The sequence below is a fragment of the Rhinopithecus roxellana genome, chromosome 14 (assembly GCF_007565055.1).
Source record: "Rhinopithecus roxellana isolate Shanxi Qingling chromosome 14, ASM756505v1, whole genome shotgun sequence".
Taxonomy (NCBI): domain Eukaryota; kingdom Metazoa; phylum Chordata; class Mammalia; order Primates; family Cercopithecidae; genus Rhinopithecus; species Rhinopithecus roxellana.
The window spans coordinates 94,076,071-94,220,249 of record NC_044562.1 but is presented as its reverse complement, the minus strand read 5'-3'; the positions used below and the strand labels follow the sequence as shown (position 1 = coordinate 94,220,249).

The 144,179-nt window shown below is 40.2% G+C and overlaps 2 protein-coding genes across 11 annotated transcripts; one reads left to right on the top strand and one right to left on the bottom strand.

Moving 5' to 3' along the window:
- Window positions 1–58,102: 58,102 nt before the first annotated feature.
- On the bottom strand, window positions 58,103–89,214 carry FASTKD2 (FAST kinase domains 2). 2 transcript variants are annotated; one of them, XM_010386078.2, is made up of 12 exons: window positions 89,058–89,214; window positions 87,232–88,051; window positions 84,533–84,636; window positions 83,734–83,842; window positions 83,031–83,154; window positions 82,732–82,871; window positions 80,672–80,844; window positions 64,306–64,472; window positions 63,053–63,274; window positions 62,326–62,410; window positions 60,244–60,358; window positions 58,663–58,930 (listed from the first exon to the last, which is right to left on the bottom strand). In XM_010386078.2, exons 2-12 carry the CDS (start codon window positions 87,958–87,960, stop codon window positions 58,814–58,816), a joined length of 2,085 nt encoding a protein of 694 aa, XP_010384380.1. In that variant the 5' UTR covers window positions 87,961–88,051; window positions 89,058–89,214; the 3' UTR covers window positions 58,663–58,813. The 2 variants fall into 2 exon arrangements, with proteins under 2 accessions (XP_030772474.1, XP_010384380.1); XM_030916614.1 differs by lacking the exon at window positions 87,232–88,051 and having other exon boundaries at window positions 58,103–58,930; window positions 89,058–89,104.
- Window positions 89,215–89,217: 3 nt separating this feature from the next.
- On the top strand, window positions 89,218–129,231 carry MDH1B (malate dehydrogenase 1B). Of its 9 annotated transcripts, none has more exons than XR_004053208.1 (13): window positions 89,218–89,446; window positions 93,641–93,753; window positions 97,265–97,399; window positions 97,601–97,743; window positions 99,433–99,929; window positions 103,900–104,041; window positions 105,750–105,913; window positions 108,525–108,664; window positions 109,299–109,350; window positions 109,604–109,696; window positions 125,619–125,945; window positions 127,345–127,413; window positions 128,489–129,231. XR_004053208.1 is itself a non-coding variant. In XM_030916615.1 (13 exons), the coding sequence occupies exons 1-13, from the start codon at window positions 89,425–89,427 to the stop codon at window positions 128,515–128,517; spliced, it is 1,635 nt and encodes a 544-aa protein (XP_030772475.1). In that variant the 5' UTR covers window positions 89,219–89,424; the 3' UTR covers window positions 128,518–128,618. The 9 variants fall into 9 exon arrangements, 8 of the variants coding, with proteins under 8 accessions (XP_010384383.1, XP_030772480.1, XP_030772475.1 ...); XM_030916615.1 differs by lacking the exon at window positions 109,604–109,696 and adding an exon at window positions 115,801–115,878 and having other exon boundaries at window positions 89,219–89,446; window positions 125,895–125,945; window positions 128,489–128,618; XM_010386081.2 differs by lacking the exon at window positions 109,604–109,696 and having other exon boundaries at window positions 125,895–125,945; window positions 127,348–127,413.
- Window positions 129,232–144,179: the final 14,948 nt, after the last annotated feature.

Genomic DNA, 144,179 nt, shown 5'->3' with positions numbered 1-144,179 from the left:
TATTTCAACCCAAACACAACCCAGCAGATGCTCATCAGGTACCTTTGAAGCATCACACTGTGTTGTGTGCTTCACACAACAGATAGAACAGGCACCGTCCCCACCCTTGCAGAGCTCAACTCTGAGAGAGACAGTAAAGAAATAAATATATCAGTAAAATTGTACTGAGTGCTACAAAGCAGGGGTCCCTAACCCCCCGGCTGTGGCCTGGTACCAGTCTGTGGCCTGTTGGAAACTGGGCCACACAGCAGGAGGTGAGCAGCAGGGGCAAGCATTACCACCTGAGCTCCACCTCCTGCCAGGTCAGCAGCAGCATTAGATTCTCACAGAAGCACGAACCCTACTGTGAACTGCACACGTGAGGGATCTAGGTTGCACGCTCCATATGAGAATCTAATGCTGGATGATCTAAGGTGGAACAGTTTCATCCCAAAACCAATCCCCCTGCTCCCTCATCCCTGGAAAAATTGTCTTCCACGAAACGGTCCGTGGTGCCAGAAAAATTGGGGACCGCTGCTACAAAGGAATGAACAGGTTGTCCAGAGAGACAAAACACCTCTGAGGAGGTGGCATGTAAGGTTTAGTTCCCGCAGGCTGAAACCAATGATTAAAAAATAATCAAAGCCAGACTCCAATGAGACCCAGAAAACATTCTGCTCCTGGGACAGGTGAGGTGTTTGATCTCCTCATCTAAGCCACATACAGAGGAGGGGTTTGTACAACACACTTGACCTTTCCAGGTGGGACCTGGGGGAAGGGAGATGTACTTAAAACCCTGAAACTTCATGAAGCATGCCACTCGTGCCCAACATTATTTAGGAATCATGTGTGAAGAAGGATTTTATACATATTCTGTAATAAAGATAATGAGAGTACTGAATCTGTCTTCCTGAGGCAACCCCAGGCCATACCTCTGAGACCGTGGCATGAGACTTTGTAGCTTCATTCCTTCATTCCATAAACCTTTATTTTGGGCCCCACACTATATATGCCCTGGCACAAAGCTAGTTCCTGGAGAAAGATAAAGGCACAGTCCCTGTCTTCTGGAGGCTGAGATCGTAGCTCTGAATGCACAAGTAAACAGAAGCATCCGGTGGAACGCATCACAGTGTAATGAAAGAAGTCAGCTCCAAGTGTGATCAAGGAGGGGAATCACTCAAACGAGTCAGGACTGAAGTTGGACAGAGACTTCCAGACCAGACACGCTAGAACAGTACAAGGCATGAGAGAGCACACCTGGTTAGTATATTATAGGTGGTTCCATACAGATGGAGCAGGACCTCTGCATTTTGGAAAACAAAGAAGAAAAATGGGCTGGTGGAGGAGGCTGAAGAGATGGGCCTCCAATTTCCTTCTAAGGATCTGAGGTCATTCCCTAAATGTTATGAATTACTAATAAATGAGTTTTTTAAAAAAATTTTTATATGTTTTTGTAGAGATAGGGTCTCTTTTTGTTGCTTAGGCTGGTCTCAAACTCCTAGTTTCACGTGATCCTCCCGCGTTGGTCTCCTAAAGTGTTGGGATTACAGGCATGAGCCACTGTACCCAGCCTAATAAGTGGTTTTAAACAGGCAAGTGATGCATCTCTTTTGCACCTCTGAGAAAATGTTACCATATTTTATATTTAATTTTTAGAATTTTACATACTAAAAAATGTACAAATCATAAGCTCAATGAATTAAAAATTATATTTTAGGGGAGATTTTTCCATTCTATAGTAATTTACAGTCAGATGGTTGTTTTCTCATATTTTGGTACAACAGGTGTTCATTTCTTTCTGTGAAGGCAAATTTATACTAAAGTTTCAAATAAAAATGAAGACATTATTCTGGCCTAAACAATGACAGAACAGTGTTCAATTATAACAAGTTGTACATCCGAGGGCTGTAAAGGAATTCCAGTAAGCAAGGAGCAATTTCCATTCCTAAGTGGGGTGTGGGTGTCAGTGTTCATTTTAGCAAGGGGCTCGGGGCACTCTGTGTAATGAGTGTGGGTAGGACGGTATTACAGGACATGTATAGAAGGGAGATCATCAAGGCAGAGAAGCCCAGAAAAGGCAGGCCTGACACAGATTACCTTGAGGACTCCACCCCTCTGGAAACCTGGCCCTCTTTGCTTCCATTCATTCTACTTCCCAGCAGCAGAAGTGAATGGACTCTACCAGGTTGGGGACCCCAGTGTTGCTTTGCCTTGGCCTCTGCCTCTTCTGCCATCACCAAGCAACCCATTTTGCTCTGGGTACTTTTCCACTGGCTTTTAGGTTTGCCAGTAAGTTCTGCTCACTTCTGACTCTAATTCATAACCTCGCTCTTGTGGCTCCTGCAGCCTCATGATATTTCCCTGCACATAAGCTTCGAGTCCTGCTACCATCTGCTACTGCTGCTGCTGCTGCAAAAGACAGTGTCTGACGAGAGTGGTTTGTTCACTATCATTAACCTTGCTAGGCAGAGCCCTGTGCTGGGCCACCTTGCTAACTGCAGGCCAGCCTGCATTCTGGCCACCCTCGTGTCTCTCCTGGTTCAACAGCTGGGCCAGAGCAACAGGATAGGTGAGGCAGAATACAGAGTTCCCCTACACAGAAAAAGACATGGGCTGCTCCCTGGACAGGGACTGTGAGCTTGAAGCTTTTCCTCCAAGTTGGGAATTGAGGCAGACACTATATTCATTTGTTTGCTACAAGGGCAACCACCTACTTTAAAGGAGTTCTGTAGAAGCTCTAGAGCCTAAAAAATACAGTAGGCTCTGTGGGAAGTCAGTGTAGACAAGAGGTTTGCTTCAGAGGAAGGAGTAGATTGAATCTCATTACTGAACTTTTGTCCCTTTACAAGGCTCTGTCCACACAGCATCCTGAGTGATCCTTTAAAACAATGTGAACTGGATTATGTTTCTCCCCTGCGCAAAGTTTTCTCCGAACACAAACTACCCTCCACACAGGGCCAATAAGCACTGCCTGATCAGACCCCTGCCTCTTGTTCAAGGTCAGCCTGGAATTCTTTCTCACTCTCCCTCCAAGCTTAGCCATACTCACTTTCCTTCTGTTATTCAAACACTCCTATAGCTCTTTCCTCAGCTCAGCTTATTGGCACTTGCTGCTCCTACTGCCTAGAACTCTCATCCTCCAGCTCCCATGTAATTGGACTTCTTCTCATCCTTTAGGTCTCATCCTTGAATGTCACTTTCCCAAAGAGATCTGCCCTGGCCTACCAAATCAGAAACTCTGGAGATAGGCCCAGCACACACTGAACTTGGAGAACCACCAGCCAAGAGAGCATATGGAAAGAATGACAGTATCAGCCAAGGAGATACTGAGTTCTAAGGGACTTATGTACCACTGCAGATTTATTCAGATAAATAAATACCCTGTGTGTGTATATTTATGCATTAAGGGATAAGAGCTATAAAGAAAATAGAATAAAGCAAGGACTAGTGATGAGAGTGTGCCATGAGCCTGAAGGCTCACAAAATTTCATTCACTTATTCATTCAACAGGGCAGTGGCAACAGCCAGGTGCAACTGGGATGGGGTAGTCAGGGAAGGCAGCCTTTGTTCAAGAATCTGCCTTGAGTTGGCATGTGAATCAGAGGTGCCAGAGGATCTGGGGGAAGGGAGGTCCAGGCAATATCCTTCAAGCAGAAAAGAGTTTGGTGTGTTTGAAAAACAAAAAGGAGAGCGGTGTGTTAGAGCACAGGAGCCAGGCACGGGTGAGGAGAGAAAGATGAATGTGCAGAGCTACGCACAGTCTAGAGAACAGGCCTGGCCATGGCAAACGGTTTGGATTTCAATACCTTGCCATGGGCAGTTCCCAGAGTATTTTAAGCAGCCAGGTGACATGAAGGGATTCTCTGTTTTGAAAGTTCACTTTGAGTGCTGCGTGGAGAATGGATCATGAGGGAAGGAGTGTAACTGAGAATCATGTAACATACTTCGGAGACTCGCAGCATGCCCCGCACTGCATCAAACTCTTTACAAGCATTAACTCACCAAATTCTATAACACCCCATGATGTAGATACTACCACTCACCTTGCTTTATGAATGAGACAACTGAGGCACAGAAAGGTCGGTAACATTTCTTAGGTCACACAGCTGGTAAGTAGGAGCCAGGACTTAAATCCAGGCAGCATGAATTCGGAGAATGAGTTCATAACCACCATGCTAAAATAGGCATATTGTTCCTGCCTCCCCATGACAAAGGACAGCTTTGAGCTTAAAATAGTGTGCTCTAGTAAAGTGCTTTGAATATTAAGCAGGGTACTGTGTGAATTTAACAATGCCATTATATAGTATAAATATAACTCATTAAATAACATATAATGAATTGGCTCTTAATCTTCTGTATATTGTGGTTAAAAGCAACACTAACATTTGCAGCAAGGAAAACAATTAGCACAGTCATTCAGTAGAGTCCTGCTTACACTTCACCCATTAACTTTAATCATCTATGAAATGTGTGAACTAAGCTAACCTGTCACCACCAGAGTCATTAGTGCCTGTCAGCAAATGATAATGCTTTAATTTTTTTTTTTCTGAGATGGAGTCTCGCCCTATCACCCAGGCTGGAGTGCAGTGACACAATCTTGGCTCACTGCAACCTCCGCCTCCCGGGTTCAAGTGATTCTCCTGCCTCAGCCTCCCGAGTAGCTGGGATTGCAGGCATGCACTACCATACCCAGCTAATTTTTGTATTTTTAGTAGAGACGGGGTTTCACCATATTGGCCAGGCTGGTGTAGAACTCCTGACCTCGTGATTCACCTGCCTCGGTCTCCCAAAGTGCTGGGATTACAGGCTTGAGCCACTGCACCCAGCCAATGCTTTAATTTTTAGGGTATGTTTTAATTTTATAGACTGACAACAACTTAGTCACTGTTTTCCCCTAATGGTACATATGATCAAGATATTGAATATTATTTAACTAAAGATGTACTACTCTTCACAATAGCATCATAAACTAGATCCTAATTAATAGTTACATTTATTTTCCTTCACTTTCCCAAATTTTATAACTCCCTTTTGCCCTTTAATCAGCAATACACATTCTGAAATGGAACATATGGCTATTTCTCATTTGGTATAGTTCCTCTGTATGTCAACACAGAGAACTCCACGTTTCACACTGGATAACAAGGAATATTTAGAAGAGTGGTTCTTAATCTTTTGGGGTATCACAGACACCTCTGAGAACCAGAGCCCACTGTGATTTTTGGGCTCTAGAGCTGCTATAGAACTCCTTTAAAGTAGGTGGTTATCATTGCAGCAAACAAATGAAATGTTTGTTTGCCCACCAAAAAAATGTATGTATGTATATACAATTTAAAGAGGTTCACAAAACTCCGAAATGTGTCCTCTGGTCACTACAAATCCCAGGTTAAGAAATTGCATTTTAATTTAATTTGGCTATTTAGAAGCAACTAATGTTTACTTCTCTAGTTAGTGATAAAACCTCTGCTTTAAAGAGGAATGTTGGGTAATACAGAAGGAAGAGCAGAAGTAGAAAACTCACCAATGGGAAAAGTTTAATATGGACTTGATATTGGATGGTTTTTGGAATATCATTAACACTTTCTTAGGTATATAATAGCATTGTGTTACGTAGAAGAATGTCATTTTTAGGAGATGCATGTTAAAGGATTTAAGGATGAAGGGCCATAATATTGCAACTTACATTGAAAAGGTTCAACAAAATAGATGATTGATAAATAATAGAAGAGGAGACAGATGAAGTACATAGGGGAAAATACTAATTACCTTAAGTAGTTTCTACAAGTAGTAGGTATATGGTTTCTATTTTACTGTTCTTGCAAATTTTCTTAATGTTTGAAAATTGTTATAATAAATATTTGGAGGAGAAACATCCTTGTTTTTGATCATTTGAGGTATTGGGCAAGAAAGCATTAATGTAATTTTGAAGTCTAGTGGGGAAAAGTAGGGTTCACATGGATATTCTAAAATAGAAGATGATGTTAGAAAATTTCAATGGAAAATAAACTTCAGTGTTGTTCTAGAAATAAGATTAGGGAAGAGGTCAATAAAAAGGGAATGCTTCAAGTGAGAATCATGAATTATCCCAACACACCTTAATTCAAGTAAACTGAAAATTCTTTACAGATTTAGTTGATTTAATCTTTTCTATGTGTAGCTATAGCTATTAACCATTATCATTAGATTATACATTTGTTGAAGAATCTTGTTAAAAATACAGATCTGGTTAATAGTATTTGAGGATACTACCAGTCAAGGCAGATGGATTGATGTAGAACGAGGCCCTCTCACTGCAAACACAGAATCACTGCATGAAAATAATTTTAATGCATTGCCAGGATATAAAAGAAAAATTGAATAAATTTAAATATATAAGAAAAATTGGATAAATTTTGGTGGGGTGGGGTTACTAAATATTGTAAAGATATCAATTCTCTCTAAATCTATAGATTCGATGCAATTCCAGTTAAGATCTTAACCAGATTTTTTATAAATCTTGATAAGCTAATTCTAACATTTGTACTGAAGACCAAGATTGCCAAAAATAGAAACAAAAACTTCTACATAATGAGAAGAAAAAGATTGGGTGACTCATCCTAGCAGACACTAAGCCCCATTTACAAAAGTAGCACAATAGCATGATATTGGTGTGGGATAAATAAATAAACCAATAAAACAAAATAGAGTCCAGAAACTGGCCCCCACACATATATGTAAAATTAATATGTGATAGAAGAGATTTTGCATTTTGGAAGAGAAAAATGGACTTTTGAAGAAATACTGCTTGGACAATTGGGTAGGTTTATCAAAAATATAGAACTAGATACCTTAAAATATAACCAAAAATATATTTCCATTCAGGTTAAAGTTTCAAATAGAACTTTTCTTTATAGTCTTAGGTTAGAAAGTAATTTTCTTCAATATGACTTTTAAAGAACCAAAAAAGAAAACACTGACATTATTTAACTGGTGAAAACAATCCACCAATTGGTAGGTGATATTTGCAATTCATATAATAAACAGAGGATTAGTATGCAAAATATTTAGAAGCTCCTAAAAGAAAACAAGACCAATAACTTAATGGGCAAAAGGTGTAAATACAGCTATGCAGGAAACTGAGGTGGGAGAATCACCTGAGTCCAGGTGTTCAAGACCAGCCTGAACAACATAGCAAGATCCCATTTCTAAAACAAAAAATTTCAAAAATTATTTGGAGGTGGTGGCATGGGCCTGTAATCCTAGCTACTCAGGAGTCTGAGGGAGGAGAATTGCTTGAGGTGAGGAGTTGGAGGCTGCAGTGAGCTATGATCACACCACTGCACTCCAGCCTATGTGACAGAGGGAGACCCCATCTCTAAAAAAGTTAAAATAATAAATAAATAAGGCATAAGCAAGCATTTTACCAAAAAATAAACACAAATAGCTGATAAAAATATGAAATGTTGCCCCCTTACTATAAATTTAGGAAATGAATGTTAAAATCACAAAAAGATACCATTTAGACTCACCAGATTAACAGAAATTGTAAAGACACAGAGTCCCATGGATGTGGAGCATCAGGAACAGTTACACACAACTGACAAAAATGTATATTAGCTCATCTGCATTTTCCAATAAAGTAAAAAATGCATATACTCTGTAGCCCAGCAGTTTAATTCCAAGCATATACCATGAAGAAAAGCTTTTCCATGTGCACCAAAAGGTGCATGCAACAATATACATAATAATGTTTTTTTTTTTTTTTTTTTTTTTTTGAGACGGAGTCTCGCTCTGCTGCCCAGGCTGGAGTGCAGTGGCTGGATCTCAGCTCACTGCAAGCTCCGCCTCCTGGGTTTATGCCATTCTCCTGCCTCAGCCTCCCGAGTAGCTGGGACTACAGGCACCGGCCACCTTGCCCAGCTACTTTTTTTGTATTTTTTAGTAGAGACGGAGTTTCACCGTGTTAGCCAGGATGGTCTCGATCTCCTGACCTCGTGATCTGCCCGTCTCGGCCTCCCAAAGTGCTGGGATTACAGGCTTGAGCCACCGTGCCCAGACAATAATGTTGTTCTTAATAGAAAACTGGAAACAACCTAAATAATCAACATGACACTAAGTAGTTAAATTCACCCAATGGAATGCTATACAACAGTGAAAAATGAATGAATCAATTGAACTACAGCTTCACACTTCAGCATACATGGATCCTGTAAACATGGTATGAAGAAGCAAAATGCAGTAGGATTCCATTTTATAAAGTATACAGACATGCAAAACTCAACCATATGTTGTTTAGGGATGCATGCATATGGAGTCAAATTATAAAGAAATGCAAAGGAATGATAAACTCAAAATTCAGTATAGTGGCGACTTCTATGGTTAAATGAATTTTTAATTTAATTTTTTAAGCCAGATTGTGAGATATGGTATTTGTTTTATTGTATTCTAAATTACTTCATATCAGAGTTCTCAAACTCAAATAAATATTTGCTGTGGGTGGTAACTGAGGCCAGGAGTCCGAGGCTGCAGTGAGCTTAGATCACACCACTGCACTCCAGCCTGTACAACAGAAGGAGGCCCCATCTCTAAAAAAAACCATTAAAATAAAAAACAAATAAATAAGGCAAAAGCAAGCATTATGCAGTTGTATGATGGTCAGCGGTACCCTGGCCTCTACTGACTGAATGACAGTAGCACCGTCCTCCCAGTTGTGACATCCAAAACTGTCCACAGGCATTGCCAAATGTCCCCAGGAGACAAAAATCACCCCCAATTGAGAACCACTGCCCTACACACATATCTTTCATATATATTCTTTTGCTATGTATGAAATTACATTTTTAATTATTTAAAAAAATTTAAAGCTTTCATGATCTAACTCATATAACTAGCTTATTGACTAAATTAGACTTGATAGGACAGGCAGAAATATTCTATTCTTTCTCCATTGTTTCTTCAACTCACTATGTGAACTTGATCATCTTTTCCTGTCTCTAAATGATACCTCAGACAGGTCCTATGACTTGTTCAATCTACAAAAAAGTGGTACTTTAATATGGTTAAACCTAATAAATGGAGGAGATTTATCATGCTTTTGGATAAAAGACTCAATATAATGAAGATGTCATTTTTTCTCAACTTAAAGCACAGATTTAATAAAACTCTAATCATAGTCTCAGCAGCAATTTTGTTAACCTTGATAATTATTCAAAAATCCATTTGGAAAGATAAAAAGACATAAAAAGACAAGAAAGAGAAGGAGGATAGAGACTTGCCCTATTAGAAAGCAAGACTTTATACAAAGTCAAAATAATTAAGATAATGCAGTAATGGTATTTGGATAGACAAATGAACCAGTGGAAGAAAATAGAGAGCCCACAGTCAGAACCATGGAGTATTCATCCAGTAAGCTACAGTAACACATTAGTCCTGACATCTGAGGTTTAGCATTTTGAAGTTAACTTCTTACTCACACAGGACCTACTGTTAATACAGATGACCACAAGGTGATGTAACAATCCAGGTAGTTCTATCTTGTGTGGGCTCTCTCATCCCAACATACATTCTTCATGCCTTCCAACACAGGGGAAGAAGGAAACTGAAAGATAGAACAAGGATGTTTCACAATCTCATCCCAGAATTACACACATCATTTCTGCTCACAGGTCATTGGCCATTTCTAGGTACATGGTCCTGGTGAAGAGCTGAGAAGTAGTCTTTGGGATATCCAGGAAGACAGAATAGCCAGATATTGGTGAGCACTAGTAATGTACCTCTTATACGAGAGCTTGATATAGGAAAGAGATGACATTACAGATCATCAAGAAAATACTGGATATTCAAAAACTGGTAATGGTTAATTATTTTTCATATAGAAAAAAAAGCATTAAATTAAATTAGAAACTCCCAGTATGGTCGAACACTCCAAATGGATTAAATATTTAAATAAGAAATACAAAGTTGTAATATTTTTAGTAGAAATTAGAGGTTATAATCCCTACTAAATCTTAGAAGAAAAGATTTCTTTAACAAGACAAAAACACCAATTACAAAGGAAAGGTTTGATTAATTTGACTATAAACAGAAGAGCACAATGTTTAAAAATAAAACATACACTTGAAGAAGATATTTGCATTATATAACAACAATAACAGCAGATTGTATTTGAAAACTTAAATAGCTCCCTCAAGTGAATAAGAAAATGAAAATTTAAAAATACAAAAAAATTGACACATGAGTAGGTAATTTCTCTTCCAGGTACAAAGATGTTTTTTTGAAACTTTGTTATAGTAGAGAAAAATTAGAAACAATTAAAATGTTCTAGAACAGAGAAATGGATAGGTGGATATATTGTGGTATATCTCAAACAATGGAATTCCAAACCAGAGTTAAATAAGACTTATTTAACCAGACAAAAAGCACATGATCAAGATGCACTTGTACTGATGTGGATAGGAGTTGGAAAACATAACATTTAATTAAAAAACAGGTTGTAGAATATGTATAGGAATGATGCTATTTATGTATATTTTTATTCCATATGCTGTTTATGCATACACATGCTTGAAGTCAAATAGAAAGTCATGGGAAGGAAGGATATACATCAACTTTGAGATAAGAGTTGCTCTTGAGGAGAGAGAAAAATGAGCTCAGGAAAGTCCTTCCTGGATTCCCTATTCAATAAATGGTGCTGGGATAACTGGCTAGCTATATGCAGAAGATTGAAACTGGACCCCTTCCTTACACCATATACAAAAACTAGCTCAAGATGGATTAAGACTTAAATGTAAAATGCAAAGCTATAAAAACCCCGGAAGACAACCTAGGCAATGCCATTCAAGACACAGGCATGGGCAAAGATTTCATGATGAAGATGTCAAAAGTTATCCCAACAAAAGCAAAAACTGACAAATGGGATCTTAAACTTAAGAGCTTCTGCACAGCAAAAGAAACTATCAATGGAGTAAACAGACAACCTACAAAATGGGAGAAAATATTCACAAATTATGCATCAGACAATGGTCTAATATCCGGCATCTATAAGGAACTGAAACAAAATTTACAAGAAAAAAAAAAAGCCCTATTAAAAAGTGGTTGGCCGGGTGCGGTGGCTCAAACCTGTAATCCCAGCACTTTGGGAGGCCGAGACGGGCGGATCACGAGGTCAGGAGATAGAGACCATCCTGGCTAAGACGGGGAAACCCCGTCTCTACTAAAAAATACAAAAAACTAGCCGGGCGAGGTGGCGGGCGCCTGTAGTCCCAGCTACTCGGGAGGCTGAGGCAGGCGAATGGCGTGAACCCGGGGGGCGGAGCTTGCAGTGAGCCGAGATAGCGCCACTGCGCTCCAGCCTGGGCGACAGAGCGAGACTCCGTCTCAAAAAAAAAAAAAAAAAAAAAAAAAAAAAAAGTGGTCAAAGGACATGAACAGACATTTTTCAAAAGAAGACATACATGTAGGCAACAAGCATATGAAGAAAAGGCTCAACATCACTGACCATTAGAGAGATGCAAATCAAAACCAAGATGAGATACCATCTTACACCATTCATAATGGCTATTATTACAAAGTCAAAAAATAACAGAATAACAGATGCTGGCGAGGTTGCAGAGAAAAGGGAATGTTTATGCACTGTTGGTGGAAGGGTAAATCACTTTCCATAGCCATTGTGAAAAGCAGTGTGGTAATTTCTCAAAGAGCTAAAAATGGAACTACCATTATATACCCAAAGGAATAGAAATCATTCTATTGTAGATACATGCACGCATATGTTCATTGCAGCACTACTCACAATAGCAAACACATGGAATCAACCTAAATGCCCACCAATAGTACACTGAATAAACAAAATGTGGTACATATACACCATGGAACACTATGCAGCCATAAAAATGAATTAGAGCACATCCTTCGCGGGAACATGGATTGAACAGGAGGGCATCATCCTAAGTGAACTAGCACAGAAATAGAAAATCAAATACCACATCTTCTCACTTATGACTGGGAGCTAAATGATGAGAACACAGGGACACAAAGAAGGAAAGAACAGACACTGAAGATTACTTGAGGGTGGAGGGTAGATGGAGGGAGAGAATCAGAAAAAATAACTCTTGGGTACTAGGCTTGGTACCTGAGTAATGAAATAATCTGTACAACAAACCCCCATGATATGTGTTTACCTAAATAACACACGTGCATATGTACCCCTGAACCTAAAATAAAAATTCAAAAAAAAAAAAAAGAAAGTCCTTCCTAACTTTACCTAGAGTGTCTTGTTCTTCCCATTGTCCCCAATCCCCACCCCAAGATCTGAAGCAAATATGGCAAAATATTAGCATTTATTAAATCTTGGTGGTGAGTAGCTATGTTTGCTTTATATCATTCTTTATACTTTTCTAATGTGAAATAAAAGGAAGCAGAAAGTACTAGAAGATCTGATTTATTAAAATATATAAGCTTCTGCTTGATCAAATCAGAGATCCTAAATTAGGACTGATGTGCAGCCACTATATTTATCAGTAACATGATCTATGGGAGACAGATCTCCCAAACCAAACTGGGAGTTAAGAAGCTGACTTTACTCCTCTTAGAGCAGGTCTTAGTTTTCTCATTGGCTTCCTTTTAAGGATACGACAAACACTGCATTGTTCGTAAGAACAGATTCTGCCTGGGCACTGGAAACCTTCAGAGGTGCATTTATGTTTGCAGGTCACTGGAATACAATTCCGTCCAGAGGAGCAATAATTTAAATAAAGTACCCCGATGACCTATGCAGAGTAAGCAATCCCACAAATAGCCCTATTTTATGGTTACTCATATGCATGGGTCATGTTACTGGTAATATGATGTTTTAAATTCTGAGAGAAAAAATAATTATAAAGTACTATTTGACATACTTTTTTTCTATTTTTGGAGATCAATGGCATTTTAATAGCTGCCATCATTCTAGCCACACTATAAAGTCATCCATATATCATTTCGGTTTATGAGGCTCCCTGGACATCTGTTTCTTGCATTAGGTAATTAGTTTAGACCAAGTTATGGTGAATGACATATACTCAGTTGACCATCTGCCTCCATCATGCAGCTCACTTTCAAGAGCCATGCTCTTGTTCTGTCATGCCATCAGTATTCACTGCATAGATATATGGTCCAAAGTTCCACTTCCACTCACTGATCATTTGTATCTTAACTCTTTCCAATAAGATTTACAGGGCAGACCCACAACTGCCACAAGAGAGATTTCGTTTCAGAGAGGTTTAGTAGAAGTGATCAAATACCTTTAAAGACAGACTAGCCAAATGGTTACAAATGGATGTTTTTATACGTAATGTGGTTTTCCTAAATCAACAAATCTTATTTTCCATTATACATCACCATAACTATGACATCTAAGAGCGCTGCTCTGAAACAATTCTGAAGTGTCATGGCCAATATTTGGCATCTCTTCTTGGGAAAAACAGTTGTTTTCAGGATAATGTAGTGACACCAGCTTTGAAATCATCTTGAATGTCTTGTTATTCTCAAAACTGCCTCACAAGTGCTAGGATAGCACATGGCTCCTTGTTCTATAAACCATGTAAAAGTGGATTTCATATTATTCACAAGGGGTTAGTTTATTGAGAAAGATCAAAAAGGAGGGGAGGAAGGAAAGACTGAGGGGGCAAGGCAGTCTTATTACTGTTTTCTAGAAGATTTGAGCTATAGAATGAAGTTGTGTGTGTGTGTGTGTGTGTGTGTGAATCATAACATTCAAAAGTCACTTCATGGTGGCATTGTTCCAATTTTTAATTGCCAAATTGCTCTTCCTACCTTACTGAGAAGTGTACATGAATAATTCATCCCAATCTTCATTTGTCTATATTTTCTAAATTTCTTACAATGAGCTTGTATTAATTCTATAAGCAGAAGAAAGAAGCATTTTAAATGAAAAAAATGCTTTAAGGTTTGCCAAAATATTGTGATTTCATCATCTAATGTTCTTTCTTCCTTATCTAGTTCTACTACTCACAAATATGAAATGTGGTGGTAACTGGGAATTACTTTGTCTCTATCACTTTACTGTGAATTTGAGGTAAGTATGTAATACTGGCTACAAAATTACTATTTTGTCCCTGTTGTTACTAGGAGACTACAACACTCAACTGGCAAATGTTAACAAGTAGCAAAGCAAATGTAAACACCATTTGCTGTACTGATATTTTAATAGGTTTACCTTGCTGTAAGGTCTCTTGACACCATAACATGATATATATGCAAATATCATTTAAATAGTTGAATAAAAATACAATGTAAGTGGATCAATAATTAGATCCCTACAAATTTAATATACTAGGAGACTCAGCTAAAACAAAGAATGGAACAGAAAAATGTGATTTTATCTGCCAGATTAGACCAGCCTAAATAGATAAATATACATGTTTCAAAGGTCAACGACCACAGAATTACACACATAAGTAAGTGTGTCATATATTTTTTTCTTCAAGGCCCTATTCAAATTGTACCTCTCCCCTGAGGTTTTTCCTGTTTTTTTCTGGAATGGTCTCTCCATGGCTTTTCCCATATTTTCTCCGTTTTTATCATAACATTTACTCCCGTCTCTTACTGTATTGTTCCTTTCCTGAGGCACAAAATTACACACATTTTAACATTTCTGAAATTGAGATGCATCCTATAATTTATAAATGTATTTAATGTGGTGTTGTTCTCCTTCCTTCTTTCCCTTCTGCACCCTTAATCAGCTCTCAATCAGTGGCAGGATTAACAATTGATCAAGCTGAGAATAGCCTTGCAATCCACCTACCTGGAGGACAGGTAACACGTCTGCTGATGCGTGTATTCGCTAAGAAGATGGACCAGAGTGCTTTCAGAATAGAGACCTGGGGGAACTGCAATTAATAACCACAGGTTCTCTTAGATGGAGAAAAGAGAAGACTTAATGAAATGATCACCATCAGGAGACATTTTTGGATTTGTATAACTAAAATGATATCTAATGATTTCTCCTTCATCTTTCCACATTTATATTAGCATTCTAAGTCTTCATCTCAGACAGCTCTATAATATTTGTCCTTATAAAAGTAAACAGAACAGACTTTGTATGTTTTCTGTAAGTGACTCAAAGTTCAAAGCCCTGACTTGCTTTTCTTTCTGTAGTGGACATTGTGTTGGGCTATCCAAATATCTCCTCCCTTTCAGGACTAAGACACTCATTTTCCCTGCTCCTGGGAGTATTGGTAGCTGACAGCTCATAATAGAGTCCTGCTGCAGAGATTGTTCTCTGCTAAACCTAAGCTCATCACCTACCTGGGAGCAGCCCCCAGTGAATGACTGGTCAGGTATATAAAGGCTGGGCCCCCTGCCCCAATTGGGGATGATGATACAGAGTGGCCGCAGCTGCACAGCAAACAATGGAATGGGCTGAGGTCTTGGTTGTGAATGCCTCACAGGCCAGTTTCTTCCTCTATCCACTTTTGCTTTCTTCTCTTTCCCACAAAGGTTGATCCAAAGATTACCACCTCCCAGGGAACCTGATCTGCAGCAGGTAGGGTGTTAGAAGTGGTCAAAACAATGACTCACAAATAAGATGTTGGAGCTGGATCACCCATGAGCCAGGCAGCAATAATGATGGCTGTCACCGATGGCAGTTAGATGCCAGCATGAGGGAAGACTTTCACTGATGGTGAGCCAGCACCATATACTAGTGAAATGAAATGTTTAGCAGGTCCAGTGTATGAGGCATTTGAGAAACACGGAGGAAATAGGCATCATATGGGTAATTCATCAATAATTAAGATTGAGTACAAAAGCCAAAGGCGGCTTTGCAGCATAATCAAGTGACTCGCATTTCCTGCCACTGCAAGACAGACAAAACTGAGGATCAAGCCCAAGATTTATAAGAATAAGAGTTGCAGCCAGGCGTGGTGGCTCACGCCTGTAATCCCAGCACTTTGGGAGGCCGAAGCGGGTAGATCACGAGGTCAGGAGATCGAGACCATCCTGGCTAACACGGTGAAATCCCATCTCTACTAAAAATACAAAAAATTAGCTGGGCGTGGTGGCGGGCACCTGTAGTCCCAGCTACTCAGGAGGCTGAGGCAGGAGAATGGCGTGAACCTGGGAGGTGGAGCTTGCAGTGAGCCGAGATTGCACCACTGCACTCCAGCCTGGGTGACAGAGCGAGACTCCATCTCAAAAAAAAAAAAAAAAGAAGAAGAGTTGCATCATTCCCAATACCTCAAGATTCCTCACAGGTCTATATACCCAGGTCAAGGCCCTGATTATGAAGGAATGGGACCTTGAGATATGATATGGAAATGCTTGCATTGATGTATTTAATCTGAGTCCCCAGATTTTTCTGAATCTTCTGCAGAAGCGGCCCCCTCCTTCTTTTCAATGTCCCGCTTGATGGACTACAAGGCGGAAGGACTCTTCTCTTGCTAGACAAGATAGATTGCACCCGGGATCTGCCCTGATCACCCACCTTCTGACCACTAAAACAGTAATTAGGTTTAACTCATAACAAAATTTGGCCTAAGAAGTGCTGGACATGCTAAGCAAGGAAGGATTGACAGGCCGAAGGAGCTGTAGAACCTATACAACATACATCAACAGAGGCCAGGAGAACATGTATGGGGCTGAATTCTAAGGATTAAGGGAGTGAGTGGAACACAAAAGTGGATAAAGGAGAATTTATAGATATGAGAGTAGACTAAGACTCAATTAACCCTTGGCAAGAACCCAGTTAGACGGTGATAATATGCTACCAGGAGCATCCTTAATAGCTTAGAAAAAGCAATGGACAACACTAAGTAGTACAGAAATACTGTGGCATAGGTGAAAGGAAAGATTTAAAGCATCAGAAGAGTGGCAATCATGGGTATAGCAGATAAAGCTGAAAAGGCCACCAGATGACTTTGATCCACAAGAGGGCCCAGAAAGCGTTCTATTAACAAATCCATAAGGAATGTCCCAGTGTAAGGGGCAGCAGTATCACTGGGAAGCTCAGTGTTGAGCAACTTCTGTAGTTCATGGTTGACAATAGGAGATGCTATCGTAGAATTGAGCTCCCTGGCAGCAATGTAGATCACTGGATCCCAACATAATACAGATGTGGGAGGGGAGAACTTAGACATCAGGGACAAGGTAGATGCAATTATTGACCAAAGAACAGCAAGGACAGAGTGGCTGCCAAGAAGGACCAACCCTTAGAAAGATGTGGAGATGCTTAAAAGAATAAGACATCCCTATGGATGACAGTCATAGGGGTTATAGCTCATCCCACTAAACTTCTACTTATAAGTTCACCCCAGGAAAAGAGGGCCACCAGAATCTCAAACAGGCTGCTCCCCAAACATATATGAAGCAAGTCAATCTGAATGGGTCAAGGGGTGAACTGTACTGTATGCTGCCTTGTGCCATCCAGATCCTACTTTCCAGCACTGAAGGTCTCATTTCCCCAGCTGCTAAGAGTATCAGCAATGGACAACTCATGCTGAGTCCCTCTCTAGAGACTGCCCTCCACTGAAGAAGGCCATACCCTCCAAGATTGTATTCCCCTCCAGTGACTGGTCAAGGAGGAAATACAAAGGCCCATCTCCCTTACCCTAATTCAGAAAAATATGCAGAGCTATTTCAAAGTTCTTCTTAGAATTGACCAAAGTCCTTTTCAATGATTGCTTCACAGTCTGACTTTTTCCTCTGCCATATTTTTTCTCCTTCACTCCCTACAGGTGTTGATTGCAAGAGTACCCCCAATCAACTTTCTGCATGCAAATCTCTGTTTCATGGAGAACCTGACCAGCAACATGACACCTCTCACCACATCTTACATCAGCAATTTCTAAATGTGTGCTGTGGACTTGCTATAGCAGATATGTTTTTCAGATTTCTCATGTTCACCCCATACCTACAAAACCATAATCTCCATGAATGGGTCCCAAGGATGTGTATTTTTTCAAAGCTCCCCCTCCACTGATGAATCTGGTGTGTAGCTTGGTGTAGAAACTACTGCTATACCAAAGGCTTAGCCTCAAATCAGCCTACAGCTTCTATCTTGCTCCATCTTCCTGTTTCAGCTAACGATAGAGTGGAGAAGCAATAAAAAGGTCAAAAGTAAATAAACAAAATGTGAACCAGTATATAAAAGTTCTTCTGAGCAACTGGTATGTTTTTGGCTACTGGCAACTAATCCCACTTCCTCCTTTACCCAAGAAGCTCAAAACAAACTCTGTGGCCAACCTTTGGCTTTCAAATAGAACTTTATCATTTCTTCTGCCAAATGTTAACCTCACCCCTGGCTGCTTCTCATTTTTGCAATCCAATTTTCCTTTCACCCCAATTTCTTCATCTATTTCTTGCTTTTTTTTAATATTTCCCATATTTCTGTAGGCAGCCTCAAACTCATGTTTTGTTACTGTGGGGAATCAATTAAATGAAGGAGAAAGAGGAAGGAAAAAGAAAGGGAAAGAGGAAAAAATGATCCTGTCAGTCCTAGGAGAAATGGAAGCAGGAGTGTGAATGTATAAGACTCAAATTATTCCAGGATACAGATTATCATGAGCTGCTTGTATAACACCATTATTTTGAAATGAGAACTCACCACTCAGGATTTTTTAAAAAATCAGATAGTTAAATTTGTAAGATGCATACTAAGGTGAAAGGGAGAGAAGGAGTAGGAGGATGAATTTGGCGATGGTTTGTTTGTGCCATTGCCCTAAGTGAAGTTTCTGGTTTCAGTGTTTGTCTTCAGGCATTACAGTGTTTGTCCTCCTGCCTGGCATTGGTCCTTTAGATTCAGAGTACTCACAACATCTGTACACAAGGCAGTCAATAGGGAACGGAAGGTGTCAGGGGCAGGGATAGAGGATATGTTTAGAAATCATTCTCGCCTTGTCTGTAGAGTGATCTTTATTATAATTTCAGATCTTTAAATTCCCTTCTGATTCTGTCCTTTCTCTGCCCAGTAGCCCCTGTGTGTTTTATATTAAAATTCTGTGTCATGGGAGGGAAAGTGAAAAGCTTTCTCTGGAACCAATCTGGAATGGAAACCTAATAATGTTTTTTTCGGGGTGGATAAATGTCTTAAACGAAAGTGCTAAAAAGGCTGACGTTGCGTCCCTGATTACAAGCTTTTTCTCTTCTTCTGTAGTTGGTAATTGTTAGGAAGAATGAAGCTATGGTTTCCAAATGTATCCGAAATTCAGAAATACAGCTTGCACACGTTGGATTTCATTTTTTCCTTTTTGGAAGGTAAATGATCATGATTAATAGCAATTCCACCTGTGGGAATCCTGGGCCACTTGGCACTCTAAGGAAAAATGAGAAAATAAAATCAAGCTAAAATGCATTTGTCTTCATTTGAAGAGTATGTGTTATTTGTCTCTATTTATTTAATGGTGTGTTCTTCCTATCAGTCTTTCCAACATTCTTATGCCTCCTAGAGGACATGCAATGACCCTGCTACATTCCAGGGTTTGCCCCTGGACTAAGCTTGCCATGCAGCTTAGCTTCCCACCCTTAGGTGCCTTTTGGTACTTTAGGAACATCTGCTTTACAGGGAGAAGCAGATTTGAGCCAGTTGGCCCATACCAAAATATGGGGTGAATCTCAAGGGTTCTTAAGCCCACAAAGGTCCTTGACTGCATGTAAGGGCTACCCTAGTTTGGGGCTGGGGGTCCATATGTGCTTATAAGAGCTGAGAAATCTAAAGCCAGAGGGCTCCTAGGACAGGGGATAAGCTCCTCTCTTGAGTGCAAATGACTTTTGAGAAAATTGCTCAGTATTTACCTGTCTTATCTGGAGCACAGAGATGACCTCACATGTGTATGGCACATTATTATTTATCATGAACTTTACAATATTATTCATGCCATCTAATGATAGAACCATAAAGGTGGCAGAATGGTGTTATCATTTTCTTTACACAACCACCTCCCTTGCCCCAACCCCAGATATTTACATCTCTTGGTCTACGACATTTATGAATTTATGTTTAGAATACACAAAATAATTTATTTCATTCATCAGAAAGAATTCATTCCATTAGTAGAGCTGCTAAAATGTCATAATCACATCCCTTTGCATAAGATGATCATTTCTAGGCTCAGCCTCCTTAGCCTTAAAAATAAGGGATTAGTTGTTTCCATATCTTGGCTATTGTGAATAATGCTGTAATAAACACAGTAGGGCAGATATCTGTTGAAGATGCTGATGTGGCAAGGTTATAGATATGTTAGCTTGATTGTGGTCATTATTTCACAATGTATATATACATCAAAACATAAAGTTGTACACCTTAAATACATACAATTTTAATGTGTCAATTATACCTCAATAAAGCTAGGGGGGGAAAGTAAGGGGCTGGAATTGTAGGATTGCTTAGCATTCACCTAGCCCTAATACTCTATTTGCTTAGAAAAAGGCCTAACCATAGTGCAGATCTCGGACCATCAACAGCAGAAAGCACATGACCATAGCAGGAATTAGGTGGGGGAAATTCCCCCGAAAACACAGAAGAGCAGGATTAATTGGACAGGTGATAGCCTATACAGGAAAATAAGCACCATAGAGAAGAGGGACAGCATGTGGTTAGACTGCTAATGATGCCACACATACCTTCTGGTTTGGGTGACATATCCATGAAACTTGGAACAGTGATGGATTAAATCAGAGACATTCGAATACATAGGGAGGGCAAGAGTGAATCCAACTTCTATTTATTTATTTATTTATTATTATACTTTAAGTTCTAGGGTACATGTGCACAATGTGCAGGTTTGTTACATATGTATACATGTGCCATGTTGGTGTGCTGCACCCATTAACTCGTCATTTACATTAGTTATATCTCCTAATGCTATCCCTCCCTCCCCTCTCTCCCCACTTCTTTTGAGAAGTGTCTGTTCATATCCTTCACCCACTTTTTGATGGGGTTGTTTTTCTCTTGTAAATTTCTTTGAGTTCTTTGTAGGTTCTGGATATTAGTCCTTTGTCAAATGAGTAGATTGCAAAAATTTTCTCTCATTCTGTAGGTTGCGTGTTCACTCTGATGATAGTTTCTTTTGCTGTGCAGAAGTTCTTTAGTTTAATTAGATGCCATTTGTCAATTTTGGCTTTGGTGGCCATTGCTTTTGGTGTTTTAGACATGAAGTCCTTGCCCATGCCTGTGTCCTGAATGGTATTGCCTAGGTTTTCTTCTAGGGTTTTTTATGGTTTTAGGTCTAACATTTAAGTCTGTAATCCTTCTTGAATTAATTTTCATATAAGGTGTAAGTAAGGGATCCAGTTTCAGCTTTCTACTTATGGCTAGCCAGTTTTCCCAGCACCATTTATTAAATAGGGAATCCTTTCCCCATTTCTTGTTTTTGTCAGGTTTGTCAAAGATCAGATGGCTGTAGATGTGTGGTATTATTTCTGATGGCTCTGTTCTGTTCCATTGGTCTATATCTCTGTTTTGGTACCAGTACTATGCTGTTTTGGTCACTGTAGCCTTGTAGTATAGTTTGAAGTCAGGTAGCATGATGCCTCTAGCTTTGTTCTTTTGGCTTATGATTGTCTTGGCAATGCGGGCTCTTTTTTGGTTCCATATGATCTTTAAAGTAGTTTTTTTCCAATTCTGTGAAGAAAGTCATTGGTAGCTTAATGGGAATGGCATTGAATTTATAAATTACCTTGGACAGTATGGTCATTTTCACGATATTGATTCTTCCTATCCATGAGCATGGAATGTTCTTCCATTTGTTTGTGTCCTCTTTTATTTCAGTGGTTTGTAGTTCTCCTCTAAGAGGTCCTTCACATCCCTTGTAAGTTGGATTCCTAGATATTTTATTCTATTTGAAGCAATTGTGAATGGGAGTTCATTCCTGATTTGGCTCTCTGTTTCTTTGTTATTGGTGTATAAGAATGCTTGCGATTTTTGCACATTGATTTTGTATCCTGAGACTTTGCTGAAGTTGCTTATCAGCTTAAGGAGATTTTGGGCTGAGACGATGGGGTTTTCTAAATATACAATCATGTCATCTGCAAACAGGGACAATTTGACTTCCTCTTTTCCTAATTGAATACCCTTTATTTCTTTCTCCTGCCTGATTGCCCTGGCCAGAACTTCCAACACTATGTTGAATAGGAGTGGTGAGAGAGGGCAGCCCTGCCTTGTGCCAGTTTTCAAAGGGAATGCTTCCAGTTTTTGCCCATTCAGTATGATATTGGCTGTGGCTTTGTCATAAATAGCTCTTATTATTTTGAGATATGTCCCATCAATACCAAATTTATTGAGAGTTTTTAGCATGAAGGGCTGTGGAATTTTGTCAAAGGCCTTTTCTACATCTATTGAGATAATCATGTGGTTTTTGTCTTTGGTTCTGTTTATATGCTGGATTACATTTATTGATTTGCGTATGTTGAACCAGCCTTGCATCCCAGGGATGAAGCCCACTTGATCATGGTGGATAAGCTTTTTGATGTGCTGCTGGATTTGGTTTGCCAGTATTTTATTGAGGATTTTTGCATCGATGTTCATCAGGGATATTGGTCTAAAATTCTCTTTTTTTGTTGTGTCTCTGCCAGGCTTTGGTATTAGGATGATGCTGGCCTTATAAAATAAGTTAGGGAGGATTCCCTCTTTTTTTATTGATTAGAATAGTTTCAGAAGGAATGGTACCAGCTCCTCTTTGTACCTCTGGTAGAACTTGGCTGTGAATCTGTCTGGTCCTGGACTTCTTTTGGTTGGTAGGCTATTAATTATTGCCTCAATTTCAGAGCCTGTTATTGGTCTATTCAGGGATTCAACTTCTTCCTGGTTTAGTCTTGGGAGAGTGTATGTGTCCAGGAATTTATCCATTTCTTCCAGGTTTTCTAGTTGATTTGCATAGAGGTGTTTATAGTATTCTCTGATGGTAGTTTGTATTTCTGTGGGGTCAGTGGTGATATCCCCTTTATTATTTTTTATTGCATCTATTTGATTCTTCTCTTTTCTTCTTTATTAGTCTTGCTAGCGGTCTGTCAATTTTGTCGATCTTTTCAAAAAACCAGCTCCTGGATTCATAGATTTTTTGAAGGATGTTTTTGTGTCTCTATCTCCTTCAGTTCTGCTCTGATTAGTTATTTCTTGCCTTCTGCTAGCTTTTGAATGTGTTTGCTCTTGCTTCTCTAGTTCTTTTAATTGTGATGTTAGGGTGTAAATTTTAGATCTTTCCTGCTTTCTCTTGTGGGCATTTAGTGCTATAAATTTCCCTCTATACACTGCTTTAAATGTGATACAGAGATTCAGGCGTGTTATATTTTTGTTCTCATTGGTTTCAAAGAACATCTTTATTTCTGCCTTCATTTCTTTTTGTATCCAGTGGTCATTCAGGAGCAGGTTGTTCAGTTTCCATGTAGTTGAGCGGTTTTGGGGGAGTTTCTTAATCCTGAGTTCTAGTTTGATTGCACTGTGGTCTGAGAGACAGTTTGTTATAATTTCTGTTCTTTTACATTTGCTGAGGAGTGCCTTACTTCCAACTATGTGGTCAATTTTGGAATAAGTGTGATGTGGTGCTGAGAGGAATGTATATTCTGTTGATTTGGGGTGGAGAGTTCTGTAGATGTCTACTAGGTCCACTTGGTGCAGAACTGAGTTCAATTCCTGGATATACTTGTTAACTTTCTGTCTCATTGATCTGTCTAATGTTGACAGTGGGGTGTTAAAGTCTCCCATTATTATTGTGTGGGAGTCTAAGTCTCTTTGTAAGTCTCTAAGGACTTGCTTTATGAATCTGGGTGCTCCTGTATTGGGTGCATATATATATATAGGATAGTTAGCTCTTCTTGTTGAATTAATCCCTTTCCTGTTATGTAATGGCCTTCTTTGTCTCTTTTGATCTTTGTTGGTTTAAAGGCTGTTTTATCAGAGACTAGGATCGCAACCCCTGCCTTTTTTTGTTTTCCATTTGCTTGGTAGATATTCCTCCATCCCTTTGTTTTGAGCCTATGTGTGTCTCCGCACATGAGATGGGTCTCCTGAAGACAGCACACTGACGGGTCTTGGCTCTTTATCCAATTTGCCAGTCTGTGTCTTTTAATTGGGGCATTTAGTCCATTTACATTTAAGGGTAACATTGTTATGTGTGAACTTGAACCTGTCATTATGATGTTAACTGGTTATTTTGCTCGTTAGTTGATGCAGTTTCTTCCTAGCATTGATGGTTTTTACATTTTGGCATTTTTTGCAGTGGCTGGTACTGGTTGTTCCCTTCCATGTTTAGTGCTACCTTCAGGAGCTCTTGTAGGGCAGGCCTGGTGGTGACAAAAATCTCTCAACATTTGCTTGTCTGTAAAGGATTTTATATCTCCTTCACTTATAAAGCTTAGTTTGGCTGGATATGAAATGCTGGGTTGAAAATTCTTTTCTTTAAGAATGTTGAATATTGGCCCTCACTCTTCTGGCTTGTAGAGTTTCTGCCAAGAGATTCTCTGTTAGTCTGATGGGCTTCCCTTTGTGGGTAACCCGACCTTTCTCTCTAGCTGCCCTTAACATTTTTTCCTCCATTTCAACTTTGGTGAATATGACAATTATGTGTCTTGGAGTTGCTCTTCTCTAGGAGTATCTTTGTGGCATTCTCTGTATTTCCTGAATTTGAACGTTGGCCTGCCTTGCTAGGTTGGGGAAGTTCTCCTGGATAATATCCTGCAGAGTGTTTTCCAACTTGGTTCCATTCTCCCCATCACTTTCAGGTACACCAATCAGATGTAGATTTGGTCTTTTCACATAATCCCATATTTCTTGGAGGCTTTGTTCATTTCTTTTTACTCTTTTTTCTCTAAACTTCTCTTCTCACTTCATTTCATTCATTTGCTCTTCAATCTCTGATAGCCTTTCTTCCAGTTGATTGAGTCAGTTACTGAAGCTTGTGCATTTGTCACATCATTCTCGTGTCATGGTTTTCATCTCCATCAAGTTGTTTATGGACTTCTCTGCGCTGGTTATTCTAGTTATCCATTCGTCAAATCTCTTTTCAAGGTTTTTAGTTTCTTTGTGCTGGGTTCGTAGTTCCTCCTTTAGCTCTGAGAAGTTTGACCGACTGAAGCCTTCTTCTCTCAACTCGTCAAAGTCATTCTCCGTCCAGCTTTGCTCCATTGCTGGTGAGAAGCTGTGTTTCTTTGGAGGGGGAGAGGCACTCTGATTTTTTGAATTTTGAGCTTTTCTGCACTGGTTTTTCCCCATCTTTGTGGTTTTATCTAACTTTGGTCTTTGATGATGGTGATGTACAGATGGGGTTTCAGTGTGGATGTCCTTTCTGTTTGTTAGTTTTCCTTCCAACAGTCAGGACCCTCAGCTGCAGGTCTGTTGGAGTTTGCTGGAGGTCCACTCCAGACCCTGTTTGCCTGGGTATCAGCAGCAGAGGCTGCAGAAGAGTGAATATTGCTGAACAGGAAATGTTGCTGCCTGATCGTTCCTCTGGAAGCTTCGTCCCAGAGGGGTACCTGGCCGTGTGAGGTGTCAGTGTGCCCCTACTGGGGGGTGCCTGCCAGTTAGGTTACCTGGGGGTCAGGGACCCACTTGAGGAGGCAGTCTGTCCATTGTCAGATCTCAAACTCCGTGCTGGGAGAACCACTACTCTCTTCAAAGCTGTCAGACAGGGACATTTAAATCTGCAGAGGTTTCTGCTGCCTTTTGTTTGGCAATGCCCTGTCCCCAGAGGTGGAGTCCACAGAGGCAGGCAGGCCTCCTTGAGCTGCAGTGGGCTCCACCCAGTTCGAGCTTCCCTGCCACTTTTTTACCTACTCAAGCCTCAGCAATGGTGGGCGCCCCTCCCCCAGCCTTGCTGCTGCCTTGCAATTATAGCTCAGACTGCTGTGCTAGCAATGAGAGAGGCCCTGTGCACGTGGGACCCTCTGAGCCAGGCATGGGATATAATCTCCTATTGTGCTGTTTGCTAAGACCCTTGGAAAAGTGCAGTATTAGGGTGGGAGTGACCCGATTTTCCAGGTGCCCTGTGTCACGGTTTCCCTTGGCTAGGAAAGGGAATTCCCTTACTTCTTGTGCTTCCCAGGTGAGGCAGTGCCTCGCCCTGCTTCAGTCTCACTCGGTGGGCTGCACCCACTATCCTGCACCCACTGTCCAACACCCCCCAGTGAGATGAACCTGGTACCTCAGTTGGAAATGCAGAAATCACCTGTCTTCTGTGTCGCTCACGGTGGGAGCTGTAGCCTGGAGCTGTTCCTATTCAGCCATCTTGGAATCACCCCCGAATCTAACTTCAAGACAACTAAAGCAGATTATGCATTTCAAGATTGAACAGGCACAGGAGAAGATCTGTTACTGATAATAAGATTTGGCTTCTCCTTCTCCTTCTCCTCCTCCTCCTCCTCCTCCTCCTCCTCCTTCTCCTCCTCCTCCTTCTCCTCCTCCTCCTCCTTCTCCTCCTCCTCCCCCTCCTCCTCCCCCTCCTCCTCCCCCTCCTCCTCCCCCTCCTCCTCCCCCTCCTCCTCCCCCTCCTCCTCCTCCCCCTCTTTCTCTTTTTCTTTTTCTTCCTCTTTGTCTTTTAAGAGAGAGCATCTCACTCTGTCATCTAGGCTGGAGGGTAGTAGTGTAATCATGGCTCAGCCTCAAACTCATGGGCTCCAGCCATCCTCCCACCTCAGCTTCCCAAATAGCGGGGATTATAGGCATGTGCCATGATGCCCAGCTAATTAAAAAAAAAATTATTTTGTAAAGAAGGGTCTCACTTTGTTGTCCAGGCTGACAATCTGGCTTCTCTGACAATGCTGGGAAATTCCTTTTTTTTTTTTTTCATTTACCTTGCTGGCCTCCCTTCTCAGCCTCTTTGCAGACTCCTCCTCCTTCATTATAATCTCTAAGTATAGCTGTGTCCCAGGGCTCAGTCCCAGGGCTTTCTCTCTTCTCTACCTTCCATCTGTCCATATGTCATATCATCTAGGCTCATGACTTTAGCATCTCTATGCTGAAGATTCCTGTATTTATATCTTTAGACCTCACTGCTGCACTGAGCTTCAGATTCATATCCAATGGCTGATTGTGCATCTCAAATTTACTATGATCAAAATAGACTCATGCTCTCCTGTCTTTCCCCCAAACCCCGCTAACATAAATCTCCCTCCTTACACATTCTTCCAATCTCAGTAAATGGCTCCACCTTCCACCAGTTATTTAAGCCCCAAATCTAGGCATCATTTATGATTCTCTTTCTTTTTCCTTCCACCTTCACAATCACTTTATTCTATAAATCCTGATAGCTTCTGCCCATTAACATATTCATCCACTTTTCTCTGTCGCCACTGCAACTATAACCCAAATTACCATCATCTCCTATCTAGACCACTGCAATGGTAGTTACAGTAGCTCTAATTTCCAGGCCCATTATCCAACCTGTAGGTGTAGGTATTTGAACCTACTTAAGTCAATCTGATTCTGTCTCCCAAGAGTCTGAAATTTTTTGTGTAGGTAAAAACACTTTAAAGATCCACCCGCTTAGTTACTTTTTAAGTATGTAATACAGCATTATTAGCTATAGGCACTACAATGAACCATAGACCTCTAGAACTTAATCATCTTGCATAACTGAAACTTTGTACCCTTAAAGAAATTTGAATCATCATCAAGGAAACACATAGAAATCCCCCTCCAACATATCTTAATTTTAGGAAGCTAGCAGGAACTGAGACACTTCAAGGTTAGCACCAGGTGGAGCCCATCCAAGGGTTCCTGACCTTAAGATCCTAGAGCTTTCTTGGGTATTGTTTCTCCAAGGTTTTGTCATTCAGCTCTCCGTTTAAATTGGTGAGCCACCCAGTATCTCCCCCTAGGGAAGGGTGTAGTGAAAAGTTTCCCTTGGGGACCTGTGAAGAATCCACAAAATGAGCCCTAGTTGGATGTTTGCATGACAGATGACACAAAAGACTGATTGGAACATCCACAGTTCTGATATTGGTAGACAGGGAGTTTTCTATTTTATTCACTATTATCTCCTTAGCGCTTAGGATAATACTTCCCTAATACGACAATACATTAACCAAGAAAAGATTGTTAAATGAATTAACGAATGTTAGCCAGGCAAAGAAGGAGGGAGGAAAGGGATTTCCAGACAGAAGTGTCATGTTGAGATGAGAGAGAATGGTATGTTCAAGAAACTGAAAGGAGATCAATTTGGATGTGGCCTAGATTGCTGGGGTGGTGGTGGGGAAAGGGGTTAAAGATAAGGCAGGAGAGATAATCAATGGTCAGATTATGAACAACTCTATGCCAGGTAAAAGTTTAAACTTCCTGGAGAAGGAAAAGGGGACATCTTTTTAAAAATTTAAGCAGGAAAGAAAATGATAAAATTTGCATTTAGAAAGGTCATTCTAGCTGCAATGCAGAGATTGGGTTGGGAAAGGAGATGAACTGAAAATAGGGAAACCAGTCAGAATCTGTTGACGTAATGTAGACAAGAGACTTTGGTGGCTAGCCTAGGGCAGCATTAATGTGCTGCAGGATTTTGAGAAGTTTTAAAAGGGAAAATCATGGTGATGGGGAACTTCCACGTAGGGACGATGTCCTCATTTCTGGCTTGTTTGCCAGATGCCATTCACTAAACTAGGGAACTTAGGAGAATAAGCAGGTGTCAAGTGAATGGTGATGAGTTGAGTCCTGGACAGGAAGAGTTGAGGACATGCAGGTGTGGAGGTCCAGGAAGTATCTAGAAATATGAGTCTGGAGCTAAGGAGAGATAAATGAGCTGGAGATGTGAATTTGATAGTCATCAGTATAATGATATAACTAAAAACATGAAAGAAAGAAGGCCCAGGACAGAACCTTGAGGGATACCAACACTTAAGATCAGACGAAAGATAAGAGATAAGAGACACGGGAATAATTTGGAAGCCAAGAAAATAGAATGTTTCACAAACGAAGGAGAAGTCAAAAGCTGCTCTGAAATCAAGTGAGTAAAGGACCTCAAGTTTGCTTGGGTTTAGCAAGAGGGATATTTCATGAGGACTTGTTGAAAATAATTTCAATGAAGGGAATAGAAGGAGGTCAGTGCGTGGAGTCCAAAGGGACAGAAAAAGTCAAGAAGTGAAAACAGCAACTCTTCTTAGGAGTTTGTCTTTACAGGGGCAAGGGAGAAGGCAATTTCTGGAGAGGGATTTGGGCTTGAGGGAAATTTTTGTACATTTAATCTGCAAGCATGTGAGCATCTTTTAAACAGAGAAAGGAAGAAACCAAAAGGGGAAAGAGGGTAATAAATAGAAGATGGGACAGAAAGTGAAAAAGATTCTAAGTATTGCAAGCCAGCTCCCTATATTTCCCCATCAACTGTCTCTCCTATTTCCCACAGTAACTATTTTGAAGTTTTCTACTCCCCAAAAGTATTGGACTCCCCACCCCCTCTCACTACCCACTGAAGATAGCTCCTTCTCCCTCTCAGAATACACAGAAGCCATCAGTCAGGGGCATCCTGGATTTTGTATATCCATGCCCATCTTTTCCTTCTTTTGCTCTCATACACTGAAGGAAGTTTCCCAACTCCTATCTAGAGATACTGTCCCACTTCTCTTTTCCATCCATTCCCATCCAGCTCACACAGCCTCTACTTTGTGCCAGTGTGTGATAGGCCCTGGAAACACAAAGGGGAAAAGACAGAGTTCTTCCCCTCAAGGAGTTCAAGGTTTATTGGAGAGAAAAATAGGTAACCATACTACTAAAAAAAAAAAAAAAAAAAAAAAAAGCAACCATACTACAAAATGGATAAGTGAAGTAAAATATTGTTAGTGCTGCCAGGCGTGGTGGCTCCTGCCTATAATCCCAGCACTTTTGGAGGCTGAGGCTGGAGGATCACTTGAGCTCAGGAGTTGGAGACGAGCCTGGGCAACATACTAAGACCTGGTCTCTACAAATTAAAACAAACAACAACAACAAAAAATTAGCTGGGCATGGTGATGCATGCCTGTAGTCCCAGATACTCAGGAGGCTGAGGTGGGAGGATTGCTTGAGCCCAGAAGGTCAAGGCTGAAGTGAGCCATGATCCAGCCAGCCACTGCACTCCAGCCTAGGTGACAGGGTGAGACCCTGTCTCCAAAATATATTTATATTTATACCATTTATATTTATGCTGTTACTGCTTGCTCAAAGTGTGAAGAGAGTCCTGAATGACCCCACATGTCTCCTTTGGGCTCTCAGATAGTAAATCCTGGATGTCTCCTAAACATCCAAAGACTAGGCCCTTTCCCATCCAAAAGCATCATGGTAGTCCTAGGAAACATAATTTTAATATTGCAGAAGAAAACAAAACTCAGAATCTTTTGAGATGCATTTGACTTCATAGAAACAAAACTTTCTATAATATTTTGAAATACAAATGTACTCATATTTTCCTTCAGTGTTAAACATAAAAAGGCTCACATTTCAGTTCAAGTGTTGTCATTTATTTCTTGGTAGCAAATCTTAATTGCCAGGTTCCCAGGACAGAGCTGTGGAACAACACAAGAAAATCCCCAGCATACATTCAAGCTTCCCTTGAATATGGCTTAGGGTAGGAAGGTAAGTATGATAGACAATGTAATTACCACCATGATGAGTCTGCCACATTAAAAGTGAGTGTATTCATGTATGAATAACTTAAATGTATGAAATATTCAAACTATGTCAGTTTAAACATGACATTTGAAATATATAATTTCCAATGGTTTCTTTCTTAGTAATAAATAGTCACCATCTGGGCATCATCAATAAGATACAGGGACACCTTCCCAAACACCCATGAAATCAAATTTGAGAAAGAGAGCAGTCACTAAAGCAAACTGAAAGGACTGTGCAGCAGAGACTGCTATATGCCTCCCACTATCATTTTCCTTAACTTCCTTTTAGTACTAGAAAACTTTGAGTTTTAGCTGGAGACACGGCCATCCAGCTAGAGACTTTATCGTCCAGGATCCCTTGCAGGTAGGCCAATGGGACAAGCAGCTTCTGGGTTATATCATTAAAAGAAAGCTGGTTACCCTTAATTTTCTCTTTCCTTCTTCCCTTGGGTTTGAAAGCAAATGTGATGCTTATGACTTGACTTTGACCCTGCAACTCAGGACAATAGTCTGGGAAGGGAAAGCAACAAGTTCGAAGAAACTCAAAACCCAAGATGGCCAGTGGAGCACAATTCTTTTCCCACTCTGGACCTCTGCTCATCTCCATCTCTGGACTGTTATGTGAAAGAAAAGTCAATTTCTAGCTTACATGTGCCATGGTATGTTTGGGTCTCTTTGTTAAAGCAGCGTAGTCTGATCTTGACTAATAGAAACTGGTTCTAGATAACTGTCTCCAAAAGAGGAAGCCTTGCTGGTTTCTAGCACAACCAGCCGAAGATAACCATGTACGTAGTGGAACCCAGTGATCTTCATAACCTAGAGAAGATCACCAACCCTCTGGAAATGGTCACATCTTCCTTGCTTTTCTATTTACCCTCCCCACCCAACCAGAGTCTATGGAAAGCAACTGCGACAAGGACAGCAGTAGCATGACATACACAGATCACAATGGATTTGTGTGTTTCTAATTATATCCAATGTCATTGAAGCAGTTCAGTATTTTTCATCAAGGTATTTAAGGGAGAAAAAGAAGCGGAAATTGAAGGTAAAGGTACACTTCACCTCTTGCAGCTACATTCCATCAGTCCATCAAAACAGACAACAATCTAGCAGTGAGGGATTTTATAGGCAAAGCTTATACAGAACAAAGACTTTTAAAAGCCCACCCCTTGTGTACACTAACTTGACAGCAATATGCTACTATGTGTTCTAAGAACTATTAGCATTGTGCTCCCACACAAGGGAATTGTTCGCTGTTTTTCCTAGTGACGTCCTCCACATTTTTTCTCTTATCCACTGAATGTTATACTAAATTCATATTAAAATATAGTTTTTTTCTGAAAAAGAAGCTCTTATATTGCTAAACTGGTACACCAAAACATTTTCATTTCTCATAAGAGTTAGGATTTGTTGTTGATTATAAAACCAATAAACAAGCATCCCTTTATTGCCTCATTGACAGTTGCACAATATCTCTACCCTTTTACCGATTGAGTTTTATGGAAACTATTTCAACAGAGTAGACATTTATCATCACAGAAGAAACTCCCATTTAGACATTAACTACCTTAGCTGTACTAGAGACTCATTCTCCACAGATGTCCAGCTATGATTTGCTCCTTTTTAATCAGGAAATAAATAAGATCCGGTAATAGCTTCCTGTGGCAGGGGGTCCGTCTTCATTATACCCCAGGAAATAGATACCAACCAGTCAGAGAACAGCCAGAGGGCTTGCCCTTCTTACCAGTAAAATTGGATTTTCACTAAACTGATTGCTATCAAGCTAATTTTTAAACGGGAAACAGACATTTAGGATACTCATAAGAAGCACCAAATATACAATCTATGAGATTTTCAAATGTGCATTGATGAATGTTCAAGTATTAACGCCACTCCTTCTCTTGTCTTCTGGCCTAAGCCAAGAATCTTGGCATCTTCCTCACCACTAAGCCAATCAATTGTCAAGTCATATCGGTTCCAACTTGTATTACCTTCTGAATTTGTCTACCTTTTATATTTCCAATACCACATGCTACAGTCATCACCATTATCTTGTACCTGGTTCACTGAAGCAACCCACTCCCACCCACCCTGTTTTTTCTCTGCCTTGCCATCCCAATGATCTTTTGAAAATGGAAGCTGATACCTTTTAGGAAAGACTGGAATGTGCAAGTGTGGTTTTAAAAGTCTGCATGATCTACTCCTCTGCCTAGTTTTCTGGCCTCACGTAGTACCTCCATCTACTCCCTATCCTGACCTCTGATACGATGTTCTGTTTATTTATAAAGCACTTACAGCTCCCTCAAATAGAACAAGTTCACTTTGCCTCTGTGCCTTTGCAAACACTATTTATTTTGCCTATACACCCTTCCCCCATCCTCTCCACTCCCTTCCACCTTCCCTTTAGCTGCTTTGCTTCAGTTTTCAGCAGTCATATCACTTTCCTAATGAAGACATCCGTGGTTTTTCAAGACTAGACTAGGTCTCCTTCCTACATTGTTCCCAGGCATCTAAGTGAATGCTCAATAAACTTTATCGATAACAGCATTCCCAATATTATCTAGTTAATCTTGTGGGATCTTGTTCAAAAGATTCCCAGGGGGTTGTGCTCAGCCATGGTTATTACTCTGATTTTCAATTCTGATACACACAATGCCAGCCCATTGAACTTGATGATCTCACTAATATTGCTAGGGGCATCAGTTAGAAACTGCAATAAGCTGCTGGTATCAGAGAACAGAACTAATAGAGGCTTAGACAAAAGAGAAGCTTATTGCTCTCTCACAGAAGGGAAAGTCCAAAGATGGGCAGTTCAGGGCTGGTGCTGCAGCACACACAGTCATTGGGGGCTGCAGCTCCATCATCTTTAGTGTGTGACTTCCATTCTCAAAGCTGCAAATGTCTCACCTTCATTCTAGATGGGAAAAAGGGATAGAGTAAGGGGATTCTTCTTGATGCCTTACTTACTGCCTTGGGTTTACATCACATTGGCCACCCATACATGCAAGAAATATTGTGGAATGTAGTCTTTTAGTTGAGCACTCTGGCGGCTCAAATAACATCTTTCTAAGAAAGAAGGGGAAAGTGAATACTGCATAGAAAACTACCAGTTTATTCCACGGTCAGTCTAGTTTCATAATTCATTCTTTAAGAAAATAATTACCCTGTTTTATAAATTCAAACTTTACATAATCTAATAAACAATAAGTTGTTAAGAAAGAAGAGTCACAGCAAAGACTTTTAAAATAACACATTTCAAATATGAAAGAGGCATTAGACAATTCAAATCACAGTGATCTTTCAGGAACACATCTCTTGTGTATAGAGAGGGCCATTCTCATACAAATACCTTGCTTATTCACTCATGTGTTATCCACAGTGAACTATTATTAACGGGTAACGCTGCATGTCCCACCTTATTCATTCCTCACCTTATGTAGCAGGATTATCATCCCAACTTTGTAGATGAGAACACTGAGGCGAGAAAAGGTTAAGTAACTTAGGCCGAAGAACATTGCTGGTGACAGCATCAGCATTCAAAGCCAGGTCTGTGCGACATTCTCTTTACTCTGCCATAGAACCTCCCTACATAGCCCACTCTCCAGACTCCTAACAATAACTAATGATTCTGTTGCTCCAAGAATAACATTTCCAGAGTGACACCCATGAACTGAGGCCATGCTGGCCTGTCCTTAGTGGAAATTATCGGCCACTTTATTGTGCTTAAGCATATGATGGGCAATTGAATGAGGTGACTCAGGGTATTAAAGCTGCAAGGGTCTGTATAGATCATGTAGCATCACTCTACTAAGTTTTGAGGTGAGAACATTAAAACTGGCCAGTCACACCAATGAGTTGTACCGCTAAGGGCTGAACCTGGGGCTCAAGTCTCTCATTATTTCTAGGTGCTCTTCCTCTGCGGCACATCACCTTTCAGTTTTCTCTTTCCAAATCTTTTCCAATTCCAGCTTAAATTCCATTGTGTTCTTACAGCATTGCATGATTTTCCAAATGGTCATTCTTTGCTCTCAGCTTACATTATACTTTAAATCTTTTTTTTTTTTTGAGACGGAGTCTCGCTCTGTCGCCCAGGCTGGAGTGCAGTGGCCAGATCTCAGCTCACTGCAAGCTCCGCCTCCCGGGTTTACGCCATTCTCCTGCCTCAGCCTCCGGAGTAGCTGGGACTACAGGCGCCCGCCACCTCGCCCAGCTAGTTTTTTGTATTTTTTAGTAGAGACGGGGTTTCACAGTGTTAGCCAGGATGGTCTCGATCTCCTGACCTCGTGATCCGCCCGTCTTGGCCTCCCCAAAGTGCTGGGATTACAGGCTTGAGCCACCGCGCCCGGCCTAAATCTTTGTTTTAGCACTTCATTCCTTCTGCTTTACATTAATTTTGTATGTTGGTCTCCCCTTCTAGACTATAAACCTGTTAAGAACTTATTTTTGTATAACTTTCAAGTGTCTAGTTCATTGTTTTGTCCATACTAGGTGTTCAACATGTACTTATTGAATAAATAATAATTTAATAATAGTTTAGCATTTCTTTAATTTAAGTGTTTCCATCAAAAGTTCTCTCTAGGCTGGAAAATAAGCACAACTGTGCTGATTTCTCTGTATTCGTTCTTTTCATATTGTGCTTTTTTGGTTTGTTTCCCCATTTGAAGCATCCTCCAGTAGAATGCAAGATCTGTACAAACAAACTTATTTACGTTTGCCCCCACCATCCCTAAGGCTCAGTGTTGTTTCTGATACAGAGCCGGCACTCAAACACCCAATAAATGATAAACAAGTGAATGAATCGTCTCTTCCATTTCACAGACACTCCAGGTTTTGGCAGTTTTGATCCAAGTCTTTCAGAAGCATGAACTCGCCAGAGATAAATACCTCAAAACAGCCATTGCATTCTTCCAAAGAAATCACTGTGGGATGTGTGAGAACATCAAGTTGGCAGATACACAACATGTCTTAGGAAAAATGGGAGTGTGACTGTCAAGGAGAAAAGATGAGAACAAAAGTCTGAAGCTGTATCATTAACTGTTCCCACAATAATGCTGACTATCAACCAACCACAACACTTCAAAGGCATACAACAATAAGCAGTCCTTACTCATGCCTCTGGGATGGTTGACTAGGTAGCTCTGCTGATCTTGGCTGGGTTGAGTGGGTGGTTCTTCTGGTCTCGGTTGGACAATAACACATGTTTAGGAAGATGTATTAATGTATACAGGTCAGCTGGTTATCAGCCAATATAGGATACTCTTGGCTGGAAGACTGCACTAATTCATCTCTTTTCCAAGTGTCTCTAATCACCCAACAGACTAGCACAGATATTCTTATGGTGATGAAAAGGTAAGAGTGATAACAAGCCTGATTTTTGCAAGTACTTTCAAGCCTTTGCTTGACCAGTGACTTGCTTTTCAACAAATCATTGGCCAAAGCAAGTCTTATGGCTAAGACCAGAGTCAGAGATGGAAGAGCACTATAAAGTTATGAAGCAAAGATGGAGAGGCAAATAATTGGAGACATTTTTGCAAATCTACCACAAAGGCAAAGAATGAATATTACTTGCTTAAAATCTTTTGCTCCTAGTCCATACTAGTAGGCTTAATAAATATTTGTTGAACAGATACACAGATTAATGGATGTGTAGATGGCTGGATGAATTAATGAAGCTAGTTTACAGAGCTCTTCACAGAGACAAGTCATCAATAACTCCACTAGTATCTTGATGATGCTAGCAGGAAAACATTCTTCCAAAGCTATCCACAAGATCTTACAAAAACAGAAACAAGCACGAAATTACTGGCCCATCAAGCAGCTCTGGGGATGGGTTTTCAAGGATACTTCTGAGAGGAATATGAGGTTTTTCCAAGGTGTCCACCTTCTTTACCTCTCACAAACCTTCCTGCACAACTAAGCTGAGTTTTTCATCACAGTGGTATCGAGGACTTTCTAATATCTCCAATTCTTGTTTTCTTTACTAAACAAAAACAGGGCATCAGAGAAGTATTTTTGTTTTCAAAGACAAGCTCTTATTGCAAGAGTAGCAACACTAAAAGCCTCCAGAATCATAGGTAGCCTCTGAAAAGGCCATGGAACATTTTCTGAAGCTTTCAGGCAGATCTCTGCACTAAAACTGGAGAATAAAATTCTCTATTGGTGATTAGACTGCAATAGAAAATTATAAACTTAAATTCAGAACTGTGATAGCCTCCTCTATACTCCCTTTCTCTAAACCCAGGGGCAGTAAGTAGCATTCTGGTATAATAGATTTAATAAAAAGTTAATTCATTCAGGTGGAAGGTCTGGGATGGCAAGACTTGACTATTGTACTTAGGGAAAAATGACACACATCTTTCAAGAAATAAAACGAAGAGCTTTGGTGAGTTATATATGATAAGCAAATGGTAGTCATCAATTATCAATACTATTTCACATTTTAGATTGCTCTGAAGGACATGAAAAGTTAGATATGTATTCACAATAATAACTAACATTTATTGACTTAGTATATGCCAGGTTGTATACTAAGGACTCTTTATTTATTATCTCATTTAACCCACAAACCACAGTATAAGATGGTATTTTTCCAATGTTTACATTTTTTCCTACGCATTTTACAGAGGAAACAGCTTATTCTACTAAGAGTTGGTTGACCATGCATTCTGGTTTGGCCAAGACAGTCCTGATTTGTACATTTATCCGGGCATAATTATTGATGACATCACCATTCACTCTCAAAAGTATCCTAGTTTGGGTGATTATTATGCTCATCCTGGTTAAGAGATTTGTCCACATAACTTGTAAATGGCAGAGCCAGGGAGAGAAGCTGGGTCAGCCTGACACCAGAGCTAGCAACTTCACCACACTGAAAACCTTGCTGTCTTAGCAGTTCAGCCATAATGATGACTGACTAAAGTTTATTCCTCTGGTATCTGCCAGCTTACATCTGGAAACTGACTTAAGATTTGGAGATACTCAAGTGCATTAAGACTAGTAAATAAAATTTCAGTAAATTCAGGTTGTATTTCAAAAAGACTGGAAAAAAAAAACCCTGAATTGCGCAAAAACCTGGAGAAAAAAAGGAGAGAGAGAGAGATGCTATTCAAAGCAAAGTCTCTGAAATTATTGGATAGAATTTAAAACAATCATTTTACATACTTAAATATCAACTTATTTATTTAACTGTTATTGTATTTATTGAATTGGCACACTCAAGAGTCCAAGATTCTATCCCTGTTCTCAAGTAAAAGGAACAGCTTTACAGTTGAAATATCCTTGCTCTTTTCCATTTATTTTCCTAACAGCAAATAGCAACATTTATCTCCTTTTATGCAACAGAAAGGATAGCTTGTATTTCCAAAGAGGGTCAATTTGGGTAAAATGGAAGTCAACAAAAACATAAATTCCTTCTTTCACATTCCTCCCTTCTCCCAGCAGTAGGAAATATATACATTAGCAGCATACAAATGTAAAGGAACTAAGGATGAAAACTGTAGGGATAATGCAAATAGAATTTCTTATATTTATTCATTATGAGTAGATTTCTTGAGAAAAGAGACAATCAACTGGGTTCTTTAGCTTACAATAGCTGTTCTTACCTATTGCTTAAGAGTAGGAATTCAAGCATATTCTCCTAAAGCAAACCAAGTTGCAAAAAAATAAATGAACTTAGAGAGGTGGTTGTTTGCTCTTATAAAAGAATCACCATTAAATTATTTTGATAAAATATATTGACTAAATCAAAGGAGGGAGAAATAACTAGCCAAGAAAAACGGTAATAGTTGAAGTCATAGCAAATTATGAGAACAGAGATTTTAAAATATTCATTGGGGGAAAAGCAATTTGAATAAACACTAGATGTGAAAGAAGAGGACAAGTAGAAATAAAGCCTTCTTATGGACTAATTAGAGAGTGGGTGGTGACATTAAGACACTGCTCCCCCAAACTAGAATACACTGAGTGAAGTCAGAGAACCTATAACTCATAGGGGATATATCCATTTTAGACAGTGAAAAACAGATGTTTTGCGTTGCTCGATTGCCCTGGAGAGAACTGTGGAAATGATAATGTACACCCCACCTAGGAGACAGTTCTACTGAGTCCAAGGATAATTTAAAGATAGAGATAGGAAATTCACTGACTCATAAGGGAAGGAAGGAATTGGGTGGCCTCTCAGCCATCTGCCTAACATGACCCAGAACCACACCTAAACCATCCCAAGCCGATGAGACCTCCAGAGATGTAGCTCCATGATCTCCCCTGGTCACCGTGTTCCGGGATGGAACATTGGCCAGAATGTTTTCCTTCTTACTAATAGACAGTCATGTGCAGATTACTCTCTCTCATTCTGTGTGCTGTGGAAAGAAGAGCAGGCACGTCTCTGGTCGTTTTGTTTTCGTACGGGGTCTGACAGGCACTGGCATTACTCTCCAGTATCGAGATATCATTCCTGGATGCACATTATCAAGAGCTCCCATTGCCATCTCTAGGTTTATTCATTCCAGCCCTTTAAGGCTTTCCCCCTGAAGGGGAATTCCTAGGCTTTAGGAATTAGTGCATTTTGAGAAAATAATTTTTTTTTTTTTTTTTTGAGTCTCGCTCTGTCGCCCAGGCTGAAGCGCAGGGGCGCGATCTAGGCTCACTTCAAGCTCCGCCTTCCGGGTTCACGCCATTCTCCTGTCTCAGCCTCCCGAGTAGCCAGGACTACAGGCACCCGCCACCACGCCCAGCTGATTTTGTTTTTGTATTTTTAGTAGAGGCGGGGTTTCACCGTGTTAGCCAGGATGGTCTCGATCTCCTGACCTCGTGATCCGCCCGTCTCCGCCTCTCAAAGTGCTGGGATTACAGGCGTGAACCACCGCGCCTGGCCAATAAAATAATTTTTAAAAGTTAACAAGAATGAAATAAAGCCTCTCATAATTAAAAACACATTAAGACAAGACACTTGGGAAATGAAACTTCATCCCAGTGGTGGCTCTCCAGGTATGGGGTCCAGCTATGGAGCCACCCAAATCTGTTAGAGTTTGATTGTCAGACAACAGAGACACAGCAAAGAACTCCAGGCAGGCCAACCTTTGATTAAGGTGGCTGTGGATTTTGACAGCTTTTTCTGTTGGCTCAAATCCTGTTTTGAGCACCCTTTTTGGTAGAGCAAGGACTAGTTTTACTAATCCTATACATACTAATAATGATGATAATGATAGAAAATTCCATAGTTACCATTTATTTGTGCTTACTATGTATGGTAGGCAGAATAATGACATCCTCCTTCACGCGAAAGATATCCTAATTCTCAGGAACTATAAATATGTTACATTACATGGCAAGAGGAACTGAGGTTGCAGATGGAATTTGGTTGCTAATCAACCAGAAGCTTTCCTGCTAAGATAAGGAACAAGAAGCTTTCCTGCTAAGATAAGGAACAAGGCAAAGATGCGCCCTCTCACCACTGCTTTTCAACTTTGTACATTTGTCCTATATAATGCACTGAGACAAGAAAAGAAAATATGCCAATTGGGAAGGAAGAAATAAAACCATTTTCATTGGCAGATGACATGATTGTCTATGTAGAAAATCTGGAAGAATCAACATAAAAAATCCTGGTACTAATAAACTATTGTAGCAAGGTTGCAGGACAAGGTTAATAAAAGCCAATCACTCTCTTATATACCAGCAATGAACAAATGGAATTTGACATTAAAAACATGTTATCATTTACATTAGAATCCCCAAAATCAAATACTTAGGCATAAATCCAAAAAAATTTGTATAAGATCTATATGAGGAAAACTATAAACCTTTGATAAAGATATCAAAGAAGAACTAAATAAATGGACAGCTATTCTCTATTCATGGATAGGAAGACTCAATATTAACAAGATGTCAATCCTTTCCAAATTGATCTATAGATTCAGCATAATCCCAATAAAAATCCCATCAAGTCATTTTGTAGCTAGTAACAAACTAATTTTAAAGTTTATATGGAAAGACAAAAGACCCATAAGTTTACAGGTGGAATTAAGGCTGCTAAACTGACTTTAAAATAGGGAGATTATCCTCAATGATCAGGGTAGGCACAATGTAACCACAAGAATCCTTAAAAGTGGAAGAGGGAGGCAGAAAAGTCAGTAGCAGAGTGAAGGGATATGAAATACACTCTACTGGCTACTGCCAGCCTTGAAGACAGTGGAAGGGGCCATAAGCCGAGGAATGCAGACAGCCTCTAGCAGCTAAAAAAGGTAAAAAACCTGATTCTCTTAGAGATACCAGAAAGGAAGACAGCCCTGCCCACACCTTGATTTTAGCCCAGTTAGACCCATTTTTGATTTCTGACCTCCAGCACTATGAGACAATTACTATGTGTTGTTGTAAGCCACTAAATTCGTTACAAAAATAGGAAATGTATACACTGTGCCAAACTTTGAGCTACACGGTTCATGTCCAATTAGTTCTAATTCTTACAAACACTGCAAGAAAGGCATAAGCATCTGGTTTATCCAAATGAAAACACTGAGGCCCCAGATGGTAAATGACTTGCCCAAGACCTCAGTTAGTAAAATGCAAAGCTAGAGTGTAAGTCCAGGCTTGTTGGACTCCAAAGCCCATTTCTCTTCTTCTCCACTTAAAACTAACCCATGAGACGTCAAACCCTGAACAACCCTTGCTCCATGTCCAGATATGTACTGCTCCACCTCAGCTGTTAGACTCACTCCCTAGAAGCTGAAGGAAAAAAAGAAAAATCCAATTACCATTTAAAAATAGCTCCCTATCGAAATGGCCAAATGAAAGTTTTATTTTAGTCTAATTGGTCCAACTGGCTCTGCTTGATACTTCACTTATTCAATATATAGGATTCTTCTGAGGAAAACCATAGAGGGGCCAAGGGGTGACTCGTGAATGCAGGCTAAAAGCTTGGCTGAAAGCACTTTGAATCAATAAGCAAGCCAATGCTTTGGTCTGGGAAATTTACTAGAGTCAGGTTTGAAATGCATTTTTGTTTTTGCTTTTATCATTAATTATTGTTGCTAATGCTTTTTGTTATTATTTTTAAAATTAATTGCCAGGCATTGATAGTAGCCAGCAATTTTTCACACATTGCTTAAACATACTGAGATAAAAAATCAGAATCATAGCTGGAGTGCATGTTTATGGATTACTAAAATGCTCACATAAGAATTACACACTAATTCAACTACAATAAAAAAAAATTACACTTGAAGAGCTTATTATATACTATTCCTTCCCCTTCTGAGAAACATTTGAGCAGAAGCCTAGCATGGTTACCATAGCAACTATAATGCAAAATTGGCAGTAACTTTATGAATTGCAAATTCCTCTAAGGGTGTTGGGGAATTTTTTTCTACTTCCATTTTTAACCATCTCATATGCATTATTCCAGCAATATGTTAAACAAGGTTTTTGGGAACTCATGCATCACTTCAAAACAAGCTGTGTTTTAAACCTTCAAATTTCATTATTCTAACAAGAGCAGACTTACCAGGAAACACCCAATTTACTGTCTTTTAAATTGTCCATTGTTTTTATTAATAACTGAGTTATTAACACATTGGATCACTTTTTCTGAAGAGAATCCAGGTAGTCAAATAAATGAAATTACTATATTATTTACCATCATCTGCCCTTGAATCTCTCTGAGAACGGAGAAAGGGGATAGTCCTAGTTAAAAAAAAAAAAAAAAAAAAAAAAAAACCCTTGTAATTTCACAATCTGTTTCTCCCTCTAAGTAATATCAGTTGACATTTTGCATCAAAACTTTAATCAAACAAATGGTCAATCTTCGTTGTTTTCCTTTCTCATCCCATTTTCTCTCCTAGATGCTCATGAGCATGAAAATGACCCGGAGAAACAGCTTGAGTAACTAGGGAGTTAGTCCAAGGATGAATTGTTTGCTTGGGTAGTTCAGAGACTGGCTAAGGTAGCCAAAACTATTGTGCTATACTACATATGCATGTCTAAATATGTGTAATTGAGAGATGAGGTTATTCATATAATCATAAATGGTTCATGTCTTATCATTGCCAATTTCCTAGCTCTCCAACTTTGAGCAAGTCATTTGTGAGTTTTAGCTTCCTCATCTATAAAACAGGAACTTAAATTTTTGCCCAGTCCATTTCATAAGCCTGTTATAAGAATCACGTGAGATGGTATGTTTGAATAAAATATGTCCTTTTAAAATACTGCTATCAATTCTTCTCAATTTTTATTTTAGATATTGAATACTAAGAATCTCCAAAATACGAAGATTCTTTATTTTCAGAATCTAGTATCAAGAGGAAAGGTGCTAATTCACGGATTGGGTATCTCAGGTTTGGAAATAAAGGTAAGTACAAAAATGTCAGAATTAAATCCTATTATATAAAGATCTAAATTATTGCCTCTGGTCAGTTTCCCATTTGGGAGACCTATTTGTCTACAAAACAGTAACACAGAAAATGACTGCACCCAAAGCACATCTCTCAGACAAGGGTCCATCCAGATTCTTAATGAGTTCAGGGAGCATTTTGTGGAGACAAGCAAGTCTATTGGCTTATTCTTTTTTCTTTTCTTTTCTTCAACTCTTATTTTTGGTTAGGGGGTACATTTTCTGTCCTGTTTCACAGCAACTTCCTGAGGTCAAAGGAATATTAGTTGTTTTCCTGCCCTTGAACAATAGCCTTCAAAAAGGATGTAAGTATGGCCCAAACCTTTGATGGACATAAATTATGATATGCAACATAATCGGATAAATATGGTGAAGAAGGATTAAAAGATGAAAACTCTGCTTGGCTTCTGAGGACTCTGTTTATTCATACGCTCCGTCATTCGTTCACTCAGCATTTACTGAGAGCCAACTATACACTGCTTCAGTAAAGAAAGGGAAGAATCAGACACATATTTACTCCTGAAGAGTTCCCCAGTTTACTGGGGGAAGATACAGCCCTTCTTTCTATCCCTCACTGCATCTAAGGGTCATGGGAACACAGAAATGGCAAAGACTAACCACAAATGGGGCAGGAACAGGTGAGGAGAGAGAACTTAGGAAAGTGCTGTTCCATCTACACTCATATAGGAGAATCTTTCCAGGTGGAGAAGAGGTGGCAGGGATTCCTCAGAGTACAAAGCATGTGAAAAGGCTCCGAAAGATGAAATCTGAATGCTGGGGAAGACCTCCGAGTAGCTGGAGCACAGAATGCCAAAGATGGAGAATAATGACCAAGGAATCTAAAAAGTGGGTCAGGCCCAACTGGACAGTATGTGCATAAAAAATGAGGAGTCTCCTGCCTGTAATCCCAACACTTTGGGAGGCCGAGGTGGGTGGATCACCTGAGGTCAGGAGTTCAAGACCAGCCTGACCAACATGGAGAAACCCCATCTCCACTAAAAATACAAAATTAGCCAGGCATGGTGGTGCATGCCTGTAATCCCAGCTACTCGGGAGGCTGAGGCAGGAGAATCTCTTGAACCTGGGAGGCGGAGGTTGCAGTGAGCTGAGATCATGCCCATTGCACTCCAGCCTGAGAAACAAGAGTGAAACTCTGTCTTAAAAAAAAAAAAAGGAGTCCTGAATTGTATAAATAAGGGAGAAGAATAACATTGTCAGATCTGGGTTTTAGGCAGAACCTTTTACGGGTAGCAGTGACGACCAAAACAAGTACAAATAGTCAATCAAAAGTCACCGATATGTCCAACAGGAGAGCCTGTTCTCCCCAGGACAGAGCTTAAGCCCAGTGGCCTCACAGGCACGAGTGTCTGGGAGCACTACAGGAAGGAAGTCAGAATCCACTGGACTCCACAACTTCCTGATGAGTGAGAAAAATTTTGGAAAACTGTCAGCATTATCTCAGAAGGTGAGCACACAGATTGCAGAGTATTTTTACCTTTCCAAGCTTGGCAGTAATACAAAAATGTGGTCGATTCTCCTCACTCCGAGTAACTCACACCAGATGCTGATGCCCTTAGACTCTTTCACAGCTAGTTCCCCAAATCATTTCTATCCAGAGGTCAGGCATATGGAGCTCATTAAATTCCACATAGCAACATTGTAACTGTGTGAAACTTTTTGTTTGCAGTGCAATTTAATGTTGAATTTGATTTATGAAGCACTGCACAATCTTAGTCCTAGGATGACAGCATACCCTTCTACAAGCTTCAAGTCATGGTTTGGGGCAAGGGGGAAGGCCTTTGACCAGATGTTGGAATTGGAAATCTGGGCTTATGCTAACTATTTGTGAAGAAGGGAGAGCGCCACATCTTAGAGAAGGTCTATCCCAACTTCATTGCTATATCACTGAGGAAACCAAGACCCGGAGAGTTTATTTTTCTTTTCATTTATTTATTTAATTTATTATTATTATTTTTGAGACAGCATCTCTCTCTCTTGCCCAGGCTGGAGTGCAGTCGTGTGATCATGGCTCACTACAGCTTCGACCTCCCAAGCTCGAGCAATCTTCCCACCTCAGCCATCTGAGTAGCTGGGATTACAGGTGTACGCCACCATGCCCAGCTAATTTTTGTATTTTTTGGAGAGACAGGGTTTCACGATGTTGTCCAGGCTGATCTCAAACTCCTGGGCTCAAGCAACCTGCCCACCTCTCAAAGTGCTGGAATAATAGGCATCCTAGAGAATTTAAATGACAGAGGCAGTGGCTGGAACCCAGGTCTCCTGATCCTCAGCCCAGTTGCCCTTCTTCTCTCTCCCTTGCCTCGCTACTATTCAAAATACAAAAATGAAGGGAAATTGGGCCTTTCTCATTCATTATGAAATTCATTCCAATGTGATAGAAAGGTACCCATGTAAAATGTATTGTTACCTTCACATCCTAGTATATAAATAAGAGAAAATCGATAAAGCAGTTGTTTGAAAGTGGCTTGCTTTCTGTTTGGTTGGTACAAGTTATGTCATATATGATATATGGCTCTGGGATCAAATCTAAAAATTTAAATTACTTGCTCAAAGCCATGTGGCTGGTAAGTCTATGTCTGAATTTCTTCATCTATAAAGTGGGGATTAATAATACTTACCCCAAAGTTGAAGTGTTTCATTTAATCAACCTTTGAGGAAAAATAGTGGCTATTGTATTTTACATTGTATCTGTAGGTTTGGGTTTCAAATAGTCTTCCTGGGAGACTTGCCTTACACTTATTCCCATGATGCTGTCATTGATTGAAATATTTGGGTGCACTTTTCTACTGGAACTGCCTTCATAGTTAGGTTTTATCTGAAGAGAAAATTAACTCTTCATGCCTACATTTAATCAAAAAGAGTGTATCATTCACGAAAGCTAGATGGGAGGTACTTTTAACCATTTGTTTAAACCAAAGCCAGATATAAAAGTTGAAGATTTGCCATGATTGAGAATTTGCCCACAAAATTGTGCTTCCTTAAGCGAAGGGGAGACATATTTTACTTGCTGGACCGAGCTCAGAAACCTTGGGAAAGTCATAAGCCACAGAACCAAACCCTGTTCCAGAGCTGAGAAGGTGGAAAACGGGTGTGTTGATGACTCAAGGTCAGCCCTTGGGAAGCTGTAATTCTCCGGAACTTCTGAGAAAGAAAGACAGCCTTTCAGAAACAATTACATGTCAATTTTCACAAGCGATCCCTGTAGCTCTAATCAGGATTTGTTCTCATTCAGGTGGGAGGAATGGAAGGAAAAAGAAGTCTTTGAGAGCCCTAAGCTCTTGAACTTGAATGCAAAGCAGGCTTTGAAAGTCAGAAGAGGCCGGGCGCGGTGGCTCAAGTCTGTAATCCCAGCACTTTGGGAGGCCGAGATGGGTGGATCACGAGGTCAGAAGATGGAAACCATCCTGGCTAACACGGTGAAACCCCGTCTCTACTAAAAAAAATACAAAAAACTAGCCGGGCGAGGTGGCGGGCGCCTGTAGTCCCAGCTACTCAGGAGGCTGAGGCAGGAGAATGGCGTAAACCCGGGAGGCGGAGCTTGCAGTGAGCTGAGATCGCGCCACTGCACTCCAGCCTGGGCGACAGAGTGAGAATCCGTCTCAAAAAAAAAAAAAAAAGAGAAAGTCAGAAGAGCAATGGGCCACTCCTATCTCGTCCTTGTTCAGGATAAATGTATTCCCTATACCATGCCTTTCCCCCAACACACACCACACACACACACACACCACACACACCACTAAAGAATAGACATCCCGCCTCTGTGTTCTACCAGAAACTTTCAGCATCTAGGGTTAGCATCTTGCCTTCCATTTGCACCTCTCAAACATTTCATTCTTCATGTTATCATTATCACCCTATCATTACACTGCTGGTTAATCATGATTAAAACAATAAACAAAGAAATAATTTTTCCCTGGTGAGCATAAATAATTGCAGATGAATACATCTTGTTCGGGTCCGTGTAACATTATATGCCATTACAGACAGTATGAGAGGATGTTTTATTGTAAGAGATAATCTTTTCTAATTGTAATGTTTACTCCCTTCAGATTCCTCCTTCTGAAGGTCCAACAAAGTCACCTAGAGGGAGTTTGCAGCTCTTGCCTGCAGTTTAGGGAAAATTCGCTTTTTCTCCTTGGAAATAACTCTAAAGTGAAAATGTGAAATCAAGTGAAAGAGGCCAGGGGGTGTTTTTTGCACCAGATGTTAAAAGAAAAATGACACATAGGATCAAACTCTAGAGTAAGCCCCGCTGCTGGGGGTGACAGAGCAAGAAGAAATCCAGGGGTTCATTTGATTACCTTGGAAGGCTCTTACTAGGGGACAGTAGCTTATTGAACGGGCTGGGTCAGTAGCTCCAACAGGCTGGAAACAGCTCCATCTTCTTCCCTCCCCTGCCCATCATGCTGGCTCTGCCAGCTCTCCCTTCCCACCTCAGAGAGGCCATCTCCGGCATATGCCAGAGTATTTTTGGTTGCACATGGCTATTAGAAGAGCCTCATTTTAAGGCATTAAAAAGCTCATCACCTGATCTATTCTCAAAATATTCAACTCTCACCCAATTTAAGATTCCACCCAATTTAAGATTCCTTCCTTTCTTCCAACTCCGTAATGAGCAGCAGAGGGAGGAGGCTGTGGAATCGTTTTTTGCTGTTTGCCCACCTTGTTCTGTTTTCTGCTCCTCCTGCCCCGCTCACTGTGCTGCCTCTGGCATCTCCAGGACCAGATAGGGAGGAGAGACTGGAGGTAAGTGGGTCCGTTCACCGGTGACCTTTGCAGAGTCTGAGAGGATGCCCTTTGTGTGCTCAATGTCCAAGTGCTGGCTCCTCCTCACATGAGTGACTTTTGCAGGTTCTTAAGAAACACCTCTACTCCCACCTCTCTTTCCACGGCGTCTTTCTTACACCACAGTGTTCCCTGACCTGACCCCCACAATGCACCTCAGGCTGACTGTGAAGACCCCATACAGCCTATTTTTGCTGAGATTTCTGAGCTTGGGCAGGACGTCCCCTAGGACAGGTGCCTTTCAGGATGAGTCAAGCCTGCTAGTTTCTTTGGCACTCATTTAATCCACAGGAAATATTATGCATCCATGCCATCCCTTCTCCCCTGCAAAACTTGGAAGCCAAAAGCCCTCTTACGGCCACCTGTTTTTGCTCTGCCGTCAGAAGCAGCTCCAGGCAGCCTTCTGCCTTTGAGCTTTTCCAGGCAAGAGTCAGGCTTCTATCTCCAGTGACCCTCCCACACCTCCTACTCTCGCCCCGCACTCCCACCCCCGACCAGTGTTTGAAGGATCTACATCAAGCTTTCAAAGGAACTTGGAGTCCAGGCTTCCGGGTGTCACTTCATGGGTTGTGTCTCTACCCCACTGAGTGAACAAATCTAAGCCACCAAACATGCCCTCTGGGATTGGGGTCATGCCCCCATCCTTCCTCTCCATGCTCTGGGCCCTATGCATGGCAGGTGGCTCTGTTAAAGATTACAGATCATTTTTCTCTTGAGACTACTGTAGCTTTTACGTTGCTAAAAATTTTAAGCCTAACACCCTTCTCTACCATCATCTTAGGCAATTTACAGAGACAAATTTATGATCTTGCATCTATACCACACGAACTACGGATTTTTAAAGATTCATTAGAATATATAATTCTCACATAAAAACATTTATACTCATAAACAGCATTTCCATAAAGATGATCCCATTAGATATAAAGTTTATCTCTGATGAATTAAAGTTAATCCTGCAAATCTTGTCAACCACATATAATACATGGCACCTAATGTACCTAATACATTCTGAAAGGGATAAGTGGATGAAATATTTTTAAAACACCACATTTAGTAAGGCAGCAGAGAATTAGAGATGGATTTTATTTCTTATTCTTCAATATAGTAATTGGTGACCTTGAGAAATGCCATTTAACCTTTTCATGTCTCAGTTTTCTCATCTATAAATAGATATAATCATCACAAAGACCTGCTGTGAGCAATAGATGAGATAATCTTGAGAGCTCTAAAGCTCTACATATAACAGAAAGACATCAGTGGGATTAGGGCAGAGGATCTGCAGCTCTGCTGTTGCCTTGAACAATTTCCAGGACTCTGACTCACTTTTACTACCTGCAGAATAGACACTGGAAGGCGTCTCTCCAGTTTTCCTCAGAAGGCAGGTCTGTATAGGAGAAAAAACTGATTTCAGGGTCCAGCAGATTTAATTAGCTGTACAACCATGGGCCAACTCTCAAGTGTTAAAGAGGATAATGATGACTACCTCATAGGGTTGTTGTGAGAATCAAATGTCTTAAAGACAACAGTGCTTAGTAAATAGCTAACAGTGCTCAGCCTATACAATTGTTAGAATCAATATTGGGTTTCCACTGAAAATTACCATGGGGTTACCTCGCCGTTTACTGCATAGGTCCAGTCATTTCTGAACAAGATTAGTTGCTATGGTTACCTTCCCAAAACACCACAGTTGAAAATGTGTTAGGAGATGGGAATTGATGGCAGGAGGCTTTCGTGGAGGACACAAAGCAACTTCAGGCACTGAGGCATTTTAATACATGCAAACTCCTTCCCTTGGAAACCAAAGTCACATTTTGCCAAAATGGAAATGAACTCAGGAAGTGGAGTTTCAGAAGTTCTGCATTTGGCCAGCCTCCTTCCCCCATCACCAGGTCCTCAAGGACAGGTGCATTCTGGCCCTGAACCAGCTCCAGAGCATCTCCGTTTCTTCCCCCAGGATCTGGCAGTTGGAAAGATGTTGGTTGCCAGACAGAATTCATCAGACTCACTTCCCAGATGCTATCGCTTCTGATGCCGAAAGAAAAATAGGCTGCCCAGCAATTGAGGTTGGAAAGGACAGGTGTAGCTGAGAAATGCACAGTGTTGCACAGAAAACAATATGGGTTATTTTTGTTAAAATTCATTAACATGTATATTTGTATATTTCAGGGGTCCTTACATCCCGCAAACATACTTAGTCTCTGGAGGGACTAGCACTAACCTCCCTGGTTAAAGTGTCCCCCACAGGAGTGTTATAAATGGTATTTGATCTGTCAGAATCAGTCACAGCTCCAACAGCTCTCAGCAAATGAATACAAGTTGGCCTGACCCTTCTTCCTGTTTCCAACTAAAGCAAACCGAAGACCCGACGGGCCTCACGGGCAAGAGTATCGTGCACCCGCTCCTAGTGAAAAGACTCTTTTCTGTCTGGTCTTTTTTCCCAGACATCCCAGGGAGCTGTCCTGCTCTTATTTGAAATTCAAACCAGAGGGAAGTCACCTCCGCAAATACCAAGTGTCCAGCTTGCACTCAAATGATGATTCAGCACCACCTAGGGGCCATTGTCATTCATTTCTTGCCACACTCATTTCTTGCCATATTCATTTATTGCCACAATAGAATTCCTTTTTAAGTATTGCAGCCGCACCTGCCACCGCCCCCTCGCCACCACCATCCACATAAGAAAAGTATAGAAGCTTCTCTACACACATTTTTCAAGACTCGGTTCCAGATCTACTTTAGCTGGAAATCCTTGTCCACTAGCTTAGCACACAAGGATGACTGCTGAGGAGTGGTTCACAATTACAGTACACCACGGGGACTTTGCTTTATTATTAGAAGGACTGCTATGAGCATCTACTACATAACAAGGCATATATAGTTATTTCTAATATATACAATAGTCCTTCAAACTGGGTATTAATCCATTTTACAGATGAAGAAACTAAGGCTCTGAGAAGAGATTTATCCAGATCCCAAACCAGGGTTGACTTACTCTTTTCACTGTAAAATGCTGTCTCTCTTAATCTTACTGTGCGTAGAGCCTACATGGCAGTGAGGCTGCTCATTTTAATGATTCTAAAGCAGAACATTCAAGTAAATCTTGTCCTTCAAAGAAGTCACTTTGAAGCCTATTCTATCATGCCAATAGCTAATGCTCATAACAATTGAGACTCTGCTATAGGAACTGCCTTCAGAGCTATTTGTGATCTGCACAGCCTAATCTTATTACTTTAGAAGCTTGTCATATGTTTAACAAAAATATGGTAGATACCATCGGAGGAGTGAAGGATTGTGCCATCCAAAAATTTGTATGTTGATTATTTCTAATGGAAAACAATGGAGAAATTCTAGTTTCAGAAAGGAAGAGCTGATCTGGCTCTTCCTGTACGGAGCAAGGGATAAAGAATCCTCTGGGATGGATATTCTTCTAAGGCCCTGAGATTTATCCATACCAGGGTGAGAAAAGAACCCTTATCACCAGAGACTTGGAGGCTGCAATGAACCTGAATAAACAAACGTATGAACAAAATAACTTTTATCTTCCACTTGCTTTACACCCCCTCATATATCTCCTGTGACTCCCCTAGAACATTTTACTGTCCTAGCCAGATTTTCTTTCTCCTGTTGTTTCTTCTCAAATGTATCACTCTTTGTCTAAAAAGTATATCTTACTTTGGCCACTTCTTCAGACTTCACTCTCTTGTGAAGATCCCTAGGTACATGTAAAACTAGTAAAATTTATACATTTTTTCTCTTGTTAATCCGCCTGCTGTCAATTTGGCTTCTAGATCCAGCTGACCAGCCCACTAAGAGCTAACAGAAGGGCTGGAGTTGATCTCTGGGTCCCCAGTATCAAGCTGTTTAAGCAGCGTAATCTCTCAGGTCCCTCCTCTGTAAATTTTGATTCAGTATCGCTGGGACAGGCCCAGCAGTTTATGGTTTTGTCAAGTACATGTGACTGTAATCACCAGGAAAGCTTGAGTAACACTGGTGCGATGATACAAGCATGAGCTCTGGGGTCACAAGGACTTGGGTGCAGATCTGGCTCTGCCTTTTTTCTAGTTGTACACCCCTAGGAAAGGCAGTTAAGACCCTGAGTATCAGTTTATTCATCTATAAAATGAATATTAGTAATCATTAATAACCACCAGACAGGGGTGTGGTAAAGACTGAATGATATAATGGGTGTGAAATGCTAGCACAGTGCCTGGCACATAGTAGGCACCTAATACATGGTCATTGCTATTGTTAACTTAATCACCCACTCAGCTTAATGAATTCGCCCCATGAGACTTTTTGTTATTTCTAAAAATTAAATCCACAGTGGAAGGATATGAGGGTACACAAAATATACTATGGTAACATATATTGTACTTCATTAAAAAGCAAACAAGTAAAGATCCTTAAGAAAAATGATAGATGATAGATCACTAGATAGATAAACTTTAGGATAGGAAAATGTTCTAGAAATGAAAAACCAAACACTTAAAACAGTTTAACACTCAGGCGAATAACAAGTTTCTAGAAATACACACACACACACACACACACACACAGAGATACAAAAGGTAGAAACAATCCAAGGGCCCATCTGCAGATAAACAAAATGTGGTATATACATACAATAGAATATAATACCACCTTTAAAAGGAAGGAAAATTTTTTTTTCTTTGAGACAGGGTATCACTCTTTCCCCAGGCTGGAGTGCAGTGGCATGATCATGGCTTACTGCAGGCTCAATCTCCTGGGCTCAAGCATTTTTAATTTTCTTGTAGAGATGGGGGTGTTGCGATGTTACCCAGGCTGGTCTTCAACTCCCTGCCTCAAGTGATCCTTCCATCTTGGCCTCCCAAAGTGCCCGGGCGAAGGAAATACTGCCACACGCCATGACACGGATGAGCCAGAAACCATTATGCTAACTGAAAGAAGCCAGTTAGTAAAGGATAATATTGAGCAATTCTACCTATAAGGTGTCTAGAGTAGTAAAATTCACAGAGACAGAAAGTAAATGGTGGTTGCCAGGCACTGGGGGAAAGGGGAAATGAACGTTACTGTTTAATGTGTCAGTGTTTCCGCTTTGTAAGTTGAAAAGTTTCTGGAGCTGGATGGTATAGTGGTTGTTACACAACAATGTGAATGTACTCACTGCCACCAAACTGTCCATTTAAAAATGGTTAAGATGGTAAATATTATGTTGCGCATTTTATCACAACTTTAAAAAATTTTAAGAAAATCAAGATATCAAATCACAGTTAAAGATGAGCTTCAGAAATATCTTGTTCGGTTTGTGTTGCTACGAAGAGCCCCATGTGAGTGACATACTTCTAAGTGTACAGAGTACGTCCTTTGGAAAAATGAGCAAGTACATTCACAAGTAATTTTGCCTCTGTATTCTCAAAAAATGTGACCGCACTGCTTAGTGGCTGTTTTTCTTTCAAGCGATTCATTTACAAGATCGCTCAAGAAATGTTAGAGCTAAACCTGTTCTGCCTTAACCCCGGCCTGGGGGATGCTTTGAAAAATGGCTGTAGCGCAGGGAGCACTCTAAGGAAAACACTGAGGGATGTTATTATCCTCTCTTAAGGCACTGTGGTCTGTGCAGAGCTCTGCCCTGGGGCAGGTGGGTAAAAAGCAGGTACATCCAAGGCTTGGCTTGTGGCCTGCACAACATGGAACCCCCGTTACAACAGACTACAACAGCACAGGAGCAGAGGCCGTGGGGGGAACTTCATCTGAACCCAAGCTGGTAAACAGGGCTTTGCCCCTCTGTTTTATTTATCTTTAATTGATTTTCTTTAACACTAGGTTTTCTTCAGGACTCACATTTAATAAGATAGAAGGAATATTTTTCTGATAAGTATAAGCAACATCTGAGCACTTCAAAGGTCCTCGAATAGAATAGCATTGGCTCTTTGTCTAATTTAACTTAAAAGTTATGACAAGGTGAAAGCTCTATTTATACATTTAATACATTTCATGTCTTTCTTCTATTCTGCATTTTTTAAGCAAAAAAGAAAGAGAGAGAGAGAGAAAGAAAGAGACAGAAATGGATTGCCTGAAATAATTGGGTGAAAGTTTGACGCTATCTTCCCTTCCCTCTTCAGGATTAGGCGGCCCTTGGTGTAAAGAGATTGCCTGAGAGGAGCCTGGCAGAGTTGTAATGAAAGCATGGGGAAGTGTGGTGAAAACTGGGTGCAAGGAGAACAAGTGGAAAATAAAGGCAGGTGTGTTGGCTTCTCCCTTCCTCTGCCTCGGAAGCTTTATTGCTGCCTAGAGAAACCTGCTCAGGGTGGGGTGCCATGTAAAACCAGCCAGCAGTATACATAGGTGTTCCTAGTAGGTCTTCATAACATCAAGTGTCTGTAATCCTGAGTGAAATTCTAATTTTTTTTTCTTTTTTGAGACACGGTCTCACTCTGTTGTCCAGGTTGGAGTGCGGAGGCACGATCTTGGCCCATTGCAGCTTCGACCCCCTAGGCTCAGGTGATCCTCCCACCCCAGCTTTCTGAGTAGTTAGGACCACAGGTGCATGCCACCACACCCAGTTAATTTTTGTATTTTTTGTACAGGTGGGGTTTTGCCATGTTGCCAGGCTGGTCTCAAACTCCTGGGCTCAAACAATCTTCCTGCCTTGGCTTCCCAAAATGCTGGGATTACAGGTGTGAGCCACTGTGCCCGGCCCTGAGGGAAATTCTTTAAAAACAAAATTCACAAACTTTTAAAGCAAAGTATCCAATTTTTTTGATTCTATAACATATATATGTGCACATATTGTAGTATCTTTATCAATCAGTATTTACTTGCTGGTAACAGAAACCACTGTAACCTAGTTTAGACACAATGTGCTTCTGTTAGTTTCTGGCCATGCACAGAAGCCTCCTGCTTACAAGATGAATGGAAGGGCTGAAGGAGCAGCCTTTAGTCTGACTTCCAGGAATGACTCTCAGAACACCATCACAGAACTGGCTGTCCAGAAGAGATGCTATCTCTGCTTATAGCCTGGAAGCTGCAAAGTCATGAACATGCTGCCCATTGCTGGCTCCAGAGCCACATTACTTTAGCCACAATCTCCACCAGCAACACGGACACTCCTTGTCCTGCCACACCACATGCTGGGGTCTCTGTTATTGCTATTCTAGAAAAATTAAATGCTCTGTGGCTGTTTGTTGGCAGAAACATCATCTCCATCTCATTTGGCCTTCCCAGTTTCAAGTAGGTACATCTGCATGGAGGAAGCTAAGTCACATTTGGAATTCAAGCTGAAAGGGACTCTGGGAAATGTAGGCTTCAGCTTTTTTTGGATCCACCAGTGAGTCACGGCACACCTGTGTGCAAAAATGGGTAACAAGTGTATAAAGAGATAGCCATCTCTTGTCTTCTGGGTAGTTACTGCCCTCCTGGCCAGCAAGCTCCACACCTAGGTCTCCCTAGAAGGTAGCCCAAACAGGCTGGAGTCTTGATGGTCTACCTCTCAGGCCCTATGAATAAAGAGTATGAGAGAGATCTGTCCTTTGCTGCCCTGTTGTGATGTGCTGTGTGAAGACAAGGCTGTGTCCAGTCACCTTGCCAGCTACCTAAGTGGCTCGCAGCTGAGTGAGCCACTGGCCATCATAACTGTTGGGTAATTTCATGGAAAAGTGCAGTCAGGTGGGATTTGAGGAATGCCAGCTCCTCGTAGGTACAGTTCCAAGTAGATGCCCCAAATCTCTATCCTACAGAAACTTCTATTTGCTTAGAGATGTCCAAGCTAGTTGCAGGGTGACAACTGTCACAACGCATAACATTCTATAAATTGGAGTGTCATTGTTATTTGGAAATACTCGGTATGAAAACTTCAATTGTATTTGAGGTCCATTTGTATTATTACAAAAAAATACCATCACATTTTCTCAATGACAAGAAGAGTTGTTAGGTTATGTATATATAAAATTTTCGATTTTTGAATGTTTTTTAAAAGTTCTAAACTGTTTCATCACCTTTGTGTAAAGAAAGTTTCTATTCAATGGTAACTACTGAGAATTCAGAGAACTGAATAAAACACCTCAATCAAGAATTGAGCCGGGCACAGTGGCTTGCACCTATAGTCAGTCCTATCTACTTGGGAAGCTGAGGCAGGAGGATCCCTTGAGCCCAGGAGTTTGAAGCCAGCCTGGGTAACACAGCAGGACCCCATCTTTAAAAAACAAAAAATTAAAATTAAAAAAATAAAAGAATTGCATGTAGCCACTTCAAGAATACAATTTTATATATTATAGTTATATTTAGAGCAAGATCAAGCTTCTCATTAAGGATTCTGAAAAAAATTATTTGGATATCTCACACAAAATTAGTATTTAATATCTTTCCTAATACTTTTTCTATGTGCCATAGGTCAGTGGTTTTTAGAGGACAGAGGAAAAAGCAAAGACAGAGGAATCTTTTAGAGGTGATAGATATCTTCATTATCTTGATTGTGGTTTCACAACTGTGTGTGTGTGTGTGTGTGTATGTCAAAACTGATCTAATTGTACACTTTAAATATATGCAGTTTACTATATGTCAATTATACTTTAATAAAGCTATTTTTTAAATTATGGGAGAAGAAAACCCCACAAAGCACATTCCAGAAAGGTATTAATTTACAGTCTACCAACAACTTATGCAAGTGCTTGCCTCATTACACCTTTGTCAGCACTGTAATTCTTAAAAGAAAAAAAAAACACTGCTAATTTGAAAGGCAAAACCATCTCATCTGTTTGAATGTGGATGTCTTTACAAGTAGAACTTTTTTTTTTTTTTTTTTTTTTTTTTTTTTTGAGACGGAGTCTCGCTCTGTTGCCCGGGCTGGAGTGCAGTGGCCGGATCTCAGCTCACTGCAAGCTCCGCCTCCCTGGTTTACGCCATTCTCCCGCCTCAGCCTCCCGAGTAGCTGGGACTACAGGCGCCCGCCATCTCGCCCGGCTAGTTTTTTTGTATTTTTTAGTAGAGACGGGGTTTCACCGTGTAGACCAGGATGGTCTCGATCTCCTGACCTCGTGATCCGCCCGTCTCGGCCTCCCAAAGTGCTGGGATTACAGGCTTGAGCCACCGCGCCCGGCCGAACTTTTTTCATGTTCATCAGCTCTTTGCCCATTTCTCTTTCATTGCTACAAAGCAACGAAGAATGCTAACACTAGAATGCTAGTAAAAGAGGGATGCCTTTTTATCTGCCAGGTTAACTATTACAAACTGAAAATTACTACCCTAAAAAGTGGTCATAAATATTCACAAATTTGTCAAATCCTTTGAAGAGGAGTCATAATTAGCCACCCAAAACTAATGCACACTCAACATTTAAAGAAAAAAACCTTAGTTTCTTTAATAACAGAATATTTGCATCTTGTTCTGAAGCTTATGAGGTTAAATCACTTGGCCAAGTATACAAAACTAGAGGTTGTCCAATCTGGAACCAGAAGCCTGATCTCCCGGGACACAAGCTGAAGAGCAGGTGAGGATGAAATGATGTGGAAACCAATGGCATAGCTGAGACTTCAGGAAAGGAAAATTCTTTGAGCCTTATCTTCCTCATCCATAAAATGAGGGAAGTAACAATTAAATAATCACTAAATTTCCTTTCAGCCTTTTCTAAATGCAAACTGGATAAATTGATACAACCTGGCAGCTGTTGTCATATTGCTACAGTTTTTGTATTTCCTTTTTTTTGGAGACGAAGTCTCACTCTGTCATCAGGCTGGAGTGCAGTGGTGCCATCTTGGCTCACTGCAATCTCTGCCTCCCGGGTTCAAGTGATTCCCCTGCCTCAGCCTCCCGAGTAGCTGGGACTACAAGCATGTACCACCATGCCTGGCTAATTTTTTGTATTTTAGTAGAGATGCAGTTTCACCATGTTGGCCAGGATGGTCTTGATCTACTGACCTCATGATCTGCCCACCTCGGCCTCCCAAAGTGCTGGGATTACAGGCGTGAGCCACCGCGCCTGCCCCGGTTTTTGTATTTTCTTACAAGCCCGTGTCAGCTCACATTCAAACTCCAGCCCTCCCCTACTCTGTGTAGCCTTGGGCAAATAACCTATCCTGATTTTAGAGATGAGGAAATGAAGACACAGAGGGAATCATAATAGTAGCTACACCTCAAAGCGTTCAGATCATGAAAAGACAGCACACAAATGAATACTTAGCAGTGCTTGGCACATACTAAGATGTCTAGTAATTGCAAGTCTGTGTACCTGGGGGTAGAATAACACCAACTTGCAAACCTACACTGTAAGTTCCACAAGAGACCATGCCTACTCATCACTATATCCCCAGCGAGACACATACCAGGTAGACAGGCATACTGAACAAAGTAGTTGAATTTGGACAAATATTTGAACAAAGAATGAACACACATAATTGAAAAAAGAGTCCTCAGGTCTGATTCACAACACAATTCCACTATATATTTAATTTAAAAGACTTCGTGAAATTGTGGGAGGGGTGAGGGGGAAAAAAGAAAGAGAAAGGAAGGACCCAACAACAGCAAGACTCCTTGCCATCTACATATTATCTCATCCGTGTTTCTCTTATCTTAACCCGTGAAATATCTCTACCTGCGGTGCTTATTACAAATACAAATACCATCCTCATTCATTTTCAACAGGCTACCTCACTAATTCTTACACACTCGACAACTTTAGAACCTAGTCCAATTATTATTTGGCCAATGCTTGAAAATGATTTAAAGGCATAACCCCAAGTCTTAGAATAGCTGAGAGCAGGAGTATCAATATTCAGATTCCAAACACAAGGACTACTCAAATCAACCTGCCTGAGACCCCTCACAACTAAGAAACTAGTTTTTAATAGATCAAAGATGAAAAGGTGAAATGTACAGCTCACAAATTTCTCAAATATGTGAGTACTAGAGGGAATAAGTATGGTTGGAAAAATAACCCTTCTGGAATTTTCTCAGCATATTTTAAAATGGCAGTAACAACATTTCTTCCATTCTTAAAATTAATTTTAATAGTGAACTGAGGTAACTTTTTTTGTCTTAGCAGAGAGGTTAATTCCACTGACAACTGAATTGTTGTCTTTATTATTTTTACAAATGCATGTCTCCTAATATGACAGGTTGATTTTCACTTGATTATGTGCTTTGCAAATTTACAGCAGCAACAGGAAGAGCTTCTACTGAATAGATTTTAGTCTTCAAAAATGTGATTGCATCTTCCATCTCTAGTTTGTCCATCTCCCAGTTATTGACCTTACCAAAGAAAGAGGAAAACAATCAGTTTGTGAGACGATGCTAACATAAGAGCTAGTTTAGAGATCCAAACATAGTAAATAACATGAGGAAAATAGCTTTTTGAAAGCAAATGTGACCTTATAACTAGTCATATTTTAAAGGCATAATAAGACTACATGTTAAGGTTTAAGAAAGCTTTAACTGTGAAAATTATACAAATTTTAAAGGTCCTCTAAATGGCGCAAAAATTGCTTTCTTGAGAAAATCTTCCTTAGAATATACATAATAAGCAATATAAAAAACAAAGTCTTTTTTTTTTTCTTTTTTTTTTTGAGACGGAGTCTCGCTTTGTCGCCCAGGCTGGAGTGCAGTGGCACGATCTCGGCTCACTGCAAGCTCTGCCTCCCGGGTTTACGCCATTCTCCTGCCTCAGCCTCCCGAGTAGCTGGGACTACAGGCGCCCGCCATCTCGCCCGGCTAGTTTTTTGTATTTTTTAGTAGAGACGGGGTTTCACCGTGTAGACCAGGATGGTCTCGATCTCCTGACCTCGTGATCCACCCGTCTTGGCCTCCCAGAGTGCTGGGATTACAGGCTTGAGCCAGCGCGCCCGGCCAAAAACAAAGTCTTAAATAGTAGCCCACTAAGAGAAAGGAGTCATCTTAATCTCAATAGTCCACACGTAATTCATTTCTAGATACTAAAGTATAATAATAGAAGATTTGGAATGTTTACATCTTACATTATGCGCAGGACCAAATGAGTGGCATTTAGATAGATTCCAACAGTAACATATATATATAAATGTATTTGTAAGGTTCCTGCTACCTAGAAACATCTGAAGAGGCTGTTCAAGAGAAGCTGTGGTGTACAAAATAAAATTGAAGCATAAGAGGGAAGAGAAAGACCCATCCTCTTAGAACCATCCAGCCTTTTCTGGCAACAACATCCCGTAACAGCTTCACACAGGCCATGAAAACAAAGGTTTAACATCTTTCCTTCCCTTATTCAAGATAACCTGGAAATTAAATATGGTTTTGTGTGTCTTAAATATGAAAATATATTATTTGCATTCTTCCTCTTAGCAGAAAAGGATTAAAGCTGACCAAAACAACATTTGTAAAAGCTCTAATAATGCCAGTAATCAGCTGAGCAGAACCCAAATCGTGTACTAGCAAAGTTCTTTTTCAAAGAAACAGTAACTAAAGCACTTATTCCAATAATGCTGACAATTCCTCTAATCCTAGTAACCAGTCTCAACCACAGGATTCCTGGCAGCTGTTAGAATGTACATCAGCAATTAAAGAATATTTCATTTGCATTTTTTTCTTACCAAGATCACATGAAAACCCATTGCATTCAAATGCCGCATTTTCATAGCAAGGAATCCTCTGGGATGGCTTGAACCCAAACAATAAGCAGATCTAGAAACACACAGCACAGCTACTCTGAAAACAAAAATAAACAAGAACAGTTATCGATATTACCATTTAGTCTTGCTGCATTCCTGTTCTTTGGAGATTGCCAATTGAGCTCTCCACTGACCACAATCCTCGATATTCCTGTCTTAGTCCTTCACTTCTCTTACTTGGCCTCTGCAGATATTCCACTATACAAGGCTACTTTATAAACCAAAAATATACAACATTGTACACAGTTACCTCTCAGTTCCCTTTAAGGATGGCTACATTTTTGAAGTGGAAAATTTTCAGATATGAAAGCACCAATTTTAAGGGTTTTCTATGCAGTGCTGATTTCTGATCTCAGTATAATTATTTATTCTACAAGTAGTAGTAATGGTGTAAATAATACCAAATAGTAAATGCTCTTCGTGCATATATTATCTCTCAGAGAAAGCAGTATTTAAAAAACAGAATTAGGAGTTTAAATACAAGAAAGAAAACACCAAGAGAAAGGCAAGACTGTTAAAAAAATAAAATCCGTAAATATAACAAAAATGTGGAAGGTGTAAATTGTTTTTTCATTGTTCCTGGCATTTTGGAAATACTTAGTTCACTGGGAGAAAAAAAGACATTTATATCCTTATTGCCTTCACCTATACTCTGGCTGTTATATGACAAATTTTATGTCTTTAAAGGAATGCTCACATTCTTCACTTCTCATGACTTTATGCTGAGAACAACTGTTATTTTATTATGCCAGAATAGTGGAGTACCTGAAAAAGAAAAGTGATCTTGGAATGAGGTCAGAGAGAAAGCCTCTTCTGAGGGGAGATGGATAGCATTGATAGGAAAGACCGCATTTGAAAAGATGGCCAAGAAATAAGCTAGATGCATTCAGAAAGAGGTGAGTCACAGAACTGTGTGTGAACGAAGAGGGATGGGCAGATAAGAGTTTGGATCCTACAGATTTTTTTCTGTATGTTTCTATCGTACTTATGTGTGTGTGTGTCCAGTGGAGTAACAGGAGATCTAAGTCCCTTGGGGTCAGGATCCATGTAGCAGAGCCTTTACATAAAGGGTAACTGACCCACGGGTGTGTGCAATGATGGCATGATCTTACGCATCTACTGAAAAGGCAGGATGTTCTCTCATGGTATAGCATCCTATTTCTCCCCAGAGACACTCTATTTGTAATGTGTGAGCCAAGGAAACAACTTAGGATTAGCTTCAATGTGCTCTGACCCATAGAAATACAGTTTAATTGAAAAACTACAGTTTCTCAGCCGGGCGCGGTGGCTCAAGCCTGTAATCCCAGCACTTTGGGAGGCCGAGACGGGCGGATCACGAGGTCAGGAGATCCAGACCATCCTGGCTAACATGGTGAAACCCCGTCTCTACTAAAAATACAAAAAACTAGCCGGGCGAGGTGGCGGGCGCCTGTAGTCCCAGCTACTCCGGAGGCTGAGGCAGGAGAATGGCGTAAACCCAGGAGGCGGAGCTTGCAGTGAGCTGAGATCCGGCCACTGCACTCCAGCCCGGGCGACAGAGCAGACTCCGACTCAAAAAAAAAAAAAAAAAAAAAAAAAAAAGAAAAACTACAGTTTCTCTACCTCTGGAAAAGTCTTGGTGGTAGAGCAAAATATTGATTGGGTATTTTTGTAGAGGCCTCAAGTCTTTATTCTTTATGATCACTATTATATTATCTTGTCCAAAGTTTACAGTGCATTGATAGTTTCAATTATATTAATATTGTTTTATTGAACTGTAGCTTCAAAACTTAATTTTAAAAAGTCTGTCTCATTAAATGGTCCCACTGAAGTCCACTGTATTCAACCATAATGTCCACATTGACACTTTCTAAGGAATACACTGATGGATGAGAAGTCTCTTGGTGTGCTGCAGGCTCCATACAAACATCAAGTCTTAGCTTTACTACTGCTATTTAATATCAAGTCTTTTATAATTAGGATTTAAATTTGGAAAATCCAGCAAAGGAAATATATGTAAGCAACCTTTGAATATCTGTAGCAGAAGCTGTATCCACATCAGAAAATGGAAGCACTTGATTCCTGTTAGTGTCCACTCTGATTTCAAAATCTGAAAGGAAAGAATTGATATTAATTTTTCAAACATTGCTCCAAGAGACTTCCTTTTTTTTTTTTTTTTCTGACATGCGGTCTCACTCTGTCATCCAGGCTGCAGTGCAGTAGTGTGATCTCAGCTCACTGCAGCAACTTCCCAGGTTCAAGCAATTCTTCCACCCCAGCCTCTTGAGTAGCTGGGGCTACAGGGACATGCCATCACGCCCATCTAATTTTTGTATTTTTTTGGTAGAGACAGGATTTTACCATGTTGGTCAGGCTGGTCTCGAACTCCTGAGCTCCAGTGATCCGCCTGCCTCAGCCTCTCCACATGCTACCGTGTGTGCCACCACGATCAGCCCCAAGTGATTTTCTGTTTCAAAATGTTTAATAGTACTACCAATAATGATAAGAGCAGTAGCTAAAATATATTGAGAGCTAACCATGTGTCAGATACTAGTCTCGGGATTTTAGACACATAAAAATGTGTAGAATTTCATTTATTGGTCACAAGAATTTTATGAGGCAAGAATCAGGCCAGTTCCACAGGCAATGCTGCACTACACTAAACTGCTGCCTCAAATACCTATTTTTTTATCTGAAAAAAAAGGGAAAATAAATACAATAAAATGAAACGAAATCATATAATGTCCCATACCAATATGATAATTGTGTGGCAAGTGCACATCTTTTGAGAAGTGTCCTTCACCTCCCAGAAGGCTGCTCAGCACCTCTGCCACCTTTGTATTTGGATGTGACGGTGGCAGCTCCCGCGGAAGCTGTGGGAGTGACAAGGCTATGTCCTTGAGATAAACAGTATCATCAAGTTTTAGACAAGTATCCAAAATATGCAGCTTGTGAACATTCTTCTTCATGTCATCTAAAAGATAAAAAAGAGAGTATATCATTAAGAAGAAATAAATGCAACATTAAAAAACTATATTAATATAAATTTAGTAATAGATATAAAATAATAAAAATATATATATATAAATGCACTTGTATTTCTAATGATCTCTTTCTTATCACAAGGACCCTTTCTGTGTCTCCCTGGTTTCCACAGGGTCTAAGTCAAAGCCCTGCACTTGATAATGTTTTAAGGCCTCAAATATCTTTAGGGGTCATTCAGTCTAAACTCCTCAATTTATAGACAAGGAAATGCCCAGGAATGTTAAAAAGCCTTGTGATTAGTTAAGGCAAAGTTGGAACTACAATCCAGGTTTTCGGGGTTCAAGGCTGTTTCTCCATTATTACACTGCTTGAAAAATCAGCACGTGGTATTGACTGACTCTTCACAACTCAACTTTGGAATTTTATAACATTTTTTTTTTTTAATTCTGAACTACTCTATTCTCAGACACATCCTCAAATTTTGTACATCTACCTGGATATTGCTTTGCCTTATTTAATATTAAAGACTAAAAGTCAACAGTTAATTTGGTTCCAAGAGTAAATGAACTAATTAATTTGGTGGCTAGTTGGTTTCTTGATCTAACAGGTGTTCCCTCATCACAGGCCAGGAGTGACTAAGTGTTTGTAGCTGCAAAAGTTGACTTAGGCTGGCTTCAAATGTGGTAAGAAAGGATTAGGAATTACAAACAGCTCCGATCAAAGCATAAAGAACAACCTGAACAGTTAGCCTTTGTACAGATTGATAGAGTGTAAATAAAAGGAATAATGATGCATTTCTTATTATTTTTTTCTACATGTAGGACTTGTCATTAAAGAAGGGTCTGTAGGTTTGTTGCTTTGAAGCACTATCCTTTGACTTCACCTTTATCAGCCCTTTCCACAGTAACACCTGCTCTGCAAATTTCAACTAACAATGCTCCAACTAGGACCCCATTCAGAGTCATATGGTAGCTAGTGGTAGTGTCTTATTTTGGTCACAATTCTGCAATAACATCCTACCTGATGTCAGCAGCTCACTGATGATGTCTTTTTGCAGAAGCTGATTAAGAGGAGCCAGGGGAAAGTAATTCATCAAGCAAAATGAATACACTGCATCCAATAAGTTTCCAGAAGAAACAGAGTGAAGATAACCAGTCAGAGCACTAGCCATAACTTCCAGGAATTGTCTGGGGAACAAAGAAAAGTCAGTTTCCCAACATATACAGAAGGCCAGTATCTTTAAGGATTCCAGAGAAAAGAGATAAGAAAATCAGGCTTTCAAGTAAGTATCCATACATTGTTCTGGACAGTTGGTTATCTCATAATAAGTGTATCCATTCAATAAATATTGGCTATTGCTATATGTCTTGCACGAGAAACATTTTATAGACTTTAACTCACTTAACTCACACTAAAAAACTCTATGGGTATTACTATCATTCTCCTCATTTAAAAAAATGGGTAAACAGGCTTAGAAGTTGAGTAACTTGTCTAAGAACACACAGACAAGGAAGTAGCAAAGGCAGTATTAGAACACAAGGTGTCAGGCTCCAGAACCTTTTCATAATTATGCTAGGTTTTCTACAATGCCTGAACCACCACTACAGTTTTATAACCAACTAAAATTATCTAGCTCTCAATACTATGGGTTAAAAGAACTGCAAGCTTAATCCTACCACCCAGAGCTAACTAATGTTACACAGTATAACAATGTGGTTAAGCACAAATAAAGACAGAAAAGATCAAAATCAGGTGCAGTCACTGGGCCACAGTGACATCACTAATAAATGGTAGCTACCCTTTGAACACATGCCAATCTGACTCTCAGGGCATATGATACATATAGTTATATAAGAAAAGAAATACACGCAAAGTACTGTGATCTCACAAAGAAAATAAACAGAAGCTTTAGGGAGAAGAAGTTGAATAGGTGGAAAAGATGGAATAAGGGAAGAAGATCTGAGCAGATCCCTGAAAGTGCATGCTACTTGCCTGATAGTGAGCAATTGGTGAGATGAAGGTACAGAGGAGTGATTCTTAACAGCCGGGGCAAATATACCTGGATGCAAGCTCTTGTTAACATTGAGACTGAAATCAACTGAGAGGTCCATGGGTAGGGGTAGAAGGGTTGGGGAGGATGAAGGGCTATGATAAGGCCAGGAAAACTGTAGGAATTACGAAGAAATGGGAGGAATATAACAGATCATACATGCAACAGCAAGGAAGCACTTCTGAAATTGGTAACTGATTGCTTTTGGAACACGCAGTGGGATGCGGGGGCAGGGGATGGTGTGGACGAGGAAGTTGGGAGCCTGGGTAGTGATCCCCTCTCTGGTCTTCTCTTGCCCCACTCCTCACCCTGTACCTCATGCTGCGTGCTGTTCCCTGCACATGCTCTGCTGTTTCCTTCCTCCAGGCCTTGCGTATACAGGGCCTTTCACTTGGAATATTCATTCCTGCTTATCTTTCCATGGTAAACCCCCATCTCTCCATCTTTTAAGATCAGTTCAGATACCATCTCCTCCAGGCAACACTGCCTGATATCCCCTGGCCCTCCTCTTCACCAGGCTGGCATCCTGATATATCCTTCCTCTATTTCCAAATATCCTAGATGATATGGTTTGGCTGTGTCCCCACCCAAATCTCATCTTGAATTGCAGCTCCCATAATTCCCTTGCGTTGTGAGGGACCCAGTGGGAGACAGCTGAATCATGGGGATGGTTTCCCCCATACTCTTCTTGTGGTAGTCAATAAGTCTCACGAGATCTGATAGTTTTATAAGGGGAAACCCCTTTTGCATGGCTCTCTCTCTGCTGCCCTGTGAGAAGTGCCCTTTACCTTCTGCCATGATTGTGGGACCTCCCCAGCCATGTGGAACTGTGAGTCCATTAAACCTCTTTCTTTTGTACATTGCCCAGTCTTGGGTATGTCTTTATCAGCTGCATGAAAACAGACTAATATGCTAGATCACTAGAATTTTCATGCTATATTTAATTGCCAATTTACATATCTACCTTACCCATTACACAGAATCCTCTGGCAAGAAGGACTGTCTTATCCCTCTTTCTCCTAAGTGTCCAGGTGCTTGGCAAATGCTGACTAAACAAACAAATAAACTTAGATGAGGAAGACAGGAGGAGGAACTTGTCATTGGAAAAGGATGAGTCAAGAAAAATGAGCTGACTTCCAGAATTACTCAACTTGAGACACTTTTGGGATGGGCAGTGACTATATGCAACCCACAGAGACTCAGGTCTGGAGTTCAGGAGCACACTAATGACCACAGATGGAAATGTGGGATTAACCATAAGGTGATAAACACAGATTAAGAAGAGAAGAAACCAAAGGACCAAAACAACAGAGCTTAAATGTTAAATATTTCTTCCTTGGGTTCCAAGCCCAGCAAGATACTCTGGATTTAACACACCCTCTCCGCCATGGGCCATCAAAAATGAAATAACGATTAATGTATAGCATGTGGATATACAATAAGCTAAGCCAGATTTCCTACCACTCTCCTATCTAATCCATCTCTTCTAGTCAATTCTCTTCCCAAATACTTTTGAGTTATTCTGCTTCCAAAACCTTTGCCACTCCAGCCTAAGCTGCCATCTTCCTTTCTCCTTCCTCCATAAAGCACTTACTTGGTGCCCACCATGTACTGCCTTCCTCTGGATATACAAGAGAGTTGTTTTCATAAGTGGTCTAGGAAGAACAGGGAATAAAAACTTCTTTTTTTATAGCCCTCAAAATACCATATCCAGGCAACTGTATATTCATGAGCATTCAGGAAATGGTGACGAATTAATCTTGCTGTATCTGCCATATTGCCCCTACTTCTCCTTTGGAGAAATGTTGAGGTGTGAGGCTTAGAATTAGGTAAGGGTTTCTCAATCTCAGCACTACTGACACCTGGGGCTGAATAATTCCTTATTGTGAGGGGTTGTCTTGCACATAGTAGGATGTTAGTGACACCCCGGCCTCTATCCACCAGAGGCCAGTAGCACATACCTCCCTTCTGTTGTGACAACTAAAAACCGTCTCCATACATTGCCAAATATTCCCTGGGAGGCAAAATCATCCCTGTTTGAGAACCACTAGGTTAAATGAAAGCAGAATAGACAGACAAAAAGACAAATTCATGATTCTCCTCCTGTACTAATTCTACTACTGCCATTTTATTAAATGTCTCAGCCTTTGTTACCTTTGTTATCCCCCCACCTATTTCCAACATAACAATTTTGTTGGAACAAGTTATCTCTTGGATTGCCTAGAGTCACATGAAAAACTCTTACCTGCCCAGTACTTACTCTCTTAATCCCTCTGGGCCTGTTTCTGGAGTTTTAATTACCACTTAGCTTGATATTATTTGTCTAGAAAGTACAAGGCATCAATGGGAGCCAGCCTCAGAAGAAAATCAAGCCAGGGGAGTATAGGGAGGTTGAATTTGGGGGATATTTTTCAACCTTTATTAAATGTCTACTCTTTGGCAGGTCCTGTACTAAGTTCAGAAAAACAGGCAGCTGGGTCTGACTCTGGAGAGCTTACCAACTGAGGAGCAGAGACAGATTTATTGACACAACAAATGATGTGACACTTGTCATATCTTACCCAATCTCTGGTGGAGACTTGACTACAACCTTGTTGTCAAGGCTCCACCAGAGATTGGGTAAGACACGACAAGCACAGGGACCCTGATGGGGACAATTAGGGAAGACACAGGAAATGCAGTATGAGCTGAGTCTGTCCATTCAGTGGACAGTACAGTGGGAAGCTGCTTTTTAGTTGGCCTGACACCACTTCATTGATTAACTGCCCTTAAGGGATGGGCATTTGACCCAAACTCAGTCAATCAGATGTTCTCTTTTAGAAATCTAAATCTGGAGGGAAAACTAAAAGGAAAGTAAGCAGCTGGAGTCAAGTCATTTGATGGCAAACAGATGGCCTGTGCATCTTGCCACTGAGACCTTCACAACTGCCCTAGTTTGTTCCCCCAATGCCTCTGTGACCTACACTCTAATTTTTTTCAAATCTAAAAATTACTATGTGCTGGGCATTGTCATAAGAACTTGACATAGATTAACTCATTTAATCCTAGTAACAACCCAGTGAGATTAGACACAGCTCATCTCCATTTTAATAAGTGAATAAACTGAGGCACAGATAAGTAATTTGCCAAAAGTCAAGTAGCTAACAAATGGCAATGACGAAACTCAAACCTAGGCAAGACTCAAACCTAGCTCTAGAGTCCATGCTTTTAATCACTCTTTTAACAAATGACATTTTATATGTTTTTCTGATTTTTAGTGAGCCCTGAGTGATCCAAAGAGTAAGAAAAGATGTTCTGGGTAGAAAGCAGAGGTATGAAAGAAGCTGGCACGTTTGAGGAATTACTGTATTTAATAATAGAAATGCATGGCTATGGTTAAAATGAAAAGAATAAAAAGCAGCAGCTTGAGACCAAATGAATAGTTAAGGTCAAAACTGAACTAGAAGAAGGTCCAGCTCTCACAGCTTCTCAGAAACACTGATTTAACAAGGACACATAGACAAAAATACCTCATGAAAAGTCCAGAAACCAATTAAGAGATTGTCATACTCCAGACAAGTACAAACCAAGAAGAGTTGCACTGCAACAGGTTAGAAGGACATTTTACCCAGGTTAGCCCCTCCCCAAAGCCGGCACAGCTCAGCACCAAGAGAAATCACCTTGGCCTAGGACTTCTCCCTCGGAGGAAGAGAACAGAGTGTGCATCCAACATTTGGCTTTTTCGGTGTGCTGCCCTAGGGGCTGATTTCCGTCTCAACTCACATGGAATACTAACAAAACCAGCAGGGTTCAGATGACTAAGGGCAGTTAAGAACAAAGGAAAAGGGGTGGACAGCTTCCGGCACCCAAATCTCATCTCAAATTTTAATCCCCACATATTGAGGGAGAGACCTGGTGAGAGGTGACTGGATCACGGGGGCAGTTTCCCCAGGCTGTTCTTGTAATAGTGAGGGAGTTCTCACAAGAGCTGATGGCTTAAAGTGTGGCACTTCCTTGCCCTTTCTCTTGCTCTCTTGTCACCTTGTGAAGGTGACTGCTTCCCCTTTGCCTTCCGCCATAATTGTAAGTCTCCTGAGGCCTCCCCAGTTATGTGGAACTGTTGGTCAATTAAACCTCTTTTCTTTATAAATTACACAGTCTTAGGTAGTATAGCAATGTGAGAATAGACTAATACATTCCCCAGTTAAAAGACACAAAATGGCTGAATGGATTAAAAAAAAAGACCAAACTGTAACTTGTCTACAAGATACTCACTTTAGATTTAAGGACATACACATAGTTTGATAGTGAAGAAATGGATAAAGATATTCCATGCAAATGGTAACCAAAAGACAGCAAAGGTAGCCATACTTATATCAGACAAAATACACTTTAAGTTAAAAATTGTCACAAGGACAAACAAGGTCATTATATAATGATAAAAGGGCCAATTCATCAGAAAGATAAAACAGATCTGAAGGAAAAAATAGATGATACAATAATAGTAGGAAACTTCAATAACCCCACTTCCAATAATTTATAGACCATCCAGACCGAAATCAGTAAGAAAACAAAGGAAGAACACTATAGATCAGTGATCCCAACCTTTTTGGCACTGGTTTCATGGAAGACAATTTTTCCACAGACTGGGGATGCCGGGGGTATTTAATAAGGCATTAGATTCTCATAAGGAACACGCAACCTAGAGCCTTCACATGCGCAGTTCACAATAGGGTTCATGCTCCTATGAGAATCTAATGCCATGGCTGATCTGACAGAACTCAGGCAGTAATGCTCACCCACCACTCACCTCCTGCTGTGCAGCCAAGTTCCTAACAGACCACAGACTGGTACCAGTCCATGGCCTGGGGCCTGGGGACCCCTGCTACAGATGAAATGGCTGTAACAGACACATACAGAACATTCCAGCCAACAGCACCAGAACACACATTTTCCTCAAGTGCACACAGATCATTCTCAAGGACAGACTATATGTTAGGTCACAAAACAAGTCATAACAAATTTAGGAAAACTGAAATCAGACCAAGTATCCTTTCAGATCACAAAGAAATACAATTAGAAATCAACAGAGGGAAAACTAGAAAATTCACAAATATGTGGAAATTAATACACTATTGAACAACCAATGGGTTAAAGAAGAAATCAAAAGGGAAATTCGAAAATATTTCAAGACAAATAAAATTGAAAACATAACATACCCAAAATGATGGGATGCAGAAAAAGCAGTACTAACAAGAAAACTTACAGCAATAAACACCTACGTTAGAAAAAAGAAAGGTATCAAAAATACCTCAATTTACACCTCAAAGAACTGAAATAAGACAAATTAACTAGGCCCAAACTTAGCAGAAGGAAGGAAATAATGAAGATTAGAACAGAAATAAATAAAATAGACAATAAAAAGTAGAAAAAAATCAACAAAATGAAGACGGTTTTATGAAAAGATGAACAAAATTGACAAACCTTTAGCTAGACTGACAGAAAAAGAAAGAAGACTCAAATAAATGAGACGAACAAGACATTATAACTAGAAGTAAAAACCAATGCCACAGAAATAAAATAGGCTCATAAGAGACTATTATGAACAACTTTATGCCAGCAAATTGGATAATCAAGAAGAAATGAATAAATTCCTAGAAAAATACAACCTACCAAGACTGAATTATAAAGAAACAGAAAATCTAAACAAACCAATAATGAATAAAGAAATTTAATCAGTAATCAAAAACTTCCCAACAATGAAAAAGGCCAGGACTAGATGGCTTCATTGCTGAATTCTACCAAACGTTGTGAGAAGAATTAACAATACTTCTAATGTGCTTAAATTTTTCCAAACACCTGAAGACAGAAAACTCATTTTATGAGGCCAGCATTACCCTGATACCAAAGCCAGACACATGCATTATGACACAAGAAAGCTACAGGTCAATATCCCTGATGAACACAGATGTAAAAATCCTCAACAAAATATCAGGACTAGAAGGATCATTCACCATGAATAAAAGGGATTATCCCTGGGAGGCAAAGACGGTTCAGTATGTGCAAGTCAATTAATGAGATACACCACATTAACAGAATAAAGGAGAAAAATCATATGATCATCTAATTAGATGCAGAAAAGCCATTTGATGAAATTCAACAACATTTCATGTTAAGGGCTCTCAACAAATTAGGTATAGAAGAAATGTGCCAGAAGGTAGGAGCAAGATGGCCGAATAGGAACAGCTCCAGTCTCCAACTCCCAGCGCGAGCGACACAGAAGACCGGTGATTTCTGCATTTTCAACTGAGGTACTGGGGTCATCTCACTAGGGAGTGCCGGACAATCGGTGCTGGTCAGTTGCTGCAGCCTGACCAGCGAGAGCTGAAGCAGGGCGAGGCATCGCCTCACCTGGAAGCGCAAGGGGGAAGGGGATCCGTTTTCCTAGCCAGGGGAACTGAGACACACAACACCTGGAAAATCGGGTAACTCCCACCCCAATACTGCGCTGTAAGCACACAGGCACACCAGGAGAACATATCCCACACCTGGCCGGGAGGGTCCCACGCCCACGAAGCCTCCCTCACTGCTAACACAGCAGTCTGCCACGATCTATCCGCAAGGCAGCAGCGAGGCTGGGGGAGGGGCGCCCGCCATTGCTGAGGCTTAAGTAGGTAAACAAAGCCGCTGGGAAGCTCGAACTGGGTGGAGCTCACAGCAGCTCAAGGAAGCCTGTCTGTCTCTGTAGTCTCCACCTCTGGGGACAGCGCACAGCTGAAGACCAACAGGGGAAGTAGCGGGAGCCGGTGCAGACGCGAACGACTCTGTCTGACAGCTTTGGGGAGAGCCGTGGATCTCCCAACGCGGAGGTTGAGATCTGAGAATGGACAGACTGCCTGCTCAGGTGTGTCCCTGACCCCTGAGTAGCCTAGCTGGGAGAAATCCCCCACTAGGGGCAGTCTGACACCCCACACCTCACAGGGTGGAGTACACCCCTGAGAGGAAACTTCCAAAGGAAGAATCAGACAGGTACACTCGCTGTTCAGCAATATTCTATCTTCGGCAACCTCTGCTGCTGATACCCAGGCAAACAGGGTCTGGAGTGGACCTCAAGCAATCTCCAACAGACCAACAGACAGTCCTTCTGACTGTCAGAAGGAAAACTATCAAACAGGAAGGACACCTATACCAAAACCCCATCAGTACGTCACCACCATCAAAGACCAGAGACAGATAAAACCACAAAGATGGGGAAGAAGCAGGGCAGAAAAGCTGGAAATTCAAAAAATAAGAGCGCATCTCCCCCTGCAAAGGAGCGCAGCCCATCGCCAGCAACGGATCAAAGCTGGTCAGAGAATGACTTGGACGAGAGGAGAGAAGAAGGCTTCAGTCCATCAAACTTATCAGAGCTAAAGGAGGAATTACGTACCCAGCGCAAAGAAACTAAAAATCTTGAAAAAAGAGTGGAAGAATTGACAGCTAGACTAATTAATGCAGAGAAGATCATAAACGAAATGACAGAGATGAAAACCATGACACGAGAAATACGTGACAAATGCACAAGCTTCAGTAACCGACTCGATCAACTGGAAGAAAGAGTATCAGCGATTGAAGATCAAATGAATGAAATGAAGCGAGAAGAGAAACCAAAAGAAAAAAGAAGAAAAAGAAATGAGCAAAGCCTGCAAGAAGTATGGGATTACGTAAAAAGACCAAATCTACGTCTGATTGGGGTGCCTGAAAGTGAGGGGGAAAATGGAACCAAGTTGGAAAACACTCTTCAGGATATCATCCAGGAGAACTTCCCCAACCTAGTAGGGCAGGCCAACATTCAAATTCAGGAAATACAGAGAACGCCACAAACATACTCCTCCAGAAGAGCAACTCCAAGACACATAATTGCCAGATTCACCAAAGTTGAAATGAAGGAAAAAATCTTAAAGGCAGCCAGAGAGAAAGGTCGGGTTACCCACAAAGGGAAGCCCATCAGACTAACAGCAGATCTCTCGGCAGAAACTCTACAAGCCAGAAGAGAGTGGGGGCCAATATTCAACATTCTTAAAGAAAAGAATTTTAAACCCAGAATTTCATATCCAGCCAAACTAAGTTTCATAAGTGAAGGAGAAATAAAATCCTTTACAGATAAGCAAATGCTTAGAGATTTTGTCACCACCAGGCCTGCCTTACAAGAGACCCTGAAGGAAGCCCTAAACATGGAAAGGAACAACCGGTACCAGCCATCGCAAAAACATGCCAAAATGTAAAGACCATCGAGGCTAGGAAGAAACTGCATCAACTAACGAGCAAAATAACCAGTTAATATCATAATGGCAGGATCAAGTTCACACATAACAATATTAACCTTAAATGTTAATGGACTAAATGCTCCAATTAAAAGACACAGACTGGCAAACTGGATAAAGAGTCAAGACCCATCAGTCTGCTGTATTCAGGAGACCCATCTCACATGCAGAGACATACATAGGCTCAAAATAAAGGGATGGAGGAAGATCTACCAAGCAAATGGAGAACAAAAAAAAGCAGGGGTTGCAATCCTTATCTCTGATAAAACAGACTTTAAACCATCAAAGATCAAAAGAGACAAAGAAGGCCATTACATAATGGTAAAGGGATCAATTCAACAGGAAGAGCTAACTCTCCTAAATATATATGCACCCAATACAGGAGCACCCAGATTCATAAAGCAAGTCCTTAGAGACTTACAAAGAGACTTAGACTCCCATACAATAATAATGGGAGACTTCAACACTCCGCTGTCAACATTAGACAGATCAACGAGACAGAAAGTTAACAAGGATATCCAGGAATTGAACTCATCTCTGCACCAAGTGGACCTAATAGACATCTATAGAACTCTCCACCCCAAATCAACAGAATATACATTCTTCTCAGCACCACATCGCACTTATTCCAAAATTGACCACATAATTGGAAGTAAAGCACTCCTCAGCAAATGTAAAAGAACAGAAATTATAAGAAACTGTCTCTCAGACCACAGTGCAATCAAACTAGAACTCAGGACTAAGAAACTCAATCAAAACCGCTCAACTACATGGAAACTGAACAACCTGCTCCTGAATGACTACTGGGTACATAACGAAATGAAAGCGGAAATAAAGATGTTCTTTGAAACCAATGAGAACAAAGATACAACATACCAGAATCTCTGGGACACATTTAAAGCAGTGTGTAGAGGGAAATTTATAGCACTAAATGCCCACAAGAGAAAGCAGGAAAGATCTAAAATTGACACTCTAACATCACAATTAAAAGAACTGGAGAGGCAAGAGCAAACACATTCAAAAGCTAGCAGAAGGCAAGAAATAACTAAGATCAGAGCCGAACTGAAGGAGATAGAGACACAAAAAACCCTCCAAAAAAATCAATGAATCCAGGAGTTGGTTTTTTGAAAAGATCAACAAAATTGACAGACCGCTGGCAAGGCTAATAAAGAAGAAAAGAGAGAGGAATCAAATAGATGCAATAAAAAATGATAAAGGGGATATCACCACTGACCCCACAGAAATACAAACTACCATCAGAGAATACTATAAACGCCTCTACGCAAATCAACTAGAAAATCTAGAAGAAATGGATAATTTCCTGGACACTTACACTCTCCCAAGACTAAACCAGGAAGAAGTTGAATCCCTGAATAGACCAATAGCAGGCTCTGAAATTGAGGCAACAATTAATAGCCTACCCACCAAAAAAAGTCCAGGACCAGATGGATTCACAGCTGAATTCTACCAGAGGTACAAGGAGGAGCTGGTACCATTCCTTCTGAAACTATTCCAATCAATAGAAAAAGAGGGAATCCTCCCTAACTCATTTTATGAGGCCAACATCATCCTGATACCAAAGCCTGGCAGAGACACAACAAAAAAAGAGAATTTTAGACCAATATCCCTGATGAACATTGATGCAAAAATTCTCAATAAAATACTGGCAAACCGGATTCAGCAGCACATCAAAAAGCTTATCCACCATGATCAAGTGGGCTTCATCCCTGGGATGCAAGGCTGGTTCAACATTCGCAAATCAATAAACGTAATCCAGCATATAAACAGAACCAAAGACAAGAACCACATGATTGTCTCAATAGATGCAGAAAAGGCTTTTGACAAAATTCAACAGCCCTTCATGCTAAAAACGCTCAATAAATTCGGTATTGATGGAACGTACCTCAAAATAATAAGAGCTATTTATGACAAACCCACAGCTAATATCATACTGAATGGGCAAAAACTGGAAAAATTCCCTTTGAAAACTGGCACAAGACAGGGATGCCCTCTCTCACCACTCCTATTCAACATAGCGTTGGAAGTTCTGGCTAGGGCAATCAGGCAAGAGAAAGAAATCAAGGGTATTCAGTCAGGAAAAGAAGAAGTCAAATTGTCCCTGTTTGCAGATGACATGATTGTATATTTAGAAAACCCCATCGTCTCAGCCCAAAATCTCCTTAAGCTGATAAGCAACTTCAGCAAAGTCTCAGGATACAAAATTAATGTGCAAAAATCACACGCATTCTTATACACCAGTAACAGACAAGCAGAGAGCCAAATCAGGAATGAACTTCCATTCACAATTGCTTCAAAGAGAATAAAATACCTAGGAATCCAGCTTACAAGGGATGTAAAGGACCTCTTCAAGGAGAACTACAAACCACTGCTCAGTGAAATAAAAGAGGACACAAACAAATGGAAGAACATACCATGCTCACGGATAGGAAGAATCAATATCGTGAAAATGGCCATACTCCCCAAGGTTATTTATAGATTCAATGCCATCCCCATCAAGCTACCAATGACTTTCTTCACAGAATTGGAAAAAACTGCTTTAAAGTTCATATGGAACCAAAAAAGAGCCCGCATTGCCAAGACAATCCTAAGTCAAAAGGACAAAGCTGGAGGCGTCACGCTACCTGACTTCAAACTATACTACAAGGCTACAGTAACCAAAACAGCATGGTACTGGTACCAAAACAGAGATATAGACCAATGGAACAGAACAGAGTCCTCAGAAATAATACCGCACATCTACAGCCATCTGATCTTTGACAAACCTGAGAGAAACAAGAAATGGGGAAAGGATTCCCTATTTAATAAATGGTGCTGGGAAAATTGGCTAGCCATAAGTAGAAAGCTGAAACTGGATCCTTTCCTTACCCCTTATATGAAGATTAATTCAAGATGGATTAGAGACTTAAATGTTAGACCTAATACCATAAAAACCCTAGAAGAAAATCTAGGTATACCATTCAGGACATAGGCATGGGCAAGGACTTCATGTCTAAAACACCAAAAGCAACGGCAGCAAAAGCAAAAATTGACAAATGGGATCTAATTAAACTAAAGAGCTTTTGCACAGCAAAAGAAACTACCATCAGAGTGAACAGGCAACCTACAGAATGGGAGAAAATTTTTGCAACCTACTCATCTGACAAAGGGCTGATATCCAGAATCTACAAAGAACTCAAACAAATATACAAGAAAAAAACAAACAACCCCATCAAAAAGTGGGCAAAGGATATGAACAGACATTTCTCAAAAGAAGATATTCATACAGCCAACAGACACATGAAAAAATGCTCATCATCACTGGCCATCAGAGAAATGCAAATCAAAACCACAATGAGATACCATCTCACACCAGTTAGAATGGCAATCATTAAGAAGTCAGGAAACAACAGGTGTTGGAGAGGATGTGGAGAAATAGGAACACTTTTACACTGTTGGTGGGATTGTAAACTAGTTCAACCATTATGGAAAACAGTATGGCAATTCCTCAAGGATCTAGAACTAGATGTACCATATGACCCAGCCATCCCACTACTGGGTATATACCCAAAGGATTATAAATTATTCTACTACAAAGACACATGTACACGTATGTTTATTGCGGCACTATTCACAATAGCAAAGACTTGGAATCAACCCAAATGTCCATCTGTGACAGACTGGATTAAGAAAATGTGGCACATATACACCATGGAATACTATGCAGCCATAAAAAAGGATGAGTTTGCGTCCTTTGTAGGGACATGGATGCAGCTGGAAACCATCATTCTTAGCAAACTATCACAAGAAGAGAAAACCAAACACCGCATGTTCTCACTCATAGGTGGGAACTGAACAATGAGATCACTTGGACTCGGGAAGGGGAACATCACGCACTGGGGCCTATCATGGGGAGGGGGGAGGGGGGAGGAGGGAGGGATTGCATTGGGGAGTTATACATGATATAAATGATGAATTGATGGGTGCTGACGAGTTGATGGGTGCAGCACACCAACATGGCATAAGTATACATATGTAACAAACCTGCACGTTATGCACATGTACCCTAGAACTTAAAGTATAATAAAAAAAAAAAAAAAAAAGAAGAAATGTGCCTCACCGTAAGTAAGATCATATATGAATAACCATAGCTAACATCATATTGGATGATGAAAAACAAATATTTTCTTCTAAGATCAGGAACAAGACAAGGATGCCTACTCTCATCACTTCTATTCAACAAGGTACTAGAAATCTTAGCCAGAGTAATTATGCAAACAAAAGAAAAAGAAAGAAAAAACAACCAAATCAGAAAGGAAGCAGTAAAAATATCTGCTGTGTTCCTATACACTTAAAACAAACTATTCAAAAAGGAAATTGGGAAAACAATCTTGTTTATGATAGTATCAAAAAGCATAAAATCTTAGGAATAAACTTAATCAAGGAGGTGAAAGACTTGTATACTGAAAACTACAAAAAAAAGGATGAAAGAAATTAAAGACACAAATAAATGGAAGGACAGTCTGTGCTCATGGATTGAAAGACTTAATACTGTTAAAATGTCCATATTAACCCAGGCAGTCTACAGATTCAGTGCAATCTCTATCAAAATCCCAATGGCATTTTTTTACAGAAATAGAAAAAAAAAATCTTAAAATTCATATAGGACCACAAAGGGATCTGAACTGCCAAAGCAATTTTGAAAAAGAACAGAGCTAGAAGTATCACATGTCCTGATTTCAAAACATATTACAAAGCTACAGTAATTAAAACAGTATGGTACTGGCATAAAAAAGACAAAGCTGCCAAGACTACACATAGTAAAAGAATATGCTCTTCAACAAAAGGTGTTGGGAAAACTGGATATCCACATGGAAAAGAATGAAAATTGGAACCTTATTTTGTAACATACACAAAAATCAACTCAAAATGGATTAAAGATTTAAATATAAGACCTAAAACTATAAAATTCCTAGAAGAAAATGTGTAGGAGAAGCCTCATGGCATTGGTTTAGTTAGGTAATGATTTTTTTGGATATGATAACAAAAGTGCAAGCAACAAAAGCAGAAACAGACAAGGAGAACTATATCAAACTAAAAAGCTGCACAGCAAAGGAAACAGTCAACAAAGTGAAAAAGCAACCTACAGAATGGGAGAAAATATTTGCAAACCATACATATGATAAGGAGTTATTATCCAAAATACATAAGGAACTCCTGTAACTCATATATTTATGCTTATTGCTATAAGTTTATATAAAACTTAATGCTATAAGTTTTCTTGTTAGTACTGCTTTTTCTGCATCCCATAATATATATATTTCATATATATATTTATATGTTTATATATTATAACTGTAACTCAATAGCAAAAATAATAATATGATTTAAAAATAGGTAAAGGACTTAAATATTTCTCCAAAAAGGACGTACAAATGGCCAACAGGTATGTGAAAACATGATCAACATCACCAATCATCAGGGAAATGCAAATCAAAACCACAATGAGATATCACTTTACACCTGTTAGGATGGCCATTATCAAAAAAACAGAACAAAACAAAACAAAATATAACAAGTGTTGGAGAAGATGTGTAGAAATTGGAACCCTTGCACAATGTTGATAGGAATACAAAATGGTGCATGGAAAACAATATGAAGGTTCCTTGAAAAATGTGAAAGTAGAACTACCACCTAGTAAAGAAAAGCCCAAGACCCAACTGCTTCACTGCTGAATTCTACCAAACATTTAAGGAAGAACTAATACCAATCCTACTCAAACTATTTCAAAAAGCAGGGAAGGAGGGAATACTTCCAAACTCATTCTACAAGTCCAGTATTACCCTGATACCAAAATCAGACAAAAACACATAAACAAACAAACAAACAAACAAAAACTACAGCACAATATCTCTGATGAAGATTGATGCAAAAATCCTCAAAAAAATACTAGCAAAACAAATTCAATAATACATTAGAAAGATTATTCATTATGACCAAGTGGGAGTTATCCCTGGGATGCAAGGATGGTTCAACATATGCAAATCAATCAATATGATACATCATATCAACAGAATAAAGGATAAACACCATATGATCATTTCAACTGATGCTAAAAAAAAAGCATTTGATAAAAGTAGAACCCTTAGTAAAAGCAGAATCCCTGTATGATCCAGGGATTTCACTTGTAGATATATTTCAATTCATAAGAATTGAAATCAGAATCTCAAAGAGACATCTGCACTCCCATGTTAACTGCAGCATTGTTTGCAATAGCCAAGATAGGGAAACAACCTAAACTCCATCAACAGATGAATGGATAAAGAAAATGTGATATATACATATAATGGAATATTATTCAGTCTTAGAAGGAAATCCTGCCATATGCTTCAACATGAATCAACTTGATGGGCATTATGCTAACTGAAATAGGCTAGTCATAGAAGGACAAATACCACATGACTCCACTTATATAAAGTATCTAAAAAGGTCAGTCATAGAAACAGAGATTATAATGTTGGTTGTCAAGGGTAAGGAAAGGGGGAAATAGGGGAGCTGCTATTCAACAGGTATAAAGTTTCAGCTATGCAAGATGATTAAGTTCTAGAGATCCACTGTACAATATCATTAACTATATTGTTAATAATAAAGTCAGCAATATCGTACCACACACTTTAAAATTTACTAAACGTTCTTACCATAATAAAAAAAATCAAAAATTTTAAAAGACAGATTTTTCAATTTTTTCATAAAGTTAAACTGAACTATGAACTTAGGAGCTGAGAGGATAAGCTGGGAGGGATTGAAATGAAAACTCCCATAATTAATTAACTCACATATTATAAAGAACAAAGAAACAAACAAGACAAAGGGCAGCAAATATAAAATAAAATTTTGTTTAACTTCATAAATAAGTAAGGAACATTATGTTTTATTTATTGGCATGGATGATGACTAGGGGTGTGTTCAATTGTAATAATTCATTAAGCTTATGATTTATAACCTTTTCTATAAGTTATACGTCAATAAAAAAGGTAAAAAAAAAACAAGTACATACTCTTTGTTCTGGCATTCGTAGACATGATTGAGAGAAGAGTAAGTATGAAGAATAGATAGAATGTTTTTCATGTTTAGGGATTCAGGATCTTCTACTATTCTCTTCATAAACAGGTCCATTAAACCAACAGGTCGAAAGCCAAGGTTTTCAAATAAAATGAGGATAAAAAGAACCTTAAAAAGAGAAAATTGAGGGAAAACTCTTTAATAATTACAGTATGCTAATAGTAATTTTTTAGATCTCAAAAAATCTAAGCAGCAATTCAACTGTCCTGATCAACAGAATATATCCTGAAACAGAATATTTCCCTGAAAAGGAACAATTATCTTTCCCTCACAAAATCTGTTCTATTAATTCTTGAATTGGGTATTAAGTTAATAAGCAATCTTTTTATAAGCTGAGAAGCTGGGCATACAATGATTTCTGTATTTCCATCTGATTTAAAAATAAATCTTTTCCTACATGTTTTTCATACAACAGATCTGAAAATTACTTTTAAATATGCCTTTTCTGAAGGTTTTCAAAATGACCAACTCAATCTTGAACTCCTCGCATTCCCAAACTTAAATACTTCCTAGATTCTAACATGTAAGACATAACCCCAAAATTTCTATATTTAACATTAATATCTGTAAGTGAAAATGGAACTGAAACGTTATGATTAAAATAAACTTTCAAGTTCACCTCCAATTTCCTTCTCAATCTTTCTTACTTAGGATTACTTCTCTTTCCATAACCAATTTCCACAGTAAACTCAATATTTACCTTACTCTCCAAAATAAACTGAACCTAGAGATCTAATAGTTATCACCTATTTCATTGAAAAAGAAGTTTTTACCAACTGCTTCATTAAATGTTTATATTCTTAACAGAGCTCCTGATTTTAAAGGCTTTTACTCTGGATAAAACAATGGATGTGATCATTAAGTAGTGACATTTTATTCTTCAAAAACCATAAGCTTGTCACATCACCCATCTTTATTATTCAAAATCTAACAAGAACAACGTTTAAACATGGAAATGATGCTAAATATCTAACAAAAGTACCATACAATCCTTTTTTCTTTTTTCTTTTTTTTCTGAGACGGAGTTTTGATCTTTATTGCCCAGGCTGGAGTGCAGTGGTGCGATCTCAGCTCACTGCAACCTCCCCAGGTTGAAGTGGTCCTCCTGCCTCAGCCCCCCAGTAGCTCGGATGACAGGTACACGCCACCATGCCCGGCTAATTTTTGTATTTTTAGTAGAGATGGGGTTTCGCCATGTTGGCCAGGCTGGTTTCGAACTTCTGACCTCAAGTGATCCACCCACCTCGACCTCCCAAAGTGTTGGGATTACAGGCGTGAGCCACCGCGCCTGGCCTATACAACCCTTTAAAACCAAATAGAAGAGCAAATTTTTGTTTCAAATAGAAAGATGACCAAAAGATAGAATAGTATACAGATGGTCCTTGGCTTATGGTGGGGTATATCCCAACAAACTCACCATAAACTGAAAATATTTTAAGTCAAAATGCATTTAATACATCCAACTTACTGAACATCATAGCTTAGCCTAGCCTACTTTAAACATGCTTAGAACACTTACATTCACCTATAGTTGGGCAAAATGAGTTAACAAAAAGCCTATATTATAATAAAAGTGTTGAGTATCTCATGTAATTTATTGAATACAACATGCCTTGTTTATCCTCATGATTGTGCAGCTGATTGGGAGCTGCGACTTGCTGCCACTGCCCAGCATGAAAAGAGAGTATAATACAACATATCACTAACCCAGGAAAACATCAAAATTCAAAATTCAAAGTATGGTTTCTACTGAATGTGTACTGCTTTTGCAACATCAAAAAGTCAAAAAATATTAAGTCAAGCCATCCTAAGTTGGGGACTATTCATATTAGCAAGTAGCCCCCAGACAGGAATAAGGATTAAAGTTTTCAAAAGTTGGAATATTTTGGTATCTTAACTACTGTAAAGGTGAAAGAGAAATACTTAAAATGCTAAATGAATTAGTATGTGTTTTAAAAGTTTGTGAGGCTGATTCTAAATTGTTAATGTACTCACTTTTTTCAACTTCCAGATGTCGAAAGTTGCAGCCACATACTCTGCGAGTCCATTGAAGAGATCTAAATTATGGTACTGGAGGTCTTTGCAGGACTGCAATATGTTGATTATTATTTTTGAAGGACACCCATGGATATTATCTTGAAGAATGAGTTAAATAAACAAACAAAAATTACCAGATTGTTTTGAATACAACATGCTTTATTCTTTTTTCCATATAAAAGCAAAGTTTTTAAAACAAAAATAGTCTAAAACAGCAGCTCGGGTGTTACAAATGATGAAAGAAAAATTCCCCTTACCTAGGACCACCTTACTGCATTCATTCAGGAGTGTAAGAGATCGGTGATTCATGGCAGCTAGTACCTCAAACATGCGCTGGCTATTCAAAACAGAAAATCTGTCTAATTCCCTCAAGGCTTTCATCTAAAGAAAAACAAACTTTAATTTACTATCTGTGGCAAAATAAACTAAACTTTTATTTTTATTGAGACAGGGTCTTGTGCTGTCACCCAGGTTGGAGCCTCAACCTCCCAGGCTCAAGTGATCCTCCTGCCTCAGCCTCCCATGTAGCTGGGACTACAGGCATGCACCACCATGCCTGGCTAATTCTTTGATTTTTTTTTTTTTTTTTTTTTTGCAGAGACAGGGTCTTGCTCAGTTACCCAGGCTGGTCTCAAACTCCTGGGATCAAGAGATCTCCCTGCCCTTGACATCCCAAAGTGCTGGGATTACAGGTGTGAGCCACCATGTCTGGCCTAAACTTTTATTTTTAAATAAAAAGGATGAAGTTTGGGTAATATGACCCAGACAAATAGATAAATAAATATACATGTATATATACAGATAAATAAATATAAGGGTACTTCTATTCATTCACTTTAGCGAAGCTAAACCTAAAAGCCCAGCAATGCCCCCCTAGAAAACTGACTTCAGGCAGTGATAAAAGGTTGTAAGAAATAATTTTTTCAAATCTCATCCACTAGAGAAAATTCACGTGTTTACCTCCAGTTTCCTCTTAAGAGCAATCGGTGCATCTTTACCAATGCACTTCATCACAACTTGTAATGTGAAGACATCTTCTATTTTCCAAACTTGCTGATCAACTAGTATTCTGTTAGCAAACACAATAAATATTAAAATCATAGAATCTTCAAATCAGAAGAAAAATCTTAAAATTTCATTTGGTCCAGCCCCTTCTTACAGGCAAGGATTATGAAGCCCAGAGAAATGATCTACCTGCCCGAGAGAGTGTAAGTAGTTAAAGATCGAGAACCAATCTATTAATAGTGCTATTTTCTCTCACATTATTGTGCTCTCTTTACTAATGAACAAATTATGTCAGGAGATTATAGTAACATATCCTAAGCATAGTCAATGTAAAAGGGAATTAAGTGTTACTCTCACTAATCTATGACATTAGATCATTTGAATCAATTTTATAAATTCCTTTTCAAGCTAGGCCAGTGTCAACCCTCACATAGTCCCCGAATAACTATCTGAATTAAATATACATATCAATTCTCTCCTACCCCACATCAGTACTATGTTTTAAAATAAATTAATTTAGATTTCAATGTTACTCACATCTTTGTTATTATGGACCCTAAAAGAAGTATTTCCAGCCTTATGTCATCCAGAGTCAGGATTTTAAGTTTAATAAGGCATGAAAGACTGTAACTACCAACAAAGCCTTCCCAACTTTTCCCCTCAAGAAAGCAGTTTAGTTTTCATCTCAATTTTTTATTCCAGATATAAGAAGAACAAAGAAAACCACATGAAGAAAGCATAAGAGAGTTCTCACCTGAATCCCATTTGTAGAACATGAACATTCTTGCATGGCTCCATTGCCTCCAAAACACTTGACAAAACTGAAAGGCATCTCTCATCACACTCATTGATACGTTCCTATTGAAATATAATTTCAAAAACACTACAGGTGATGAGCCCATAGTAAACTATCTCACCCAAGCAAAACCCCTGATCTGATGTACTGAATAAAAGGATTGAGTATCAAACCAACAATTCCTACAGTTAGTCCACAATAAACAGCATCTTTGGGAAATAAAGTCATACTTACTGAATTTTCCAGCTAACTGATACACATCCTTTTATGCATCAACACTTTTTTACCTTCACCATTATCACTGAAAACACATTTGGTATTTATTATATTCCACTGCTTCTGAAACAACTTTTATTAAACATTATTGTTACCTCTTCTTGGAACTCAAGGTCATCACAAAGGCAAAAACAGTTAAAGTGCAGGAATATAAGAACTACTGATGTACTGAAGGTAACTAGCCCGTCTCTAAAGATCCTTAAATGGTTGTGCCCTTAAAATTTCCCTAGATCCTTTCCTGGGTATCAAGCTGAAACTTTAGTTGTGAATCTTCTAATTCACATCTCCTGCCACATTCTACCACCGCTATCTGGGTCTCAAGGGAAGCTTATACCCCACGGATTGTTCTTTCAGGTCCCTTTACTTAGGGTACTAAGTTTGATTCCAGAAATAATAGTGGGCATAATTTGGAAAGTGAATAGTAACAACACAGCTTAACTAGTAGTACTGTACAGTTTAATCACAACTAGTCTATATACCTCACAAAAGATCACATCTGAGGAAACTTAGCCTGAAGAGAGAGATGCTCTTTTACTAACATTACATAAACAACAAATCACAAAGTCTTAAGTCAGAACCAGGTAACAATAAGAAATGGTTATCGTTAGAAGAAAAAAAAAGGTTTATTTCCTATAAAAGGGTTTCCTTAACAATTTTATAGCATTCCATCAATATCTACTATGAAAGAAAAGACCACTTGTCTATGTGTTTGAAGGACAAATTCACTGATGGCACACTGTCCTTTCACCTCTAAAATGTCTTTACATTATTCCAACAGGTCAGTGAGACACCATCATCCATACAGATGTTTTGACTACAAAAACCTACTACTCATACCTCACAACAAAGATGTCATCCCGATGTGAATATCTGTCCAAAATCTAGTAAGAGTATCACTGACCAGGTAAGGTGATTTATTATAGTCACTTTTAAATAACTACATAGGAACTAATACACAGCCTACAAATAAACAGGGATATTCTGTGGTCTAAACAAATACACACACACACATACTAAATAAAAATTAGTTAGTCCTTAAGGACATATGGAAATCACAGTAATGTAAAAAGTTAAAAACTTTCCCATAGCTATGAAACCAATTCTTGAATTCTATAGCAAGATAGGATATATGCCAGATTATCCCCAAGAAATTCCTGTCTTTTAAAAAATTATTATTATTATTTTCAGACAGGGTCTGGTTCTGTCACCCAATCATGGCTCATGGCAACTTCAACCTCCCAGGCTCAAGCGATACTCCCACCTCAGCCTCCCAAGTAGCTGGGACCACAGGCGAGTACATCACACCCAGCTAATTTTTGTATTTTTTGTAGAGATGGAGTCTCCCTATGTTGCCCAGGTTGGTCTCAAACTCCTGGGCTCAAGAGATCCTCCTGCCTTGGACTCCCAAAGTGCTGGGATTACAGGCATGAGCCACCACACCTGGCTAAAAAACTACTTCATTAACATTGAGTTTATAAGTCAGCAGTGTACTCTTAAAACATAAATGATTAACAAGCTAATCCTTCCTTCCTTACATTTGGCACCATTTCAGTGACATTAAACAGGACACTGGCATTCCTGCTTTAGACTAAAAATGGCTCCCTTCCTCCAATTTCAACCTTCTTCCAATCCATTTTCCACTCATTCAGTCATCTAAAACACAAATTTGAGCACGTCAACCCATTGCTTAAAATTCTTCAACAGACTCCCATTGCCTACAGGATGAATGCATACTCCTTAGCTAGCCGTAAGAGGTTCTTAATGATTTGGTTCCTATTTTTCTAGCCTCTTGTTCTGCCCCAAGCCTCTTGCCCCTCACTCCTCACCTTTGATCACCATATACAAAACTTGTTCCCACCCCCACAAACATACAACTCCATCATTCTGTGCTTCAGCTACACCAAACTACTTTCAGCTCTTCAAATTCGCCAAACTTTTCCTCTGGGAATGGTAGGGCATGCAATCCTCTCTACTTGAAACACCATCCTCTTCACTATCATTCTGCTTATCAGTCTGGGCATCATCTACTGGGCCTGAATCCCAATTCTACCATGGACTAAATTCTCTTCCTTCCCCTTCCCATCTCTCCTTCTTCAACTACCCAGGCTTTCTTTGTATATCTTGCATCTCTCCTCATTTTAGTTTCTTCACCACTACTCAACCCTGGGGATGGTAGATGGGGAAGGCTTTCATAAATTTCCATAGCAAAAGGAAGAAAATAACTAGCTAACTTAAGGCCTCTAAATCATATATTATATGTCAGAAATAAATATAAAGGAAACTACCATTTGATAGTCTCTTTTAAGGAGGCTACATATCTATTTCCCTTCATTCTTTCAAAATATTCTAAACCAAGTAAATGCATGAAATCTCCATTTTACCTGGGTCACCCTCAGCAAAGTCTGTACCAAAAGAGTGTTCTGAGGGATTCCAAGCTTCACTATGGCGTAAAGACTGAACAGTAGGTACTTATACTGCATGATCTTGGCTTCTCTCATCATATGTTCACAGAGCTGATTAAATGCAGGGTGGCTAAACATCAGTCGTCTTTCAAAGCGCTTCTGGTCATCAGACAGTCTTTTGGCAATTGTCCACATTGCTGTGAAATAGTTGCTACTAGGAAATGTAGGCGCTTTTGTAAATGTATCTAACACATCACTCAGCGAATTACATTCCTCAGACAGTTTTCTACTGCTGATACGGTTTGGTTTTGTTTCCTTGGTAAGAACATCTTCACTGGAGACTTCATGATGAAAGTTTACTTTTTTCAATCCATCATTAGATTTATCAACAGAGACAAGAGAATGCTTTGAGTCAAAAAACAGTCTTTTAGCATAAAGTGGTCTGTCAATTCTAAGGGCGGTTACAGTGCTTATGCCCTTTGTTTGAAAGCCAACATCTGATTTTAAAATGAATGCATCCTGAAAGAGATATCTAAAGATATCAGTTGATCGCATTCTGTTATGAAAGTTATTTAAAATGTTCCAGTTTGAATGAACTATTTTTGGTTTGCAAAGTCCCAAAGGATATAGCCTCATAGTTCTGCTTGTTGGAACTAATGTACTGAATTGTCTAAGGTTCCATAAAAAGGAGCCTGCTTTGTTATTCATTTTGCTCTCCACTGAAACACTTCCAAATGGCTTTAAAGTTGTCAATATGAAACCAACGTCACTTCTACTAGTGAAAAAGAACACGTTTTTCCTGTAGGGGAAGAAGTAATTAAAAGAATAAAAATTAAAACAAAACTTTTACTTAAAGATATGAAATGCATTTAACAGAAGAGAAAATGGGGAACCTATGGAGCCATTAAAGATTTACATAAAACGGTAAAAGTATTTTTATCAAAATGGGCTCCCTCCAATCTACCACAATGTGTCCAGTTTCAAAGATGCCAGCTCACTTTGGAAGTAGTCATTGTATTAATGAGATTTTTCTGGTGCAAAAGCGTTCCATAAAGCTTTCTCTGTAGGAGAGATTTTTGTGGCATTGTTATGGAAATGTCCTCAGTGAAAATTACGGGATCAACACTGATAGATCATTTTCTTTTTTCTTTTTCTTGTTTTTTTTTTTTTTTTTTTTTTTTGAGACAGAGTCTTGCTCTGTCGCCCAGGCTGGAGTGCAGTGGCGCAATCTTGGCTCACTGCAACCTGCACCTCCCACGTTCAAGCAATTCTCCTGTCTCAGCCTCCCAGGTAAGCTGGGATTACAGGCGTGTGCCACCACGCCCGGCTAATTTTTGTATTTTTTGTAGAGACGGAATTTCACCACGTTGGCCAGGCTGGTCCTGAACCCCTGACCTCAGGTGATCCACCCGCCTCGGCCTCCCAAAGTGCTGGGATTACAGGCGTGAGTCACCACGACCGGCCGATAGATCATTTTCAACATGACGATTTAACAACGGCCGAACCCAGATCATCAAGGATAGGGACTTGGGCAGGTAGAACGGCTCAGTAGAAGAAGCAGAAAACGAAAGCGATGTCTGCATGTGACCTGCGCTTAGGACCAAGACCTTGTACAACCAGCCAGCCTCACCAGACCCCAGAACCAACTTCAAGAGCCTTTCCTTCCGCAGCTGGGCCGCCCAGCATTAACCCACCCCCTTTAAACTTAATTTCGGGACAACTCCTGAGATCTTTCTCCGCGAATTAAAAAGTCTAGGATGTGATACAGGCAGCCGCTCAGCCCATGCTCGTCCTCCTCCACTCACCTTAGAGTACAACCCCGTGGCTACGTACAGGAGCGGCCATGATTGCGTCCCCGAGAAGCTGCGCTTCTCACGAGATCTTACGGATTCCCTCAAAGGTCAAAAAGCATACGTTCGCGGCTGTAGTTGAAGGACACACTTAGAAGAAAGCTTACGGAAGAGAATGACTAGGGGGATCGGGGATACCACAGAGCTTATAAGGGCGATGTTTGATGGTGTATCGCAACGTAACCCATTCAAGTCCTAACTTTATAAACACCTAACGTCTGCTGGGCTCCAGACTTCGTAGTGCGCCTGCGCCGTGCCCTTGGCTGCGTGGTTGCCAGGAAACCGCGAAGCCGCGGTCCCTGCCTCTGAGTCTCTCTCGACCATGGCCAAATTCGTCATTGCGGGTGAGTAATCCCCGCGTCCGCCCGCAGATTGCTCAAAACGCCAACAACAGCTCACCTCCCATGGCCGCTTGGCTTGGCAGCCTTTATACGTACCGCTCCATGCGTTGCTATGGATTTATTCAAAGTTATTTACTGGACCGTCACGGGGCGCCAAGCACTGTGGGACACTGGGGATGCAATGCAGGGAAACATATCCTTGCCTTCGAGGAGCTTTCAATCTTATGGGGCACAGAACATGTACTTTTGATACGGTGTGATTAATGCAATGAAGGAGACCTGCACAGGCCTCTGGGAGAGTAGACTCCTAATCTGGGTTTGAGGGATGAGGGAGAGGTGGACACAAGGAACTGGCTGGGGAACGTAGGAGCTGAGTTGTGAAGGTGTGAGCTGAGGAGGCTATTCCAGATGAAAGCAGAGAGGCTGGAAGCCTCCTGGCCTAACAGAAGATCTGGATATATGGGGCGTGACAGGACAGGACAGGAGCGGGAGCCAGGTCCTTGCATTTCGTGTACATCAAGCAAAGGTGTTTGAACTATATCCTGAAAGCAATGAGGAATTATAGAAAAATTTTAAGCAGGAGAGTAGCCTTAATGAGTTTGCATTTTAGGAAGCCTGTCTTGGCAGCAATGGAGAGAATGATTGAAAGTGCTGGTTGACAGCACGGACTCAGCTGAGAAGGCTCTTATTACAGCAATCCATGGTACCTGCCTCCTCTCCTCATAAAGTTTCTTAAAAGAGTAGAGTGCTCTTCCATCTCCAGTTATGCCTTCCAGTCAATCTTGGAAGAAGGCTTCTACTTCTGCTTCCTGACAGAAACTGCTGTCACTAAAGTCACCACTGAGTTTTATAGAAGCTGTTTAGTCTTTGACTTACTTGATCTCTTTGATACATTGAACACAATTGACATCTACTATCCACAGAAGATTTTTTTTTTTTTTTTTTTTTGACACAGGGTCTCACTTTGTCACCCAGGCTGAACTGCAATGACACAATCATGGCTCACTGCAGCTTTGACCTCCTGGGCTCAAGTGATCCTCCCACCTCAGCCTCCCAAGTAGCTGGGACTACAGGCATGCACCAGCATACCCAGCTAATTTTTGTATTTTTGTAGACATTTTGTCATGTTGCCCACGCTGGTCTTCAACTCCTACACTCAAGTGATTTGCCCACCTTGACCTCCCAAAGTGCCAAGATTACAGGCACGCACCACTGCACCTGGCCCAGAAGAATGTTTTTGAACACTGACTAACCGTATGGTGGGAAGTCAGTGGAAAACACACTTACAGAGAATGTTGCATGTATGACATTGGTAGGGCAGGGTTCTATAGGAACGATAGCAGGGGGCCTTACTTAATCGGGTAAGGGCTTCCCAGAGGGAGAGATTTTAAGCAGATACCTGAAAGATGATAATGAATTACCTAACAGAGAAGAGGTAGAAAGGAGGGGAGCAATTTAGGCATGGGTAACTGGGAGTGGGGTTACAGCAAGGAGAACTAGTTTGGTGATAATTGAGAATATGAAATAAGCATAAAATTGAAGTAAGTTTATTAGGGCTGAAGCAAATAGTATAAGGAAGAGAATGTCATAAGGTGAGGCTACAGTTAGATAATGTAGATTCTTTTGAGTCACATTCAGTAGTTTAGAGTACATGAAATGTTTTTGGAAGGTGAGGAGGGCCTAATCAAATTTGAATTTTATCTGAATGTTATGACTGCAGTGTGGGGGAAAAAGACTGGATGCCAAGAGACCAGTTAGGAGAATAGTGCTATAGTCCAGGAGGGAGTTGATGGTGACCTCGTCTAGAGTGGCAAACAATGGAGATGGAGAGAAGTGAATGGATTGGAGAGATATTAGGGAGGCAGCATCTATAGAACTGGATGTCTGATTGAATGGAGGAGAGCAGATAAGGGAGAAAAATGAGTTAAACATTGTTCCCAAGCAGATGTTTGAATAATTGCAGAGATTAGGAGTCACTGAAAAAAACAAAAAAGTGGAAGAGTAGGCTTAATACTCTAGATACTCTTACTACTCTTAGATAATTAGGGAAATGAACATAAAAAATATAAGCGACTAAGTAAACTTAGTACGGGAATGGTGAAAAAATACATCATAGACCGTCTGAGTGTGTATGAGACATTTTGAAGGAGATGGGAAAATACAGGAGGGTGTAGGCATCTAGATAAGGAGATAGATCTGAGCTGGAAATATAGATTGTTACTTGAAGCCAAGGGAATGAAGCAGATTGGCCAAAAAGAATATATAAGATATAAAGACAAGATGCTTCTCAGAATGATACCTTTTAATGGGTTGATAAAGGAATGGAAAACTACAAAGGATAGAAAGGAGTAACCAGAGAAGTAGGAGAACCTGAAGAATGCCCCCACTATAGCAGGTGTTTCAAAAGGTTGGAAGGGGGCAGTAGTGGCAGATGCTGCCAAGGGTCAACAAGAAAAGGACTGGAAAGTATCTGTTGGATTTAGTGGCATGGAAGTCCTCGGTGACCTTCAAGAGAATTGTGGGGTCTGCTACATTGCAGTGGATGAGAAATAAATGGAAGTGAAGAACTGAGGATGGCAAGTATAGAGAACTCTTTCAAGATAGTTTGATCAAAAAGGACATATGAAAGGCAATAGCTAGAGGGGGAGATGAGTTTTTTGTCTCTTAGGACAGGAGGAACGTAATGAGTATATTTAAATATGACAGAAAGGGACTATTGGAAACAGATACAAGACTTTAGAAAGAGAGGATAATTAAACAACGTTCCTGAGAAGGCAGATGAGGGTGGGATTCAGAGCATAAGTGGTGGAATTAGATTAGACAGGAGGTAGAACTCCTCTTCCATTGAAGTAAAGAAAGGAGGAAAGGATGAGTCCAAAAGCAGACAGGCATGTAGATGTGATGGAGGAGGTTGGAGGTTTTCCAAACTAATGCTGTTTTGTTTTGTTTGGATTGGTTTTTGTAAAGTAGAAAGCAAAGTTGTTTGTTGTGTTCTGATAATATAGAAGAATGCTGGGGAGAAGGAAAAGATTTGCAGGAAGAGGAAAAAGTTTGGAATACTAATTGTGGAGAACAGAAGAGAATGCTGATAAGGGAAACAAAGGGATCTCCACGCAGGGTTGAGGGCCAATTAAAGCTGGTGACGATGAATTTTAAAGGTGCCCTGTGCTTGGTTCTACCATGTTTCTGTAGTGGTGCCTAGCAGGTAGGCCCCAGCTACAGAAAAGGCAAGTAATTGAGTTCATCCAAGATGAGGGGCTTTCATCAGGCTCATTTCCCAAAAGGATAGTGGGGAGAGATAATTTAAGACATTGACCAGAAAGTGGTTTGAAGAAATGAACCACAGATTTGAACTAGACAGGCGGCTGATAGACAGGGGTCGCTTCAGACAGGTTGATAACTTAGGAGTTTCCATGAGGCCAAGGAACTGGTGACTAGGAATTACTGAGGAAGAATGCTACAGAGAGGGCTGTGCATTTTGCCCCATCCCTCCTGCTCTATCAGATGCCCAATTCCATCTGGTGTAGTGGCTTTAACTTCCTGGCTACAAACTGTGTGTCTGAAACCCTTACATGGCACCTGCATACATATATATATATAGTGCTACTTGCTGATCATATCCACTTAGACATACTACAAATACCTCCAACTGCACTTGACTAAAGTTAAATTTCTCATTCATGATTTCTCTCTAGTTAAGGTCAGCCATCATCTGCCCAAGCCAGAAAATAGAAGTTATCCCAGATTCATCTTTCCCATCCCCACAACTTCCTGACACGCATCAAATCCAAAAGTGATTTTACCATCACTCCTTACTTCAAACTTTACCTTTTGGTGGCCATTAGTGAGTAGTTTATTATCAGCGCTAATTCACGCTGAATTAGTAGTAGTTAGCAGCCTCCTAGAGGAAGTGAGGTCCAGCATATTACTAGAAGAGAATAAATATTCAGTAGGGTTTTTTTTTCTTTCCACATTTTATTACTTAAGATTCTGACCTCCTATGAAGTTTATTTTGTTTGTATTAATCTAATAAACATCAGAAGTTTATGTCATAGCAGTTTTAGTTTATACTACAACTTTATGTTACTAAATTATATCATAACTATGACTAATTCTGTAATTACATAGCAAATACTTAGAACTACATAATAATTTCTGCATGATGAAAGAAAACATTGCTAATCTGAACTCTTTTAGGTAGAGCAGATTGTCCATATTATGCTAAAACAGAACTTCTGGCAGACTATTTACAAAAGAATCTTCCTGATTTTCGCATACATAAAATCACACAACGTCCTGAGGTTTGGGAGGTAAGAAGCCTTTATAGTTTGATGAACTCACTCATGCACAAAATGTGTTTTAATTTGATTAAATATTAGCTGGTGTATTAGATTGGCTTCTAGTAATGACTGTTCATGTACAAGTGATATTTGAATACTAGTAAAACAAGTCCCTACTTACCAGTCTTGAAATAATATTTATGTTTTTCCCTAATACCTAGTAGAACAAATGAGACTCTAATCAATAAGTGGATGAGTTTGGCCGCACCCCCTGAAGAATCTAGGTAGCTTACACTGCACTTGCTAACTTTTCATTCTCCTTGGTATTGATTTCCAGTGACTTCTTTGGGATACCCTTCTTTGGGACTCTGTTTCCCCAGAAACAGACTTTGAGATGTAGATTTTGGTGAAGGGTCTTTTCTGGGAAGTGATCTTGGGAACAGCATCCTGAAATGGAATGAGGGTGGCAGGATTGGGTAAAGGAAGAAGTTGAACTTCGACATAGCTGCAACAGAGGGCTCAGCGGCTCCCACGGTGAACTCTTGATGGCCTTTCAGAGGTATTCCAAACTGAGGCAAGGTCATTGAGCTTTTGTGCTCCCTCCTCAACCAGCCATTGGATATCAGCTGCCCCTGAGAAGGAACTTAACCTTAGGTAAGGCAATTTTCTTTAGCTGAAGTAGAGAGAGAACGGAGTCAGACTTTAAGTTATCAGCCTCTAATACGCCGGGTGCCTGAGAGTGAGTGCCTCATTTGTGAAGGGGGAACCTGGAGTGTACATGACAGCACTGGCTACAGTCCACCTGTTGTGCCTTTTGGATCCACATGCTCCCTATAATCAGTTCACACTGTCTTGGAACAGCTCCTTGGATTCTGGTTCCATCTTTCCCTGGGGAAACTTTACAAGAGAAAGGTTAGTCAAATGAACTATAGTCTCCACTGCTCATAATTTCAGGGACAAACCGACAGTCATCACCTCTTTTCTCTCCCTCTCTTCTCTACCATCCATTGTAGATTTCCCTCACTCTCTGCTGGTCTGGTCTTCAGCTAGGTTATCTCATCTGCTGGGTTGTTTAGTGCTTCTGTCACAATAAATGTTCTCTGGTTGTCACTGCCCACTGGCCTCTATTATTTCAGGATTTTATCATCTCAATTGCCAGGGAGTTCAGGTGTGTAGCAGCATGTCCTTTAACAGCCTTGGCCACAATCATATGAAAAAATGCTCAACATTACAGGTTATTAGAGAAATGCAAATCAAAACCACAATGAGATTCCATCTCATACCAGTCAGAATGACTGTTACTTAAAAGTCAAAAAATAACAGATGCTGGCGAAGTTGTGGAGAAAAAGGAACACTTATACACTATTGGTGGAAGCATAGAAAGAAATAACAACCCAGAAATCCCATCACTGTGTATATACCCCCCAGAATATAAATCATTCTTTTATAAAGACACATGCAGACATATGTTCATTGCAACAGTATTCACGATAGCAAAGACATGGAATCAACCTAAATGCCTATCAATGATAGACTGGAGAAAGAAAACGTGGTACATATACATCATGAAATACTACACAGCCATAAAAAGGAATGAGATCATGTCCTTTGTGGGGACATGGATGGAGCTGGAGATCATTATCCTTAGCAAAGTAATACAGGAACAGAAAACCAAATACCGCATAGTCTCACTTATAAGTGGGGGCTAAATGAGGAGAACACATGGACACAGGGAGAGAAAAAACACACACTAAGGCCAATCGGAAGGTGGAGAGTGGGAGAAGGGAGAGGATCAGGAAAAATAACTAGTGGACACTAGGCTGAATACCTGGGTGATGAAATAATTTGTACAACAAACCCCATGACACAAATTTACCTGTGTAACAAACCTGCACTTGTACCCCTGAACTTAAAATAGAAGTTTAAAAAAAAAAACAGCCTTGGCTTAGAACGGACAGCCACACTGGGCTTCTCAGTGACACTGGGACCCCTCTCACCAGTGCATTCCTTATCACTTAGGTGCATGTCGTATCCTGCAGTCCCTTCCAGAGAACATGGTTGAATGGTGGGCTTTCTAGCCTTCTGTAGTACCATGTTCACTAGTCTTGTTTTTTTTTTTCTTTTTAATTAATTTATTTTTTTTGAAACGGAGTTTCGCTCTTGTCACCCAGGCTAGAGTGCAGCAGTGCAATCTCAGCTCTCTGCAACTTCCGCCTCCTAGGTTCAAGCAATTCTCCTGCCTCAGCCTCCTGAGTAGCTGGGATTACAGGCGCCCACTACCATGCCCGGCTAATTTTTATATTTTTAGTAGAGATGGAGTTTCACCATGTTGACCAGGCTTGTCTTGAACTCCTGACCTCAGATGTTCCCTCCGCCTCAGCCTCCCAAAGTGCTGGGATTACTGGCGTGAGCCACTGCACCCGGCATCACTAGTCTTTTGATCCATTCTTCTACTGTCTTCCATGAAGTCTGGCATTTCTATTTTATTTAATTACTTTCTCTAAGTTTCTAAGAGCCAGCCTGGCAACATGTTGTCCCTGTCTTCTGAGGTCCTTGCCAGGGTATACACTCTTGAATTGCAGAAAAGTGATTCATACTAACGAATTCTCCCTTGTCAAACTTCATGTTCCACTCTTGATTCAGCACTGTAAGGGTCCAGTCCTTTACACACACTCGCAGCTCCTGCTGGGACATTAACATGCTCTGCAGGGTGCAGAAGGTTTTTTGGGGTAATGTTTCTTTCCTTCATAGGCCCAGTACTTCATTGGTCTGGCTATGCTGTGGCTACAGGGGCCATGTTGGAATCCTCATAGCAGCACTGTTTGCTTTAAGTGAGATAAAGGCAGGCATATCTTCAATATCAGCAAGGAAATTAGTTTCCAGGATTTTATTGGTAAGGTGGCCTCATTACCCATGCCTCCAATGACATGGTTTTTAAGACTGCTGCCATGTACTTTGCTGATAAAAATGTTGCTCTTTGACTCTACTCAGATCTTGTCATTGGAAGGCCTAGCCTATACAAACCAGATAATGATAATTTAAACTTTTTCTGATAAATATTATCGGAAATCTCCAAATAACTTTTAGCTTATTAATTTAGTCTGAACTACATAAACCACACTCACAGATTTGAAAAACTGTATCAAATGTTATATGCCCCTAAGACTTGAAATATTGCATGTGTAGAAGAATAAGGGCAAAACTAGTTGAATTTTTTAAAAAATCAGTTGAGTTGGAACATGTAACCTCTCTTTAAGCTAAACATTTGCATTCCAGATCTCCTCAGCAAAAAGAGCAACTTTCAGTACCTTTATTTGGTCAATTAATTTGAAGAATATGCTTTCCTATCTAATTAATCTGCTACTAACATCATCACTATTTTCTATATTTACATTTTAGTCTTTAAAGATATCTAAATTATATTATATATATGTAGTGACATTAAAAACAACCTGGTATTTTAATGTTTGAATTATAAAGTATTAGATTGAATTCCCAGGCAGAGTTAATATATGACTTCACTTGGAATATCATTCAACAGGATTGGCTAAAAGATGTGTGTGAAAAGAATGAGTGGAGTCACAAGAATTCCCCTATCATATGGAGAGAGCTGTTGGATCGTGGAGGAAAGGGTTTGCTTTTGGGAGGATATAATGAGTTCCTGGAGCATGCCCAGGTATATAAGTTAACTTGACTTATCTGTTCTAACAACGATAATTCTCTTACATTATTTTATTTTTAAATTATCTTGCTTTCTGAGACATTCTCTCATGTCTCTTTTTATTGTATTTTGACTTTAAACAAAAACTTTCCATTATAGCCAATTTCAACTGGTTATCTATTCTCTCATGTTGACTTTTTCTCTCCCAATATTTAGCTTTACTATGATGTCACCTCTAGCATGACGACTGAGTTGATGATGGTAATTGCTCAAGAGAACCTGGGGGCACATATAGAAAAAGAGCAGGAGGAAGAAGCCCTGAAAACTTGCATCAACCCCTTGCAGGTCTGGATCACCAGGTAGGACAGTCAAATTCCAGGATTCATGAGATTGACTTCTTATATTTAGAAAGGACAATGAGATGGGATTAATTTCATGATGGAAGAATAGCTGAATGTGTGTGTATACTTATATGTATACACATATACATATGCCTCTGTGTGTGTGTGTGTGTGTTTGTATTCTCCATGTAACTCATAAATGAGTTTTAGGTTTTACAGACACACACACGCATATACTTGGTCTAAAAACAACTCTATAGCATGGCTGCTTTGCAGAAGCTCACCCTTTCTGACTGTTGCTCTCTCCCTCTTTCCCACTTGCTAGAGCTTTGTTTGGCTTTTCTCTATGCACCCACTCCCTCTCTGTAACCCCACTCCCCTCACCTTGCTCCCTTTTGCTTTTCTCCTTCTCATGTGTGCTCCTCTTTGCTCCCAGTCTGGGCACATGCAGTCCTTGTTGTCACACTCTCTCTCTTTCTTTCTCTGCACTGTCACTCTGTCTCTCTTGCTCTCTCTTTCCCACCCCCTCTCCTTTCCTCACACCTCAGTTTGTCTTTTGCACTTTCCTGCTCATACGTACGTGTGTATCCTAATATATACACTCATTTTTAAAATTGTTATTATGAAATATTTTAAATACAGAAAGGAATTGAGAATCATGTAATAAACATCCATGATCCTATCACCCAGATTTAATAACTATCACATCTTCTTTAGATGTTTCAAAGGATTAAATCAGTACAGATACTGTTGAAACCCCCGTTGTACACCTCCCCAAACCCACTGTGAATACCAGAAATGCCCAGATACGTTTCTGAACTTCCCGTGGCGGGCATTACAGTTCACAGCTGTAGACAACTGCAGAATTGTGGCTACAGATACACTTTACATAGCCTGTGTTGATCCCAGCCATCTTTGTAAGGATTTTTCTGTGTAAGAATTTGGAAAAGGTAGCCCTTTCCAAAAAAAAAAAAAAGTCATTTATTGTGTAGATGAGGTTGTCTATGGCTAACTGAAACTTTTATCTTTATCTTTTTAGGAGGAAATATAAACACGTAATTACAGTAATATAATACAGTTTTTTTCTTTTGATTTCTGTATAGGGGGAATTCTGTTTTCTTTGAAAAAACTAATGAACGGGTGTATTTATTATTTGGGGACTGATTTCAGATGGTCAGAGCAAGGGATTAGTAGTGAGAAGTTTTTGTTCTACTTTTGACTTCTAGCCTTAAAATGTCAATACAGCTGTTGTATGCTTATTTAAATATTAAACCACCCTATTGATGCACATGCAGAAGTATCTATTAAGAATAAAGGCTTGGCCGGGCCCGGTGGCTCACGCCTGTAATCCCAGCACTTTGGGAGGCCGAGGCGGGCGGATCACAAGATCAGGAGATCGAGACCACGGTGAAACCCCATCTCTACTAAAAATACAAAAAAAAAAAAAAAAAAAAAAAAAAAAGCCGGGCGCCGTGGCGGGCGCCTGTAGTCCCAGCTACTCGGGAGGCTGAGGCAAGAGAATGGCGGGAACCCGGGAGGCGGAGCTTGCAGTGAGCAGAGATCGCGCCACTGCACTCCAGCCTGGTGGACAGAGCGAGACTCCGTCTCAAAAAAAAAAAAAAAAAAAAAAAAAAAAAAAAGAATAAAGGCTTAAAAGGGACAAAGGATGTAACTATTATTCACAGTCCAGCTTTGTATTTTTATCAGTGCCTCTGCTCCTGCCTGCTACAACCTAATTCCCATATTGACGAGTGGCGAAGTGTTTGGGATGCATACAGAAATTAGCATAACTCTATTTGACAACAAGCAGGCAGAAGAATATCTCAAAAGCCTTGTGGTGGAGACCCAGGACCTGGCGTCACCCGTCCTGCGCAGTGTCTCCATCTGCACAAAGGTGGAGGAGGCCTTCTGCCAGGCCCACGTCATTGTGGTGCTGGACGAAAGCACCGACAAGGAGGTGTTCACCCTGGAGGACTGCCTCCGGAGCAGGGTGCCTCTGTGCAGACTCTACGGGTACCTGATAGAGAAAAATGCTCATGAATCCGTCAGAGTCATCGTGGGAGGGAAAACCTTTGTGAACCTGAAGACAGTTTTACTCATGAGATATGCCCCACGCGTCGCACACAACATTATTGCCGTGGCACTGGGGGTGGAAGGTGAAGCGAAAGCCATACTGGCCAGAAAGCTGAAGACAGCTCCTTCATGTGAGTCAATGTCTCTTTATGTTTTTGTTTTTATTTTGAAGCAACATGATTTCAAAGCAGCTAGGAAGAACACTGTCCCCTCTAGGAACATTCTGAGTATCTGGAATAGGAAGTATAAAACAAGCATAAAGAAGTTATTGTGTGATTTGACTACTGTGCAAATGTTGTTGTTTTTTATTTTTACTGGCTTTTGTGTCTGGCTTTTTCCATCATTATAAAAATCAATAAATGTTTAATACGATACAATTTATATTATGCAGGTGATAATTTGACACGTCGTATTCCATTTGTTCCCATAATAATAGTCAATTAAGGTAACCAGTGTTTAAAAAAAAATCAAAGCTATGTGCAAGTGGCTCTGCCCCACTTCCCACCCGTATGACCTTGAGCCATCATTTAGTCTTTTCGGTGCGTCAGTTTCCTCATCTGTAAAATGAGGACATTAACAGTGCCTATCTCCTAGAATTGATGTGAGGATTCGGTGAGATGTATTCCTAAAGTGCTTAGAAGAGTGTGTGGCACATAATAATAAACATTTCCAAGGATGTTAAGCTTATTAATAGGATTACGATATCTGATCAGTTTCTGCACCTATTAATCTTTGAACTGGTAAATATCAGAATCATATGAAGATGAGAAGATGAGACTAGATCAGAAAATTGATTGTTGCATTTGAAAAGGGAGATAATTTTGGACATATTTTAGCTACTTTTGCCCTTAGATGGAGCAGGTGCAACAGTGTCCATTGAGAAGGGAAGGAGATGCTAGGCATTCTCTCAAGCAAAATTGGAAAGACAATGAAATGTGAGCCTAGAATGTTCCCAGTCAGGACAAAAAAGGTTTCATTGAACCCCTAACTTTATAGCCAGAGCTGTATTTTCTTTTTTGTTACAATGAAACTCTGTAAATAATAATTTCTGGTATTCTTGCATACATATCTTTAGTATTTTATCCCCACAATCACTAAAACACTCAACCAAATTGATGCTAAAATTATTCAAAAGGAAATGAAAACTTTTTTCTATATTATCTCTGTCATCAACCTTCTAATTATATGTGTAGACAGTGACTTATCACAGAAAGTCTATGATACACTACTGAAAAGTATCAAGAAGAATCTAAAACAAGGTGTATGTGTGGGTTAGGGGGCTCCGGGGGTTGGGGGCTTTCAGCCAGAAAGCTGCTGTCTTGTGGGTCTGCTGGTGCCATGACTCTAAGCTCCACTCTACTCAAATCCAATAAGCATGTGAGAAGCAGAAAAAAGATAAATGGAGGAAAGTTGGTAAAAGGAAAAAGGCATTAGAGGGACAGTAGCCCAAGTAGAAGTGTCAGTGAGGCAGCAAGGAGACAGCCAGCAATGACCAAAGTTGAGCAAAACATCATGAAAGAGAAAAACCACCAAGGAAATTATTCAGGGATTATTTGAGATGCCAAGAGGGTGGCAAACCTTTTCAGAAAAGCAAGATTCATGATAACCCCTAAGTTCAGTTCATAAATCGCACTATTTATCAGACCATGTGTATTGGCTCGTCAGGACTCCTTCTGTTGCAAAAAAAGTCAACTTGAAGTGACTGAAGTCACCAGGTACCATGGTTCACACCTGTAATTCCAGCTACTTGGGAGGCTGAAGTGGGAGGATCACTTGAGCCCAGGAGTTTGAGGCTGCAAGTAAGCCATGAGGCTGCAGTGAGCCTGGGCAACAGATAAAGCCCTTGACTCAAAAAAATAGAAAAAGTGATTGAAGTCAAATAGAGAACTTTTTTCCCCACATAACTGAAAAGCACAGGAGGTAGTTGTTATTTCATAGCAACTACCTATAGGAATTATAGGTGTAACTACCTATAGCTCCGACATAGCTGGATGTTGGAGCTCAAACGGTGGTGCCAGGACATACCTGTGCTCTCTCTGTTGGCCTATCACTGTGCTGTGCTCTCCGTGTTGGTCTCCTTCGCAGTTCGGCCCTAAAAGGTGGCAGAATGGTCACTGGCATCTCAGACTCACATGCTTGTAGTTTACATACCCCAGGAGAATGAGGGTTTTCTTTCCTAGATATTTGTGCAAAAAGGAGTGCAAATTCATCGTCCAGGCTTGGACCGCTTGCCCATCTCTAAATCAACAATCACAGCCGGGGACGGATGAGGGGTGGGTGGCATCTGCATCTAATGCCTATAGGTGGACCTAAGTCATGAGGACAGTCCCACCCGACACATAGATAGGGACTCACATTGGAGAAGGAGTACTTATTTAAAGAAAAATCAGGATGCTCTTAATGAAAAAAAAAAAAAAAGAAGAAGAAGAAGGAGGGGGAATTCATGCCGAGAGGGAAGAAAACAGATGTCCACTATCATTTTCTGCAGCGTAATTTAGGGTGTTTACAGCTATCAAGGTCCTCAAAGCTGGTAAGAAAAATGAAACCCAGCAAGATTAAAAGGCTTCTTTAGGCTGTAGGAAGGAAGCCTACCATATGCTTACCTGGCTGAAGAATTATTTTCCCCATGTGGGGAATCCTATGTGGGATCCTATGAGCTCCTACATAGGGACCCGGGAGCCATCACTAACTTCCCTGAGAGTTGGATGGTGGAGGGAGAACTAGCTATTCCTACTGCATGAGTCATTCTGATGGGGGCGGGACTCTCCCAGGATGAAGGTAGACAGTGGCGGTGGGCTACCCAAAATCTGTTTCCCACCCTCTTCTCCTACTAGCCTCTCTCTACTACAGAGGCTCAAACAGTCACCCCTTAGCTTCATTGCAACTAGGAGTGGTTGAGTGATATAGTCTATTTGGAGTCCCCTGGGAAGAATATTTCACTTTTTGAAAAGAGAAAAGGCCAAAGAGGAAGCTTCTACCCCATCCTTTTCCCTATTGCCTGCCCTTGAACACAACTGTTTGAGGGTGATACCTGAACACAACTGTGTGAGAGAGGGTAATAGTTGGAGCTGCTGGAGCCATTTTATGACCATGAGGGGAAGGCCAAGAGAATCACATCTCTGAGCTGCTGAACCAGCACATGTCACTGCCTACCATGACTTACCTGAGAAAAGTAGGCCTTCTAGTTAAGACAAGTCAAAGACAAAAGCAATCTTATACAGGAGAACAGGGAAGAAGTTAATCTCCACAGTAAGAAGTGGTGTGGACTTAAAAGTGATTAAGTCTTTAGGCAAATAAATAAGTTAAATAAGTAAATAAATAAAATTATTTATTTGCAGTTTTCATACAACCTTCCTAGACAGTTCACAATGATAAAATCATATTGAATGCTAATGCCTATTTCTCTCTAACCACTGTGGTCTTATTTTACTTCTTAGCATGTATCACTTTGTGTAACAGTTGTTTTCTCATCCAATTTACACCACCTCTAGAATGTTGCAAGGATTTGAGCTGATTTGTTTTCTTCTAAACCTAGTACCTTAGAGTTGCCTCACACATAGAATAGAATTCATAACTATTTGTTGACTAAGATGTTGCCCAGGGGTCCTCTCACAATATCCTCATTTTGCCAGAGATGAAACCCATCAGAGAGTTAAGTGATTTGCCCTAATTTCTATTCTAGTCCAGAAGCAAGAACTCCTTGTCAAAAATCAAAGCATATTAAAAAGTCCTTTCTCCCTCACCTCTCTTGACCTCTCACTCACTCTCTCTCCACCTCTCTCTCTCTCAGTGGCAAGCAAAGTCAGGACAAACACCAGTGAAATAATTTTCAGTAGCAGTTTCTTTCAGGGAACATTTCATTATTTCTTTAATTTAATTATACACCATACCATTCATAGAACATTATTAGGTACTGCCAGACTATGATAATTAGGGAGGTGATTCACACATTTTGCACAATTTTAGGAATCATAAACTTAGATTCATTTTATAACAAAAGAACCAATCTGAAAACAAACATGTACATAAACAAAAAATAGGGTTCAAGTGATTTTTATATTAATATACATTATTATTTTTTTAACTTTCCGTTCTTCACAGACATTAAAGATGTGATCATTTGGGGTAATATCAGTGGAAATAATTACGTTGATCTGAGAAAAACAAGGGTGTACAGATATGAGAGTGCCATTTGGGGACCTCTTCATTATTCACGCCCTCTTTTAAACTTGATCTTTGACAGGTACGGTATATTTTTAAGTGAAGCATACTGACAGTGTTAAAATAAATGTTTAATGGTTGTAATCTTTTAAATCATCTTATAAATCTTTGTACAAAAATAACTTGCATTGTTCACACTCATATTTGTTCATGCTGTCTACCACAGAAACAGAAAATTCCACAGAATATCAACTAGGTAATTGATTTGATTTTGAAATTATGAATTATTATATTTCAGATCCTTCAGTAGCTCATATATTCAAGTAAGGTTATCTCTAAAGCAAGCGTGTATAAGGGAATCTTACTAAGTGTAAAGACAGAGCTATCTATCCAGGTTGAAATTAATTGAAATGTTTTCAAGCAAGGAATTAAGATGATGAGCAGGCACAGGCAAGGCTGGGCGTTGTGTGGCAGGAGGCCGAAGCAAGAGGTCATGAGGAACACGGTCCCAGGACCAAGCCACCCAGGCTGGAATTCTCACTTAGCCACTTAGTAGCCGTGTGACTTTAGAGAAGCTGCTTAGCCTCTCTATGACTCAGTTTTCATCTGCAAAGTGGAAATGGTAACATAATAAGGGCCTTCCCTATAGGGTCTTGGGGAAGATGAAATGGATTACTCCCGATAAAGGACTTAGAGCTGTGTCTGCACAATAAGCCCTAGCAATTATGATGAGGCAGAGGAGAAGCAGGAAGGAGCACCTCTGAAGCATTTTTTCTAAACTTTGCAGCACTTCCCCAGTGGTAGCATTTTCTTTCCATTGCCCGTTGCTTTCCTTTTCTTCCTCAGACCATAGGAACTTCACCCCTGCCTAGGGAGGATGTGTCCCAAGTTCGCTATTTTGAAGCGTGATTCCTCTGCATTTGCTGCCTGGGCAGGACCAGTGTTGCATAGAGCTGTGTCGTGCAGGGTTAGTAGAGACTGACCAACTGGACTATTCTCTGAGTTTAGACTTCAGATCATAAACATATAATTATTTTCCTAATTCTCAACGTGATCCAGCTTGAGCACCCCAATCCAAAAATCAGAAATCTGATCTGAAATGCACCAAAAACTAACTTTTTGAGCACCAACATGATGCCACTAGTGGAAAATTCTACACTCGGCACCTTTGCTTTCCGGTGGTTTAATTTACACAATCTTTGCTTTGTGCACAAAATTATTAAATACGTTGTATAAAATTACCTTCAGGCTATGTGTATAAGGTATATGTGAAACATAAATGAACTTTGTGTTTAGACCTGAGTTCCATTCCCATGATATTTCATTGTGTGTTTGCAAATATTCCAAAATCTGAAACACTGTGGTCAGATTTAGGCTAAGATTTAGCATTTAGGCTAAGGGGTACTCACCCTGTAATTCAATGTTTTATGAAATTATTTTGTTTAATGTGTAGGGTACTACTGGTTCCAAGGTAGTATCTACACAGGATCAATTCTTTGTAATGAAAATAATGGTTCTTGCCATTTTTAGCCACATTTCTGTGTTCCATATTTATAGTATCACATTTTTAGTTTGACATCTTGGGACTCCTTTCTACTACATTTCACTATTTTTCAATTGACTTTTTATGGGGATTGAAGACACTTGAGGAAAGACACTAGAAATAAAGTCATATTTCTATTTTGACTGTGGATTAGGTTTCTGATACTTAGTTCCATTGAGCCAGGGAATACTCTTCTTCACTTTAATTCCTCTCTCCATTGTAAAATTGTTTCTTTCTCTCCTTACAGTGAGTGGGTAAAAAGAGAATTTGTAGCAACTCTTAAAAACTTGACCGCCACAGGAAGACAATGTGGAGGCATTTTGGCTGCACACAGTATAGCCACTACGTTGAAATACTGGTATCATGGCTCACCGCCTGGGGAGATTGTATCTTTAGGAATATTGAGTGAAGGTAAATCTGGGTTTTCTGTGTCTTGTAAAATCTTAAAACCTATGTCTATGCCTTGTGCTCCTAATTCTGTGTCCCCACCCATCTAGCTCTTAACGTGGTCCATAAGCTGCCTGGACTTTTACAATTTCATAATAATTCATTCATTCAATTATTCATTCAGAAAGTCAACAATATTTTGTATGAATGCATTGGAAATACACATAGGAGTTAAGATGTGGCCTCTGCCTTCAGGAAACCTACGGTAGAATAAACAAGAGCCAGATACATAAACAAAATCTGTTGTTAGGTTTTCCTAGCAAGAGATAAGGGGAAAGCAAGTTCTATTCTAGGCAGGAAGCAGGGGGAACCAGTACAGGCTTCATGAAGAAGGCGACACTCCAGTAAGCCTAAAGTATGAGGAGTGTTGACCTGGAAGACAAGTGTGGAAAGAACGCTGGGCACAGGGAGCCATAGGAGCACAGACACAAAGGCAGCATAGAGAGGGACACTTAAGGACCCAGATCTCAGGGTACCAGGCAACACTGGGGATGTGGAAAGGTTGCTCTCCATCCACAAATACTGCATATAAACTTTTACAGCCCTAATGTTTTAATCTGCTAAAAACTATGCAGAAGACTTCTACATTTTTGTTTGTTTGCTTGAGATGGAGTCTTGCTGTGACACTCAGGCTGGAGTGCAATGGCGCCATCTCAGCTCACTGCAACCCCTGCCTTCTGGGTTCAAGTGATTCTTCTGCCCCAGCCTCCTGGGTAGCTGGGACCACAGGTGTACGCCACTATGCCCAGCTAATTTTTGTATTTTTAGTAGAGACAGGGTTTCACCATGTTGGCCAGAATGGTCTCAATCTCCTGACCTTGTGATCTGTCTGCTTCGGTTTCCCATAGTGCTGGGATTACAGGCGTGGGCCACCACGCCCGGCCGACTTCTACCATTTTTACACAACAGGAAAGAGAATAGCTGCTGTTCTGTCATCTATAAGGTCTATCTTAAGCATCTCTTCCCTTTGGGTTCTACTTTCTCCCTTAGCAAGCTTATTCACTCCCAGAGCTGCAGACCTGGGCCTCTCTGCCTCTAGCTTCTGAAACATTGTCACCTGGATGTCATGTCATCACTTCCATCCAACATATACCAAACTGTATGTACTGTCTTCCTTCCCAATTGGTTCCATCTCTTGTATTCTTTATGTTATAAGTAGAACCACGATCTTCCCTGTTGTTTCAGTGACACCAGTGCAGGTTAAGGAAATCTCCCCAAATCCCTCATGTCAGAATGAATCTCTGTCTCTCCTCTGTATCCCCACATAGCATTTTGTTCCCCTGTCACAGAGAATATTATAGTCTGCCTGTTTTTGATCGTGTGATTAGTTGCATATGTCCCCTTCATTGTGGCACCCTGAGGGCAAAGGCTTTTTCTGGGCCATCTCTTTGCCTCTTCATGGGAGAAGCATTTTATATCCAGACACTCAATGAATCTTGTTTAACTGAAGTTAAGGTGCATGAACATTGCCATAGTGTGAATTCAGATCAGCAAATTATCTCCTTAGGGAAACAGGCATTTAAAACCTTACCTTTATTTGTAGAAAGAAAGTTTAATTAATCTCTGTAGGAATTATATTCAGAAATAAACAATGCAGTACTTGGGGGAGAGGGGTAGATGATTGTTGTCTGTCTCTCTGAAACCATACCAAATAGGTAAACCCTCAGACCTTGTCTGCCCATAAGGCTAGCTCTTCACACATTAAACAAAATACAGCATTACTTGAAGACCTGGGAAGCCTTCTAAGGAAAAGTCTTTTAGATCTTGGTTTCTTGAATGTCCTCAATGTTTTTTGTTGTTGTTGTTGCTTTTTTGTTTTTGTTTGTTTGTTTGTTTTTGTTTTTTGCCCTGGTGACATTTTTGTTGTTTAGAATGGCAGAAATAATTTTCTTATGTGATTGAGGCACCAGAAACGGGGACAATTTTGTCTGAATGGTGCTCAGTTAGTAATACATATGGTCAATCTTTTTATTTAGAGCACATCCAAATATAAGTATTTCTGTATATCTTAAAGAAATTAAATGTGTTATTACATGAAGGATGGCTTCTGCTTAAGATGTAGAAACATGTAAAGGAAATCATCCTACATGAAGCAAACACACACCAAAACACATGACAAACTGGGGACTGCAAAGGAATAACCAAATTTCCTGCCTCCCCTCCTTTCCCTTCCCAGTTCCTCATACTCTGGCTGTGTGAGTGCCATAGCAGGCGAGAAGACTGGAAGGCTAGATGGACAAATGACTTAGGCTCATGGGCTGCATAAGGGTCCAGGGGAAAGCCATGCAGACAGACAAAAAGAATACAGACAGGGCTCAAAAGAGAAAGACTGCACTAACCTCTGGATGAGAGAGAAATACAGATGGCAGAATTGTTAGAACTTAGATAGTTGCTTAGTCAATCCTTCTAGAGGGAGCGTTCCTGTCCTCCTTGGAGAAGAATTCCCAGCAATTTAATTCCATCATTATCATTAAAAATCCTGTATTATGTTTGTCCTTTTCTATAGTGCTTAACAGAAAAGGTGCATGTTTCTAAGTTCTGCCGCATTGCTTTGCTTTGTGTTTGCTCACTGCAGGCCAGTTTGGTATTCCTAAAGGGATCGTCTTTTCTATGCCTGTGAAATTTGAGAATGGAACTTGGATGGTTCTTACAGATCTCAAAGATATTGAAATAAGTGAACAAATAATGACCAGAATGACAAGTGATCTAATTCAGGTAATGTCAGAATAGATGCAAGGGGACTGACCTTGATAATGATCTTAAACTGATTCCCCTAGGCCAAGGCATATATTGGTTTTTCTATGGATTCAAATTTTTTTTAATTCCTAAAAGTAATGAGATAATAAAGTTTTAAAAACATCAGTGAAAGAACATTACTCATTTGGTTATACAATTTCTGATATGTTAAAAATATTTGTTCGTTATTTAAAAATGAAGAATCAAAGTGTTTTTCTATTAAAGAATAGTTAAGTTGCCAGGTGCAGTGGCTCACGCCTGTAATACTTTGGGAGGCCGAGGTGGGTGGATCACCTGAGGTCAGGAATTTGAGACCAGCCTGACCAACATGGAGAAACCTTGTCTCTATTAAAAATACAAAAATTAGGCGGGCATGGTGGTGCAGGCCTGTAATCCCAGCTATTTGGGAGGCTGAGGCAGGAGAATCACTTGAACCCAGATGGCAGAGGTTGCAGTGAGCCAAGATTACACCACTGCACTCCAGCCTGGGCAACAAGAGCAAAACTCCATCTAAAAAAAAAAAAAAAAAAAAAAAAAAAAAAAAAAAAAAAAAAGAATAATTAAGTTAGGAATTGTGGTCATTTAATTCTGTGATTATAAAATTTTTCAACAGGAGAAACTTGTTGCACTTGGAGACAAGATACATTTTCAGCCATACCAATCAGGTAAGCTCTTAGATGTGCTCTTATTGGACTGCTATTAAAAGTATTAACATATTTATTATAACTGAATCATTGGTAATATGAATAACTCCCATTTGTATTTTATCATTTCTAAACTAAATTCATGACAAAATAAACTGTTAATTTCAATGTGTCCTTTGAAATTAAACATCTCATAAGAATGTTAAAGAAAACACAACTTAAGAACGCTATGATCTTATAAATGTTGTAGGTATCATATTTATTAATTTCCTAGGACTACCATAACAAATGACCACAAATTGGATGGCTTAAAAACAACAGAAATTTACTTGTTCACAGCTCAGGAGACTAGAAGACCTGATGTGAGGTATCAGCAGGGCCACACTCTCTCTGAAGCCTCGAAAAAGAATTCTTTCTTGCTTTTTCTAGCTTTGGGTTGCAGTGCTTGCATTCTTGGCTCGTTGCTGCATCACTCCAACCTCTGCTTCTCTCTTCACATGTCTGTCTTTCCTCTGTATATGTCTATGTTTCCAAATCTCTCTCTCTCTCTTTATAAGGATACCAGTCATTGCATTCAGGACCCACCCTAAACCAGTATGATCCCATCTTAAATTGATTATATCCGCCAAAACTCTATTTCCCATAAGATCACATTCACAGGTACCAGGCATTAGGATGTCAACATATCTTTTTTTTTTTTTTTTTTTTTGAGATAGAGTCTCACTCTGTTGCCCAGGCTGGAATGCAGTGGTGTCATCTCAGCTCACCACAACTCACGCCTCCCAGGTTCAAGCGATGCTCCTGTCTCAGCTTCCTGAGTAGCTGGAACTACAGGTGCACACCACCATGCCTGGCTAATTTTTGCATTTTTAGTAGAGACGGGGTTTCACTATGTTGGTCAGGCTGGTCTTGAACTCCTGACCTCGTGATCCACCCACCTCGGCCCCCCAAAGTGCTGGGATTACAGGCATGAGCCACCACGCCTGGCCAACTTCAACATATCTTTTTGGAAACACAATTCAACCTACAACACCAGATTTATTTTTAGATAACTTTATTAAAAGCCGACAAATTTCAATAAGCTTATATTTCTTATTGGTATGTTCTCCACTCATAAGAAATAAGGGAGGGCTGACATCTTTTCTCTGCCTTAAAGATGATCTCATCTTAGGTATGGATATATACATCTAGAAATAAAGCAATTTATTTATGCAAAGGGCTTTGGTCAAGTGTCTTGGAGCCCAATATTCCTTCCTTCTGCTAATGTGTGTGCGGTACCAACTATAAGCTAGTGCTAGGAGCTGGAAATACAGAGGTGAATGAGATAGACCTGATCTTGCCCTCTCGGAACCTGCAGTCCATCAAGGGGCTGGCCACACATTATATAGATGACTGCAGTTGTGGTGCATTAGAGGAGTAACTGCTGGCTGCCATGCTGTCAGAGCTCATGCCTGTGGATAGAAGGGAAGAACCTGAAGCAGGAAAGTATATATCAACTTGTTTGGAAAAACTGCGGAAAAGCTTATGTGGCCAAAGCCAGAAGAGATGGAGCTGAGAGATACAGCCATGAGGAGATGCGAGAGCTACAGAAGATTTCTAGATGGAGAGAACCTGGTCAGGTGTGGGATTAGTTTGAAAAACATCCTGGAATAAAGCAAGACTGTTTGCAGAAAGACTGGTATTGTGGGGTGGCGCATACAGCCAAGACCAGAGGCAGTAGAAATTTGAGAGATATTTAGGAGGTGGAATTATCAAGACTTGCTGATGAATCTGATTGGCTCTGGTGAATCCCAACTGGCAACCGGGCAGATTTACCATTGATAAGGGGAAAATGGTAAAAGAACGAGAGAGAGAGAGAAAATATGAGAATGTGGGAGGTGTGTGTGTGCATGCATGCCTGTGGATGGAAGAGGAAGAAGCATGGTGCCAGAGCAGAAAAAGCATGAGTTTCATTTCTTACATTTTGATTCTGAAATACCTGTGTGATATCTAAAATGGAAATGTCACATGGAGAACTGCATAATTCTTGGAGCTCAGAAAGATCTGGACTACAGTTGCCAAATGGGGAGTTGTTGACTCATAAATAGAAATGAAGCTATCTGTGTGATGGAGATTGTCTAGAGAGAAGGTAAGAGAAGAAAGCCTGGAAGAACTTAGCCTGTCATGGTTAACTGACAGAAGGCCATGAGAAAGGGGTGGTCAGAGAGTCAGGATAAGCCCCTGAAATCTGATGATGTAAAAGACCTGAAGACAGAGGGTGTTTCAAGAACAAGGACTGGTCTACACTGTCAGATGCTACTGGTGTGTTAGATAAAATGAGACCTGAAAAATACCCAATGGTTGTATGACCAAGGTCATTCATGACTTTGATGAGACTGATTTTATGGAATGGAGAGGGCAGAAATGAGACTAGAGTAGAAAGGAAGGACCTTAGCCTTAGGGGCCAGAGTGTCACTCTGGAGCTGGCATGCTCAGTGCTGTGGGCCAGAGGACTGTGCCATGCACCTTGAAAGCAGTGGGAAGGGCCCCATCAGGGTGCTGACCTGATAGAAGGGCTTTTGGGAGGAGGTAACATCGAAACTGTGTTATGAGAGGAAGGAAGGCCAACAGTCAGGGGCATGGAAGGGGTAAATGGGAGAGTTGTTCAATTCAGAGAAAGCAACGCATTCAAAGATAAAGAAAAAAGAAAGAACTTTTGAAGAACTGCCAATTTGCTTTATCTGGAAAATAGAGTTTGAGGAATGTCAGGAGGCCAGGAGGTAAGTAGAGGCCTTGTTAAAACCAATGAAGGACTTTAGGCAGAAGAGGGACAGGAGCAGCTTCTAACTTAAAATGATCACTGTCTGCAATGGGAAGAATGAATTGGAGGGGGAGAGACAAGAAGCAGGAAGACCAGCTCTGTTGCAGGTAGAGAAATGATGAGGACCTTAAGCAAGCAGTGACTGTGGGGATGTAGGGAAAGAGCTATATTTGCAAGAGATACAATTGGCAGAACTTGACCAATCTGAGATTGAGGTTAAGAGAGCGCTCAAGAGAGTCAAGAATGCCCCTGATGTTTTCAACGTCTCAACACATGGTGATGGTGTTATCTGAGGCAGAACTTCCCAAACAGTGGGCCACAAATGAATTGAATGTGTAGAACTCTTGATCTCCTCAGTCGTGGGGGCAGAATCTGGGGCAGCTGGAGTCCCCAAGCTGGTTGTCTCTCCTGTCCTTGTCACTTATTATGTGCTCTGAGTCAGGAAAATGATTGGGAAGATGCAATTAATGTAATGAATACAGGAAAAGGAGCAGACTTTCAAGAGGCATCTAAGTGAAAGTTCTGGTGGGTAACATATCTCTGGAGCCCAGGAGAGAGCTCTGGGCTGGACATGGGGACACAGAGTTGTCAGCAACTGATAGTAATGAGAAGAAACTGATAACCATCGTGACCTCCTGGAGGAGGACCTGAGTGGTGGGGGAGGGAAGACTTCTGCAGTTCAGGGTCTGTTGTGCCTGTTGGATTTTGTTCTGTGTGCATGACATACATATCCAAAAATACAAAGACATGGATAGATATCTGGATGGTTGGATGTTAAAGTTTAACTACTATTAGAGAGGAGAGGGTGAAGATAGAGGGGGAGTGAGCAGAAGGGTTTTCTGTTCAAGTAGAACTCAAGTGCCAGAGCACAGGGTCAGCTGCAAACTGAAAGTGTCTCTGCTGCTAAGGCCAGAGGGAAGGGGAGAAAGTGATGGATGCAGATGCAGGTCGGTGTGTGGAAGGGAGGAATACGGAACCAAACAGGCAGCGGGACCAGGTCCTGAAGGCCAAAGACTCAGGGAAAGGCTGGGCTTCTAAGGAAGGACGTGAAGGTTTGAAATGCAGGCATGTATGCATAACGACATTTTGGTCAATGGCAGATGGCATGATACCACAGTGGTCCTGTTGCGGGCCGAAAGAGTGAGGGTCGTGATCAACTCAGTGGAGGCTATATGAGTAAACAGCAAACTGTTCTCATAAATGCAGAATGTTGGCAAACTGACGAACTGCATCTGCTGCCCAGAAGGAATGCTGAGGGCTGTCGCACCCCAAGTGCAGTGTTTCTTGTGATTAGGCACATCTGAAGCTTGTTAGCTATAATAATGGGAACCTGTGATCAATCAAGCAGCTGACCAACCATTAGCTCCTCCATCCTCTTTCTACCCAATAAATACGAAGGACTGTAGAAGCTCAGGGCTGCCTTTGCTCACTAGAAGCAAGAAGCCCCCTTCTTCCCTTGACCCCTTCTTTTTCTTTAAAACAAATACCTTTTCTTTGTCTTCATTTCTACGTTCGTCCTCCTTTGTTCAGTCCGGTAGTAACTGGGGCAAACCGTGGCATGGTCTCATAATGTAATGGAGTTGAGCAATTCCTTCCACCTAGTGACCTCCTGATGATCCTGATGCTGTGTAGGCCTAGGCTAATAATGTGTTGGTGTCTTTGTTTTTAACAAAAAAATTTGAAAAGAAAAAAGTAATTTTTAAAAATAGAAAAAAGCTTATAAAAGGACATAAAGGATCTAAAGAAAAAGGATATAAAGAAAAAATATTTTTGTATAGTTGTACAAGGTATTTGTGTTTTAAGCAGAGTGCTAATACAAAAGAGTTTTTAAAAACATAAAAGCTTAAAAATACAGTAAGCTAAGGTTATTATCAAAGAAAGAAAAAAAATTTCAGTGTAGCCTAAGTGCATGGTATTTATCAGTCTGCAGTAGTCTACAATAATGTCCTAGGCCTTCACATTCACTCACCACTCACTCACTGACTCACCCAGAGCAACTTCCAGTCCCGCAAGCTTCATTCATGGTAAGTGCCCTATACAGTTGTACCTTTTTTAATCTTTTATGCTGTTTTCTTTTCTTATACTTTTTCTATATTAGATATGTTTAAATACACAAATACTATTATGGTTACAATTGCCTACAGTATTCAGTACAGTAACATGCAGTGCAGGTTTGTAGCCTAGGTGTATGGTAGCCTATACTATCTAGGTTTGTGTAAGTACATTCTTTCATGTTCATGCAATAACAAAATTGCCTAGCAATGCATTTCTCAGAATGTATCTCCCATTATTAACTGACACATGACTGCAACTGTTAAGAGGAAGGGAGAGACACGAAGCAGAAAAAAATATAATTTTTTTCAGAGTTAAGGGCTCAGTGGAAGTTAGGGACCATTAATTTGTAGTGCCTGCAATGTATGATTGTGTGATTCCTTGCAAAGATGCTCAGCTGCCTGGATGCAGGAACAGAAACCTAGATGCATGATTGTAGTAAACCCCAAAATTAATATTAGAGTATACTGCTACCCCCTGCTATTAGAATAAATGCAGTTAGAGTAAAAGTAACACCACAACATATTACAACAAAATTTTGAGTTCTTCCATGTTGACTTTATTTGGAGTAGCAAATTATTTCCAAAAAGTTTTTATTTTTCTCACATTTGTGCACGTGCTTTACTGGTGCCTTAAATAGGTGCTAAGGTGACTTTGGTTATCCACATTGAACATGAGAGTGGAAAATGAGTCCAGTTCACTTAGCATTTGGGAACGAAGAAGGTGAGGCAAAGAAATCGAAGGCCATTGCAAGAAAGCAGATGAAGTGATAGACTATGGGGGTCTAGATTGGATAAGGAAGGAAGTAATAAACAGAAATAAAATAAAAGAGTCCAAACAAAGGGGATATTGAAACTATTTAACAACCAGTATGGGTACAGATCCCAACCAATTGAAACAGTTGCTGCCTTTCAGAATGGACTAACTCATCAAAATCAACTGCAGGGGACAGAGTGGGTGCCATTGGTCCAGACCATAGAGGGTTGAGTAAGGTGAAAGTACAGGAAGTTGGGGAGGAAGGACAGAGGGAGGGTGGGGTTTGGGAATTCAGAGGAGGTTCTGGCTGATGGCCAAGTCACCAGGAGGGGGCCAAACCAAAGCCCAGAGGAGGCAGGAAGGTGGAGGTGCAGGTACAGAGGGATATGTAGAAGTCCAGTTGGCCATTGATTTTAACTCATTCTTTTATTCTCAGAATGTAGAGGCCCTCTGTGTGGCTTCCTATACTAAGCAGAATAGAGCTTCAAATTACTTTTATGGGAGTGGGCCACAAAACAGTCATTCTAAAATTGACTCCATTGACTTGTAGTTAGTCCTAACTGTCCCATATATACTTGCATTATAGAAGTTTTGTGACAGACAAAAAAAAGACTTGATTTTATGCTGTGTTTTTACTAACAAAGGTCAAGGGTGTGTGTGTGTGTGTGTGTGTGTGTTTGATTGATCTTAACTCTGTCACCTTTGGCTCTTGCCCCTGCAAAGAAACACTCTTCCAGATATTCCAAAATCAGAGAATCTCACAGTGTGGAGATCTCTGCTTACTAACATATCAATGAGATTATTCTTGTGTGAGGCTTGTTTAATCTCTTCAATTAATGCAATAATAAATTTCCTGATTTTAGAAACTGAACTACATAAAAAAGATAAAAGGATCTCCTTACCCATCACAGATGACAGCCAGGAAGAACAGGTCTCAGATGGTAGGTACACTTACACTCAATTTTTTAAACTGCCCTTTTTATTCAACAGTTAACAGTACATTGCAAAGAAAGAAATTTGATCACCCACTAACCATAAAGTGGGAGTTAAGTCATCCTATATTCAAAAAATAGGATTATATTTAAAATCTGTTTAAGTCTTTGGAGAAAATTACCAGATAGTCACTGTGCACCTTTATCTGCTGGTCACTGTGAGAGAGATAAGGAAGTGATGGCCCCACTCACTGAGGAAAGAAGCCATGAGAATATGAAAGGGTAAATGCCAAGACACACAGTGAATTAAATGGCTTAATAAAACAAGGGAAGATAGGTCAAAAGGAAGGAAAGTACATAATAAGTAGTCTAAAAACTCACATGAAAAGGAGAAAGCCTGTAGAGAGGAGAAAATGTAATTGTATCTTGAAATATAGTTGGGACCTAAGATGGCTAAAGATCTAAAAATGGACATTTCTTCAGAAACTGAGCTAGTTCAGTCACGGAATAAGAAAAATGTCTGGAGATCTTCTGTACAACAATGTGCATGTCTTCCGAATACAATGTCTTCCAGATGCATATAGGATGGATGAGGCTGGAAAGGTAGGTAGGGGCCATCTGTTGTTTGGCTGAGTGGTTAGTTAGCAATATGACTGAAGAATGGTGGATGATGGGACTGTTGATGAAAAGAGTCAAACTCTGTAAGATATTTTAAGAGATTTATTCCGAGCCGGATATGAGTGACCATGGCCCATGATACAGTCCTCAGGAGGTCCGGAGAACGTATGTCCAAGGTAGTCGGGGTACAGCTCAGTTTTATAGGTTTTAGGAAGGCATGAGACATCAATCAAATACATTTAAGAAATACATTGGTTTCATTCAGAAAGGCGGGACAAGTCAAAGATGTAGGTGGGCGGCCTCCAGGCTATAGGTAAATTTAAACATTTTCTGGCAGACAATTGGTTAAGTTTGTCTAAAGACCTGGGATTGGTAGAAAGGAATGTTTAGGTTAAGATAAAGTATTGTGGAGATCGAGTTTTATTGTGCAGAGGAGGCTCTCAGATAGCAGACTTAGAGAGAGCAGGTTATAAATTGTTTCTTATGAGACTTAGGGTGCCTGGCCCATAGTTGATTATCTCCTGAATCTAGGGAGAAAGGAAGGAAAACAAAGGGGAGAGGGGATTCTCTATAGAATGTGGATTTTCCCACAAGAGATTTTGCAGGGCAATTTCAAGGTCTGGCAAGGAAATATATTTTGGGGTAAAACATTTTGATTTTCTTCCTTGTCATGGCAGAGTCAGATTGGAAAGTAAGTCACGATATACAGGGTTAAATATCTGATGAGAATTTATGGTTTATAGGGCATGACTCTCAGACTCCTTAGAAAGGAATTTAGGTGGCCGGGCACAGTGGCTCACGCCTGTAATTCCAGCACTTCTGGGAGGCCAAGGCAGACAGATCACCTGAGGTCAGGAGTTCGAGACCAACCTGATCAACATGGAGAAACCCCGTCTATTAAAAATACAAAAAAATTAGCTGGGTGTGGTGGCACATGCCTGTAATTCCAGCTACCCGGGAGGCTGAGGCAGAAGAATCACTTGAACCTGGGAAGCGGAGGTTGTGGTGAGCCGAGATCACACCATTGCACTCCAGCCTGGGCAACAAGAGCAAAACCCTGTCTCAAAAAAAAAAAAAAGAAAGAAAGAAAAAAGAAAAGAAAGGAATTTGGACAAGATAAAAAAAATCAGAGCTTAGTCCTCAGGACAAAGCACAAAATAGATGGGGTCAGGCTTAGAGAATTAATCCAGCTGTAACATGAGCCCTGTAGGGGACTATCAACAGCCCAAATCACTGTCCTGACAAGCATGGTGAACTCAGTCCCACCTAGACAGTGTCTCTCTAGATATCTGAGTGGCAGCACTATTATTGCATTGGCCCACCTGGTGTTAAGCCTAGACAGTGTCTCTCTAGATATCTGAGTGGCAGCACTATTATTGCATTGGCCCAACTGGTGTTAAGCAACACTTAAGATCTGAGGGCACCAAGGCCCTTGTCAGAACTGAGGAAAACTGTAAGATCTGTCATGAAGGAGATGGCAGCTTTCCAGGGTGGAGGAAGAGAAGCCAAATTTTAGAGTGTGTATTCCTGAGACTACTCGCATCAGAACAGTTTAAATTGCTAATTACAGTTTTAGGTTCTTAGACCTCTACCTGAACAAATCATAAGCTTATGCAGATTGAAGAACTTTAGTTGTGATAAAAGAGAGAAAATGGGGTTGATTTAAGGTTGTTTTGCAGACCATTTGTTGAATAAGCATAGAATCAAATATAACCAATTACAGTGTTTTCCACATTTTGAGAAACATTTCCATAAGCTTAGGTGGATTGTAAAAAACATACAGTGATTAATGAAATCAATTTAATCACTAGCATTTTTCTCACTGAAATAGAATGAAATTGATAAGAAAACAGTAAGGAGACCAGATTTTTTTCCCCAATGAACTAGAATAGAATAGAAAGAAAAAGGCAAGTAGAAAAAACAAGAAAAGGGTAAGTAGGACTAGATTAGTGTATTAGTCAGGGTTCCCTAGAGAGGTAGAACTAATAGGATGTATAAATATATATAGAATATATAATTATATATTATATATTTTTATATTTTATAATATATAATTATACATTATATATATTTATAAATATATAATTTATAATTTATTATATATTATATATTAATATATATTTTATATATATATATAAAGGGCAGTTTATTAAGTAATAGCTTACATGAGCAAAAGGTCCCACATTAGGCTGTCTGCAAGCTTGAGGAGCAAGGAGAGCCAGATCGAGTCTCAAAACTGAAGAACTTGGAGTCCAATGTTTGAGGGCAGGAGGCATCCAGCGTGGGAGAGAGATGTAGGCTGCAAGGCTGGGCAATTCTCACCTTTTCACATTTTTCTTCCTGCTTTATATTTGCTGGCAGCTGATTAGATTGTGCCCACCAGATTAAGGGTGGGTCTGTCTTCCCCAGCCCACTGACTCGAATGTTAATCTCATTTGGCAACACCCTCACAGACACACCCAGAATCAATACTTCGCATCCTTCAATCCCGTCAAGTTGACACTCAGTATCAACCATCACAAATTCACCCCTTGTCAACTTAAACCCATACACATCTCCTAAGATCATACATAATCTTCAAATAAAGACAATAATAAGGTCATAATTATGCCTAACATAATACAACTATCCTTCATACAACCGGAAACGCACTAATTTCCAACTCAAATACTGTTACATAAAGTTAATAATACTTAAATGGTAATATGAAGTCAATAAATCTTATTTCACATGATAAAGCAAACGGAAATAAAATGAAGATATTTTCTAAGTGTATACATGCACAAACATGTTTTAAACAAAAGGAGGAAACACTCATGACATTTACAGTCCTCATTTCTGCAGCTGGTCACATGGTTGTCGCTGGTATCAACGACTGTCTTCTACTACACATTCTATATTTCCTTTGTCTTCAGCAAGCACCTCTGCAGGTCGTAGTTTTTTCCCTGGTGGAGCGACCCAAGCCTTCATTCCTGAGGGGTCTGGACCATTTGTAGTCCTGCCTGGATTGGGCTATTGTAGTTTCCCACTGGCCTTAATCACAGGGCATAGTAATACTAAGATAGGCCCTAATGAATCTCCTGTATTCCATGCATACTCTTCCTTACCTCCATTATGGAGTAGTAAACTGATTTCATCTTGATAGTCTGGGTCAGTCACCCCAGCTAACACTGTAACTCCTTTCTTAGCCTGTTGACTGAAAGGTAGGAGGAGCCAGAGTGTCCAGGTGGCAATCTTAACTTCCAGTTTAAAGGAATGGTTGTTGTGTCTCCTGGTGACAGTGTTCTTCCCTCTGGAACTAAGACCTCTAGGCCAGCAGAACATAATGTTGCAGGAACAGGAAGCAAAAATGTTGCTAATGGATCACTAGAGGTGACGGTGAGTGGTGCCACTTCCACTTCCACCCCTTGATTCCTAGCCCTGTGATTCCTGGCTATGGGAGAAACAGTATCATATATTGGACGCTGATTCAGATCATACACGGCCTTCTGGAGAACTTTGCCCCAGCCCTGCAAAGTATTGTCACCTAGTTGGCATTGTAACTGTGACTTCAAAAGGCCATTCCACCGTTCTATCAATCCAGCTGCTTCAGGATGATGGAGAACATGGTAAGACCAGTGAATTGCATGAGCCTGAATGCACTGCTCCACTTCTTTAGCTGTAAAGTGAGTGCCTTGGTCAGAGGCAGTGCTGTGTGGAATACCATGCCAGTGGATAAGGCTTTCCATTAGTCCATGGATGGTAGTCATGGCAGAAGCATTGTGTGTAGGATAGGCAAACCTATATCTGGTGTAAGCGTCTATTCCAGTGAGGACAAACCTCTGCCCTTTCCATGATGGAAGAGGTCCAGTATAATCAACCTGCCACCAGGTAGCTGGCTGATCACCCCAAGGAATGGTGCCATATCGAGGGCTCAGTGTTGGTCTCTGCTGCTGGCAAATGGGGCATTCAGCAGTGGCTGTAGCCACATCAGCCTTGGTGAGTGGAAGTCCGTGTTGCTGAGCCCATGCGTAACCTCCATCCCTGCCACCATGGCCACTTTGTTCATGGGCCCATTGGGCAATGACAGAAGTGGCTGGGGAAGAAGGCTCAGTGGTGTCCACAGAACAGGTCATACTATCCACTTGATTATCAAAATCCTCCTCTGCTGAGGTCACCTGTTAGTGAGCACTCACATAGGATGCAAATGTCTTCAGTTTTTGACCATTCAGAGAGGTCCATCTACATACCTCTTCCCAAATCTCTTTGTCACCAATTTTCCAATCATGCTTTTTCCAAGTCCCTGACCATCCAGCTAAACCATTGGCTACAGCCCATGAATCAGTATATAATTGCACATCTAGCTATTTTTCCTTCCATGCAAAGTGCATAGTTACACTGCTCGAAGTTCTGCCCACTGGGAAGATTTCCCTTCACCGCTGTCCTTCAGGGATGTCCTGGAAAGGGGCTGTAGTGCTGCAGCTGTCCACTTTCGGGTGGTGCCTGCATATCGTGCAGAACCATCTGTGAACCAGGCCCTAGTCTTCTCTTCCTCTGTCACCTGATCATTGGGAACTCCCCATGAGGCCATCAGTGCAGGCTAGGGAAGAGAAGGCAGGGTGGCAGGAGTGGAGACCATGGGCATTTGAGCCACTTCCTCATGTAACTTACTTATGCCTCCAGGACATATCTGAGCCCAATCACATATATACCACTTCCATTTGATGATGGAATGCTGCTGAGCATGACCCACTTTATTGCTAGATGGGTCAGAAAGCACCCAGTTCATGACAGGCAGTTCAGGTCACATGGTGACTTGATGACCCATAGTCAAATGTTCAGTTTCCACCAAAGCCCAGTAACAGGCCAAGAGCTGTCTCTCAAAGGGACAATAGTTATCTGCAGAAGATGGCAGGGCCTTGCTCCAAAATCCTAGAGGCCTCTGCTGTGATTCACCTATAGGGGCCTGCCAAAGGCTCCAAACAGCATCCCTATCTATCACTGACACCTCAAGCACCATTGGATCTGCTGGGTCGTATGGCCCAAGTGGCAGAGCAGCTTGCAGAGCAGCCTGGATCTGTTGCAGAGCTGTCTCCTGTTCTGGACCCCACTCAAAACTGGCAGCCAGCCTTTCAGGTCACTCAATAGATGAGTGGAAGTAACACACCCAAATAAGGAATGTGTTGCCTCCAAAATCCAAATAGGACCACTTAGCATTATGCCTCTTTCTTGTTTGTAGGAGGGGCCAAATGCAGCAACTTATGCTTCACCTTAGAAGGAATATCTCCATAGACCCCACACCACCGGACCCCTAGAAATTTTACTGAAGTAGAAGGTCCCTGAATTTTAGTCAAATTTATTTCTTATCTTCTGGCATGTAAATGTCTCACCAATAAGTCCAGTGTGTTTGCTACTTCTTCCTCGATGGATCTAGTCAGCATAATGTCATCAGTGTAATGAACCAGTGCGATATCTTGTGGAAGTGAAAAGCGATCAAGGTCGCTCCAAGTAAGATTATGACACAAAGCCTGGGAGTTGATATACCCCTGAGGTAGGACAGTAAAGGTACATTGCTGGCCTTGTCAACTGAAGGCAAATTGCTTCTGGTGGGCCTTATGGACAGGAATGGAGAAAAAGGCATTTGTCGAGTCAATGGCTGCATACCAGATACCAGGAGATGTGTTAATTTGCTCAAGCAATGAGCATCTGGTACAGGCAGCCGCAACTGGAGTTACCACTTAGTTAAGCTTACGACAATCTACTGTCATTCTCCAAGATCCATCTGTCTTCTGCACAGGCCAAATGGTACAGTTGAACGAGGATGTGGTGGGAATGACCACCCCTGCATCTTTCAAGTCCTTGATAGTGGCACTAATCCCTGTGATCCCTCCAGAGATATGTTATTGTTTTTGATATACTATTTTTCTAGGTAGAGGCAGCCCTGATGGCTTCCATTTGGCCTTTTCCATCATAATAGCCCTCACCCTACCAGTCAGGGAGCCAATGTGGGGGTTCTGCCAGCTGCTAAGTGTGTCTATGCCAATTATGCATTCTGGCACTGGGGAAATGGCCACAGGATGAGTCTGGGGACCCACTGGACCCTCTGTAAGTCAGAACTGAGCTAAAATTCCATCAATTACCTGACCTCCACAAGCCCCTACTTTAACTGGAAGACCACAATTATGTTTTGGGTCCCCTGGAATCAATGTCAGCTCAGAGCCAGTGTCCAGCAGTCCTTGAAATGTCTGATTATATCCCTTTCCCTATTGCACAGTTACTCTGGTAAATGGTCAGAGGTCTCCTTGGGGAAAGATGGGGAAAAGATTCACTGCATAAATTGTCAGTAATGTAGTGGGGTCCTTCCTCAAGGGGGCTTGGTCTCACCTTCATTCAAGGGGTTCAGGGTTTGTAAACTGGCTCAAATCTGGAAATTGATTGAGGGGCCATGATTCTCTGTTTTATAATTCAAATGAGTCTTTTATCTATTCAACCTAGAAGTTTTCTCCTGATATAAATTAAGTAGGAATGCAGTAGGCTTCCTGTCAATTTCACTTCTAGGAACACCATGATTAATTAGCCAATGCCAGAGCTCTACACAAGTAAGACTATTCTGATTGCTGCTTTGTCTCTGCTGTCCATTATGGCAGTTATACCCACCTTGGCTTTTTTTTTTTTTTTCTTTTGAGACGGAGTCTGGCTCTGTCACCCAGGCTGGAGTGCAGTGGCATGATTTTGGCTCACTGCAAGCTCCGCCTCCCAGGTTCACGCCATTCTCCTGCCTCAGCCTACCAAGTAGCTGGGACTACAGGTGCCTGCCACCATGCCCAACTAATTTTTTGTATTTTTAGTAGAGACAGGGTTTCACTGTGTTAGCCAGGCTGGTCACAATCTCCTGACCTTGTGATCCACCCACCTCGGACTCCCAAAGTGCTGGGATTACAGGTGTGAGCCACCGCGCCCGGCCCCACCTTGCCTTTGACCATTAGTTAAGTGCCACAACTTGGCCCCTGCCACCTTGGAATCCAGTTATTCCCAATGTATTTAAGTTTTGTAGTTGAGTGACTATGGTTCCCACTGTTAGATCTGACATACAGAGTAGAGCAATTACAGGGTTCTTCAAAGATGCAGGTGCTACCCTCACAAATCTATTTCACAAGGCATTGGTCAAGGTTATATCTTCTGTACCCTCCCAGCTGGGATGAGTAGGTCTAAAGTGACTAATCCACTCTACCATTCCAATCTCTCTAAACCTTTGGATCCCTTCCATTAAACCAAGGGAGATCAGGCATTTCCAGCTTACTCACAGTGGGCCATCTTTTAATCCATATTTCAGCTAACCAAGCAAATAAACTACTAGAACCTTTTTTAACTTCCCGAGCTACAACATTAAATGCAGAGTCCCTACTTAGTGGTCCCAAGTCAATAAATTCAGCCTGATCCAACTCTGTGTTCCTTCCACTATTATCCCATACCCTTAATATCCATTCCCATGCTTATTCTCCAGATTTCTGTTTATATAAATTAGAGACATCGACTGGGCACAGTGGCTCACGCCTGTAATCCCAGCACTTTGGGAGGCTGAGGCAGGCAGATCACAAGGTCAGGAGATCGAGACTCTCCTGGCTAACATGGTGAAACCCTGTCTCTACTGAAAATACAAAAAAAAAAAAAAATTGGCTGGGCTTGGTGGCAGGCACCTGTAGTCCCAGCTACTCGGGAGGCTGAGACAGGAGAATGGCGTGAACCCGGAAGGCGGAGCTTGCTGCACTCCAGCCTGGGTGACCGAGCAAGACTCTGTCTCAGAAAAAAAAGAAAAAAAATTAGAGACATCAAGCAGCTCTTTTTGAGTGTAGCACACTTCTTCATGGGTCATACTCTCAATCTCACCTCTAGAGGGCCACCGAGACTTTAGTCTAGTTATAGGTCTAGAAGCAAACAAGGGTGTTAGGGGTGGCTCCTGAGGATAATCAACATTATCTTGCCTGGCAACTGCCTCAGGGGAGGCCATCACTCTTGCCTCAGGCAGCACAGGGTTTATCTCCTCAGACAAAGACGGAAAGGCTGATGACAGCATGGGTCGGGGAGGGGATGTTGCCACTACTGATATGGGGAAGCTGTTCCTTCCGGCAAAAAAGTTCATCAGAGTTTACAAACTCAGTGTCCCCAGCTTCATCAGGGTTCTCCCACATGTCTCCTTTCCAAGTTACAGGGTCCCATTCTTTTCCAATTAATGCCCTCACTTTAACAGGAGACGCCTGGCAAGGCTGTGCATGCAACTTTCATTGCAGTTCAGCCACTCACATAATAAGAGCTTGTGTCTGGTTTTCCACAATTTCAGCTATTTCTCTACAGGAGATAAGACTCACTTAGGGCAATCTTTGCAGATTTGAGGCTCAGTATCTGCTTCTGTACCCAAGAGTCAGAATCTCTGAGTTCATTATTTTCTGTCATCACTTTGTCTACTGAGCTTAGGAGCAACTAACCAGCTTCATTATGTTCCCTTGTTCACCACATATGGTCAAAGGTATTATGTATAGAGTCATTAAACTCCCTGCCTCTCATGAGCAGTGAATCAGGAGTGTGAAATGCATTTATTTTGCTTAACTCATTAAACAGTTCATGCCATGGACTATCAGTGTTCTCCATACTATTAGAAGTAGAGTCCTTAGCATTTGGGGGTCTAATCATACTAACCAGCCAACTCCAGAAACCCAAAAACCAACAAAAGAACTCCATCCTTAATATTCTGTTTCTCTAGAACCACTTCTGGTACCAAAATCTGTATAGTCAAGGTTCCCTAGAGGGACAGAACTAATAGGATACATATGTATAAATAAAGGGGACTTTGTTAAGTATTAACTTACATGATCACAAGGTCCCACAATAGGCTGTCTGCAAGCTTGAGGAGGAAGGAGTGCCATTCTGCATCTCAAAACTGAAAAACTTGGAGTCCAATGTTTGAGGGCAGGAAGCATCCAGCATGGGAGAAAAATGAAGGCTGGGAGGCTAGGCAGTTCTCACCTTTTCACATTTTTCTTCCTGCTTTATATTTGCTGACAGGTGATTAGATTGTGCCCACCAGATTAAGGGTGGGTCTGTCTTCCCCAGCCCACTGACTCAAATGTTAATCCCCTTTGGCAACACCCTCACAGACACACCCAGGATCAATACTTTGCATCCTTCAATCCAATCAAGTTGGCACTCAGTATTAACCATCACAATTAGAAAAGGATAAGTATTATTTCATGTAATTTTGTTTCATTAATATGTACACAAATGTGCACACTGAACTATAATGTAAAATATGCCTTTTATTGTGGGTCATAGTCACTGAAGTTTGAAAAACATTGACTTAGAACATCTCATGACCTAGTCAGGTTGTTGGTTATATTCTAAATCCAGCATGTTTAATTTAATTTTGATTTCAGAACATAAAGATCTGGTCCCTGATGAAGAAAAAAATCTAGTTATGTCAGACGGTAAGTCAGTGGGGTTATAAACAGTATCTATATTGCTAATAATCACGACTCATATTGTCCAGTTGTTAGGGAATAATGTTATGGTCTAGCAACCAAAGCAAGTTTTAAATAACTTCATATGCTTCACAGACACTTTGAAATGTGCACAAAAATGTCAACTTTTTTTTTTTAAATCACTAAAACTGCTTCCTTGTCATATTCACCTCAAACTCTCCCAAAATACTCTAACTTCAGCTCCAATCCCTTGTGTCTCTTGCTTCTCACCTATCCCTTTTCTTCTCAATTCTTTATTATGAAGCCCAAAATAACCAATATGGCAAGACAGCGTCTTTCTCAGAAGGCAGGTGAGAGGAAGAGACTGAGAGGGCCAAGTTAGAATTCTTCTTAACAGGGAAAATCTGGGAATTTTTGTCTCATTATGTGTATATATATATATCTCATCATATATATAATTTATAATGTATTACATAAATACACACACATGTATATGCTGTTGACCCTTGAACAGCATGTGTTTGAACTGTGCAGGTCCACTTATCACGTAGATTTTCTTCCACCTCTGCCATCCCTAAGACAGCAAGACCAACGCCTCCTCTTTCCTCCTACTCCTCCCCAGCTTCATCAACATAAAGAAAATGAGGATAAAGAACCTTATCATGATCTATTTCCACTTAATGAATAGTAAATATATTTTCTCTTCCTTATGATTTTCTTAATAACATTTTCTTTTCTCTAGCATTTATTGTTAGAATGCAGTATATGATACATATAACATACAAAATATATGTTAATCAACTGTTTTGTTATCGGCAAGACTTCTGGTCAACAGTGGGCTATTAGTTAAGTTTTGGGGGAGTCAAAAGTTATATGTAGATAATTGATGACACAGAGGAATGGTGTCCCTAATCTCCACATTGTTCAAGGGTCAAGTGTATACATATAATATGAGTGCTTGCACATATTTATGTAGAGGACTGTATTTTTTCTAAAGCTGCCTATACAAACCGTATATCCAAAAAATAATAATTTAGTCTGTTTGCATTTTTACAACTTCACCTGAAACTGTCTATTTAGAAGGAAGCTAGCAATCATTGAGAAGTTGCCTAGTGGTTTATGGGGGCCAGGGAAGGAGGCTTCATAGGGATGTTGGTAGAAAGATGCTATACTGAGCAGTTGACTAAACATCTGCTTGTTCATATTGTCCACTCAGGACATGGATAAGTCATCATCAATGGTTGAGACTTTATATAACAGTGGTCTAGCATCTTGTAACTCCTAGGAGAGCAATGCATTCAGAGAAACTTCAGAGTGGAAGGAACAAGATAGAAGAAAATGAAAATAACTGCAAAAATTATTGCGCTTTACATACTAAAAACTATTCTTTTAACTCTATTTGCAGCAGCAGATTTTCTAAATCGGATTCCTCAAACTACCTTTGAAAAGCCACAGAGTCTTGAGTTCCTAAATGGTAGGTGGTAGACAAAACATTAACTAATATTTTCTTATTCTACAAGTGTAACTGGGTAGTAGAGGATCAAGTTTCCTTGCAATACTATTCTTGTGAAACCCTCCCCACTTCCCACATTCCCCAGGGACCCAGCCTTGATTGCTTACTCTCCTGGATCCTAGCTTCCCACTTTTTTTAAAAGACAGGGTCTGCTCTGTTGCCCAGGCTGAAGTGCAGTGGTACAGTCACAGCTCACTGCAACCTCAGCCTCCTAGACTTGTGATCCTCCCAGCTCAGCCCCTCAGGTAGCTGGGACCACAGGCATGCACCACCACACCCAACTAATTTTTAAATTTTTTTTGTAGATCTAGGGTATCACAGTGTTGCCCAGGCTGGTCTCAAACTCCTGGACCCAAGTGACCATCCACTTTGGCCTTCTAAAGTGCTAGAATTACAGGCATGAGCCACCGTGCCTGGCCTGCTTCCCACTTTTGCAACCAAACCTTTGAGAACCTAATCCTTCCCTCAAGATGAATAAGTAAGGAAATTGACACAAGTAATCTGCATGTCCAGAATTCCCAAGTACATAACTGAGTTGAAAACAAAGCTGATGTAGGTTTCTTTGTGGTTGACCAGTCAGGATATTCACCCAAGCCCCCACCCTTTTATTTAAATGTCCAATAAAATGAACAAAATCTCATGCACCTTTCATTCTGAAATGTATGGTATGAAGGACTTAGGAATAGGGCTAATGGGGGGAATTAGAATTGGTGCATAGAGGAGCAGCAAAGCCAAGAGCAGAAATGGAGCTAACAACATAGCTGCATACACGATTTGGAATGAAAAGCAAGTGCCAGGAGAGAGGACATAAAAAAGCTTGTGGCCAGGGAAGAGGCCACAGTTAGTTTTGCTGTATGAAAATACCTAGCTATGATCTCGTGGCTTTATTTCCCCATAGAATCACTCTCACGCATGCGCTTTCTCAGCTATTGAATCATGAATACAGGAATCCAGCAAACAAAAAAGCTAATAAAAACATATGCTACTAACGTATTTTGGAAATAGTTATATATTTTCATTTCTTTTCCTTTTACAGGCTTTGAAGGCAAAACTGTGGAATCCTAACAGATCAAATTGGATGAAATACATAATTACTTGGTAGCATAATAAATATAGAAAGAATTTACATAAATGTCTACATTGAAGGAAGAATAATTTGAAAGATTTATGTCAGTCTTAGATAATACCATGGAAGGCAATTAAATCACTGTGACAACATAAAGGTCAGAGTTCAGTTATTTTGCGTTACTTGTATCCACTTATGTTTGTTTAACAATAATTGCATTTTCTCAGAAATATTTTGGTGTCAAATGCTATCTTTTATACTACATTAAAATAGAGTTGTCAGTTATTGCATCTGCCCATACATCTTCTGAGAGAACCTGCTTCCTTCCACCAGTCATACCTAAGACCTGCACCTCAGTGACCATGTTTGCTCAAATGTCCTCACCACCTTGGTCTCAGCTAATTCAGCCAAACAGATGTACCTCACTCAAGGATAACCAATCATATTTTCTCTCTCTCTCAAAAAAAAATTGAACTGAGACCAATGAGTAAGTTGATGACTGGGTCAGGTTAATGGTAGTGAACTATGTGCCTGTGAGCTCTTCAGAGCTAGTTGGGTTCACCACCTTCATAAGACCTGCCTTTGTACCATTTTTCCTTGGATATGCTTTAAGTGTCTGTACAATAAATCACATTTTTTTAAAGCTTAGGTTGAATAGGTTTCTGCTCCTTCACAACAGATATGGCCTGAATAAAATGAATTTTGAAAGAAAAGCATAATATTTTTATCATATAATTGCATGGTTTAAGTAAAAATTACAGTCTTTTATTAAAGCAGTAATAGCCAAACCAGTATGCGCAGATATTTTCCAGCTAGTAAGACCCTTTACAAATGCCAATTAGGAACTTTTGAAAGCTCAGGAGTCATGTGGAAAGCTGCTGATATCTGTGCTTTCTCTGTATGCTTAATAGCTCTTAAGATATAAATCATATTCTGAAAATTCAGGGAAATTGCAGATGCATCTTCTGCATTGCTTCTGCACCATTATAATGCAATGGGTAGTTTCAAACCTGTAACTGACTTTTGCTTGTTTCCAAAGTCAGCACTTCATTTGATGTTATTGTGAAGAAAGCTTAATATCTGTGTTAAGGACATTGATTTTGTGCCCTAATCTTACCAATACCATTGCCTGACTTTGTGGGGTCCTCAACCCAAGGAATGTGACCACAGAGAACAATACCTGGATGGAAAATCAAATGGCGCTTCACACAGAGCTGAGCACATGGTGATTTTGCCCCTCAACATGCAGGGCTTCTTATGAGAAAACTAAGCAAGATTGGAAACCGTGATTCAGACCAAGAAGCCCAAGCTAAACTTCCTGCTCCATATCCCTTGAATCAGTTATGTGACTCACTTATTACCCATAACCAGATAGAAAAGCTGGAACAAAGAACACAACCACGAACACATCATCTTTCAATGTAGTGGCCCTGCCCCTTAGTGATTTTCTTCCCATGAGTGCCAAATTGTGAACAATGAGATAATGAGCTTCTTCTCCAATTGGTGGACATCTAGGAAAGGGCTAGAGGAGATCTAGACAGAGTTTTGTCCCCTTTTGCGACATACTCATCCCCATCCCCAGAAGTCTGTACTTCCAGCATGAATATGAACTGCCATATGTTTGGACCACCATAGGATGACAAGAATGCTCTAGAATAGTCTCCTGTAGGAGAGTAGAATGGATTGATTTTAATCACTATATCTACTACCACACATTTGTCCCAAATTAATATATGGAATTACACTGGGAGGAAAGTGTTAAGTGTTTGCTATTTATTTAGAAATAATGATGCCACTTCAAAAATATTTTTCAGGGTGATTTGGTTTGACTCTGTGTCTCCACCCATATTTCATCTTGTAGCTCCCATAATTCCCATGTGTTGTGGGAGGGATCCCGTGGGAGATAATTGAATCATGGGGGTGGGTCTTTCATGCTGTTCTCACGATAGTGAGTAAGTCTCACAAGATCTGATGGCTTTAAAAATGGGAGTTTGCCTGCACAACCTCTTTCTTTGCCTGCCGCCATCCACATAAGATGTGACTTGTTCCTCCTTGCTGTCCACTATGATTGAGAGGCCTCCCCACCCTGTGGAACTGTGAGTTCAATTAAACCTCTTTCTTTTGTAAATTGCCCAGCCTCGGGTATGTCTTTATCAGGAACATGAAAATGGACTAATACATGGGGCACAGGGAGGTTTTTTTTTTTTTTTTGACTGATGCACTAGTTCTTATGGTAGCCTGTTATATATAATAGACCAACTTGGGAAATCTTAAGTCTGATTTTCCCGTTAAAAGTAACTTTAATGTGAGGTTATTGTAAGTAGTTTCTCTATGTTGTTAAAGCTATCATGGTAAAGCCATGAGGGAGGAATATTCTGTAGAAAAATTAGAGTATTGTTTGGAGAAAGGCATTATGTGTATAAAGTAATTAATTGGTCACTGAAATCTGAGTTAAGCATCTATAAATCTTTGTAGCTATAGCAAGCACTATTAGTTGCCCTCCTTACAGCCCGGCTTCATTCTCGTGACCAACAGAAGTCTGATTTTGTTGGGATGGTTGATGGGACCGATAAATGGTGAAATATCTAATTTAGTCCCATTTGCCAGTGATTGGCCTAGGGGTAGGCATACGGCTCAGTTTTGGACACTGATAGATAAGTGTTCTGGAGGCCTGCATGAGAGAGAGAGAATAAATGGTATGCAAGGAGAAAGCACTTTGGCTCCCACCTACTTCCTTCCTGCTTAAATGCTGTCCTACTGAGATACAATGCTCACAGCTTCAGCAACCATTTTGTAGCCATGAGAAGAGACATCACCAACATAGGAAGGTAGCAGTAAAGAAAGACAGAAAAAGCCTGGTGCCTAATCCTGAGGCCTTGATGACTTCAAAGAGCCTCTGAACCAACCCTAGATCAACTCCAGAACTTCTGTCTAACAAACAATAAATAACACTAGGTTTTAAGTCCATGTTAATGATGGGTTCTATTACTTATAGACAATGGCTGCATACTTACATATGTGGCTATATATACTTATAGCTAACAGCTATTTAACTTAATAGAGAAATATCTTTCAATCATTCGTTTTAAGTGAATTAATAAGAAATATATTTAGATCATTTGTTTTTTAGAGACAAATTCTCGCTCTGCACCCAACCTGGAGTGAAGCGGCACAACTACGGCTCAGTGCAACCTAGAATTCCTGGGCTCAAGCCACCTTCCCACCTCAGCCTCTCAAGTAGCTGGGACTACAGGAACATGCCACCACACCTAGCTAACTTATTTTTGTAGATGGGGTCTTGCTATGTTACCCAGGCTGGTCTTGAACTTCTGGACTCAAGTGATCCTCCCGCTTCAGCCTCCTGAGTAGCTGGGACTACAAGCATGAACAACCACACTCAGCCCCTAGACAAACTGACTTTTCTGACTCAGCCAGGCTCAAAATCTATACTGACTGTTATATTTGTTCTATTTTCCCCAATTCCAGTCAGTAAATGCCATCAACTTACTTCAATTTTAGAACATGATTTTTGACATTAGTATGAATCAGAATCACTTGTTAAAACAGATTGCTGGGGGCCGGGCATGGTGGCTCACACCTGTAATCCCAGCTCCTTGGGAGGCCGAGGTGGGCAGATCACTTGAAGTCAGGAGTTCAACACCAGCCTGGCCAACCTGGTGAAACCTCATCTCCACTAAAAATACAAAAATTAGCCAGGCATGGTGGCACCTGCCTGTGGTCCCAGCTACTCCAGAGGCTGAGGCCAGAGAATCACTTGAACCCAGAAAGGGGAAGCAGAGGCTGCAGTGAGCCAAGATCATGCCACTGCACTCTAGCTGGGGTGACAGAGCAAGACTCTCTCAAAAAAAAAAAAAACCAACAAACAAAAAAGATTGCTGGGGACCATCTCCAGAGTTTGTGACTCAGTAAGTCTTAGTTCTAACAAGTTCTCAGGTGAGGCTGATGCTACTGATCTGGGGACCATACTTTGACAACCACTGCCCTACACTATGTCTTCAAATTTCATCTCACTGAAGCCTCGATAGATCTTACACAGTGAGGTGGCCTTTCCTCTCTTGGCCAAACCATTACTTATTTCTTTTTATTTCAGGGAGATGAACATTATGAGACTCCAAGAGACAGAAATAGGATAAAGAGCTATTCCTCCATCTACACCCTACCAGATGCAACTGTGAAATAATGCGTAACTTCCATTTGCTCCTTTGCTGGCCTTAAAACTAACATCTTTAACTCTAAAACGGTCCTGGCCCAGAGCTGAAAGTTTACTCAGTCTGCAGAGGACACAGAAAGGTTACCCAAGCTTGCAGCTGAGTTTCTGGAAGCAAACTGGTGACTCTTCCCAACAGTGAGCAGCTGTTCTGCCCCTCATATTAATTTCTTCTGGGCAGAAAAAGTGAGCCCACAGAGATATCTAATCACAAGTCTCTCAGTTTCTTGGTACAAAGAAGCATGATTTCTATACGGAGAGGCCATAGCAAAGGTTTTGCAGAGTCCTGGCAGCCTCCTCCTTTGTAGGTGGGCTACCCATCTCTGGGAAAGCAGCCACAAACCCTAGTGTGTCTTGCTCAAGAGCAACACAGATAAGTCATACTTAAGCAATGCCATCAAAATTACGTTTTAATCTACAGTCCCCAAAATTACCACCATGTTTGCAAAATCCCATGATGAGCCCTCAGTCCTCATGCTGACTTGACCTGTCTGTAGCATTTAACATACGTCTTAGGCCCTTCGTGCTACTATAACAAAGTACCATTGACCAGTAGCTTAGAAACAACAGAGATTTATTTATCACTCTTCTAGAAACTGGGAAGTCCAAGATCAAGGTGGCAGCGGATTCAGTGTTAGGTAAGAACACGTTTCTTGGTTCATAGATGGTGACTTTTCACTGTATCTCCACATGGTGGAAGGGGCTAGACAGCTCTCAGATGCTTTTTTTAGAAGGACACTAATCCTATTCATGAGGTCTCTATCCTAATGACCTAATCACCTCCCAAAGGCCCCACCTCCTAAAGCCTGCTGTGGTTTGAACGTTCATCCCAACTAAACCTTATGTTAAAATTTCATCCTAATGTTGGATGTGGAGCCTAGTAAGTATTTGGGTCATGAGGGTGGATCTCTCACGAATAGATTAATGCCTTCCCTTGGGGTGAGTAAGTTCTCTTGCTCTTAGTTCCTGTGAGAGCTGATTGTTGAAAACTGCCTGGCACCTCCCCACTTCTCTTGCTTCCTCTCTCACCATGTGATCTCTATATATGCCAGCCCCCTTTTGCCTTCCACCATGAGTAGAAACTGCCTGGGGCCCTCGCCAGATGTCCAATCTTGAACCTTCCAGCCAGCAGAATTATGAGCCAAATAAACTTCTTTTATCTATAAACTACCTCAGGTATTCCTTTATAGCAACACAAAGCTAACCAAGATAGCATCACATTGGGGATTAGTTTTCAAAATATTAATTTGGGTAGGGGGAGCAAACATTCAGTCCATAACAACATAGCCAATCATTTCCTTTTCTCTGATACACTTACTTCACCTGCCTTTTAGGGCATGAGACTTTCATGGTTTTCTTCCTACTTCATCCCCATGAAGTGCTTTACTATTTTTTAGTCTCTGTGCTGATTTATCCTCTTACACCCTTATAATATTAGAGTACACCAGGGATCTGTCCTTGATTGCCGTCTATAGCTACTCATGACTCCACCTAGTCCATCTATATGCAAGTAATCCCCTAATTTATATCTCCAGGCCAGTCATCTCTTCCAAACTGAAGATTCCCCTATCCTACTTGCAATTTGCTCTTAAATGGCTGATAGATGCGTGAATTAGCATGTTTCAAACTTATCTCTTAATTCCCTTATCTCCCACCTGCTCCTCCAACAAAATCTCAATAAACAAGAATCTCATCTTTCCATTCACTCAAACCAAAATTCCTGGAGTCATCCTTACCTTCTTTTTCTTTTACACTCTATGCTCAATCACAGGAAGTCCTGATAGCTCTACCTTCAAAATCGTTTTCTGGATTTACCAGAAGCCAAATTTTACCATTACTCTCTGGGTCCAAGCCTCTACTGTCTTCTGGATTATTGTAGAGCCTCCTAAGTAGTCTCACTTCTTTATCCTTGGCATCTTACAGACTATTCTTAGGATAGCAGCTACTGCGGGGTTTGTATATTTGATTGAAATTTCTAAATGTCATGTTGAAATTTTATCCCCAATATAGATTCTAACAGGAGGTATTGGGTCATGAGAGTGGATCCCTCATGAATTGCTTTGTGCCATCCTCACAATAAATGAATCTCACTCTGTTAGTTTCCACGACAGTTGATTGCTGACAAGCATCCTGGACTTCCCTCTTCATTCTCTTGCTTCCTCTCTCACTGTGCAATCTGTGTAGGCCAACTTCCCTTCACCTTCTGCCATGAATAGAAGTTTCCTGAGGCCCTTATCAGAAACAGATGTTGCCACCATGCTTCTTGTACAGCCAGAAGAACTATGAGCCAAATAAACTTATTTTCTTTATAAATTATCCAGCGTCGGGTATTCCTTTATGGAAACACAAATGGACTGAAATGGTAGCCAAAGTGATACCCTTTTTTAAAATGTAAATCAGGTGTAAGGAAGGGGTCCAGTTTCAGCTTTCTTTATATGGCTAGTCAGTTTTCCCAGCACCATTTATTAAATAGGGGATCCTTTCCCCATTGCTTGTTTTTGTCAGGTTTGATGAAGATCAGATGGTTGTAGATGTGTGGTGTTATTTCTGAGTTCTCTGTTCTGTTCCATTGGTCTATATGTCTGTTTTGGTACCAGTACCAGGCTGTTTTGGTTACTGTAGCTTTGTAGTATAATTTTAAGTAAGGTAGCGTGATGCCTCCAGCTTTGTTCTTTTTGCTTAGGATTGTCTTGGCTATATAGGCTCTTCTTTGGTTCCATATAAAATGTAAAGTGATTTTTTTCTAATTCTGTGAAGAAAGTCAATGGTAGTTTGATGGAAATAGCATTGAATCTATAAATTACTTTGGGCTGTATGGCCATTTTCACATTTATTCCTCCTATTCATGAACATGGAATGTTTTCCCATTTGTTTGTGTCCTCTCTTATTTCCTTGAGCAGTAGTTTGTAGTTCTCCCTGAAGAGTCCTTCACGTCCCTTTTAAGCTGTATTCCTAGGTATTTTATTCTCTTTGTAGCAATTGTGAATGGGAGTTCATTCATGGTTTAGCTCTCTGCTTGTCTATTGTTGGTATATAAGAATGTTTGTGTTTTTGGCACATTGATTTTGTGTCCTGAGACTTTGCTGAAGTTGCTTACCAGCTTATGGAGTTTTGGGTCTGAGACGATGGGGTTTTCTAGATATAGGATCACGTCATCTGCAAACAGAGACAGTTTGACTTCCTCCCTTCCTATTTGAATACTCTTTATTTTTTTCTCTTGCCTGATTGCCCTGGCCAGAACTTCCAATACTGTGTTGAACAGGAGTGGTGAGAGAGGGCGTCTTGTCTTGTGCCGGTTTCCAAAGGGAGTGTTTCCAGCTTTTGCCCATTCAGTATGATATTGGCTATGGGTTTGTCATAAATAGCTCTTACTATTTTGAGATATGTTTTATCAATACCTAGTTTATTGAGAGTTTTTAACATGAATGATGTTGAATTTTATTGAAGGCCTTTTCTGCATCTATTGACATAATCATGTGGCTTTTGTCACTGGTTCTGTTTACATGATGGATTACATTTACTGATTTGCATATGTTGAACCAGTCTTACATCCCAGGAAATGCATGTAGGACTTAAAGCCTAAATGATGAGTTGATAGGTTCAGCAAACCATCATGGCATATGTATACCTGTATAACAAACCTGCATATTCTTTGCTTGTATCCCAGAACTTAAAATAAAAAATATATATGGAAAAGAAGATTATCCTTTGGGAATTAAACTGCAGTCATCACATACAAAATGGATTGCAAGAGAGATATACAAAAAGGAAAAAAGAATTTTCTTCTCACTTCCAAGAATAGGATACTAATGAATTATATTTTGAGGGTGAAATGACCAGTCATCTTAAAGTAACAGAATGAATCCCAGGCTTCAGTTAATAGCTAACTTTGACTATAAATTAATTTTAAATTTTGGTACATCTAAAAAAAGGAATTATCAATCAAAAAGGAATTATCAATCAAAAAGGGATTGTGTCAACCATGGAAAAAAAGAAAATCACAAAAATTGGTGATATTCATCCAAATAGTTTCCAACAGAGTAACAGCTTTTTATAATACATAGTATAACCCCTTTGGTAAGATTATCTCTACAGAAAGGATAGATGAATCTGATGATTTTTAACTTTTACCATTAAACATATACTTTATAAAAAAAAATGTGAATCAGATTGTAGCTCAACTACGTTTAGGAGCTCATAGAGGCTCTCCACTACAGAAAAAAGTCAAAGTCCTTATGATGGCCTAAAAGGCCACATGATCTGTTCCCACTCCCACCTTTTCATGTCTCTGATCTCCTCTCCTACTACTATTTTTCATGCTTATACCACTCTGCTGTCACCACATAAGCCTCTTGGTTGTACCTTATATCTTCCAGGCACACTCCCACCTCAGAGCCTTGCACTAGTCATTTCCTCTACATGGAACACTCTTTTGTTAAATGATATGTGACCAACGCTTCACTTCCTACAAGCCTTTGCTCAAATTTCACCTTTTTAATAACGCCTATATGTACCATGCTGTTTAACACTGCTATCTGCCACTCTCAGGAATCTCAGGCCCCTTTATCCTGCTCTACTTTTTGTTGTATTCCACAGCGCTTACAATCTCACATTATTATTGTTGGTTCATGTATTACACTTTTTGCCCATTGTCCTTCTAACACACTAAAAAGAAAGCTCTATAGTAGTAATACTTATCTGCTTTGTGGTGTTTTCTAAGCACCTAGAATAATGCCTAGCACACAGTTTTGATCAATACATACTTTGGATCCCTCTCTTCTAAATTCCAACAATACTCATTCTTCTTTTTTTCTTTTTTTTCTTAATCCCCTGGGCACCCACCCCTGAGTACCATGCACTGGCTGACCCCTGGAGTTCAACTTTGCCCCATTCCTGAGTGCCCTCCGTGTGTGCCTCCCCCCACCATGCCCTCTGTAGGGCCCTGGGCACCTATCCCACCAACTGGGTGCCAGTCCTTAGCCCACCCTTTTGGATGTCCATTCCCTCCCACTCTGGGTGTCGGCAGCCTGGGTGCACTTCCCTGCCAGCATGAATGGGCTGTCTATCAGGCTGATATCACCTTGGTAAAATTCGCCACCATCGTCTATTCTTCACCTTTGCAGGATTAGAAGTATAGTTTGCAGCTACCATTAACGTCCCTCAGATAACCAAGCCAACAATGCTAATGATAGAACAAGAATTCCAGCTTACCAATCTTAGACTTAAAATAGAAGTACCAAAGTTAACAGATGTTCACAGCTCTAAAAGTCCATTAACTTCCTGCACAAGCTACATGGAAACACAAATTATAATCGGAAGGCTCAGAGTCAGAACAAGAAGTAGTTACATGATTTGGGTATCTGATGGTCTTAGATGCTAATTAACTTGTATCTTCACAATGGAGCCATATCCAATGTCTACTGGTAGATATCACAGGCAAGGCACTTTCCCTGCACAGTGCTAACCAGCCTCTCCTGATTCATTTATCCAACACATTTCTTGGGTACTTATGATGAGTCATGTAGTGTGGGAGGCAGGCACTGAGCATACAGGGACGAATAAGACAAAATAGGTCTTGTTCCTGCTTTTGAAGAGTTTGTTTTCTAGTGAAGAAGGCAAATATTAAGCCAATAAACATATAACGAAGCAAGATGACCACAGGCTGTGCTGGGAGCAATGACTAAAACAGAGTGATGTGTTAAAGCTATTCCAGATAGGGTTGTCATGGAAGAGCTCAGTGGAGCCTGATGATGAATGTGAGGCAGTCGTGAGATGAGCTGGAGGAAGCTTTCCAAGTAGGGGCAGCAGCAAGTGCAAAGGCCCAGTGTAGGGGGTAAAAGAGGAGACGGGTTACTTTTTAAAAACAGAAAGAAGCTAGCCAGTATAAGTGCAAGAGAGTTATGGGATATATTTGAACAAAAAGGCAGGTCTTGGAAGTTTTCACAAAATCTTGGTAGGTAATTTGGATTTTCAAGGCACTAGCAAGTACATTCTGAAGAAAAATTTAGAGGAATGTAAGAATAGATGGTAGGATACCATTTAGGAGGCTATTATGAGAGTTCATGCAAGAGATGCTAGTGGCTTAGACTAGGAAGATGGTGATAAGGATGAGAAGCAGAAAAATTGAGATATATTCTGGATGGATATATCTCACTCATAGGATTTCTTTTTTTGAGACAGAATGTCACCACTGTTGCCCAGGCTGGAGTGCAGTGGCATGGTCCAGGTTCACTACAACCTCCGCTTCACAGGCTCAAACCATCCTCCCACCTCAGCCTCCCAAGAAGGAGTAGTGGAGACTACAAGTGCACACCACCACACCTGCCTAATTTTTGTATTTTTAGTAGAGATAGGCTTTCACCATATTGTCTCAAACTCCTGATCTCAAGCGATCGACCCGCCTCACCCTCCCAAAGTGCTGGGATTACAGGTGTGAGTGACTGTGCCCAGCCGCATTCATGGGATTTTAAGTTGGAATGAATATAGCAAGGAGAGTAAATAAAAAGGAGAAATCAAAAATTAACTGGTTTCAGTTTGAACAACCACCTGGATGATGGTGCCATTTCCTAAAATGTAAATAGAGAGGGGAACAGATTTGTGGGTAGAATAGAAAATCAGGGGCATGTCAAGCTTAATACCTAAGTGGAAGTACTAAGTTATCGATGAGTCTGCAGTTCAGAGAAGAGGGCAGGCCTAGAGTCATCAATTTGTGAATCACTAGCTTAAAGGTGGTAAGGGACCTAGGCACAATGTGACATGTGTAGGAAGGGAAGGGTAAGGAAGGGAGCCCAAGACCCATTCTGAAGGCACTCCCATATTTAAGGGCCAGATCTACAAGGAGAGGCCAACAAAGAAGACTCGAGACAAACTTCAGTTGGAAGAGAACCTGTAGAGTGATAAAACAGAGACAAAGAGACAATGTTTGGAAAGGGAAAGTTTTAAAAGATGAGCTAAACATTGAGCAAATGAACAAATATATCAATGTTTTTGGAAGCCAGGATAATCAAGATTGGGGAAGGGTAAAACAGATATAGGAAAGGGAAAGGGAAGGAAGAACACTGTGGTTTTGGATTGCTAGATTGGAATTGAAGGTATCATGATGAACTTATGAAAAGGCCTAGAAAACAGTGGCATCCCCATACAATGAACACATTTAGCACCTAAATTTTGAGTTCTAAAACCATTCCCTACTAAAAGAAACCAACCCTTTTTGAAGAAATTATTGATTCTAGCATTGGGGCAGGGAACATATGTGATAAATCTGCAATATCTTATTGACCCAGAAAATGAGAAAATGCTAAAAAAAAAAAAAAAAAAAAAAGATTGGATGTGATGTGTTTAAAGGAAGGACACAGACATCAGCTTTCAGGGACACCACCTTAATTAAATATACACACGTAATGTCACACGGTAATTAGACAAACAGTAGCATCCCCATAGCAGTGAACCTCCTCGTGTGATACACTAAGAAGGACAAAGAGTTTCTTCTGGTATCCTTGCTCCCCAGAAATGTATAAATTGAAAAATAATCTTGGGGAAACAACATACAAACTCAACTGGAGAAACTTTCTACATGATAATTGACCTATACTATTCAAAAATGTCAATGTCATGACAAACAAGAAAAGGCTGAGGAAGTGTTCCAAAGTACAGGGTACTAAAGAACTACGACAACTAAAGGCAATGTGTGATGCTGGATTGGATCTTGGATCAGGAAATAAAATGTTATAAAGGACACTATTTGCAAAATTTAAATACTGTCTGTTAGATAATAGCATTATATCAATTTTGAATTTCTTGATTTAAAAAATTATATAGTAGCTATGTAAGGGAATCATCTTAAAAAAGTACAGGGTAAAGTATTTAAGAGTAAAAAGCCAAAATGTCTGCAACTTAGTCTTAAATGGTTCAGAATAAAATCATGATATGTGTGTATTTGTACAAACATTTTTACAGTAACAATTAGTGATTCTGGAGGATGGGCATATGAGAGGTTTTTTTGTTTTTGTTTTTGTTTTTGTTTTTTTACTATTCTTCCACCTTTTATATATTTTGAAATTGCAAAATAAAGTTTAGTAAGATAAAGCGAGAAAGATGTACTTTGGACTTAGCAATATGGAAGTCACTGATGAATTTGATCTATAGTTTTAAGAGTCTCAGCCATGAAATCATAGCCTCTGCTAGCTTTCTACCTAAATATTTTTAAATTTCTCTCAAATTATGAGTTAAATCTTTCTTTTATATTTTCCAACTGGATTGTTTTTGTAATTTTTATGTGTTTCACCTGTTCTGCAAACTGTGGCAAAATCATGAAATAAGAAACAGAAGATGTAAAAACAATGGGAAAAAGATAAAGGGAAATCTCCTTGACATCAGTCTAGGCAACGGCTTTTTGGATCAGACCCCAAAAGCACAGACAACAAAAGCAAAAATAGGCAAATGAGATTACCTCAACGAAAATGCTTCTGCATAGCAAAGGAAACAATCGAGAGAATAAAGAGACAACCTACAGAATGGGAGGAAATATTTGCAAACCATGTCTCTAATAAGGGGTGAATATTCAAAATACATAAGACATGCAAACAACTAAATAGCAAGAAAACAAATAATCTGATTTTAAGATGGGCGAAAGACCTGAATTAAAATTTCTCAGAAGAAGACAACAAATAGCCAGCAAGTTTATGAAAAAAATGTTCACTATCATGAATCCCCAGGGATATGCAAATTAATACCACAATCAGATATCACCTCAGACCTGTTAGAATGGCTATAATCAAAAAGACCAAGAGTAACAAGTATTAGCGAGGAGGTGGAGAAAAGGGAACCCTTTCATGCTGTTGGTGAGAATGTACATTAATACAGCCATTATGGAAAATAATATGGAGGTTCCTCAAAACATTAAAAATAAAATTATATGAGCCAGCAATCCCACTACTGGGTATATATCCAAAGGAAATGGATCATTATATCAGAGATATCTGTCCTTCATGTTTACTGCAGCACTGTTCACAACAGCCAAGATTGGCGTAAACCTCAGTGTCCATCAAAGGGTGAATAGATAAAGGACATGTGGTGTATATACACAATGGAATACTAGTGAGTCTTCAAAAAGAAAAAAAAATCTGTCATTTGCAACAACATGGATGAACCTAGAGGACATTACATTAAGTGAAATAAGCCAGGCACAAAAAGACAAATATTTGCATGATCTCACTTATATGTGGAATCTTAAAAAAGTTGAACTCATAAAAGTAGCTACTAGATTGATGGTTACCAGGGGCTGAGAGAGGAGGGTGGTTGGGAAGATGTTGGTCAAAGGATACAAAAATTTCTGTAAGACAGGAGGAGTAACTTGGAGAGATCTATTGTATGACAACTATAGTTTATAACAATGTATTGTGTTCTTGGACATTGCTAAGAGAGTAGATTTTAAGTGTTCTCATCCCAAAAGTGAGTATGTGAGGTAGTATGTGCCAATTAGATAAATTTAGTCATCCCACAATGTATATATATTTCAGAATATCCCATTAACACAGTGGCTCACACCTGTAATCCCAGCAACTTGGGAGGTCGAGGATTGAGGATTGTTTGAGGCCAGGAGTTCAAGACCAGCCTGGGCAACATAGGAAGACCCTGCCCCCACAAAAATAAAACATAAAAAAGTAGCCAGACATGTAGCATGCACCTGTAGTCCTAGCTACTTGGGAGATTGAGGCAAGAGGATCCCTTGAGCCCAAGAGTTCGAGGCTGCAATGAGCTATAATCACGCCACTGCACTCCATTCTGGGCAATAGCACAAGACCTTGTCTCTAAATAAATAAATAAAAATATCATATGTACAATAAGCATACACCATTTTTGTTCATTTAAATAGTTAATAATAATGCCAAATGTCTTTGTAACATCTACTGAAATTATCACTTGATTTTTCTTACTGGGCCTATTAATAGTTACGTTATCAATTCCATATGTCAAACATCCTAGTAGCTCTAGAATAAAACCTACTCAGTTATGGTAAACTATTCTTTTAATATATGATTTCTAAGTTCTTTATTTAGGATTTTCTCATTGATATTTTTAAATTACACTGGCCCATATGTTTTTATGTGAGAGTATGTGTGGGATAGAGAGAAACATATGATTGCTTTGTCATTTTTGGCATTCAGTGTTTTGTTGGCTTTATAAAACAAATTTGGTAACCTTGTCGGTCTTCTAAGCATTTCCAAAGTATAAAAATCTTTTGTTTTTTAAAGCTTTGAAGGCTTTACCCATAAAATGATCTGGGCTCAAAATGTGATATTTTAAGTTCATTTGTTCTGTCTTCCTTGGTATAGGTTTTCTATTTTTTTCTTGAGTCAACTTTAGTAACTTATTTTTTTCTCTGAGATTATTCATCATGTATGTAAATACATGTAAATCCTCTTTCTCTCTTGGGAGTTATAGTCTTCTAATGTATGTGTAAAGAGCCATCAGAGAGAGAGTGAACAGAAAGAGTGCCTATACACAAGGAGTGGCTGCCCAGGTTCTGGCTGGTGTGAAACATTTGTGTCCCAACCAGGGCAAATTGCGATTTTGTGGGAAGATTGCACCTTCTTCCTACCTGCTTTCTCAAGGTAAAGACAGAGTCAGTTACCAGTTATGATTTATAGAAACTACTTCCTTGCTAGCAAAAAATGCCACCTCATCAGTTATTTATGATATTATAAGATCATAAATTTGATTTATAACCCAAAACATTTATAGGAAAAAAAAACTGGTTTTGATTTATAATCCAAAACATTTTACGGAAAGAAAAGGAAAAGTCTTAATATGACTATATGAACTTGAGCCAGGGGGCTGCAACAGTAACTACAAAGTTCCAGTTGACAGAAGTAAGTGAAACCAAAACAGTCCTCAGATCTTTTCTCTAAGCCTGTCTGAAATCCAGCCATGCTAAGAGCTTAAGACTATCAATTGCCCATTTGCTTAGATTACTTTCCAACATACCCTCGTTCATTCTTAGGTACTTAAACATTTGTCTATTTAGTTATGTTATTTTGACTGAAACTTCAGACAATTTTTTTTTGGCACCGAGATCCTTGTTCCACAGAATTAGTCAATGCCAGAGATGTCTGATGAAATCTAAAAATGTCAGCACTCAGAAAAATGTTCAAACCTCCTTCTATTGCTGCTATCTCAGACACTATGATGTGTCACAATGCAGACATAATGTAATATAAAACTTCTAAATACAATTTCAGCTTTGAGTCTGCAGTACTCAAACAGATACAGATTTTGTGTGCAATAGATTGACTTTCTTCCTAGATTTTTGTCTTATCTGTTCCCAGAAAATCAGTCATTTATCTAGACAAAGACCCATGATAGATTATTTTCTCCTTCACTTGATTCCATTCTTGCCCCATAACTTATCAATTTTTATTTTTTTAAATGTCT

Excerpts from the sequence above, each read along its gene's own strand:
- MDH1B (XM_030916615.1), top strand. The coding sequence starts at position 89,425 with ATGGCCAAATTCGTCATTGCGG. Across the intron at positions 97,400-97,600 it reads AGTTCCTGGAGCATGCCCAG|CTTTACTATGATGTCACCTC; the intron begins GTATATAAGTTA and ends CCCAATATTTAG. Across the intron at positions 108,665-109,298 it reads TGACAAGTGATCTAATTCAG|GAGAAACTTGTTGCACTTGG; the intron begins GTAATGTCAGAA and ends ATTTTTCAACAG.
- FASTKD2 (XM_010386078.2), bottom strand. The coding sequence starts at position 87,960 with ATGAATAACAAAGCAGGCTCCTTTTTATGGAACCTTAGACAATTCAGT. Across the intron at positions 83,155-83,733 it reads CTCTTAAGAGGAAACTGGAG|ATGAAAGCCTTGAGGGAATT; the intron begins GTAAACACGTGA and ends GTTTTTCTTTAG. Across the intron at positions 80,845-82,731 it reads ACATCTGGAAGTTGAAAAAA|GTTCTTTTTATCCTCATTTT; the intron begins GTGAGTACATTA and ends TCTCTTTTTAAG.